At 39.3% G+C, this 144,179-nt stretch overlaps 1 protein-coding gene across 1 annotated transcript; it reads left to right on the forward strand.

Moving 5' to 3' along the window:
• Positions 1 to 14,882: 14,882 nt before the first annotated feature.
• Positions 14,883 to 100,766, forward strand: Ptn (pleiotrophin). Its single transcript, XM_036182614.1, has 5 exons — positions 14,883 to 15,236; positions 80,063 to 80,179; positions 81,233 to 81,406; positions 84,146 to 84,307; positions 99,977 to 100,766. Exons 2-5 carry the CDS (start codon positions 80,065 to 80,067, stop codon positions 100,030 to 100,032), a joined length of 507 nt encoding a protein of 168 aa, XP_036038507.1. The 5' UTR covers positions 14,883 to 15,236; positions 80,063 to 80,064; the 3' UTR covers positions 100,033 to 100,766.
• The last annotated feature ends 43,413 nt before the right edge of the window (positions 100,767 to 144,179 follow it).

Below are 144,179 nucleotides of genomic sequence, written 5' to 3' on the forward strand. Positions count from 1 at the left end.
AGGAGTTATCTCTAGGGAAGACTTTTTCTCCTGCTCTGTTCACAGCATTCCTTAGTTGTCTGTAGCTCTTTATGCATCTGTTAGGACCCTTGAGATATCCATGTTAGCATATCTTTTGGCTGATTTCCTCAGGTCTTATTTAGATAGCTATACTGTTCAGCCATCATGGGTGAAGCTTCCCAGTCATTTCTAGAAGACACACTCTCACAGCAAATTTTCTGGTTCGATGGCTGTTGCAATCTCTCTCCCCCTTCTTCTAATGATGTTCCCTGAGTCTCAGGTACTGGGTTTGTGCTTGAGATGGATTGATTAGGATTGGGTACTCTGAAATCACTTCTTCTCTTCATTTAACCAGTTATGGTTTTCTCTAATGGTCTCCATCTGTTGCAAAGTGAAGTTTGCTTGAGGAGGAGTGAGAGCTACACACACACGTGTGTGTGTGTGTGTGTGTGTGTGTGTGTGTGTGTGTGTGTGTGTGTGTAAGGATAAATATTTATGGTGCAGTTAGGAATTTGTAACATGAAACTTAAAAGGTCTTATTAGATAAAATTACAGAGCCAAATCTAGGGGTGAAAGCCTTAGATCAGGGAAACAGGGAAAACCACCAGCCAATCTTACCTCACCAATTCTGCAGCTTCCAAATGCATGACTTCCTGTCTACCCAGGCTTTATATGACTTGCTTTTCTGCCCTCTCATTGGCTCTCTTATCCCAGCCTGCTCACTTCCTTTTCCTACATAGCTCTGTCACTTTCTGTCTGTCTATACAGACCTCCAGGTCTCTATGGTTGGTACTGGGGTTAAAGGCATGTGTCACCATGCTTGGCTCTGTTCCCTTGTGTGGCCTTGAACACACAGAGTTGAACACACCTGTTAAGGGGTCAAGAGCATGTGCTGCCTGACTTTTGTGTTTACTACAGTGGCTGGCTTTCCTCCGATCTCCAGGCAAGCTTTATTTTATTAAAGCACAAATAAAATATCACCACAGGAATTATGCTTGCTTAGTAAAGTGTTGGCTGTAGCTTCTCCTCTAAGATCCATGACCTCACTAGTCCTGGGTAATTGTCTAGGTTTCTAGTACTAGGCAGGATTTCTCTCCTGTTGAGAGAAATTGGCCTTAAGACCAATTAGAGAGCTGATATGAGTGCCACGATTGGAACTTAGAGTTCTTGGGCCATGCCATTTGTCATTGTAATTCATAGGTAGTACAACTGGTTCGGACTACTGGTTGCTTCCCTGCTTTGGAAGCTTACAGAGCACCTTCTTGTACAGTGGAAAGTGTAAGATCTGGAACTATGAAAGCTAATCTTCAAGAAGGAGGCTTCATCTTGAGTCAAAAGTACTTGGTGTCTTCAGATATAGGTATTTACCTTCAGTCTCTGGGAGGCAACCAGGAGCAATAGTAATAGCCTTCATTGTTTGTAGAGTTTCTTGGTTATGGGGTTTTTGTTAGATTGCCTTTGACTCTTGGTGGAGCAGTATCAGCCTAAGTGGCATAACTCCATTTAATCTGTATATGTTTACACACACACACACACACACACACACACACACACACACATATATAATACAAGTAAATTATATACGACTTAATTTTAGGTAAATAATGATTCCCTGGGCTTCTCCAGACATTCATGGTTTTATTTGACCCTCCTCTGTCTCCTGCTGTATTGACCTCCCTTCTTCCTCCCCAATTAAATCCCCCCATTTTACCCAATTCCCCCCTGCAAATCACCTGTACGCTGCTATTTCCCTGCCTAGAGCTCCCCCTCAAGATCCCCCTTTTTACTTTTCTGATTTCTGTTGCATGTAGAGGTGTAATGACTCTGATCCACAATGATAAGCACCATGGCACAAGAGCAGTAAGGAACAATAATAGCACTCTCTCATATCAGCTCTCTATCTGTTTGGTCTACAGGCCATCTCAACAGGAGAAAGATTGGGCCTCTACCAGGTTGTGTACTCACACCTGATGATTCAGAGTCAGAAACACAGGTAAGAAAGGACATGTGACCTAGGTCTTTGTAGATCTGGGCTACCTCACTCAGTATAATATTCCACTATAGTTGTCTTCAGCATTATCCAGTTCATTAGCAAACTGACAGAAGTGTTATAAATCTGAGTTCTAAAAGTGAATAATATCCATTCATAGTTTTAAAGAAGCAAACTTCGAAAACTGTTTGCCAGATTACATCATGACCAGATCTGAAATCAAAGAAGGTTGTGATTAGATGAGTCCCTCATGGTTCCTTTATTTTTCAGTACTCTAAGATTGTGTGCTATATCCAACCTAATTCTTGGAAAGTAAGCCCCTCTCCAAACTATTCTAAACAAAAATGAACAACTTATAAGTTATGTCTGCTCTGTTTTACAAAAAGAATCTGAGCGGACAAAAATGCAACCATTCAGCAGATAGCTGATTTGGGATCTTGTTCCCACTAAATAATTCAGTGTCTCTAATGGAAGTCAGATCCAATGTCTTCCCAGTGGATGAGCATTACCCAATATTCGGCTAGCTGCTCAAGGCTTGTAGAAAACAGCAGAAAAGCATAAGGTTAAAAAATATTTTAATGGTGTTCATATTCTCCTGGGTACCTTCCTGACATGAAGTTTGTAGCTTCTTAGGCATCTGTCCCCATTGTGAAGTGATAGGGAGAATGAGAGGGTGAATGAAAACCAATATTTAAATGTGAAGTAGCCAGAAAGCTCAACTAGGGCCACCAGTATTCACAGGTTTGTGTATGTGTTTAGCCTTTCAAAAGTGCCTGGTCTTAAGAGGACAGAAGACGTCTTAAGTAAACAACTCGTTAGGAATCAAGCAGCCAGGTTTGCCGAGGGAGCTCACTCAATCTAAGGAAAGAATATTCATGTGAGACCGTGTCTAGAGATTTCAGCAGTAAAATGAACTGTTGCATAAAGTGAAGTGTTGTTCTCTCCCATTCTCTCTTTCATTCAAAACAGGAAGGGAATATTGATTTCCTAGTCTTGGCCACCAGCCCCACCTCTTCTCTCTATAAGTACTGAGATGAATGAGATTGAGTCTCTCAAAGCACTAAGCAGTCTTCAAGAGAGTACCGCTTTATAAATTATAAAGGAAAAAGAGAAAGAAAGAAAAGCTGTGTTATTATGGGGTAGAAATGCTAGAGAGAAAGTTGGAGCTCTTATCAAAGGCTGTTGCTGCCCCAACATTTGCTGTCAGCTCTGAAAAGGTGGCTGGGAAACTCATTGTATCCCGTCCTGGTTGGCTTGGGGCCCAGCATACAGTGGGATTTCTGGCCAATGGTCCCGTACAGTGGAAAGGCTGGCGCCTAGCCCAGGGATTAGAGAACTTTCATTTCTTTGTCTCATTGATATTAGTCACAGAATCTCCCTTTTCATGCACTATCCAAACCCATGTCGGGTGGGGGATAGGAGCAGAAATTGCTGCAAACTCTGAGCTCTTGAGTTCCCTAGGACTAAGGAAATCGTCCATTTCTAACTCACTTATACAACATCTGTATCTATTTTGTTATGCACATTTATCAGGAAATGGATAGTATGGGGTGTCCTTGAAAGAAAAAATGCTTTATAGATATAAGAAACTATAAGTTAACCTTGAATGGACAAAGAAGTCAATATATTTGGCTGTCTCCACACCCCCTTCCAATTTCCTCTCCTTTTTTAATGAATTAATAACTATCCTGAAATTTCATCTCAAAGAATAATTTGGTGAACATAATTTGTGGACATATTTCCTTCAGTCCCTGTGCATGTGTGTGTGCGTGTGCGTGTGCGTGTGTGTGCGTGTGCGTGTACGTGTGTGTGTGTGTGTGTGTGTGTGTGTGTGTGTGTGTGTGTGCAGCTTTTTCAAAAGGCCACATGTAATACATTTGTTGAGAGAGTTCTTGATTCCTTGTATTACAGAATCCACCCATGTAATAACGTCCTAGAGCCATATTCTGGTCAAATCTTGGAGAATGCTGTGCTGAGTATTATAGGCTACAGTTTGCTTTCAAATAATAATATGGTCTTAAATATTCATATCTAGTGGAAACTGGAAATTGTATCCAAAATCAAACTGGGAAAATGAATCACTAGCCAGCAGCTGATTTGAAAAACCACAGAGTGCCAGCATACTATAACCAAAGGACTAAGCTTCTAATTTCTTTGTCTGATTCTTCTAAACATGTTTGGGTATAAGAAAAAATATTAATGACTTAAAGAAGATCAAAATTCAGTACATATCATAATCTTGCCTGTTTTTATTATATTGCAAAATTGCCATTAGTGTGTAAAATCCATTAACACAGGGCATGACATTTTCTGGCACCGGTGGAGAGATAGAGGAAGTCAATTAGGAACCCACAGATAAAAATCAGTTGTCTCAATGGAAAGTTACCACTATCCTCATTAGAAGATTCCACCTCAGCTTCCTTTGAAGTGGGAACAATGATGACCATCCTCATAGGGGTCATGATGTGTTCTATGCTAAATTACACATATATGGGGGCAAACTTTTCAGATTCACATGATTCTGGTAAACAGTGTTGCTGCTGCACTTGATCTGGAATGTAAGGGGTAACAATAAAAGGAAAATGTATTCTTGTGGATACATCTTCTTTAAAGACTTCTAAATCCCTACAGTTATGAAATCCCCAAGCCTCATATTCAGCAGAAAGGTAAAGATTGCTAGTCTCACATGTCAGATAAAAATGAAGGCCAAAAACCATTGGTTTTCTACCCGACGCTGGAATATGTTCCAGCTGCAGAGCAAGGGAACTTGACCTCTGTGTTTTGACCCTTTATTTCCCTGTCTGCACCCCTTCCAACAGACAGCTGTTTGTTTGAGTCAACAAATGCTGATCTCGAGGAGAAGCAGTACTGGTACTGAGGCAGCTCTCTGGGGCTGGGTCATCCTAGAAACTTGCTGTAGTGAGTGAGGAACTTGTCTGAAGGCAATGTTTAGATAAATATAGGTCCAGAAAGACATATGACTGTAGAAAACAGCAAGAACCTGGGAGGCCTGAAAAAGCCTGCTGTGTTCACAGGCTACAGGGAAGTGTTACCAGCTTTGACAGAAATAATATACTAGGGGCTGAAAAGAAATATGTGCATTAGGAAGGACCAAATTTTAGATGATGCTTTCTGAGTACATTTTCTTGATGTGACTGAGGTTTAGATTCACAAATGGAAGTCTGACAGGATAGCGGCCACTTCTTGCATTTTCATCCTTTTAGGCTGCCTCCATGTTTTATACATATGACAAGTCTGCCTTTCTAAATATGATTTGCATTAAGTCAGTCTGGAGTTTGGAGTACTCCCAGGTCTTTATGGTATCAGTTGTAGGACCCACTGCAAAGTGGACTTCATGATAACCCACGTCTGCACCTCCATCTGCACTCTCTGTTTAAGTGGAACAAGTCTCCTTTTGGTTTTCCTAAGCTCCATGTGGATGGTTCCCCCCTCCCCTTAATTGATGAAGCATTCTTTTCTTTAAACTCAAAAGCATTTGTTAGTAATGCTACTTGTATAATCTTGTAACAAACTGGCAATGTCACTCAGGATAAGCTGGTCCTGGGACACAGTCTTAGAAGTCTGACACAGTCAGATACCTGTACCCTTGATATCTGTGCTGGTTGCTTTTATGTCAACCTGACTTAAGCCAGGACCATTTTGGAGAGGGCAATTTCACTTGAGAAAATGCCCCAACCTGATTGGCCTGTGGCAATTCTGTCGGGCATTTTCTTGATTAATGACTGACATGAGAGGGCTCAGCCCATTGCTACCCTTAGATAGGTGGTGGTGAGCAGTGTAAGAATGCAGGTTGGGTAAGCTGCATTCCTCTATGGCCTCTGGTTCATGATCAAGCATTCCTCTGCTTCAGTTCCTGACTCCAGGTTCCTGCCTTGAGTTCCGGTGTGGCTTTCCTCAGTGAAGGTCTGTATTATATACACTGAAACAAACACTTTCCTCCTCTATGTTGGTTTTGGTAAGTATTTTATCACAGAAACAATAATGAACAAGGGTAACATTCTTCCTGGTTGACTATCAATTCACTAGCTGTTAATGTTAGACATTAAAATCTAGTTTCTGAAAGGAATAAATAAAAGTGAATTGTTAGCTACTTTTGAAAGTCATTAACACAGTTTTTAGACAGGAAAATGTATGTCCCTAAAATGATTTAACTCAAAGTGTAAAGAATGAAAGAACTCCAACACTTCGCACATGCAATGTGACATGAATGCTTGCTTGGGCCTGCCAGCTGGGACTGAGGAGAAATGATTCAGAATTAGCAAAAGTCCATTGAAGTGGTGGCTACATAGGACATTTGTCAAAAGTCATCAAGCTGTGAACTTGAATCTTAAAGTATGTGTTACTTGATAATGTGTATCTTTTTTTTTCTACATGCAGTCCCTTAATACAATGTTTAGTCAGGAATTTAATGTGCTAATTAAAAAGCAAAACAAACAAAAAAGAAAAGAAAAAAACCTCTCTATTATACTTAACCATGTACAATCAAATAAATCTATTTTAACTTTTCAGCTTGAAGACATTTTGATAAATGTCCTATGTAGCCACCACATCAATAGACTGCTATTCTGATCATTTCTTCTCAGTTCCAATTGGCAGGACCAAGCAAACACTTATGTCTCTTTTAGCCACATAGGTTGGAATTTCCTTGTAGAATATCAGATATTAGGGTCACATTGCATGTGTTAAGGATTGACATTCTTTCATCCATTGCATTCTTAAAATTAATTCATTTTGTTGTACATGACAGCTATTTATTGTGGAGTAATATTTAATGGATCTACTACATTTTAATGATACATTCATCAGCTTCTTGTTTTGAGCTCTGATGAATAAAGATGCTATGGACATTTATACACAAATCTTTCCATGGGACATATTTTTCTTTTGAGCAGCTACCTAACAATGTAAAGTCTAATGTGTCTAGAAAAGCCTGATTACATGCTAGATTCATGCTTAATTTATGAGAAGCTGCTACACTGTCTCTCAGAATTGGTTATGCTGTCTTCCATTCCCATCAACTCTGAGGCGTGGCAGTCTTTTAAATTTTAGCTCTTTGCTGGTGAGGGTAAGTGGTAACTCATTGAGGTTTTAGTTTGCATTTCTGAAATGGATCAAATAAAATTAAGGTTTGGGGGAGGCACTTGTGGGCATTCATCTATTTTCCTTTAAAAAGTGCCCCAAATCTTTTGCTCAATTTTTATAGCATTGAATGGCTTATGGTTAGCAATTTTTATGAGATATTTTTAAAATCTCAGGTTATAATTTTTGTCACATATGTATTTTAATAACATTTACATATACTTCCAGAATAGCTTTGTTATTTTTAATGGTAGTTTTTAATGTGTAAGGATGTTTGGCTTATATGTATGTCCCAGTATTACATACATGTATGATGCCTACAGATGTCAGCAGACATCAGATCCCCTGGAGTTGGAGTTAGAGATGGGTGTAAGCCACCATGTAGGTGCTGGGAAGTGAACCTGGGTCCTCTGAAAGAGCAACATGTGCTATTAACCACTCAGCCCTCTCCCTGCACTCCTCATGGTCTATTTTGAATGAATTTTTCTCTCTGGTATCAAATCATCCTTCTTTCTAGATGTGTATCCAGTTCTTTGCAACAATTTGTAGCAAATATTCTCCCTTTGTCATCAAACTGATTATTTGTGCATTGATTATTTTTCTTCATTGATCTACTTTTATACTAATGATTATTTTAACTTTGCAGCACACTAAGGAGGGTGAGTCTTTCAATCTTGTTTTAATTTTAAAAATATTTTGTCTGTTCTGTATCCTTTGTCTTTCCACACACACTTTGGTATTAGGTTATCATTTTCTATTAAAACATACATTGGGAAGTTAAGAACATAGCTCAGCTGGAGAAGTGATTTCTACACAAGTATAAAGACATGAGTTCAGTTTCTAGTACCCATATGAAAGTTCGTCATGATGGCAAGCACTTGTCATCCCAGCACTCAGGAGTTAGAAGTAGAAGAACCTCTGTATTCACTGGCAAACCTGTCTAGCTGAATTGGAAAGCCCTAAGTCCCAATGAAGGATCCTATTTCCAGAACCACAGTGGATGGCTATTGAAGAGCAGAATCTGAGGTTGACTTCTGGCTTCCATCCTTATGCATACACATGCGCCTGCACACAAGTACAAACATACACAAACAACACAATACATTGGAAGTTTGTTTTGATTGTCTTGAATCTAAGTATGGAAAGATTTTATATTTATATTTTTGCAATCCTAACTTTTTATTTCTAAGCATGGGGACTCCTTTTTCTTTAGATATGCTAAAACTTTTCTTGTAAGTTTTGGGCCTTTGTAGTGTATACGATTTGGGTATATTTCACTAAATTTAGTCCTAAGTATTTAATAGTTTTGTTGTACATATTTAAATATTTCATATACAATATAGAAGAAAATTATTTTTATGTTACCTTTTTATTTATTTAGTGGTATAGTAAATCAAGCCCAGGGTATCACACATACTAGGGCAAGCAAGGTGACATGGAGCTGTGACTCCCACTACATCAGACACACTATTATTCTTTATCTTTTTCTTTTAAAATTTGTCTTTGTTATTGATAATTTTATACATGTATACAATGGACAACCATATCTACTCTCCATTTCCCCCAATCAATTTTTCCCATATCCCCTCTAACACATTCCCCTATCAATTTCAAATATATATATATATGCAGATATGTATCTGTCTGTCTCTCTGTCTGTCTGTTTATCTAATCCACTAAGTCCAGTTGGTGCTATCCAAATGTGCATGGATATGGGGGCCATCCACCCGAGCATGGAATCTTATCAACAGCAACATCCTTTAAAGAAGACTGATGCTTTCTTTCCCAGGAACTACCAATTGCTACTAGTTTCTTAGAGATTATCCACCTCACCTGTGTCAGAATTTTGCCTGGATTGGTCCTGTGCAGATAATAATAGCTTCTGTGAGTTTGGGAGCAATGGCCATGCCGTGTCCAGAGGACAGCATTCCACAGCATTCCTACTCATTTTTCTCCTCTTACATCTTACTGTGCCTCCTCTTCCATGATGTTACTTGAACTTTGGTTGGGTATTTGACTCAGATATCTTATTAAGGGCTGATTACCCAGCCTAGTGCTCTGAGCACTTTGACTAACTATGTATCTTTGTTGATTATTGCCCACTGCAAAAAGATGCTTCTCTGGCCAAGGCTAAAAGCAGCCCAGGTCTGTGAGTATCCAATGTTTAGATGGGATTTTTGACAGTATCATCTATCAAAATAACAGCAGCAGGTTCTACCTTAGAGTCTATGACCTCTGAAGCCATGTGTTTTTTACTAGGTTTAATTACAAGGCATGAAATTCCCTACTGTGTATCAAGCCGCAAAACCAATCAGAAAACAGATAGCTATCCTATAATAGTTCTGTTATTGCACCTGTGGGCATAACTTCCCTTCTAGGCTGATATGACATATGTATGATCCCAAACTATGTAAGATCCTTGATGTATTTTCTCCTCCAGTAACTTGCATAGCCTCTCTGGGCACTATGAAAGTTAGTCAGTGGGGAGGAAGTTTCCTGGTTGTTTTAAGGCTGGTTTCTCTAAGTCCTGTAGCCAAAGTATGGGACATCTTCAGCAATGGTGTTTTACTGTGTAGCCATGGTGGGTAACCAAAGGCAAAGGCAATAGCTTTGGTTGTCTTAGAGACCTCTGGGGCCTCACTGACCAATAACTCCTAGAGAGGTATTCCATGTCTTGGATGACTCTGCATCAGTAGAAAATGAGGCACCATGAACATTTTCTGCTTCTGCCTACCATGAAATGTGATGACAGTGGTCTCACATTCCTGGTGACACAGACTGAGCTGCTCTGCTCTGCCTTCCCTGCCATGATGGACTAAAGTCCCCCGAGCTGTAGCCCAGAAGGACTTCTCCTCTCTCACTTCAGTTGCATTTGTCAAGTGCTCTCCTTTGCTCATGAGAAAGGCCAGTGCTCCAGCTCACTTCATCTGTAGGGTTAGATTCTCTGGGTACTCCTGATAGACTTCATACACACCCCCAGTCTGAGATCAAAGCAAGTCTACTTCCTTTGATCCTTTTTGTTCTTTATAAGGCTTCGTTGGTAGAGTTACTAGCACAACATTATATGAAAATAGTTAAAAGTGGTTTCCCCCTCAATTTTAGATGGAAAGCACCTACTTCCACTATTAATAAACATTGCATTTGTTGGAAGGTTTCTATAGCTTAGCAATATAAGCATATTAGTCTATATTCTAAAGTTACTAAGACTTTCACATTGAATAAGTGTTGAATTTCGTCATGTTTGCCCAGCATGTAATTATCTATTCATTTTATTGTTGATCTTTTAATATGGCAAATTGTATTTGAATTCACATAAAATTAAATTTTGATATATATCTTTATATGCTTTATAAATTGTTGACATTGATCTGATGATATTTATTTTGATCGTCATGTCCATGTTCATGAGGGATGTTGCTGTGTGGATTTTGTTGTCTTACAATGTAGGCTCTGGGGCCTGGAGAGGTGACCCATTTGGTAAAATGCCTTCCTCAAAAGCACAAGGACGTTAGCTTGAACCCCTCAGAACCCACATAGAAGCTGAGAGTGGTAGTGCATTCCTAAAGCCCACACTAGATGAGAAGATGAAGAAAGTTGAATCTGTGGTGCTCATTGGCCAGAGAGCCTAGCTGAACTGATGAGCTTCAGGTCTGATGTGAGACCTTGTTTCTAAAAGTAAAGGTAGAACATAATCAAGAATAGACACTAGCAGTGACCTCGGACCCTTACAGGAAAGCACATAGCATTCCTGTGTACATACCCCACTGACAAGAACGTATACCACTCACACATACACACACATGTGTGCATGAGCATGCCCGCACACGTGTACACACACACACACACACACACACACACTCATGCACACACTGGTTATTTGGGGTCTGATTTTTTTTCTATACATCTGAGTGTTGCCCCTGACAACATCCTGTCCTTCTATGTTGCTTTGACATCTGGAACCTTGTGTTCACAGTTTTTTGTCAAGAAGGACAGGCTGGAGGGGCATGAACTCAAGCTACTTAGATTCAGCAGAGACTTGTATGCTTTAAATGTATGAAATATAGACTAAATCTAATCTTTCTTTTTCTTTTTCTCTCTCTTTTCTTCTTCTCATCTTCCTCCTCTTCTTTCCTTCTCTCTCTCTGTCTGTATCTCTCTATCTCTGTGTCTCTCTCTGTCTCCCTGTCTCTGTCTCTCTCCTTCTCTCTCTCTCTCTCTCTCTCTCTCTCTCTCTCTCTCTCTCTCTCTCTCTCTTTCCTAAATCTTTCTTAAGTAGTTAGTCCCAGATATTTTGTCACAGGACAAAACTCTGATCCACAAAATCTGCTTACCTGGTCACCGAGCCACATGGACAATGCCAGCGAAAAGAAGAGGCAGAATTTGGGAAGGAACTAACCATACTGTCTCGCATATAATTTTCTAGATGTGTCACTGGGATTGCCTCCCAGCTGTCATAGTTTGATGAATTGTTCTTTGCATTCCTGGGAGATGGGAGAATTTGCATTCCTTGGAGAGTGGTGACCAAGAATCCAGACACCCGGCCAAGTAGACAGTAGGAGATGGGTTGCCCAATTTTTCATCTGCTTCCTTCACATTATCGAAGATCCTGCTGGTGATCCACCTCTTTGGATTTGTCACTGAGGAATCCGTGGCCTCATTTTCAAAATGGCTGTAGGCCATGTTATATTCTCCCTGATTGCAAATCATCTTGCATCAATTACATTTTAGTCTTGTAACATGCATGCCAGGGGGCATTAATTTCACCTGGAGAGGCTGAACAGGGGCAGAGAAACCCGTGATAGCAACTGCTGAGGGGAGCTTTGGAGAGCAGAAGCATTTGGAGTTAGTCATTCTCCTAGCAATGAGTGCGGGAGGTGGGGGAGCAGACATCCATCTGGGAGTAACTGCAGAACCTCTTACTGGGACTCTGTGTCTACTCTTGCTTTCCTGTGGGGGCTGCACCTCAGCTGAGGGACATGGTGAAGCCAGTCAGGGTTTGTCATTCTCGGTGGCCCTTGTGTCATTTTGGAGTAAACTGCAGTTGCTTGTGGTGGACACAGGCTGCCATGGGCTGATCTGATACCCAAGCCCCTTGCTGGGAGTTCCCTCCACTGAGCCCCCACCTTACTATTTAAACTCCAGCCAGCTCAGAGGGTGGGTGCCCTTTCTGCATTTGCTTTAGGCCCTTCTCTCCAGTGTTCACATGTCAGTTTCCTTCATTGTCCTTTAGGTCATCGATCCAATCGTGATCTCTGAAGTTTTCTTCCCAAATTAGCATTTTTTTTCATGTCACTAATCTCATCATTCCCCCCCCCCCAGATTTTAATTTGTTAATTAAGAACAAACATAAGCTTCTGGATGCCAAAATTTTAATATTTTTCTTTAGGATCCTACCCCGTCAAATACCTAAGCGCTCACCAATGATAGTAAACTGAGTAAAATGACTAGAAATCTGGGGTCAATCTGCTGATGACATGTGGATTTGAGGTCGGGCATCTCAGATGCATTAATAGTGTTTTACTTAGGCTTTAGTAAAAATACTGGTTGAATTAAAATATAACTTATTGCATTTTTTATAGATTGCTACTTCTCGAAAAAGGCATAGTCTTTACTCTTCCACATTTTCAAAATATCATGGTAAATAATGTCATTAGCATTTCTCAGTTTTGACCCTATTTACATTTTGGGTCAACTAATTTGTGTGTGTGTTGCTCATATGTTGACACATGCTTGTGTGTGTGTGTGTGTGTGTGTGTGTGTGTGTGTGTAAACCCACCCACACATGCCAGTATGCATGCATATGTGTGTGTATGCTTGTGGAGGCTTCGCTCAACTCCCCACTTTATTTACTAAGACAGGGTGTCTTGCTGAACCCATTGCCTACTGATTCGGCTAGTCTAGCTAATCACTTTGTTCCAAGAATACCCTGTTTCTGCTTCCCAAGTGCTGGGATTATAGGCTGCAAACTGTACACCGACTTTCATGTGGGCACTGGGGATTCAAACTCCAGTCCTGGGTTTGTACAGAAAGCACTTTATTCACTAGGCCATGTAGACAGGCCTGTAGGATGTTTAAATAGCATCCCTGACCTCTGCTCAGTAGAGGACAGATGGAATATGTCATATCTTCCCCCAAGTTGTGATAACTGAAAATGTCTCCAGACATCACCAAGTGTCTCTCCTAGGGGATAAAATTGCTCCGGTTTGAGAACCACAGATGTAACTAATTTCTCATGGACCACTCTAATACAAGGTTATATTTTGAAGTGGTAATGAAATAGAGTTGACATCATGGGAATCTCATGGTTGCTTGACCAATGCCATCAACAAGCACTGTAGTTAATCCAGCCTACTGAAAGGACAGCAGCGTGTGCTCAATATAAAAATAAAATTGAATAAAGGGGAGGACAGGAGAATCTGTGGTTGGTATGTAAAATGAATAGAAAAAAAAAGATAAAATTGAGAGCAATAAGGAGACGGTCTATCTTTCCAGAATATTCTTAGAACTCCATCACTCTAGAGCAGCAGGAAATGTTGAGGTGTTTCTTACGGTAAAGGGGCTAGCAAGAACAAATCTTGTGAGTAGTTTGTGATGGATACAGGGGAAGCCGGTGGAAGCAGACTGCCCCATGATGAAAAGGAAGGTTAGAAAAAGAAACCACCCTCTCTCAAGTCAGACTCCAGGTGGTTTGCACATGGAAAGGTAGTTGGAGAATAGTCTGTTAGGGAGATGGGCTTAGGTGTGCAAATGAACTTCTGCTGCTTCCTCTGAAAGAAACCAAGGCCAATGCACTAAAAGCTCTGCTCCTGCAGGGCCACCTCTTCTGTTCCCGGGTGACTCTTGACATTGGTACAGTGACAGTCAACAGAAGAGCCCCAGTCCTTAAAACAACTTGCCATAAATGAATGGCTCTAATTTTAGGATAGGGGTGGTCCTAAGACATGAGGGTTCCAAAGATCGTGGGAATCCCTAAGACTTACTAATTAAGTTGGATTGAAGAGGTGTGATGTCAGAAAGGTGAGAAGTAGGAGTCCATTTTACAATTTGAACATGTTTGGGTAAATTAGAGTTCTACTCCTTCATCATTTTGCATTAAGTTTCTATGTGAGACTCCACACTGGTCTGTTGCTTTATCCTCTTCTTGATTAAAGGAGACAGACATCTCAGAAAGCTGGGATGTCCACCCTCAGAGTATTGCAACTCCAGAGTTTGAACCACACTGGTTATTCCCCTATGTTCTTGCCAAAAGCATGTCACAGAATAGGTCTCTAGAGGTACCAAAGAAGCCCCCCCCCAAAAAAGAGAAAAATCTCCTAAAGGAAAATGACATTTAATTGGGAATTTTCAGAGATCTGTCACTTTCAGTGACAACCCAGGAAAAGAACTTTACAGGTTTGTGACTGCAGGTGGGCTGCCACTAACTGCTGAAGTTAGCTGGACACCCTGCAGGGAAGGCCTTTGGGGCTGGAGAGCATGGGGCAGCTGCATTTGCATGCAGCTCCCCCTACCCGCCGAATATCACATTTATTGGGAAAAACAAAACAAAACAAAACACAGCGTCGGCCCAAAACTGTAGTCTAAAATGCCATCAGTTTTCCAATTAAGATATCCGATTTGATAAGCCGATGGACCCATACGAAAAATGATGGTGCTTGGGAGTTTGTGAAAGAAATACTGTGCTTGGTGGATGCTAAGAACAAACAGTTTTACATCCATCGTCTTTCCCTGCAAATCCGTCTGGGGAAAGACTGCCCCCAGAGTAGCCTGCTTTTCATAAGCTTCCCAATCAGATTTCGGGGGCAAAACACTCCCCCTCCCTCGCACAGTCTGCTTCTTCTCCCTGCCTGCTCCTCTCAACCCTCCCATTCTCCATTTCCCTCCCTGGCAGGGTGTAATTGAGTGAGGGCAGGATCAGGTTCCCCGCCTTCCCGTCCAAAAATCCCGCCAAGGAAGCCCCAGAGCATAAGAAAATCCTAAGTGGAGAGAGGGGAAGAAAGCACTGAGTCATCCATCCAGAAGCCGGGAGAGCGCAGCCTCCCAGACAGAAGCAGCATCAGCAGTACCTGGAGTCGGCGGCGGCAGAAACCTCGCCCGCACGGTGCAACAAAGGCAGCCTGTTAGTCAGCGAGGACCTCTGCAAGCCAAAGTAAGTGCAAAGCACCCCGTGGATTTCTCCAAAGGGTCTCTGGTGCAATGTGCCTACCCCTAGGCCACTTTCCTGGCAGTCTGCAGTCCATGGGGGTTGAAACAGGAGAGAAGCTGCCTGGAGTCGGCTAATAGGGCTGATTTTCAAAACGGACTTGCTCCAGAAGTCAAACCAACCTAGGGAAAATTGGGGGGACGAGTTCGGTCAGTTAGGGTGTGCTCCGATGAGAGGAAGGGAGGATGCTTTTGTTTGGTGGAGAGTGCATGGGGATAGCATTCCTGCTACCTGCTGGAGCATGCAAAGCGCGGGAGAGGACACATTTGTGCTCTTTGTAAAACCTGGAGCTCTGGTGGGTGTGTCTGGCCCCGCACGGGGGTGGGGGGAGAGAGAGAGAGAGAGAGAGAGAGAGAGAGAGAGAGAGAGAGAGAGAGAGAGAGAGAGAGAGATCGATCCCAGCAGGCAGGTTTCATTTTCCTACCTCCACTTCTCAGGTGGCCCCAGAGCTTGCCAACTGCTGCCGCTCTAGGTGTGGTACATGCGTGGCGGCCTGCCCCTCCTGCCTGCCAACAGAAAAGCTTCTCTCCAGGATATACTCCCTATCCTGCCTGCCAGCTCAGGAATGGTTCTAGACACAGTTCCGGCCAAAGTTTCAAAGACATGCTTTGAATTCTACCTTTTCTTGGGGAGCCAATTATTCTAACGGACTGGCACATAAGCTCTTACATTTTCAATTTCATCCAAATAAACCAGGGATATGGTAAAGACTAGTTTGGCAAATACCCAGAATTTCTGAGGTGATATTTCAATTAAGTTATCATAATATGTTTTGTATTCACTGTATGTATTCACTTCCTTTGTGCATAAAACACGGCCTTTCCTCTCCTCTTACACACGCGTGTGTGCGCACACACTTCTATGGACTATGATGCGGCACGTAAATTTAAGGGCACACTTTTGGTTTACATAGAGAGCTAACTCATTCCTGTCTCCCCTTTTACAGGGACTTTAGAGGTGTCTGGGCAGAGTGAGGCCATGGAAACAGAGTGGGTGGTTCCTGAAAGCAGGCGATGCACACTTTGGGGGAGAAGGAAGTAAGAAAGTTCTCCCTTGTTCCGCATCTTTCTTCCTAGGACTACCAGACATTTGTTTTTTTTTTTTTTCTCCAGTAGTTTAAGAAAGTGTATGAGTGTGTGTGTGTGTGTGTGTGTGTGTGTGTGTGTGTGTGTGGTGTGTGTGTGTGTGTACGTGCACGCGAGCGTGTGTTGGAGGAAAGGGCCTGGGAGGCACTTCAGGAACTACCAAAGAAAAGCTTTTGAACTAACAACATAATGGAGCAATTTCATGATCCCAGGCAAATGTGGAACTGATGAAACAGCGGAGCCTGCTTAGCCCTTTGATCGTCTGGGGATGAATTGTTTTGTAGGAATATTAAAAGGTAATAAGAATGAAACAGAAGAGAAGTCGGCCAACACAGAACAGAAGGCTGGTGCTTTCCGGATTCATTATGTCCCCTTTAAAGTAAATTATGTGCCTTGCAGGCCAAGTCATTAGAAACACTTATAGTCCAGTTAAACTCGAGGGAAGTTAGGATGAGTATTGTCGCCCGCTCCTCTTTGAGACCAGAGTTATTTCAGACTGCCAACAGTGGTTGTTTGCCATGGAAATTAGAGGATGAAATTTTCAAATCGTTTTATTTTACAACCACAACACCTTTCTTTTGAACTATAAGACACTTTAAAATTTAAATTTTTTTACTAGAATTGAAGTCTTTAGAAGAAGGCCATCTTTCTCCAGCTGCTCACACAGGTCAAGACAGCTTTCTCATTTGGTGAACTGCCTGTATATGCGCGCACACACGACTTTCTTGCCCCCACCACTCCCATATGCAAATTGTAGCCCCTCTAGGTTCTGGATTCTAGCTGTTTGTGGCTCAAACACTTTATGCCCTCAAAGGCAGAGTCGTGAAAGAGACAGACCTACTGTTTACATGATGTTTTAACCCTCTAACTCCTAGGCGATATCTCTTAGGGATGAGAATAGAATATATTTAACTGCATATTGTATTATGTTGTATATACTATATAATACAAAATTGTCTGTCTTCTTGGACTGCTTTCTATAACACTGGGAACCAAAAACAAACTCATTTAGTGAAAGTTTTCATTTTCATGTTTCTCTTTTTCCTTTTTTTTTTTCTTTTTTTTTTTTTTTTAATTGAGACAAGGTTTCTCTGTGTAGCCTTCGCTATCCTGGAACTTGCTATATAGACCACGCTGGCCTCAGACTTACAGAGATCTATCCACCTGCCTCTGCCTCAGAGGGCTAGGATTAAAGGCATGCACCACCACCGCCTGGCAATTTTCATGTTTCTTATTTGGTCTTTACAAATAGCAATATATAACAATATCTAATTTTTTTTCCTTAAAAGTTTTTGTTTGTTTGTTTGTTTTTCAATACAATGATCTGGTTTGCATTTTCACAAAACCTGGTCACTGAAAATAACACAAGACCCCTGAATAATTTGCAAAGTTAATCTCTTAGAGATCAAATATTTTAGGTTTAAAGTTTCTATTTTTTTTCTTGGAAATACTCTTGATTCCTCAGGTACTCATTTTAGTGGCATTCCCGCTCAGCATTTGTGGTGTGGCGACTTAATTATTCCTTAGTGTGTTCCCTGGAACACTGAGTTTGCCTGATTTGTATGAAATAGTGTGATGTTAACAGTCAGTTGAAGTCAGAATTACGGTTATAAATGGCAGTTTACAAACACTTATGTTCTTAATACGGCAACATGGTGACCAGGGACTTGTTGTCCTTGACCCTTGTACTGATGATAAAGCCCAGTTGAGACTACTCAGAACAGTGGGACAGTGAGTATGCTCCATGCCCGAGTTCCCCTGACTTATCTTGAAATCTGGTCTACACTGGATCATCCAACATGGCAGAGCCCTGTGCTGCTTCTGACCCAGCCCTTGTAGGTAAAGCTGAGCTGGATGAGGAATGTTTTCTCCTCTGAGGTCTGTCTAGTGAACAAACGGAAGAGCTTTCTTGTCCTCTGGCACAAGCCACACTTTCTTCCTGGGAGTGAGGGTGAAGGACACGTGGACAGGGGCCTCTTCTTTGGGAGCTGCGCCTGCTTTTTCCATCCAGGGTCAATTAGCTTTAGGAGAATTTGGGCCTTGGCTTTTCCTTGGCAAGTCTTTTCATTATTGGTGTTTATGGCCTGTCCGAGTTACCATTTGCTGGGCTTTTTTTTCCCTAGGTGCCACAAGCCAGACTTGTAGATAGTAGTCTGCATGCTGTTGTTACAATCTTTCTAGACCAATATCTATAATATGCCTTTTATTACAATGTAAGTACTTTTGGTTAAAAGGGTAGCTGTGAACAAACACTATTTGAGGAGATGTGACTGTGGTAGTACTTGTGGATTTGAGTATGGAGCTCACACTCACCATAATTCCCCAAGGATTAAAGATAGGTAGGATTAATGTAACGTAGTCAATAGTTCATACCTGAGACAGTTTGAGTAATAAAATTTAATTTTTCTTAGTGTTCTTTGTGTTTAGGATCATTTTATTATAGTGACCTTAAATAAAGTTCCATCTCAAATAGAAAAAGAAAATACAGACTGTTAAACTCCACAAACAACACCAATAACAACAAAAATTGACTACTTTGTATTAATTTTGAACAACACAAGTCGTGGTCACTGACCATCAGGGTCTAGTTTTGAGACTTTCTGGTAGTAAACATCAACTCACAAATTCGCATGCTCTGGACTTCTATTCACACACCCACTTGCTAAGCAGTGTTAACTGGTGAGACACTTCATTAGAAATTCATGTAAAACAGATTCCAAGCAAACACAGTCCATTGTCCCATCACCTGACTCTGTAGAAAACAATGCTTTCAAAGCCATAGGTGATTTCAGCCCGTGGCCATTGGCCTGTCTTCCTTTGCTCCGCACACACCAGTGTTACCTGCTAGCCCTGCCCTCTTCTGCTCATCCTCTCTTGCAATCCCCACGATGTATTCGTATCCATCTTCTCCCCTAACCTCTTTGGATACTTGGCTTTTCTTTGATTTCTCCCCCTCAGTTTCTGAATACGGACATTTACTTTAAAATTTTCTCTCTTCTCTCCTCTGCTCTTCCTTTCATTCCTGCTTCTAAATGCCTTAATGCTGATCCAATCCCACAACATCCTTTACCGAATTCCCCTTGCCTCACAACAAACATCATGTATTGCTGCTGATGCCCTCAGGCTTCCAGAGGAGCTGTCCCCAAATCTCATTTACTGCTTTTATTTCAGGGGTTCTGTAGACCTGCTGGTCCAGTCCTCATCACACTTCACCCTCCTTCCTCTTTTACATTGCCATGGTTTCTGACTCTTGACTACTTCTAGCACAGAGAGAGGATTCCTGCTCTTCTATAACAAACTCAATGTATTGTTTTCATCACAACTCTAGTCTAACTGTGAGAGCCTTGCTTCTCAGAGTTTAAAAATTTACTTTCCTACTATATTTCTATAACAATTTTTTTTCGTGTAGGCTGGATAAGTTGTGCTTAGAGAAAGTGATGTGGCTCCTTTCAAGAATGTACCTGCAACAGAACAAATATCTCCAACTCGCTAGTTTAGATGTTTTTCCTCTATCATGTATGACTGTCTTTCTTTTTGTTTAATTAATTGAATTTATTTCCCATTAGCCTCTCAAACCCAAAGTCCAATATATGTATACATATACATACACACATATATATATATTCAATATGTATCATATATGTGAATATACAACCTATATATCCTATATATGTGATATATTATATGGTATATAGGACATGTGTGTGTGTGTGTGTGTGTGTGTGTGTGTGTGTGTGTGTGTGGTCAAATAACCCAGAACAGTCCTTGTTTTCAGTGTTTTTTCAGTGTTCACTGGATTAACTTGATGTGTGAGCATCCTGATGCCTGGGGCACACCTCCAGAGTCTCTGTCTTAAGAAGTAGACTCATACAACCAGGGTATATGACAGGGAGTCTGGAAATGGACAGCATCAGATGCAGGTCCCCCTTCTTCTGACTCGTTCCCTCTTCTCATCTTTTCATGTTTTGTTCTCCAACACTCCCTACATGACACTTCCTGCTTCTTCACAGAATACTCCCTTTTATTTTCCTAGATCATTGTCTTTTCTCGCTACATGCAATTCAAAAATTCAGCACACTCAATGCCTGGGAGATTTGGCAACAGAGATCTCCAAAGATACTGGCTTTTCCCATCAAGTTTTGGAGAACATTTTTCATGCAGGGGACTCCCGGCTGCAAGTAGAGCCTCCAGTGGTTGGCATTAGCCATAGGCATAACCCAATCCAGGTCCTTTCTGGGGCCCTGCTGAGGAAGGATCCAATACAGATGAGGGAATAAAGGAGTAGATTCAGAGGCTGGTAGTTCACCACTGTTCTGTACATTGCCTAGTGTGTGCTGATGGATGTGTTACCAGGTTTTTTGAGATTTGGGTTTTTTTTTTTTTTTTTTTAAGCTCAGGGTGGGAATGCTGATGACACACACACTCTGCTTTTTCAGTGAGTGTAACACTCACAAGCTGTAAACCATCCTACTAAACACAAGCTCGTATTACTAAAGCCCGCATAAGCAAGTCCTGTCTTTCCCATGTCCCATTTAGGCACCATCACTGTCATTTTTGTAGGATACCTAGAGATTGCTAAAGATACCAGAAGGTAAGTTTGACCCAGTGAAGTGAGGAGGAGGAGAGAAGTGTGACAGAAACAGGAAAAGGAAGTCTGAGTCATAGTTTTGGTTTTTTTTAAAGTGAGAAGATAATCCCCAAAAGAAACAGCATGGCGTCTTTTATTAAATGCCGGGGTTCTAGCTCCTTCTTACAAGTCTGGAAGGATATGCAGTCCATGCTCAATTGGTTATTTTCACCACGTTTACGTCTTTAGAGTTCTTGGCACAGTACATGCCACTCTGACTTCCATGTTCAGGCCAGTTGCCCAAGGATTTCTCCAGAATGAAGGTTTGGATGCTCTAAATCTCCTTAGGGACCGTACATGTCCAGCGACTTCCAGGTGAAGGCAGTTCTTTGGCCTGGGGAACTCACTTTGAGTAACAAGACATCTCATCTCATGTGAGACAAACTGTTCTTCTGTTGTAACTTTCTACACATGATATCGATAGCTTAATAAAAATCATGAGGATCCTTGGTGAAAAACCTTCTTGCTAGATGCAAAATGTGCTTGTGCCTGTCTCCTCATGTCCAAATGTTTCCAGTGTTTGATTGCACCTCAAAAGCTGTTGCATGGTCCGCTATTGACTCGGCTGAAGCTGCTGTATGTTCCAAGTCATCTGAACCCCAGGCACAGGGGTTCTCCTTGCCACTGCATCTGTTGGAGTCTTCCTCTGCAGAGAAAGAAGAGGATCTAAGTGTTGTCTCCCAGATTGTCCTTCAAAACTTACTGCAAGTGTTTGGTAGACTTTGCCCTTATTATTTAAAGTACATAGAAGTGCAGACTTTCTTGGCCTTATTCTCATCTGGACTTGGATACCTGTCACGCATTCTCCCGTTCTCTTCTGTGTCATAGCAGAAGAAGGGAAGACATCATCTTTCTATGTGATATCCTAAGAGACTTTAGGATGCCCAGGGAAAAGGCAGCCCAGATTTAAATCAACAGTGAATATAATTTTATAATAATCCTAGGAAACTGAGAAAATATTTTAGGATAAAACAAATGGAAATTATCCAAAGATTTAGAACAATGTTTTCATAATAGCCTAATTCAGGTGCTGAGAAAAATTTGGACATTGCTATGTCCTAGTCCCAGGGCTTTGCTTCTGATTGAAAAATGTTCTTTTAACATATAGTTTAACATACAGCATCTGTATGTGAGCATAGTGGACAGCTGACCATGTGTGCCCTATACACCACAATTAGAATTTTTGGCTTAAAAAGAAAAAAAAACACCCTAAAGCTCTGGGGAACCTGATTTAAATATTCACATTCTGTCTAAAAGAAAAGAAAAGAAACCCTACCATAAAACAAACAACTCAAACTTTGCCTTCTATGGGCACTGTATTTCTTTAGAAGCACTTTATATGAGGAAGCCTGATGGTTCTATAGGACAGAGGATAGGTAATTCACTAATTTCAAATCAAAATGTGTGTTTAAATCTTGGAAGGATACCATAAATGCTGTCTTCCCTTCCTCTTTTCTTTCCCAGTTTGCCCTAGATATTTAATTCTTGAACAGTGTCTGAGGATGTGTGAGACATCAAGTAGAGCTCAGTGTAAGTCAAACTTGTAAGCTGATTCATTTAAATCATCGGAAAGAATTTTTCACTATATTTCTTATTAGGGAAACAGATATACCTGAAGAAACATGTCTGTCCTGTTCTAGAAAATCATGTTCATGGTACAGGTTAATCAAATTTTATGAGAAAAACTTATGTTCTTTGACTATATAACATATATTATCACTCTGATAAACTTTTACAGTTTTTCTGGTATAACTTAAAAATAGTTATATTCATAATTATGTGCCCTTCATTTCTTTCAGCACTATAATTGATTCATGCAATATTTTAATAGGGATATATACACATTAACATGTACATTTGTTTCCACCAAATGAGCTAATTAAGATGGAAATTTAATTTGTTTAGCTTGATATGGGTAAATTGGAATCACAAAAGTGCTTAGGAAATTATGGATTTTTATTAAAATGATGGAAATGGAAAAAATGCAAGCTAACATCCCATGCAGTAAACAAGAAGAGTCTCTGTCTCAGCAAAGGATGGCTTGTTTAGATGGGAATAAATGATCTTGAAGAATTAGCATGTACCAATTCAAGGTCAAGCTGCCTAAGCAGTGTGTTCCATTTTTGCCGGAAGAACCCTTTCCATTTGGTCAAGAGAGAAAGTCTCCCTAGCCAGAACAAAGCTGCATGGTCCCTCCCAGGACTCATCTGAGGAGCTGGTCCCTGGAGCCTGGGAAACTTCTGAGCTGCTCCAGGGTTCCAGGGTGGGTCTAGCTCACTGCAGGTGGGTAGGCTCCAAGGCCAGTAGCTCTCTTTGATGCTTGTCATTCCGGGGCTTGGCAGCCTTCAGGGGAGTTATTTATTTGCTCTGTTATTATTGGGAGTGACTAATGTACAATTGGCTCTAGTTGAAAGTGAGTTGGATCAAATTGGGATTTGACAACCACATTGTTGTTCACAGACGAGGGCTGAAAAGTCAAAGGCCTTTCTTGTCTATGCCGGCACTAGCATTCCCACCAACTTTAGCCCCAAGTGGTTTTTGCTCTTTTAAGGACAGTGTTGTTCTGAGGGCAAGGAAATGAAGGTTTCTCTTCTGATATGTGATATCCGGGGATTTGAAGATGCACTTCAAGGCTGTCATGAATGAATTTGGTTTGGAGATGTAGATCTAAAAGAGTTTAGCAGAATAAACGGCTAGATGTGGATTTCTACCCATTTCTTCTTAAACAGACATTTCCCAAGTGTAGGCTGGCTCTGTGGGTATCTCATGATTCATCCTCTTGCAAGAGGCTAAAATGGGAGCCATTGACTTCAAAGGCTGCCCAAAAGAAGACAAAAAAAGAAAAAGAAAAAAAAAAGGAAAAAAGTGAATTTGAGCAGAGGTCTAAGGGGAACATGCAAGAATGAGAGAGAGCACAGCTGTAAGCCTGTAGAAAGGAACTTCGGAACTCAGAAAAATCCATTTCAACAGTGTTGAAGGTTCTTCCACATCAGACAAATGACCTGGAGCATGCCATTGCATCCTCTGGGTCTGTCTGCTGTAGTGGTGTTTCGTTGGGAAATTTCACTGGGGCTGACTTGTTTTGCTCACTTTTTCAATCTCCTGGCTCCAGGTACCTCTAGCTACAGCAATCCCATGAAGCCAGGCTCACCCTGGAGAGCAGCTGGGTCCTTTCCTTGATCTTCCCAGAGAGAGTCTTTGAAGACAAAGTAGTGTCAGCTTTGCCTGTAAAGATTCTTGCCTTAACCAGGATATGAACATCCTAGGTGCAGGACTCTCAGCAGAGACCTGGTTCTCGAAACTCCTCTCCCTCTCGTCCTTTTCATTTATCTGTGTACCCCCAGACCCTCACTAATGGATAACTAAGTGAGAGAAGAGTAGGGGTCTCCTTCCCTGAGCTGGAGCACAGAGGGGTCCCCTTCAGCCGAGGGCTCAGTTGTAAATTGATCTTTCTGGATTTGTTTTATGCCTTGACTTGTGAGCACCAAATGTAGTGATAATGCTGTTTTCTTTATACTCAGAAGTTTATGATTGGGAAGTTTATCAAAAATTAAAATATAAGTATGAAAAGCAAATACGGCTCTTTTACCTTCCCATTTCAAATTGTCTCCTTCCTCATTTGATATCCAAAATCTATACCAAGGCATAACGACGTTCATGATGATCATCCACTGGACCTTGGGCACCAGTAACTGGAGAGGGGTTCAGGAAAGGTGTGAGTGTTCTCCTTTAGCAAGGAATGTCAGCCTAAGAATTAGAGGCTGTTTATCTCAAACAGGAACGGATTTTGTTGCCCTTGAAACTTGATATGGGATGGCTTACCTTTACCCTTGGTACCATTTAAACAAAAATCACACTTTGTTGAGAATATTAGAATATTTGTATGTAGTCTGCATCACAACATGGCAGTTGTATTGGAGACTCTTTCAGACCTGAAATGAAGCCAGAATCCTTGGGATTGGAGACTTAGAGAAGCATACACATCTGGGAAATTTTAAAGGCCTGCAGTAAAGTTTTCTCAAGGTGTATGTGGAGAAAGGATGAGATTGGTTTATCAGGTATATTTGACTCTTGCCGAAATGGAGATGACAGAAATCCTAGGGAGGAGAGCCATATGCAACTGAGAGTTGATCCAAGTGTACACTAGAAAGACAGAGCATAGAAATATGACTCACAGATCTTGAAATATAGTATTTGTGTTTAAGGGAGTCACTCTACTAAGAATGAGTCCCAGCGGCTATGAATTTTAAAGCTACATTTCATATGTCTACTGCATAGTTAGCAACATGTGTGGACTACTTTCAGTATATCCTGAACTAGAATATTGAAACTCAGCTCATGCTTGCTAATGGAAGGAATAGCACTAACCCTTTAATGTAGCTTCTGTCTCCTCTATTCACCCACCTCTGGCTGCTCAAGCTGAAAATTGTGTCCACAGTACTTATTTTCTTGGCATCTAGATTGTTTTCTCTCCTGGTTTATCCTTTGTGCTTAAAGGACAGTTCTAGTATCTGTGATACACTCACCCAGAGCCCAGCCTTCTACTACTGAATAAAGATGATTGTATCTGGCCTCCACTTTGGCCATTTCCACATCTGCTTTCCTTGCTGTTCTGAAAGACATGTGGTAATAAGTAGAGGTGTAGGGTCCACCACTACCTTTGAGGCCTTGCTCCTCGACACTGCTAGGGCAGGAGTGGATTTTGTCCCTTACCACCAGATAATTCTTACCACCTTGACTTTGTTTTTTTCTTATTGCTTTCTATCTTTGTTCTTTTTAGAGCCCTGTTTAGCAGCAGCAATAACAGGTAGTATTTTACTTATTGCTTTCTCTATCGTGTTTGGCATGTTATTAGATCTTTGCATTTAAGTTCTGGGCTAAATTCTTCTAATAACTCTGTGGGATAAAGACACCCTCCCCCCTAAATAAAGGAGCTGAATCTCAGGTTGGCCATTCAATAGAAGGTGGTAGGACAGGGAATTGACAATGTAGTCTAGGTTAATCTAACACAAAGACATTCAGTACCACACTCTTTCTGCTTCCATCCCCCATTCAATGACAGATATTTGAAGTATTTTTAGTTCAATATTCCCTTCTCCTTCAAAGCCAGCTCCAATAATAGGCTCTTACACTGTCAATTTATTTCTAACTCATTAAGATTTATAGAACACAGTACTGGATAATGAATGTTGCTGTTAGTGGAGACCTCCCTAATTGCATATTATTACATACAGTTTCATATCTAGTTGTTTTCACAAGCATCCATTTGCCTGGCATGATGGTGTCAACATAACTGTGTTAAAGAGAGGGCTCATCTAGGGCTGGCTGCAGCATTCTAGGAGCTGCTGTTTGATCCTCTGGCCTGTTATCACCTGACTCAATTGTTGGACTGCTGTATTCCAGCCCTGGGGGAGGCCACAATGCTGTGTTTGTTTGTGTATGAGAGTCCCTGGCTTTGATTAGCAGCAAGCTACAGTGCAGCTGAACATACAATAGGGACCAAAGGATGGGAAAAAAATCCTGCTACAGTTTTCCATTGGAAAGCGTTCACTGTCAAGCTTGGACATCCAGCAGTGGGGCACAGAGGAACAGAGGCTGGGAAAGGTTAGGTGATGGATTCTCCACGCCCTACAGCCTGTGGTGTGCAACAAAGTCACTCTATTGCAGGAAGCATTGGGCCTCTGTCCTTCAAAATGTCTTTTATGGTTTGGGTTGGAGACTATTATTAATGAGGTCTGAAGAGGGGCAAAGCATGGAGGGCTGGTGACTATGAGGAAAACCCAGGATGACAGGAAAGAGGGCAAAAGCATTGGAAATGATATACCCACCACAAAGGGCAGGGCTATGCAGTTAATGGCATCGTTAATCTGGTTGCATGCAAGAGCTGAAAATAGCCACAGCCTTATTTCAATCAATAGAACAAGGAAGTAGGAAGTGTCTGTAAATTGAAATTTACTTTTTGATTGAAACATAAAAGTTGCACACACACACACACACACACACACACACACACACACTATATCTATATCTGTATGTATGTATGTATATGTATATGTATATGTATATGTATATATATGTATGTGGCTCCATGTGGTATTTTGGTACACAGATGCATTGTGAAATATTGAAATCAGGTTAAACACACTTAGCTCTTCAAATACCCCTTCTTTATGGTGGAAACATGCAAGTTCCTTTATCCTCAATTTTTGAAATGTATAGCACTTTGTTGTATTCAGTCCTCTCCCCATTGGACAGGAGCACATCGGAATGGACAGTGGGAGGTGCAATTTCACATCATAGATAAAGTCAGTGGTTTCTAGATCCAAATGACAATTGCATTTTTGCTCCTGCCATGGAATTAAATCTTAAATCTACCACAAGCCACCCCTTTCTCCTTGAAGCTGTAAAACAGAGTATCTGCTTGGAGACCAGAACTCTGAGGTTATCCTGAGAGGAATGCTCCAGTAACGAGGATGTTCGGCATACAGAATACTTGTCCAATCTGTTGTCCCTGTTACAACAAGACCTCGCCTGTTATTGTACACTGTGGATTCCTAGTGGAGACCTCATAAGAGAAAAAGAACATTTGTAAATAGAAAATAAAACCATAGCGAAAGACCTACCTTCTCTGGGAGAAAAGAGAAGCTGAAGCAGGGGTAATATTGAAAAGGAAAACCAGATTTGAACTGACACAACAGAAAGGCAGGGCAGAAAATGGAAATCACACCAAGTGTTACGATTTAGATGTGAAATGTCCCCTGCAGGTGTGTATGTTTGAACACTCAGTCCTTGGCTGCTAATACTGTTTGGAGAGGGTGTGGAACCTTTGGCATAAGGCCTAGCTTGAGGACACAGGCCACTAGAATCAGGCTTTTGGGAGTTAGAAGGGAGTGGGGGGGAAATGTTGAAAATAATAGTATGGCCTTTTACGTGCTGGCCAAACTGCCTTTGGTTAGACATCAAGGAACCACTGAATGTTCTTTAAAAGGGAGAAAAAACTTGGTAAAAGTATTGTATAGGGAAGATTGTTCCTGTAGAAGGTACAGCTGAGGTAGAAAAGGTCAGGTGGGTTATGAAAGGGAATTCTTTGTGCATCTCCCTCCCTCTAAACCTTTGATCTTTGCAAATTTTGGAAATACTGCTCATGCTTCAATCCCTTGCCTAATTGCCATCTTTTTCCATGAAAACTGTCTTTATTGACTTGGTGAAAAGGATTATTCCTATTTTTTTCTAAAACTTACTTTGGTTTTATGTTTTCTATTTAATATTACCTCCCTCCAACCATCCATGACCATTTTTCTGCCCCTCCCTTTTTCGCTTTCTCCCTCCCTTCCTTCCTCCCTCCCTCACTCACTCCCACCCTGCCTCCCTCCCTCCCTTCTTTCCTATATACAGAGCATATTACCAGGCTCTATGTTAATATCAGGAATACTGACATAAATATGTTTATTTCTAGTCCCCAGATTATACAATCTAGTCACAGGGCAGCAGATCAACATATCAATATCTCATCAGTGCTGTGGTCAAGATATGCATACTGAAGCCATATAGGAAAGACATTTAAGTTAGCAGTATGGACTAAAGAAGGCTTCCAGAAGAGAGTGCCTTTTGATTTGTGATGAAAGAATATTGAGGTGAGCATGCTTAAGGTAGACATGATGCTGTGAATGCTGAACTCATTCTTTTGTGGAAACAGTTACTTTCAATGATCCTCCCTACTTAACTTGTCTTGTAAAGTGAGTGTTTTTCATGACCACAACTGGATGAATGGCTGAATGGACAATGGAATGCATTGCTAGGGCCTGGGTATAAGTGGGGAGTTAGGAAGGATCCTTTCACTGGGCACTGTAAAACAAAAGAAAAAAAAATCCGGAATGTAAGTACCCTGATGGAATATTAGTGAGTGAAAGGTGAATCAAAATGAGATGCTGAAATCAATCACCTTGGGGATTCTAGTGCCATCATTAAGAAGGAGAAATCTGTAGGGAGAGTTCATTTGGAGAAGAAATGAGTATTCCTGGTCTAAGGCAGGATTATTGCTAGAACTGAGTAGGAGCTGGACACAGGCTCTCCAGGTGTTTCTGAGCTTCCTTGGCATCCTTGATGCCTGGGAGTTTTGGGAGGAGCCAGCCTCAGACTTGTGACCCCTGGTTGGTGGTAATCTGGTTGCCAGCTACACTCTAACTTCCTGGGGTCATGGCTGTATCTTCTTCCTTAGAAGCTCTTATAACACATTCTCTCAGAAATGTGGTAAGAGCATGCTAATGATTTTTACTCTGGAAGATGTATTGTATGATGTTGCTCCTCTTGTAGGGGTTCCCTGGATCCTTGGGCTTTTTAAGAAAATCCTAAAGTCAGGTCTAGATGTCAGATGAATATGAAATCTTCTAGAAGAGACCGGGTGACAGAGGAGAGTCATCTATCATTCCCGTTACTGCACTTCGTGTGCTCACTGAATCACTTGCGGAGGTGTCCATCTCCTCCGTCACTTCATTCTCTCATGTCAGATGAATGTTCTTCTGCTGGTCATGTGTGTGCAGAGTCATCACTTCGGCAGTCAGTGTGGGAAAGAGAAATTCCACCCTGAAATGACAGTGGAAGCCAGACTATTAGGATCAGTAAGCACTGACTACAGCATGCGGGATAAGCACAGTCGGGGCTCTAGTGAAAGGCAGAAGCAGCCCCGATGCTCTTGGTTGAAGGGTTCCTGTCCTGGGAAGGTTTCCAGCAGTACTGTCCTTGTTTTGTGGTAGACTTTGGCTCCTCCACATGCCCTGTGGGGAACCAAAGATGTCCCTTCCTTTCTCGCACTTTTTCTTCCCGGTTCTTCCCTCTCCCTCCCGGTGAGAGCAGGAAGACAGGGGCACGGATCAATTTTATTTTTCTTCCTTCAGATGTATTTGTCCAGCTTGGTTAAACGAAAAGAAAGCTCAGGAAGTAAAAATTGTCTGGGTTCCAAGCCTCAGTTTAATCGTGATTCAGGAGGGGCAGGAAGTGTCCTGGGGAACCAGATTAGGCAAGGCATTTTGTAAGAAAGCCAGTTAGTTTGGAATCTGTTATATTTAGTGTGATTACAGATGAAAGCCTTTAGTCAACACTTTCTGGTCCAGGAGGGTAAAACAATAGATTTCATTGAAGGTTTGCCTCTTGGTTCCTTTAAATAGGCAACTTCCGCCAGGGCGAGTCCACTAGAACCTAATTATGAAGCTTCTATCTGTAGTGACCCCCCCACCTTGATATTTCAAAAAGAGACTTACACTGCATTTAGACTTGTCTTTGATGACATTCATAACTAATAACAATACAGGATGTTGCCATTGGGAAAATTGTCTTCCTACATCTTATCTTATTATCATCCATCCTTAACAGTTCCTATGCGACTAGTTGGATTATGGTTATCTTCTCTACACATTAGAATAGTGAGGTTCTGGAAGTAAGGAGTCCAAACTGAGCTACTGTAAAAAAGGGGGGTGTGGCAGTTACCTCACCTACTTCATAGGCTCTCCTGGGAGTAATTGTGATAGTCTATAGGAGGGTGTGGCTCAAAATGTGGCTGACATAGTCATTACCATTCTTACTTTTTAAAATGTAGTGTGTGTGTGTGTGTGTGTGTGTGTGTGTGTGTGTGTGTGTGTGTGTGTTTAGAAAACTCCATGGAGCTAGTTTTCTCTTTCTACCTTTACTTGGGTTCCAGGGACTGAACTTGGATCATCAAGTTTACATTACTGGGTAGCAAGCACCTTTAACCATTGAGCCACCTTACTGGTCCCCAGAGCACTGCTTTTTAAAGAACAACTTAGCTGGGCATGGTGGCATAAACCTTTTATCCCAGGCCTCAGGAGACAGAGGGAAAGGCAGACAGATCTCTGTGAGCTGGAGGCTAGCCTGAGCTACATAATGAGGCCCAGGATAGCCAGGGTTATGTAGAGAGACCCGGTCTCCAAGACAAAATAAACAAAAACAAAACAGCTACAATAACAACAACAACAAACCACCACAAACTCCAAAATAAACAAATGAACAAAGAACATTTTGCCTACATTAAGATCTCTGAGGATATATCACTATGAAATCAATTTTCTAAAGGTGAAGGCTTAGAAATATTCATTTAAAAATTATTTCTTATTTTTGAGATTATAATATAATTACATCCTTTCTTTTTCCTTTCTTCCTCCAAACCTTCTCATACAATCCCTCTTTGCTCTCTTTCAAATTCATGGCTTCTTTTCTTTATTAATTGTTGTTACATGCAGATACTTGTTTTTAGTGCTAAAAGATGATTCAACAACAATAAGGTTTGAGAGCCTCTTGTAGGTACATATATTATATATTCACCATATATTTGTATCTAAATTAGGGGTTATTACAATTTGAGCAGTGTTCCAGGATGACAGGAAGTAGGCTGCAGGTATAGATTACACTTCATCAGGTAAGAACTTTTCAAGCCTCCCTGTCTTTTCTCATGAAATTATGGACCCAGGTGAAAAGACCACCATGTCCTTTGAGGCCCTTTGATTTCCTGACCAAGCTACTGCTTCAGACACTTTGATTTTCTCTTCTTCCTGCCCCTTCTAGAATTACTCTCTATGTATAAAACAGAGGGTCTCAACTGTAGCCCCTGGTGTGATGTTAGGTCACCTAGGAGCTCATTAGAAATTCAGACTCTCAATAACATCCCAATCTCTGAAGGTGGGGACAGAAAGCCTTGTTTTGATTAGTCCTCATGGTGTTATTTGTGAGAAAGTTAGAGAACTAGTGATTGAAACCTTAGATCCTGCTCGATCAATGGCAGCATGCTATCCATAACTGCCCAGCTAGTTGTCTGAAATTTAAGCTACATCAGTGAGTGAGGGTCTGTTGCTGTGTATCTTAGGAGAAGGCATTAAGAAAGTTTACCTTTCCTAAACGTCAATTCCAAGCCTCAGAACCAATTTCCCTTGTTTCTAAAGTAGCTTATTCCACATATAAAGGGATAGAAGCCACTTGGAAACTTTGGCAGAAGTAAAATTTTTAGTTACTGGAAATCTTCACTTTGCTTGGATTAATTGACACTAGTTGTCTCATAACATCGTTCATACTTTAGTGTCTGAACTAAAAGTAACATGCACACTTCCCTAAGACAAACACACTCTGCAGTCCCTGGCCAATCACATCCTTTCAGTATCCATTCAGAGTTGGCCACTCTGCATCTTGTATTCACCTTAGGCACAGAACACAAAGCATGTGGTATGCTTGTCTTCTTATCTCTACGTGATAAACTTATAAGACATCTTTTCAGAAATGGGTAATCCAAAGACATTGGCCAACGGGAATACAAGTGCAGACAAGAAAGGGGAAGGAATTCAACAGGAGGCAGAACTCAAATAGTAAATGGAGTAAGAGTAAGTGTCAGAATGTGGGCACTGTGTCTGTCTGAGAGATCCTCTGTGTGCGGCAAACACGCTTCACAAAGATAGAAGACAAAGGAATCCATGCAAATGGGGACACAGGCCTGACCAAAAGAGGAGGAGCTGTTCCCAACGGAACCAAAGCTAGCAACAGAAATCACTTTCATGGGATTTTAGGTTCTATTTTGCAACATTGAGAGAGTGAAGAGTGAAATGGAAGCTAATCCAAACCTAGAAGGTTTTCCAAGGAAGGAAAATCCATGCTTACATGCCATGATTTTTTTCCACAAGGGCAAGAAAGCAATCTACTCAGATCAATCTTGTTAAGTTTTCCCAAAACTTCAAATCTCACTGTTTTTGTCTTATGACAGCAGAGTAAATAAATACTAGTTTCTCTATAGCATAGTTTCTCTATCCTTTTACAAATAGAAGTAAGGGGGATTTCAGTGATGGGACACAATTTTTAATAGGTCACAGATCAGTTGTAATTTCCCCTGTTGATTATTAGAGCTGTGTTCCATGCTGTCTGATTGAATGATCATTTCTGCTGTCCCATATAACCATGCACATCAACAACTTCCTGTGGTGAATTTGTCCATATGTCACTCCTGAAAAGAAACAGATTAAGTTAGATTTTTATAGTTTCCAATTAGAGTTCAGTGGCCACCAGCAGAACATGTCCATCCATTTATCTACCCATAAACTATTTATGGAATGCGCTTCCAAGCCTCAGGGACACAGATGTAGAAAGATGAAGGTACCTGCCTTCCTTCATTCTTTGTAGATGAAAGTCAAGTACACACATGACTGGTCAGCAGGAAGGACTGTGGAGAGAATAAAGAGAGAAAAGAGATGTGGATGTGAGGGAAAGAGAGGGTGAGGAATGGTCGTGTGGAGAGGCTTCTCAGTCCCACTCCAACACGTTCCCAATTCTGAGATGAAGTGAAAAAATGAAACAAACCAAACTCCCCTACAAGTGTTAATCTCAAATTATTTCAACACGGGAGCTTAAACTTCTAATTTTGAATTTTTATTAAAATGTTTTTTGTAACCAATAAATATCTTTTAATATTTAACATATCATTTCATTTATTCTGCTCACCTATGACTTACTTTGAGTAAAAATTTAAAAAACAATTAATTTGTAAATAGAACTTAAAGACTATGGTAACATTTTCATAATTTAAACATTAAAGCAGTCTTTTATTATTGCTGTTTTCACACATTTAAATCTGGATTCTCATGTTTTTGTACCAACAGCCATGGTTATAGTTCCACTAAGATGTGAATATTAGACACAATTGAGATAAGAAGAGAACTGTGTTTTGATTTTGATAAAATCAACAAAGGCCCCTCATACAGTAGTTGGTGTGCAAGAAAACAATATTGGTGCAGATAAATTATAAATTCACCTACAGAATATCCCTTATCTCCAACCATCCGAGAAGCTGGCATCCATGATGAACACTAGCAGTGTCTGCAGAAATTGCACCCTGTGAGTCACTAGTTCCTTTTATAATTAGCAGCTGGATATGAGCGAAGAAAATGATTTACCATGTTGGGAGATTATATATGGAGTAGGACCTCTGAGGAAGTAAAATATATGCATTTTCCAGAAAAAAAGAAACCCAACAAAAACAGTTTTAAAGCCACAGAGGAATCCAATCCATATTTGATTGAGAAGATGCTATTCTTATAAAGCAAACATCTCCTTGACTCTCAGCCAAGCAGTGGGCAGGTAGAAAGCATGGCCTTAGGAGGGTTTGATAAATGGTATTAGCCTTCAAGTTTGGGGGGGACAACAGGAGGTGACCTCCAAGCTTCTTTGCTTGTTTAGCTGTGCTTAGTGGTGCATGGGTTATATAATTCACTACCACCGAGAGCGGGAGAGGTCACTGACAACATAGCAAGCCAGTCCTAACAGGTGTCGCGTCATTGCCTTAACTGTCCATTAGCCTGGGTGCTCTGAATGGGACACCTGTAGGCACAACATGTATTGTAGGTATACTCATTAGAGCCCCAGCTCACTTTGAGTCTGTGAAAAAACATAGCCAAAACTCACAGCGGAGAGTGTTCCCCCAACCCAAGCCTGGCTTGCTCTGCAAGAAGGACCACATCAGCGTGTGTGGGAAGGACAACAGGGTACCCTGTGGGCTGGCTCCACAGTGAGCTGCATGACCAGAGAAAGCAGAGAGCTGGTTTGTGAAAGGTAACTACTGTTAGGATTGCAGTTCGATTGACAAGTGATGGTCAGAAAACCAATAGAAAGTGTATATTGCGAAGTTGAAAATAAAAGGAAGCCTGGAGAGAAGTTTGCTTACTTTTCTCTATGCAGTATCCAGAGTCATATTTCTCAACAATGTTTGCCTTTTTCTATCTAAACACATTTGAAGATACCCCCTACATTTTAAAGCCTCTCTTAGCAATTGATTTAAGTTTGATACCAAGTACACATTCCTAATCTCTGTAAAAATACAGTGCGTGGAGGCTGGAGAGATGGCTCAGGGGTTAAGAGCACTGGCTGCTCTCCCAGGGGTTCTGAGTTCAATTCCCAGTAACCACATGGTGGCTCACAACCATCTATAGTGGGATCAGATGTCCTCTTCCAGCATACAGGTATACACGCAGAATATACATAAGTAAACTGTAAATAAATGAAATAAAAAAATACACTGTGTTAGGCATTAGCTGTGCAAGGGCAGGTATGAAACTTCAGGAGAAAACCATCAGTGCTCAATTCCATAGGAGTGTGGAGGATGCAGTTGCAGCTGCAATGTGGCAGATTGGGTAGTTAGAGAAAGTACTGTAGTGCTCATTCATGACATGACACCCAACTGTGCTGTTTCATCCTAAGATGTCAGAGCCCCCCTTCGCCTCCTTGGACCTTTCATTGTTTCTAAATGGTAAGTGAGAATCATGTTTCGAGATGAGGAGAAAAAGAAAAGGTAAGACTGTTTCATATTGTGTTATCCCCTTATGGTATAAATCTCAGCAGTACAATCGAAGCTGTTCAGAGTTTGGTTAAATATGGCTGTATCACATTTATGTTTTTCAAAGTAGCTGGAAGACCATTAGCACATGCACATGTGGAGAGGGCTCTTACAGATAGTAAAGCTGGACGCCATTAGTTTTTATTTTTAAGTGTCACAGGACACAGACATGAGGACTCTTTGGTAGTAGAATGTGTTTAGATGGTGTAGACCAGGGAAGTCAGTAGTTCAGAAGGTGGACTGAACAGGGCCTAGATCACTTAACATTCCATGTGACCCTTGGATGGCACAAAATCCACTATTTAAATGCTGCTGTGAATGTCGGCAGTGAGGTAGTCCTCACAGCTGGGGAGCAGGCCACATGCCTGGCCTGTTTCAGCAAATGGGCTCAGGTCTTGTCTGCAGCCTTCTCCTCCAGTGTCCCAATCACCAGCTCTTGGCAATGTGTCCTTGTTCCCATCCGCACAGGTTTGCATACCATTTGTGGACACCAAGAGACAGTGTGAGAAATAGATTGTGAGGAAAAGACAAAGCAAAACCCCTCAGGGGAGAAGTCTTGGGTTTCCTAATTCAGTTGCTACAATCAGAAGGTAGAAAAGACAAATATATAGCCCATATATGTATATATACACACACATATGTATATATATGTACATATATGTATATATGTGTATGTTTGTATGTACACACACACACACACATATATATATATATATATATATATGGATATCTGAACAGGAGGGCAAGCACACTCAAATGTCAAATTTTAAGCACTTCCTCTAAAGATTTAAGCAATGCTGTCTCTGGAGTCTTAAGATTCTTGACAACCAATGGAAGGGAATCAAGGCCTCTTTTTGTAATAGTGAACATCTGGGGCAGAAACTCTGATAAATGTTTCATATATATGATTCAGTTATTCCCTACAGGAACTTAGGAAAGCATGGATAATGAACCCCATGTTGGAGATTAAGACATTGACGCTTAAGGATGTTAAGGAAACTGTAGGTTTTAAAACACACAGCCTATACTCAGATAATATGTATGCTGCTCTAGATCTCATGTAGCAGCCCATTACATGAAGTCGGAAGGAAAAGAGAGCTTAGCTATTATTGGGTTGAACTGGTGAGTGAAAAAATAGTGGCCAAGGTGTGTAAGAGCAATTCTATAGTATATCAAAAGAGGAGACACGACTTCTGCAGGAAAAATGCCAGGCAGCAAACAAGGAAACCTGGGTGCTCGTGGGGCGGGGGATAATTTTCTTTGTTATCATATTGACTGATTTTATGATGGTGTACTTTATCTTACTTGAAACATGACTCCTCTATTTTACAAGGAATTCAAGGGTTTTGCGTTGCTTTGTTTTGTTTAAGTTAAATTCATTTCTCAAAATCTTCAGCCATTAACTAGCAATGGCTAAAGTTGAATTCAGGTTGTCTGTCTCTAAAATCCACGATATTAATAACTTAATGACAAAAGCAAGTCAACACCCCTGGTCAGGGACAAGTTCCAGCCACCCAGAAAAGCCTGTGGTCATTTGTCCAATTACTTGTTAACTCACTACATACACATTTACATACTCCATCTCTGAAAAGCCTAGGGCTACAAAGTTAAAAGGAGATCTAGAGCCCATCATTTGTTTATTTAAGAGAGAGAGAGAGAGAGAGAGAGAGAGAGAGAGAGAGAATGAACTACTTACAAATGTCCACATCTGCAGCCACAGAGATAAAATACTGCATGGAATATGACCCTGGACTATTCCATCTGATTTCCCTGTTTTTGAAACTGTCTGGAATCACTGACTTACCATTAGGGATAAAAGAAGGATATGTTACTCCAACACTTGGCCCTTTTCTCACTTCCTCTGCCCACTGGCATCCTGTAGGGAGGGATCCATCTCACCAGGAACATCTTTACATAAGGCAGTTCCCTTCATCACTGCTTGAGTTCCCAGGGCATGGATTCATGTTCACCTTGTGCACATGTTCTGTGCTAACCAGGGTCTCACTTCATTCATTTTCTTTCAGCAAGGGCTGTAATTTATTTGATGCAAGGACTTTATTTCTTAAAAAAATTTTTAGAAATTTTACTTTAAAAACCTTGCAAATAAAATAAACATCACACACCAAAGTTAACCAGAGCTAATATATATATGGCCTTCTGTATACTTAGGCTAGCCATTCTGAAACTGGAGCTTCGCTTCGCAGTGGATTTTATACTCTTGGGAGTTTATTTACTTTTCCCGTAGCACCCTTCACAACTGCCTTGCTGATGTATTGAATGTCCTACATGTAATTATCTTTACTGCATTTAATTAAGATTTTTTTTCATGAAAATTCTGTGAAATCCACAGACAAAGAGAGAAGAAAACAACCCGATCCTGTATTGATGTGGGACTGGAATATTTTGTGGTTTCTAAAATAAAAAGTAAGTGAGTAAAGTTTCTATGTTTCCAGGATTTCCCCAATAGGGGTCCCGAGGTATGTGTGTAGATGATCTGAGGTATAGGAATTACTACACTGCGGCCTCTGAGATTCCCATACTACCCACGTGCTCACACCCACTGCCCAGCTAGGACAGTTTAAAAAGGAAATTTGAATTTAGAAGTACCTGGACATGTAAAAATTCTTGTTCAAATTTAACTCAGAGCATATGGGGAGAAACAAAGAGTCATCTTCTGATTCCAGTGCTTACTGAGGAGATCAAGATTGATGTCTGTCTGGAGGCTACAAGTGGAGGGGAAGCAGAAGCAGAGCTTGTGCACCCAGCTCCTGCTCTCTCCTGTTTCCCCAGGCCTCTGCTCACCACACCTCTCAGCCCTAGCTGATTCACCGACATGCTTAGAACAGCTGTATGTGATGAATGTGCTCCTGATTAAGATTGCTGTACATGTGTAGACATGGGGGTGGAGGGAAAGAGAGAAACCGTCAACCTGAGAACAGCCCCACATCCAACAGAGAGGCTGGGCTTGGGGGACAGACAAAGCAGCTAATTGTGAGCAGTTCCACTAAGGGCCTGGGAAACTCAAGCACAGAGGGTGGCTGTGACCCATTTGGCACCAGCAGGGCCGGCCCTGCATATCTCAGCACCCTAGATGGCCCAACACCTGGGGTTTCCCATGAGTGTAGCCCTGTTCTTGGAGATTTATGACATTTACCAGATTTGGCAGCTGGCTAATCTGCAGGAAAGGTAATTCTTTAAGGGGCCCAGTGTGCAAGGCAGGGCTCCCCAGGAGGGCTCTGGTCCTCCCCTTAGTTCCATTCAAAGCTTGGGTAGTTTGGCCACAATGGAAGTGCTGTCTGAGGCTGCTGGAGCTGGCTCTGTGGGTTAAGCACTTGCTAAGCAGGCATGAGGACCCGAGTTTGAAATACCACCTCCTAAGTATAAAAGCCACTGTTGTGATCCGAGCACTATGATGTGGGTACAGGAGGATCCCTGGAGCTTGCTGGCCTGCCAGTCCAGTTGAAATGACAAGTGACAGACCTAATGACAGAGCCTGTCTCAACAAAGGATAAGGTCGAAGAAGACATCTGCTGTCTGCCTCTGGCCTCTACACACACATGTATGGGCAAGTGTGTCTGCACATACACACATACACAAAACACACAGGCATCACACACACACACACACACACACACACACACACACACACACACACACAAAGGGAGAGACAGACAGACAGACAGACAGACAGACATATAGTAAGTGTTGTTGCCGTCCTCTGATACCTTACCTTGGTCATTTCTAAATCCACCCTCTATTTGACTTGTGATAGTAACATTCTCTTCAGTGCTATCATGTAACATGTGATCATGGAAAATATTTTGCTGAATTTCTTATATGCAAGCCTTTGTCCTCCCCTGGGGTTTTCTTAGATTTGTGTTCTCTTAATATTTATAATTGCCCTGTATTCCAAATTATAGTGTAGAAATGGAAGTGTTGGGGGTAAGCTCCTGTTCTGGGTTGACACACAGTGGTTAGAGAGACAGAGCTGAGCTGAGGTAGCTGAACTCAGAGCTTTCATAAAGTGCAGCTTCCTAGGGGACAGAAAGAGACAAGTGTGTGAGGCCTGGAAAGAGAAAGTCAGAATTAACTTTGAAAACATGAGGGATTGTAAGTGATTGTTTAACCCGGAGATCACAGACTCCATTCTGTAGACTCCTCTGTTCTGAAGAATTCTCCTGGGGGATTTAGTAATGAGGGGAGGTCCTCCATGTATTTTCTTTGTCACCTGGCTGTGATAGGCAGTCAGTAAAGGGAACCAAAAGGAAATTCCAAGGGACTTACAGGTTTCCCACCTCTCTCTTTGTCTGGATCCAGCTAGCCTGGCCTTTCCAAGCATCAAGATCTTTCCATCTTACACAGATGACATCCCTACCCTGTACATGAAAATTTGCTGAAATTAAATTTACTTTACTGCTTATAATTGTAATTTTGCAACACACACACACACACACACACACACACACACACACACACACACACATTCCTACACATTGCACTTGATTTTCAGCATTTTTAGCCTAAGGTTAAAAGCTGTGGAGAGCCCTCTATGGTGACTACCTTGGTTTTTTTCTGTGGCTTGAGAGGCATTTAGCTTGAGCTTCTCACTCTCTTCTGTAATGGTTCCATTGTTCTACTCCCTGTCACTCCCTCTATGATGGCCAAAGACAGCTGCCATCTGTTCTCAAAGCATGTCTTTCCTTAGGCTGCTTAGCACAGCTCCTCACAGGTGTGCATCTCTCTGACAGTGATGTCATTTCCTTGCACTGCTGTTAAATAGTTGTTACTATCCTCTTTTCCATTGGCAGATGGTCCTTCACTAGGTTTTCAAGTCAAAAGGACAGCAGAACCTACCACTAACTCCCCTCTCTGGGGGTCTGATTCCTGATCCATGCTACCAAGGTTTCTATCAGTGGCAGCCAAGAAATAAGTGCTATCATTCTAACAGAGGATGAAGACACATTATAGTTAGCAATGTGCAAAATTTTCAGTTACATATAGGATAAACATGACCACACTACTGCGGGGAAATCATAAAGTAACATAGAGTAGCATGGGTTTGGACCTGAGAGTTGGCTTTGGCTTTTAAGGCTATTTGGTATCCTAAGACAGAGACCATTCTTAAAGCAATTTTAATTTACAATGTACACCTCCAATTGTGGTACATTCTATTGAATGTAGGCATGGCACTGGAGACTCCTGTTCACCTCTGCCAGGTGCCCCAGGGCCTATCAAAATGTACCATAGTACACACAGAATGCAGTAGTGAGCCATGATATATTCCTGAATCTGCTTTAGTTAACAGAATACTTATGCACAGTCTGCTCCAGGAAAGCTGGTCTTGAGGTTCTATCATTTAGGGCATTATGTGGCCTCTTGAATGGTTTGGTTATGATTCACAGCTTAAAGCTGAGCATCCATAGATAGTTTCTTTCTTCTTCTCTAATGAGATTTCTCCATCCTGCTTAGACTGTGGAAAAACACGACACCAGATAAAAATAAAGCAACAGCTAAAATAAGCGGTAATTTCCCCCCTGCTTTCCAAATGTGATTCCTCAGCTTCTGCTCATAATCCAGCAGCCAACTGAAAGGGGCCGAGTAATAAGCAGAGACTCAGCCCAGGATGACTGTACTCCAAGAGGGTATAGGTTCCTCCTGGGTTCCCAGTGGGCTGAACAAAGCCATCACCCCAGCCAACAGGCCATCAGATCTTACAACTTTTCTGGACATAGAGAAAATCTTGTCTCACTAATGATCAAAATTGTTAATGCAGGTAGGAGCTGCAATTTAGTTCACCCTTTGACAGTTATGGGAAATTTGGCCGAGAGCACAATTTTATAAGGGGAAGAGTGAGTACAGAAAACTTTTAAAAACTGCCCACACAAAAGTCCCATGTTGACAGTCTCATCCTTGAGGAATTAAGCAGGGGGTGGAATCATTCCTAGAGTTCTTGGGAAAGTTGAAGAAATGTATTCTAGCCTGAATATGTGGGGCAGTTCAAATGGAATGCATTGAGGAGCTGGGTCCTCACACAGGGATGGCTGCCTGTGCCATAGTCAGAAAGTCTCCGTTCAGGAAGACAGACACAAGGCTGCTGGCTCAAGTGAGATGACATTTTGTCAAGCACAGGAAGGAAGGGTCTCTGGGTGAATTACAAGGCTATGGACAGAAATGTTACCTGCAGACTAGGTGACCCCGACACAGCTCCCATTAACTGCCTTTGTCCCCTCAGCACTGGGTTCTCCAAGTCTTGCAGGTACATCTGACTGGGTGTTGTTACCACAGTCTCCTCCCAGGTAGTCTGGGAAATAGGGTCATATGCTGAAATATGGTCATATACTGAAATATGGTTATATGCTGAAATATGGTCATATGCTGAAATATGGTCATATGCTGAAACATGGTCATATGATCATTACATTTTTTCTCTGTTGCACTTTACTTTTCATTGGCTGCTTTCTGGAAGAGAGTTGGAATGTCTGAGCAGCCACTGTTAGGCATGAATTCCTTACTGCTGGGACGCTACCTTACAAAAGCAACCTTAGAAACTGGCTCACAGTTTAAGGGTACAGTTCACCATAATGAGGAAGTCACAGCAGCAAGAGCACTTGAGGTGGCTGATCACATTCCATCAGCAGTGTTCAGGAAGTAGAGAGCAGTGGATGCTCTTCTTTAGCTCACTTTCTCCATTTTACAGAATCCTGTGCCTGCATTTACTTTGCATCTCTCCACCTGTTAACTAGATAATTTATCCAGTGGCTCAATTCCTAGGTGAGTTTAGATCCAGCCAAATTGGCAGACAATATTAACCATCACACCATGTTGACTTCAGGAGAAGGCAGAAGTCTGAAGGTTATCAGGGAAAAATACAGTTTTGTAGACATGTCAGGACTGTGCCTGCCAAGATGATTTGTTGTCTGCATGGTGGGTGAGGCAATGGGAGTCAAATGAAATAAAAAAAGAGAGGTTTTCCAAAGTGAATTTCTATGGTACACAGCATATTAAATATCAATGTAAAATGATTTTCCATAGCAACCCCATGTAAGAAGTTAAAAGGTCATTCATCCGTTTTAGTGGTAATATCAACTAATTCTTTTTCTATCCATTTCATGCATTTTATACATTTGTCTTAAGTTGTTTTAAACTAGAAAATAACTATTCCAAAGTCAGGATTGATTTTTTTTTTTTTATTAAATAAAATGGAAGTGTCTAGCCTTCTACTTGAATTATTTGGTTTTCAGTTAGACTGGATGTTAAAAATGTATCCAGTGATTCATAGCTCCTATTTTTTTTTATTAAATATGTGGGTGGGAGTGGTTGGAGAAAAGATAAAAAATAAACAGTAACAAATTTCCAAAAGGTTGGTATTTAAACTGGATTTGAGATAAGGAAGCTTGGCTCAGTAACTTAACCACCACTAGGCCTCAGGCAAAGGAGGCAAAGGGAGGCTTAAGTCACTCAGGAAAACATCAGCACAGCATTCTCATGGTGGGAAACTTCCCATTGGTTTATCCCTATTTTTTAACCTTGCTCTTTGTCCTAGATAGAAAAGCAAGTGAGGCACCTTCAAACAAAGCAAAACTATGGCCACATGTGCCGTAGAGACTCCCTAATAAATGGGAACAGAGTTATTTAGTTCCACACTTTAATTTGCAGATATTTTCATTGGAAAATGATTCAAATTGTTGACCACCAAAGAGACAACATCCTACTCTATGAAGCGAACATTTCCCATGTTTGATGTCTGGCAGGGTTTACAGATTCCATAGCTCTTTATCACTGCTACTTGTTTCTTTTATTTTTTATGAGGGGGTGGTTATAAACTTAAATATTTAGGAGTCAGTTTGACTGTATGGCCATTTAGTAAACAGCAATAACAGATGTCCCCCCCCAGGGCCCATAGTCTCCTCAGTCATGGACTTTTGACGAGTTTACAGTACCAGGCATAAACCCCTTCCTTAGAGTAGGTCTCCTTTCCAATCAGAAAACCATCGTGACACTATTCCACCAGTGGGAATGTCTTGCCTTGTCTTGCATGCAAGATCTTACAATGAATAAGACCATTGAAGCTTTTCTTCCTCAGCAGCAGTGCTATTTTAAACCAAGACCTCTTTCTCTTGTGTGTTAAAGACATAAAACACTATCCCCCGGCAGGCATCCTAACCCTCCAGGATGCACAAAACTGTATAGCATCTTCATTTTGTTCTCTGCTCCTGGTTCCATTTCAGTGTCTATTTTTGACTCTATCCTTCTTTCTCCCTCAGTCCCAGCTTCATGTGGCTTTTTAATGGACATGATAAGGAAACTTCTTGGTCTAGCATCAACATGTTCTTCTTTTGAGCCAATCAGGTGTCAAAATACCAATGTCAGGATGAGGCATTGCATTTAGAGCCCTGCAAAGGGTTATGACGTTATGTCTTCTTGTGCTGTAAGTCCTTAGAGCATTGTTTATGCTTCAGGACACTTACTGGGAGTCATAGTGTTGGAGAGAGGTAAGAGATGAACATGAGCCATCCTATACTTGGTCATCATCTGCCTTCCACACACAGCCTCATGGTCACCCTATCTTAGTGTGGGAGACTCTAATTGTGCCTAGATCAATCCAATGTGGTGCCTACCATGCTCTGTCTATAAATCATTATTATTTTTTTACCTTACTGATCTTCAAATCCCAGCACCTGAGGCAGCCTGGTATAAGCTGTCATGAAAAGGGAATGAAACAGAGGATCAGTCCTTTCGGATGTTCTGGTGGGCCTAGGTCAGGTGACTTGAGAAAGTTCTCACTCCTGGTAGGAGGGATGTGTGGATGTCTATGTGTTTTGGTTTATGCATTCACGAGTCTGTGACATGATCATGTGACATAGCAAGATTGGTTCAGGGCTGTGTTTTCTTTTTCTTCTTTGTCGATAGTTTCTTTCACTTTCCTTCTTTTGAGCAGCTAGGAGAAAAGTGTGACCTTGAAAAAAGAGTGGTTATTGCCGAATGAGAATGAAATTCATGGCTTTTAAATAGCAATAAACTTTGGAGCTTCCAAAGCTATGAGGACTCAGGGCCCAAAATTCATGACAATCAACAGTGAATCGGCTCAGTAAGAGGTAGCTCTTCCTCCCGGTGGATGAGATAAAAATTTTATAGGCTGTAAGAAAAGCAGGTCAAAGGGAGAAAAAATTACAAAGGCATTGCTGGGTCCCTGAGTAAGGACCCTGCAATACTCTTGGAATAAAAGGGAAGAGACTGTATACTAGCAACTTTAGTTTCAGTGGTCGGTCAGATGAAGCTGTTTCCTACCGCCAAGGACACAGATCAGCCTCCCACTCCAGCACACATCCATCCTCATAGAGCAGCCTGGGTAGGGGGAATTATGTAGGGGGTCGAGGAGAGAGGCTCGGGGGTCATGTTCTGTTCTGCTGTTAGTCAGTAGTTTGGGGCTCTTCTTATTGGGAAATATCACTGTGCCTGGGGCATATCAGTGTATACTCTGAGGACTAACTGCAGAGTGATAAGCCATGTCACACACAGAAAACACCAAACTGAGCCATTTATATTAAGTCTATTTAGTCTGGGTTCTTAATCAGGCATGAACACATTTTAATTTCTTGCTTCTAGTCAGAAATGAAAGGAAAGGAAAAAACTTTTGAAAGAAAAATATGACCAGTCTAATTAAGTCAGCTTGCCATCCAGGCATTCCTGGAAAGGTTTTTCCTACGTTTGTTTGGTGACTTACTGGAACACGAAAGTACTCAATGAGCCAAGTACCTAGTTTGAGAATCTAACCACTGATACATTTATTGCTACATTATGAATAAAGACCCTTCCTGCTCTCCAGAGAAACTTACATTTGAGGAATTAAGAGGCTCTCTGAAGCTGTACCCTAGAGGTTCAGTATGAGACAGTGTCAACAAGGAGGGATAAGATCAGGAATGAACTCTTCATGGGGCTGAGATTATCCACAAGGAAGATATTGAAATTCCATCAAAGCTCAACATTTAAATTCGATATTCAAAATCGCTGGCTCATGTGCCATTGATACTTAGACTGAATTTCAGGTTGTCTGAGGGCTGACTGCTTGTGACATGTATGGAAAACTAGAACCAGTCCTTGTGAGGGTTTTCTTACTAGTGTTTGTCAAATCTATGTTTTCATAGGAGGAATTTAAGGCTCCAGACAGCAAGACACCTATCGAGACTCCGTGCTAGTGACTGGCAAGGCTGAACTAACAGTTAGTCTTGTCACTTCTCAGTTTTGTAACTTTTCCCCATCATGTTCCTGGCCACTCAAAAACTGCTTATTATTGGGACATCCTGTTCATGAATATGGTCTTGTGAAACCATAATCCAGATTTCATTTTGAGGAAGTATTGAGATATCTGAACAGTCCAGGAATTGTGGAGCCAAGAAAAGCTAAGTATACACCAAGAAAGAGGTAAATAAATTGTGCATGGATATCCAAATCTTCTGGAAGACAGAAAGTCAGCTACTTTTGTTATCCTTGGTCCAGATTTTCCTGCTTCTATTAAAAAAAAGGCAAGCTAAGCTGTATTGGCTTTGGCATTGTTTTCAAAGGACCTCTTTCATTTCCTAGAAGACCTCATTTATTCCTAGCTCTCCCTGCTCCCAGGGGATGGGGAACTCAGCCAGGGCATCTGATTTATGTAATTAGCCTTTCCTGAGTACGGATGGCCTCTCACTCCCACATGAAGTGAGGTGAATTTGAGGAAAAACACTCTTCTTTTATTTTGCAACCTACCCCCTCCCCCGCCCCTGCCCCCAACTCCAGCTCTCCTTCTGAAGCAGAATTGCCATGGAAAGCAGTGATTCCGAAACCCAGTGTGCTCTCACCCTGTCAGAGCTTTCAGGGAGGAAGACTTAGAACCCATCCATTTCATAATAATGAACAGTGAGGGTGCCTTCGGTAGAGCTCTCCCCCAAATCCCCATTTAAATTCTGCAAGGGAGGGACAAAGCCCAGTGTTTCAGGAAGGGCAGATTTAGGCTAGATCAGCTATGGAAATCAGCACTGGCTCACACGTCCAGGACCTAATGAGAATCTGGCGGAGGCCCCAAAGGAATTGAGTCTACTTGGCTGTGCATGGAGTCCCCATTTTGATGTTTTTCATGGGAATCTTTAGAGTAGAAGGAAGGAGCCGAGGAAGCAGCACAGGAAGAAGCAGTCACAAGTCCTGGCTATATGTTCATCTCCGTCTCCTTCTCAGTGTGGGACAAAGGGCAGAGGCTCTGATGGCTCCTTCTATGGTGGATTCTTCCATACTTGTGGCTCTGTCCCGTTTTGGGATGTTTGGGGTATCCAATTTCTCTGCCCCTGACAGAGATAAGCATGTGTACCCTAGAATTCAATGAGGGCTCCACTTGAGTTCAGCTTTTGTGAATTTGCAAAGTCGATTGTCAACCTCTTTATTTTTTTATTTTTTTTTTGCTTCCATCAGAATCCATCACCTCCTTCATCTGTATTCCTATGCTTGAAATCTGACAGTTCTAGAAAATGCAGTCAGAAAAGTGTCAAGAGAGATGAAGGGGCGGTGGCGGGGGTGGGGGTGCAAACAGACATTTAGGACCAGTGCCAAATTTCTTACTAAATAATTTTAGAGTTCTATATGAATGTGACTGGAATATGTCAGTGAGGAAGCGGGAGGACATGTTTTTTGCAAGCATAATCCCTACCCACCCATCATGATGTAAGTGTGTCTTTTTGGTGTAGGAGAAATAGACTGAGAAGTGGTAAAAAAAAATACCTTCTTGCTGTAATGTATCTTATCTGGAGCTTGTGGCGATTGCATTGACTTACAAAGAAGAAAAAACTCCTGAGAGTATTTAAGGTTTTAGAGGTAACGTTCATATAATAAACAAAATAAAGCAAAACAAAACAGAAACAGGCCTAAGATGCATAGTCAGTGTGTTAGGGAATATCTATATTGCATGGAAGCACAGGAATTATTGTCATAACTGAACAGTTACTAGACTCTCCCTAGATTTGAATGAGATCTGATTGAATGCTGGAGTCTTCACTGCATTTCTGACACTCTTCAACTGAAATGTGATGCTTTGTTTGTCTTTCTGTCAGACCTTCTGCTGTCAGCAAGTCCTTGATCTGGACAGCCAGATTTGGGTGACTTTCTTCTCTTATCTCTGGTTCAAGGCATATGGAAACGTTCAGCCATGCTGGTGGCAGTCAGATTGCTCTAGCTACTGGAACTGGCTTTTGGGTATGTAGAGTGTTTCTTTGGACTTTCTCTGCTTTCAGCCTCGGGACTCTCTCAGCAGGTACCTTCATCTAGTGTCAGCCAGCTCCCACCAGATTCCCTGCTTTTTCCTCCAGTGGCTCCTTGAAAATTCTTTTTAAAGAAGAGGTGTACCGAGTCACAAACCTTCATGTCTGAAATTGCCATCTCCTTGCAGATACTCCTCTCGGGCAAATCTGTGACACAGGTTTTTATCCAGAGTTTTGCTTTTGAGAGTTTGTAACTTGCACTCCTCAGGAAACTCCTTACTCCCCTGCCTCACTTCCCCTGACATTCCTTCTCTTCTTGCCCTTCTTGAGCTTGCTTTTCAGCCAATAGACCATTCTTCTTCAGCTCCTGCTTATTGATGAATGAGATTCATTCATCTTTCTCCCGCTCTCTTTGGGGGTGGGGGGTGGTGGGGTGGTGGGTGAATAGCTAATAGACTCTGCCTGCTCCCATTTTTCCCCTTCGCTGTTCACTTCCATGGAGACAGAACAGCAGGGTGGGAGGCACCGAGGTCAAAGGTCAAGAGTGATCACCTTTGGAATTCAAGCCTCTGATTTCCACTAGGAATAACATATTGTAAGCCAAAGAAATTGGGCAAGTACTTGTCCGTTCAAAGGCAAACGACAAAGGGAGGGCGGGGAAAAAGGAGGAAAAGATGAGAGAAAAGGGAGGAATGCAAACGCCAGGGTCAGGTCCCGGTCTCTGTAGTGGTTCAGATGGTCTCGGGTGACTTCACATGGGGGGCGTTGTGCTCAAAAGCAGCCTGGATCTTCTCAAGGGTTTGGCACACATTGTGCAGTCCATGCACACAAGTAAAGCTGTCCCTCTAGAGACAACTTTATTTAAAGCAATGTATGTATGTGGTAAACTGTTGTCTGATGAGGCAGGCTTATGCTGTATAAGAGTCTTCATCACTGCTTCTTAGTGATTTTATAAGACTCAGCGGGATGTGTCCTCCCCCCCCCCAGGGTAAAACATATTTGCATTTCAGCGTACTGGTTTTGTGTCTCCTGGTTAAAATGCAAGAAATTCTATCAAAATAATCAGAGAACAGAACGTACTTGCTTTTGACTCGTACGTGCTGTTTTAATATAATTTTGGCAAGGACCGAATTAACATCAAGATCAAATATAGTTTTTCTAAAGAATTTTTAAATACTTGGTCTCCATTTTATTTTTCTTTCTATCCACAGCACAATGGTCTGCAGTGTCTCACAAGTGCATGTAGAAAGGATGAATGATGAATGAGATACATGTAAAACATTCTTTTTTTTCTAAGCATCTTAAGTTCTCTCTTTATTTTAGGGAGTTATTTGATTCCTTACAAATAATCTCACCTCAAATTACTTGTTACTGTAGTTACAGTTAAAGATAACCCAAGTAACTTTTGTATACTCCAGAATCACACTGTAACATTTTCATGGGACTTCTTACTTTATTTGGGGAGATAACAATCTGATTCCTTCCTTAAAATTCAAGGTCCAATCTGAGTTTATAATGAAATAGAAGGACAATACACAAGCAGCTATTTTAAAGTCAAGTAGCTCATTAGAATTACCCCGGAAACAGAATTTTCCTTTCATGGACTCTGCAGCAGCGAACCTCAATATGAGTTATTTAAAAAACTACAGCTACAGGACAGGCAAAGTAAAGCGGTAATAAATCTTGTAAATAAACTCTTCAAGTCAAAAGCGTTTGGTAGAACCAGAGCCATGTACAAAATACCACCATAGCAAAATAACAATATACAGTGTGGGTGTTATGAAACAAAGCCATTTCCATGCCCCGTGCAGCTGGCTCATAGAAACACTGCCTTATTGATATGATTACAATAAATACAATGCAATGAATAGGCCCAGACATCGAGCACTTTTTCACTGATGCCATAAAAGCAATAGCTATTGTTTCACGAAGGACTTAAACTGCATAGTTTATTTAAAAAGTAGGGAAAGCAGAGCAGAGTGGATACAATTTGAGCTATTCTGGGCTATTTCTGCAAGTGTAAGACACCATTAAATAACAATGTATCTATTCTAAGGTTCTTCAAACAATACAATGAGATCATTATAAAGCAAGTCCCTTAGAATTATAGAGGCACCAACCAGGTTAAGTACGAATTGGAGATCAATATTATTTTCTGCTTTCCCAGAGTCCTGATAACATCAGTAACAACATTGTTGGTCACGTCTTTAAGCAATGTTAACCTAGTCTAGGCAGGAGGTTGCTGGCCAGGCAGGCATCAGCAGGTGCTCCGAGTGAGTTAGTATCAAGTTCAGCTCCTGTGCCTCCACTTGTGATTGTCCTGCTTCCATTCATCCACTCTACCTTCCTGATTTTTTCTCCCATTGAATTGCACCTGACTGTTAAACCTGTTCATTTTGACTTGAAAAGCAACAGATGTTTTCCTCTTTTTAGCAGTTAAATACCATTTTTCTACATAGCAATCCCACAACTAAGAATCAGGGTTTGTTGCCCTCATGGTTTCTCATTATCTATGTCAACTTCATTATGACATTCAGCTTCTTTGAGGATTAGATTTTACCTCTAGAAAATGGGAATAATAAAAATCAGCCTGCTTGTGTCATAGAATGGTGGTGGGGGTCAAATATGAAAATGTGCATGATTTCTGGTTGTCTATGTAAACTACAAAGTATAATTTCTTATACTGAGTTTTCCTATGTCTCCAGGACATTTTTATTTTACAAACAACATGGTAACTCTTTTTAAGCTAAGTGTAGTACTACATACCTATAGCACAAAAGGACCAGTAGTTTATGCCCAGACTCAGCTATGTAGTGAATGCAAGGCTAGCTTGGCTTATATGACTGACACCTTGTCTCGAAACCCAAAACAGAAAAAGAAAACAACAACAACAACAACAAATAATAATTCATTTCTTTAAAAGAACAGTTTAAAGAATAATAAAAAATGTAAACCATAACACAGCTAGCAAACTACTAGAACACACACACACACACACACACACACACACACACACACACACACACACACACACAAGCATTATAATTATTTTCATGAATTACCTTCAATTTGTACACATAGGAGTAAAGAGGTTTGAAGCTAGCACCACCTTGTCAGATCTTAGTTCTCAACTATCAGCATATATTTGTTCCTTATGACATGAAGTTTAAAATAAAGCTGAGGAAAACATACTTCTGTTGAGTTTGAACAACAAATCTCTTAGCATCCTTCCTGTTTGTCTGAACTGAACTTCTAGAGGACCTCACTGGTACTTCACTGTGGAAATCTAACATGGACATTTCCATTACACATGGTGCTTGGCATTATATAGGCTGTCTGTCTTTATACATACAATTCTCAGCCTGACGTGACAATCCTTGAGGGGGAATGTGAATGCTTGATTTGTTAGTTCTTTATCTGAATTAGCGAATATGTATAGTGCTTATCGTCTTTTAAGCATCTACTCCAGGCGTTACAAGCTGGTTTACCCCCGACAGCCTGACAGTGCTCACTACTGCCTGTCTGCTGGGAGGTTTGTGGTACTTACTGAGGCCTGGGGCCACCCTCTCCTAGCTGCCATTGTGTATGTGTGTAGGGGATCCTCTGAGGAACTTAGGTCTTCTATCCCTGCATTCTTCCCTGCCACTGTCTCCTCCTGAAGACATAGTTTCCCCAACATGACCCTGGTTCTTTTCTGTCTCTGACGAATATGCAAATCTCAAGATACTGTCAGAAGATTGTGGCATATGAAGATAATTTGCAGGGACCACATCTTGGTAATTATTGTACCTTGCCCTTTGCACTTTTTCTGTCTGGAATTTGGGTCTGATTTTTTTTTTTTTTAATTAACCAATGTGTCTTTTGAGAGGCTGTTTGCATGGCATTAGAAGTGGAGGGGTGAGTGAGAATTCAGCTAAGGGTGTAGATAGAAGAAATAAATATCAAAGGGCGAATTCCTCCTAAGATGGTGCAGATAAATAAAAGAAAGTCTGTGTCATGCCCAGAGTGAAATTTCCGAGCAAGTTTCTCATCTGGTCAAGGTGGTGTTCAGGGACTGGAGACCTGGTTATATGGAGCTGTGTTGGGATGCAATGAGAAAACGGCCAGGTCAGATGCACAGAGAAGCTCTATTTTCACACTTTGATTGCAACTCTAGTGTCCCTTGTATTCTTCCTCCCTGGTTAGGAGAGCCCTGTGCTGAGCAGATGTAGGTCCATACTTTGCCACCACATCAGCCAATGCTTGCTCCTCCTTTCCAGGACTCACCAGGCTTTGAAAAGCCTTCCTTACCTCATCTTGATTCCCAAGAAGAGCTAGGCCCTTTGTGTATGTGCCCTGGTGTCTTCTGATGTATGGCCAACTCATTTCTCAGTTTCATCTCTCAGGGAGGCCTTCTTAAAGACTGGTACCCCACTGTCTTTTCTGTTTCTGCTGTCTAAAGTAGGAAGTAAATATTCACAAGAATAACTGCATGAAGAAATAAGAGATACATTATTGTATGCTTCTGAGAGAGCTGAAGATTCTTAGGATTTTAAAATTATTCTGTGTATGGGGGGCAATCACTTGTGCTTTAGGCTTTAAGTCTAGTTTAATGAAGGTAAAATTCTGGACCTAACACAGCAAGTTATAAAAAATCTTTAAATTCTGAGTTTTAATGGAATTATCTGTCTCTACATTTGCCTATTTATTTACCTATCTTTGATCTACTGAGAAGAGAGGGTCCCATTGCTCACATGGAGCTGGCAGTCACCTCATCTCTAACATTTGTTTTGGGGCATGTAATCTAGAAGTCTTGTGACAAAAAGCCATGGGTGCTCCATGACAGGATCTTAAAACTTAGATTCACTGGAGTGTGTGTGTGTGTGTGTGTGTGTGTGTGTGTGTGTGTGTGAAAATTTGTGTATGGAGTTTTGTTTATGGGGCACTAACTTGGGGCTTTCATGGTCTATTTAATAGGCAGTACTCTTTACTCAAGGGCTGCTGTGGTTCTACAGCCTTTCATCATCTCTAGGAAATGTCAGCTGATCATTTCTGGGGGTTGATTCTCAAGCAGGGAGTGTATCACAGAAGTGTGCTCCTGTGATTCCTCTTCCCTCCTGAGGAGTAGCCATGGAAACCAGGAGTCAGAGAAGATTCTCCACTGGTGATAAAGGTTGCAGATGTGATGGGGTTATGTCTACACATCAGGGCATAGATGTCGTCATACTGACACATTTCTGTTTCCACTTTGGAGATAATTGCTTACCATGTCTGGTGATCTTTTCAGGGATAGTGTGTGTGTGTGTGTGTGTGTGTGTGTGTGTGTGTGTGTGTGTGTATTCTAATAGTTTGTTAGCTGTGCTATGCTTTACCTTTTTTATCTTTAAACCCTTCTTTGAATGCACATGGAGAACACAGGTTGACTAATTGACAACCCTTGCTGTATTCCCCTTTTATTCCTGACAGAACCTCCCTGTTAATCTGGAGACCAGGAAGCTCCGGGGATCAGTTTGCATCTGCCCACTCTCAGCCCTGCTATAGAGTTATAGATGTGTGACAGGACACCAGCCTTTATGTGAGTGCTGGGGATCTGAACTCAGGTCTCCAGACTTGCACAGTGGGCACTTTACTGTCTGGGCATCTCCCCAGTTCAGGAGTACTCCCCTTTATTCAGCACACGATCCTTTGATGACCTATGTGTGATGGCCCACAGTGTAACATACATGGACAATTCTGGTGCTGCTACTTGCAATGCTTCTATAATAAGAGGATCTCTTAAAAACTCAGCTCCTCTGCTTGTGACTGACCTTTAACTTTTACTTCCTAATGGGCTTCTGATAAAGATTAGATAAAGCACAGACATACAAACAAAACATTTAGTATTATGACAGCACCCAAGAGAAAAAGAAAACCAAAAATAACAACCAAAATTCATCAAATGGAAGCTAATATTAAGAATGTAGTTAAAGGTTTTGTTACAGTTTAAAGGCATGTAGGGTGGGTATTGAATGCCTACACCAAATGGTCTGGGGGATACTAAAGAATGGAGACAGCTGTCTCTACAGTTGATGAACAGTGTTGTGGCTTTAGCCCTTTCAAGAAGGCAGCACAGACCCCTTGAGGAAGCATGTAAGAGGTCCCCAGAAATCCACAAAAATACCTCCACTGTAGACTACTGGCAATGGTCAAGAGAGTGCCTGAGCTGACCTGCTCTGGTGATTGGATGGCCGAACACCTTGGCTGTTGTGATAGAACTCTCATCCAGTGTCTGATGGAAGCAGATGCAGAGATCCATGGCTGAGCCCCATATGGAACTCCGGGAGCCCATTCGGCGAGAAAAAGGAGGGATTGTATGAGCTAGAGATATTGAGACCATGATTGGAAAAAGCACAGGGACAAATAGCCAAACTAATGGAAACACATGAACTGTGAACCAAGGGCTGAGGAGCCCCCATGGAACTGGACCAGGCCCTCTGGATAAGTAAGACAGTTGATTAGCTTGGACTGTTTGGGAGGCCCCCCAGGCAGTGGAGCCAGGACCTGTCCTTGGTGCCTGGGCTGGCTTTTTGGAGCCTGGGGCCTATGCTGGGACACTTTACTTAGCCTTGGTGTAGGGAGGAGGGGACTGGACCTGCTTGGGCTGAGTCTACCAGGCTGGGCTGACTCCCCAGGGGAGACCTTGCCTTAGAGGAGGTGGGAATAGGGGGTGGATTCAGGGGAAGCCTGGAGAGTGGAAGGAGGGGGGACAGGAGAATCCATGGCTAATATGTGAAATTAAATTAATTATAAGATAAAAAATTAAAAAAAAGAAACTCCTAAAGAACTTTTGATTTACCCCAGGGCCAGGGAGTCCCCCCTTTTTGTGGTTAGAGTTTAGTAAGACACCCTTTAGATTCCCCTCATTTCTTCTAAGCAGTCTGAAGCTCAAGCCTTCCCTAGAGTTTGAGCCTGGGAGACAGTGCACAGGAGAGGCAGAGCTGCTATCTTGCTGGAGACTGATGCTCCTACCTGGGCTTGGAGCCTTGTCATTTCCCTGATTCCCCAGATATAGTACGAATCCTGCCACCTTTCTTTGCTTATCAGCTGAGTTCTAGGCAACAAACAATAAAACAAGTATTGTTTTGTTTTGTGCTTTTTCAAATTTCTTCCAGAGAACGCAAGTGCCTGAAGGGAGCTGAAGGAGTTGGAATGGAATTGGAGGAGTTGGGTACTTCCTATTAAGCTAGGTAGGAACTCAGGAAATAGTGGGCAATGGTCTTCTTTCACAGCTGAAAGCCACTGGGCCAGGAAAGATTCAGGGAAATTGGTAACAATCTGTGCTCATTATGATGTGCTGAGCCACCCACAGGCTGTTCTGAATTCCTTGGGGTGAGGGGAACTCAAGGGGAGTTTAAAACTTAAGTTACAACAAAAAGTATATTATTCTTTAATTACCAATATTTTTTCATATCCAAACCTCTGGAAGAGTCAGAAAATTTTGGGGAAAAATTCTCACATTTAAGAAACTTACTGTTAGTGGCTGGGACATATTCTTCTGATTAATGCTAATCAGTGACTCGGTAAGCTTTTGAATAGTTCAGGTTAGTTCATGTCTAAGTCAGAAAAAGAAAATTTAAAGTCTATTTTGCTCATCTAATGAATATACAGTTGAGGATTAGTTCAATCAGAATTTAATCAAAAATTGGATTAGCCCAAATCCTAGGATTTTGGAAATTAACAGTTACAAACAATGGTGTTTTTCTGTTGATGAATTCTTATGTACTCTTAAAGCTGCCCATGGACTTGTGTCTTCCTTATCTCTGTCCTCAGTCCTTGCTTGAGGCATTTCTTGCTGCAGTTCACCAGCGTGGATGCTCGAAACAGTTCCCTGTTCTCTGCAGTGTGAACTTTTCATATGGAGGCAATGGGAAATAGAGTCTGAGAGCAAGCTGGTAAAGGGCACGGCAGCATTTACCCTCTCCTTCCCCTTCTAGTCCGTAGGTCGCCTTTCCATAGAGCTTAGCTTTCCTAGGTGAATGCTGACGCATACCAACCTCACCTTCTCTGTTCTGCTCTGAGCACCAGGAGGTTGATATTTACTAAAAATGTGAACAGGTTCTTTGTCATCTGGCTTCTGTTTGGCCTTGGCCAGGGGAGGCACTGCCAGGGGATAACAGAAGTTGGAAACAGGTAACTCTGAGTGATTTGCTTCGGTCAACATTTGTAAGTTTCCAAGGTTGTTTGGCAGGCTGTTCTCTCCTTATGCCTCCTCTGCCTAGCTTCTAACAATGCACCCTTCTGCTTCCACCTTAGACTTAAAGGCCATCAGACCTTCCCCTGTTGCTCCGCTCAGTCTGCTCACACATCTCTTCCGAGCGGCACTTCCTTCTTTCCACAGGGTTTTGAACAATACATCCACCAAATGCCCATCAATGAATCCCCTGGCATGTACCGTCTGCTCTCTGCCAAGACCCTGCTCCCTAAGCTACCATCATCCAGGACACTTTCAGCCAATTCAGACCAGTATTCACTCACTGCTCCTAGAATCTCTTGTGCCTTGGTCACCTCCTCCTGTGAAACACTCATGACATTGCACCCCACAATCCTCAGCAAAGCCAAGCCTAACTATGTTCACTGAGGGAGGTGACAGTGCATTCTCGGGGTGTGGGGCACTGGAACGTCACTGTTTTGTAACATACTTCATTTCAACAAGTGATTTTGCTGTTGAACACTTTTCTATATGTCTGTATGTTATGGCAGCTTCTTGAAGTTGATCAACTTCTTGCCACTCTGTGTACTTTCCTGAGGTATGAACCTCTTTTTACATTGAAAAATGTCTGAGTTGATAGAAATGAGTGCTGCTTTGGGACACTTACGGTTTGCACATTTTAGACAGCAAAGACACTGCTCAGCTTTCCACGCTAGAGCAACCATCCTACAGGATGATGGGAAGAACAAAAGTGAGATGTCCAGGGGCCTCTGATCTGCCTCGATTTTCAGTGTGGAATGGAGGCAGGAATATTGGGACCAGCTCAGATACTCGGGAGAATAATCATGTCTCTATGTTTCCATGGTGTGTCATTATGGGCTAAGTGGTGTGGTGCCTGGTATTGCTCAGCCAGAGGCGACACAGAGTCCCTCTGTTCAAAATCTACAACATTCCTCCCACTCACTGCCACCACAGAAACACTGAAATAATCAGCTGCAGCACAAGCCAGGTGAGGGCTTGGCTTTTAATCACTGGTGTTTTAATGACTCTTGTAACAGATTGTGAGTTGGAAAAACAGGTGACATCAAAATAATCCCCCAGTGTCAGACAACTGAGAGAGATGTGAAGTGCCAAACCAAATTGTCCTCATTCTTTTATATATTTCTACTGCATGTGAACCTGTCTAGAACTTTCTTTGTTAACTTTCTTCTTTCTTTGTCTTATACTTTCCAAGTCCCATCATTCTTTTTCTTCACAGTTTTTTTTTTTTTCCCAGCAGGCAAACTCCCCCTTGGTGTGGTTAAACCCCAGTTGAATAGAAGACAGTTACACATACCACATAATTCCCATGTGTGATCATGCTTTTCCTTGTAACCACACTCAAAAAGGATAGGTAAAGTTAATTTTAATAATATGTTGTAATGATGTATTTCACCATGAGTTCAATATATAAAACAAAGTATTTAAGATACCACTTTAGAGCTAGAAATTATTACTGCAGACAACATCATTACTTATAATCCAGTGATATCATGTAACTGTTTCATCTTTGATTCTAACTCAGGCATTCAGAATTGTACTGATTGGCTCATTTAATCATCTTTTCCGAGTTTAAACTTCTTAAAACATAAATGAATACAAATGAGATAATAAGCAATCATTTGTATCGCAGTGTCTTTGGAATTCGGGTTGATTACCACATGTCCTGGTTCAGACTTGGCACATTTCAAGTGTTGACAGTCACACAGGACCAATGGCGATTTTATTACACAGTCTTTAAGCAATGAACCAGGCTCCTAGCTCATGTCACTCTGCTTGGGATACTGTCGTGACTGTGTGCTTTGAGAAAAAAAAATACATACATATATATATATATATATATATATATATATATATATATATATATATATATGTAATATATAATATATTATATATTCACAGTACTTGTGTGAAAGGCCAAGTTTTATGGAGGAAGATAAATTTGAATATTATCTATTTGTATTAAAGCTCCATTGAAGTGAAAACTGAATGTACTCAACTCTTCACTACAGCTGACCCTTGAATGAGTGAGTCCATTATTAATTGAATAAGTAACTATATTTGGGGTATTTTCTACATTCGCTTTTGCTCTCACTGTCGTTACAGCTGACATGTTCTTCACTGCCGTTTTCACTACTCACTTTTGTGTACTTAATAGCTACAAGTGGCCAGTAACTACCATGTGAGACAAGAGTTATCTAGACTGTTAGGTCACATAGCTAACATAAACTGCAACATAAACCACCAGGTAGATGTCCCAGGGAAATATTTTTTATTGCTTACCAAATTCTCTAGAGGATGTTGTAAATATGTATTTTTATTTGTCACATATGCAAATGAACGGTCTTATACCTAGAAGCACTAAGAAGAGAAAGTCACACACAATCAATAATGGACTTTTCAGTAATTGCAACTTGGCCAGCTTTCTGACGACTGGGGTAGGTGACAGAGAAACTCACAAATAGGCCAAACTCTCTTGGTGGGGCATGAAATGTCGCAGTGGGGAATAAGGGATCCTAAGTTGGCATTTGATGAAATGCTTGACTGCCAAGCAAAGTAGCCAGCTATTAACTTTACAAAGGAAAGTCATCCTCAGGAACAAGCCTGGCAGACACTGTGATCCAAAGGCACCATACCCAAGCCAAGGGGAGAGGACAAAGAACACGACACAGCCAGTGGACCCGAAAGTAGGCTTGGATGCACTTGGAGCAGTGGTTCTTAATCTTTGAAATGCAATCCTTTAATACAGTTTATTTAATACAGTTCTTCTTCATGTTGTGGTGACCCCAACGAAAAATTATTTTCATTGCTGCTTCACCACTGTGGTTTTGCCACTGTTATGAATCATAATGTAAATATCTGTATTTTTTAATGGTCTTAGGTGACCCCTGTGAAAGGATCATTTGACCCCTAAAGGGGTCATGACCCACAGGTTGAGAAATGCTGGCTTGGAGGAAGAGCTACCACCTTAAATTTTGTACAGGACATTGTCATGGACTCAACAGTTCTCCCTAGAACCTAAGCAGACTGAGCTAAATTCCTCAGCTAAAGTGAACAGAAACTCCCTTCACTTAGCTATGGAATCCAAACCATCAACAATGAAAAGAAAGATGTGCAGCTAGTCCAAGAAGCCTTCATATGCCTCCATTTTGGCTTCTTCCTAGGAAGTTAAAACAAAACAAAACAAAACAAAAACAAAAAACGCCAAACCAACAAAAATGGAAGTTAGTAGTACTTGTAAGTGTGAAAGTGTGTATGAAGGAACAGGATCATGGCATATATGGAAGTTGGTCGGTATACCTTACATGGTATGCCAAAACTTTTCCTTTAGTGTTTTAGGGCAAGTTCTAGGCATTTTATTATTTCACTTGCCAATGTTATAAGCTTTTGAACAGTTATAGTCATAAGTAACATTGTTAGCATTAATTTAATAAGATTCAGTGTTTTACCCTTTCTCATCATTGTCTCATATCTGTAGCAAATTGTTGTGAGTAGTAACAAGTCAGATCAGACAGAACACAAAAGATCTTTAGGGTAGTAAAACCATGCCACGTGATAATATAATGATGGATACATGTTACCATGAATTTGTCCATATCTTTAGATGGTACAATACCAAGAGTGAATCTCAATGTAAACTATAGGTTCTGGGTGATAATCCTGTGTGGATGTAGGCTCATGGTTTATAACAAATGAACCTCTGTACTGAGGGATGTGGAAAATGGAGGAGGCTATGTATGGGGGGTGGTGAGATGTATGTGGAATTCCTCTGCTTTCTTCTCAGTGAACTTGAACTTGTCCTAAGGAAGTCCATGAAAAGAAAAAGCAAGGACAGGCTATACTCCACCATATGCCTGACCCTGTACTGGGGAGAATTAACCAAACCCTTACCCCCCAAGATAACACACGTCTTTCTTAGCGCTCTTCTATAACAAATTCCATCCAAACATGCTAGCGTTTTAAACATGCCTCTTGGGAGACTTTATTAGTTGGATGATGCTGGCTTGGGAATGTACTTAGGGATGGTTATTCTCTGACTCCTTCAGTAGTCACTCTAGTGGTGAGGGGAAGATGCTCACACCAGCCCAAACTCACACAAATTCCCTCTTTCCACTCCATCTGTTCATAGGTACTTTCCTTCTCACTTGTCCCTCAACTCTATTCCTCTGCTGGGTCCATCACAGCATCTGTATGTGTTTAACTATTTATAAGCCCAGCCAGCTCACAGAAAGGAAAGCAGCCTTACATGAGGTGGAAACAGCTCTGGACATACTGATAAAGACAGCAAGGTTGCTGGTATGGAGTTGCCACTGACAGGCTTGACCTAACTATGAGGCTAAAATATCTCTTTTCAGAAGTTGGCGCAATGGGGGAAGACATAACTGACCTATGAAAATTGGATGCATCTACTTGATAGGAATGTTCTAGAGTATCAGCCTGACTATTCAGTATTGCAATTCCTAGCATCCTCACAATTTACTGTTTGATAGTCCACTGAATTGTAGACATTTGCACTAGTGTGTTTTGTGTGAATTTCTTCCTCGTTCCTCGTTTTTTCTTTCTCAAGGACATTTGCATATACATTTTTGCATATGTATTTTCTGTCTCAAGGATATTTGCCTGTGTATTTTTTGTTGAATACTATTATCACTTTGCTTCAATTACTGATGCTTCACCTTCTTACTTTTTTGGCTTCTTGAAATTTCATGTACATGTTAGAATCATCTTATCATATTCCCAAAAAACTGAGAATGACATACTGTTACTAAGCAGTTTTGAGAGGACTGTCATCCACAGTATTGAGCATGTTGACCTATGGATATGAATAGGGGTAAGGATGACATTTGTACTTCCCATGATTTTTTTCAATAGTATTTCATTTATTTCTTTATAGAATGTTTGAATGATGTCCATTAATTTTATACTAATGTATTGAATTTTCTGATAAACTGTTTCAAGGATTAATTTCTTTTTCATTGCTTGAAAATTGCATATTAAACTACTTTGTATGTTAATATCTTTTTTGAAATCTCAAAATACATTTTATTTGCTTCTTTTTTATTTTCGTATGCAGCACACTTCAGATGCTGTTACTGATTCTAACAGGATTTTAGCGAGATCTTGATACTTATACTTAGAATGTCTTAAGTCTCCATAAAAACTGCTGCTTTATTTCTTCTCTTATTCTTGTTTGCCATTTTAATATTTTTGAATTCAGAGTAAATTAGTGTTTCAAATTAAATCTATATAACTGAACATTCATTTATTTCCTTCCTAGGATTTGGAAAAAATAGCTATTTTATTTTGTAGGTACGTTAGTTAAGTAAAACTCCAAAATCCTCCAGGTTGTCCATCTACATAGAGACCTTCTCCCATATATTTTATCAGACAGTAATCCTGTGTAAAGCTTAGTATTACAATAGATACTAGTCATTAGGTGCTATTAAAAATTTTCACATGATTTTGGTTTTTCCATTTTCTATTAGTGCAGTAAAATAAATGTTTTTTTAATCTTTGCACTATTGAAAACAACCTCACTTGGCTATAAAAAAAGAAACATAAATTAAGACACTAAAAGGAAGTGTGGGAAGATATTTCACGGTTTGTTACATTTTGAGAAGAAGAATGCAAAATGGAATTATAAATGGCAGCTTTGTCAAAATGAGTAAGTGTGCATGCAAGCTAAAGACTGAAATAATTGAATTATTTTGACAGGATTAGACCAGAAGACTCTTTCTTTTCTTTTTAAAATTTTAAACGAACTGTGTTACTTCACATTTTGATGAATAGTTTTTGTTGTTTTGGAAGATCATTACACTGTATCAAAATCACCACCCACAGGCTCTAAATAGATCAGTTTCCATCCATGACAACAGACAGAAGTAATAACATTCATATTCACTGTAACTGTTCAGGGCAGACCAAGGTTGCTCTGGCTTGTTGGAAATCCTAGTTTTGGTCTTTAGACCTGAAGTAATGAAGAAGTGAATGACATAGAGGTGGGAGCTTCAGCACATGACCCAAGTAAGGTGGCTAAATATGTAAGTATGTCAAAGGAATTAAGAGTTTTATTTCACTACCTTGGCTAGAAATTTAAAAGTATCAAGGACTGATTGAAAAGTCTGGTGCTTTCACAACCCTGAAGAGAAAATGAAGAGCAATCTGTCTCAGCTTTCTTCAGTTGGAGTTTTAACATAAAGAAGACGAGGGCGTCTTGGGTTTTTCTTGAGGCCACATAATACCTGATTAAGTCTGGATGCTGTTAGGGACATTAATTAGCACTGCCTACTGAAGTCAAAACAGGTGGTCAGGAACACTGAGAGAGCTGTGGCTTTGGTTAATGAACTGAAGATGTGTAGAATGAATGAATGAATATAGAGTGCAGAGTTGCCCAGCTGTGTTAGTAAGGACAAAGAGTGGTTTGAAGATGAGATTCTTACAGTGTAGTTAATCCTCAGTCTTCACAGAGACTCTTAGATATTCACTAGCAGCCCTGTTTCTCTGATATAGGACCTAAGGACACTTCAGCCAGGCTATTGTACAAAATAAAATCAAATTCAGTGTTATTTTTTTGGTAATCAATGCTTTATATTAAAAAGTAAAATGTAGACTAGAGAGACAAATCAGTGGATAAGTGCACTTGCTGCTCTTCCAGAGGACCTGGGTTCGAATCCCAGCACCCACATGGCAGCTCACAACTATTTGTAACTCTATTTCCAGGAGATCCTACACCCTTTTCTAGTCTTGGTGGGCACCAGGCACACACTATATGGTATACAGACAAAAATTACTCATATGCATAAAATTTAATGGAATTCCATTTTATAGATGTTTTACCTAATTCCTCATTGGCAGTAGGAAATTTTTCATGATATTCCTTCAGTCATTTCAGAGCTTGTTTCAAACGTTTACAATACCCGTTTTTTAAAGGAATCTTTAAAGTGTTCCATATTTTGTGAGCAGTAGTCATGTTTGACATGGGAAGAAAATAATTATTCCAAGTATTTTAATTACAAGATCTGTTATAGCATATATATCACTTTCTAATAAACAATTATTCTTTTATTTCTTGAAATAGGAAGAGAGAAAGAAAGAGGAACACAATTCCATGTATTGTCGGCTTTGAAAGTAAAATGAGATTTTTAAGAAAAATTAAAAGATCTTGTCATCTACTGCTCACCCCATCTCACTGCAAATCCTTGTGGCTGTTCCGAGCCATCATGGACTCTCCTTACTCAGGTCTTATAGTAGTGGTTCTCAACTTGTGGGTATTGACCTCTTTAAGGGGTTGCATATCAGATATCCTGCATATCAGATATTTACATTATGATTCATAACAGTAGCAAAATCATACTTATGAAGTAGGAATGAAAATAATTTTATGGTTGGAGGTGACCACAACATGAGGCACTGCATTGAAAGGTTGCAGCATTAGGAAGGTTGAGAACCACTGTCTTCCACAGTCAGGAGAGATAATAATAGTTGCTTTTTCTACTGAACAAATGTAGAAGCACATTGAACACATTAAGGCAGTTTATCATTATTAACCAGATTATCACTATTTTCCTAGAAGTTCACATGATCAGATGACCATGCCATGGGTTTAAACCTCATTAATATCTTCTAGCAGTCTAGATTTAACTTCATTAAATCCTAATCTTGGTTTAACAGTGCTGCTCTGTGAATATATTTTGAAACTCTCTCTTTCTGCTATTACTGTGTAATCAATTACTATAAGAGTTGGCTGCTTTAAGCAATACACCTTTATTAGTGTACATTTCTATAGATTAGAAGTTTGGTCAAGTGTTGATTAGGTTCTTGGCTGGGGTTTGGTTGCTGTGGTTTCTTGAGATTATACAGAATAATCTTTTCCCTACATGGATTAGTTCTTGCCACCATAATAAAACATCTGAGGAAGACAATTTAAGGAGATATTGGTTGATTTTGATGTGGTCTTTCAGAGTTTGTAATCCGCAGTGAGCTAGGTCTTATGCTGTGGGACTGTGATGAGGTTGAACATCACTGCAGTAGGATCACATGACAGAGGAGGGTGTTCATCTTAGGGACAAAGAAAAAGTAAAGGTAGAGATGAAGTAAACAGGGCAAGACACACCTTTCAAAGACTGACCTCATGACTTACTTCCTTAAACTAGGCTCCACCTCCCAATAGTCCATTCTGCTATGGAGGAAATGAATTAGTCTTTTGATAAAGTTAGCAGCATCAGTCCCCAGTCACCTGTCACTAGTGCCCACTGCTGGGTCTAGGCGTGAAGCCCGAGCCTATGGAGACTTGTCACATTGAAACAATAATGCCAATGCCTCAGATCAGCTGGTATTGAGTTTCTTGAATTTGTTGGTTCAGGTCCTTTCTTTCTCACTGACTCTTATCTGGAGGACCTCAACAGAGATAGGTAGATAGATAGATAGATAGATAGATAGATAGATAGATAGATAGATAGATATGATAGATAGGTAAGTAGATAGATAGAGGACATTTCTTGACCCCCCTCTATATCAAATCCTGTGGCCAAATGCCTCTCACATTATAAAATTTTGGGTTACCCTGTGGTTGGTCACAAGACTAGGATTTAATGGCTTCTTGAGGTTGAGTCAGGTCCACTCAGATCTTCTTATCTAATTTTAAATAGAAAGATTTGTGACCTTAACTGAAACTGTGAATAACCTGTATCAGCTCTTATGCTAGTGGTTTACTAAATAATGGGGAGACGTTTCAGTGTTTTGAACGACAGAATTCTGTGTACTATGTGCCTGGAAGTCAGAATGCTTCACTTTCCATGATTCATAGTCCTACTTTTTTTCTCCTGGAAGAAAAGAGATCTTGTATAAAAGTCATCCAGATGTTCAAGGTTTAAGGGGAATAGATAAAACATTTCAACTCCAAAATTCTAATTCTGTTATAATCACTCTGTCCCCTTCCCTTGTTAGTCTTCAGAGTACAGCCTTAGGAAACAGCTAAACCAGCTTCAGACCTTGATTTTACCACCTCGTGTATGTATGAGCTGAGCAATAAGTGTAACTTGCTTGCATCTTTTCTTTCTACAAAAAGGTGATAATATTACCTGCCTTGTAAGCTTTTTTTTTAGCTGTTAAAAAAACTTTATATACACTCAGTCCTAGAACAATACCTGGTTATACTGCAAAAGTAAATGGCAATCTTTCTATTATTGTCATGGGGATGCATACTTTTAGGTGCCATGGGGAGGCTCATGTTATTACAGATTTACCTTATTATCTTCTATTGACCTTTTAAATAACTCACAACCTAGGTGACAGGCTAACTTTGCTTTTAGTACCTTGCTGAAAATGACATTAAAGAATATATTATACATTGTTTTATTTTTCTTCATCATTGATTGGTCTAAAGTTCCCAAACTCTATAGGAAGTCTTTGCTTCCCCAAAATAAGCAACACCTTCCATCCTAGTACAGTTATGTATTTTTGATACATCTCAGCATTAAATTTAAAAAAAATCTGGCTTTAGATAAAACTAAAAGAATATATTTGACAAGGAAGGTGTATGCTTTTTGAAATTGCATGCTCCTAGAACATGATCAAATATCTTTTAAGGCAGTAATAGTAATTACAGATCATGTTTTAACAATACAAAAGAACTTGATAGTACCACCATGTTCCATATCACCTGCAACATACAGAACAAAAATGAATTTGAGGCCCAACAGGGATTCACAGTTTCTTCTAGGAAATAGTCAGCTGGGAAGAGGGGGCAATAAGATTTGGTTTTTTTCGCAAGATTTCTGAAAGCCAATACATCTAACATTATAACAATCAATTCTTAGTTATTAAATGACCACCCAATTATCAAGACACATTTCAAAGCCTTCTCTTCAGTATATCTTTACATTCTGAATTTCACTAAGCTCTAATCTCTGTCCTGCCTTAAAAGATCCAATTTACACTGTTGAGGTGAGAGTGTCCAACTTTGTAAACATCCTCTAATGTATTTCTGACATAACATCCAGGGAGGTCAGACACTTATTTCAATTATGTTTAGAAGAAATAGCTTCACATAATCAACCTAACCTTCTAGAAAGGATCAACAGTTGACATCACTTGTCATATGTGCCTTTAATAATATGGAAAATATTAAAAAAGAGTAATAATCTGATAGATCTTGTCTTTAAAATAAAATTCATTGTAAACATTTTATGAATATGTATCATGTAAAGTTTTTAATTCAGTGTAATATTTTACCCCACTTGCCATAGTTACCTTTACAAGTTAGTATAAAATATTTGTGTGTTGCATAAAACTTTAATATGTCTGTAGTGCCATTTGGGTGACATCATGAAACAACTCTAATTAATGGGTTAGAAGTTTAAGGATCAAGTTATGGTCACTTTTCTTTCTAAAATCTTTGGAGGAAAAACTATACATTCTGCTTGTTCTTAGATCAAATCTCAAATGACCCTAGGAAAGAAAGTTCATATCCATGTCATACCAATAATAATTTTAAGGTTTATATTAGTAATTAAACTTAGGCTATGGGATATATGGACTATGGGGCCATTTATAGGTCACTATGTACAAGTCCTCTAGAAAAAGCCAGTTGAAAGAAGCACTGTTAGTGGTGGGAATTCTGTATGTGTAATTCCAAGATGGCAGGCAGAAAAATTTTACTAGCAAAGCAACAAATTTGCTCACCATTCAGGGGCAAAATCCAACTTATTCAATATATTGTTTTGTAAACACATTACCAGATTAGGATAATAATAATTGTTAATTAGGACTCTAGTAAAGTTAACTCCCTATCTTCACTATTAACTAGCTGTGTATGGTTTGAGTCTTCAATCTCATAGTAAGCTGAATGACTACAATGCCTGCCATGTTTATCTCAGTTTTGGGAATTGAGCAGTGTAAAATAAGGCCATTTTGTGAATTGAAATAGCTATTGATCATTTTGTTCTATGAAATATGGAAACACAGTTTTAAAAAGAAAATCAATCATATCTATAGTATTTAAGACACATCAAATCTTCCAATTTTTAACAAATTAGGAAACCATTCCTTCAAATTCTTGTGTCTGTATTTTCTCAAAAGTGTCACAATAGATCTACATTTTCCTTATCCAATCCACTAATTTATATTTACACTAGGGATATGCTCATTATAAATGGCTTTGTGAAATAACAAGACTTGTGCTTGCAGGGCAGATGGTCCCCTTTTGCTTCTTTTGTGTTAATTTCATTTACTTCTCTACAAATTGCTCATATTATCATGCTATAACTCTGAGTTGTCATCATCACTGAGGTGAGAATGAGAATCTTCCTAAAGATCTCCATGTAGGCTGCTGTCAGATACCCTAAAACTGCGATGGAACTGAAGCTTCAGGAATTGTAGATACTGGGGTTGGTGTAGTGAGCAGAGAGCTTGTGTTGTTGAGTACTAAGGCTTCTAACTTGTTATAGATTTGGTTTTATAAATGTAGAGTGTGTATACTTTCTTGTCTTGCTAATTATACAATGGCTTGTGAAGTGTGTTTCTTGATGATCTCAACTGACAAAAGGAATGCCAGTACTGTGAAGGCAGTAGATGCTCCCTTCAGTAGATGCTCCCTTCAGCACAAATGGGGTTATTGGGAGTTATGTGTCTATCAGTTTCAAAAATAATTTCCCTTTAATTTCATGCAGATACCAACATGCTTGGGTATGATATATATATATTTTTTAAATGTACACATATTTGAAAACTGGATTGTCAAATTACAGAATCTGCACATGGATTCAAAAGACAATGAATAAGAGTCAGGGTATCAGTCATGTGATATTGTTATACTGGGTTTGGCCAGTCAGTCCTTCAAATTTTATTCACTCATCTATTCAGTGATTGTCAATTGCATAGGTGCTTTCCTGGCAATAGGATTAGAAAGATTATATAGAATGTTGCTTCTTATCTTCATGTCCTTGTTAAGTTATTACATCCCATTTAAAAGCATTATTATCTCATGCTTGTAAGATCCAGGAGAGCAACTGTTATACCTTTGAACTGAGTTAGAACAAGCACCTGCAGGGTGATAATCTCTAATCCATTAGCAGGTGGTCCCCTGCTGTCCCAGTCACATCAGACATGTTAGAACCAGGGACTGGATTGTTCGCTTTCCACTCACATTTCCATTTGTACACATTAAGCATGTGTTCAAGAAACCCTGTCCCTGCTCGTTGTGAGTTGCTATAAATAAATAGATTAGATTTATCAATTTAAAAGTGTTCAGTTGCAACATTTTATAGTTACCTTGTTAGCTTCTGATTGATTTATTTCAGGTCAATGCTGTATGCCCTTTGGAATATTATTACTCTTGAATCAGTTGCCAATGTGATTTCAGATTTATACCAATATTGATTACCTGCACATTGAACCAGAACTCTTCTCATGTTGTCATTCCATTTATTAATAGAATTTTTTACAGTACAGATTAATCTCTATTAATCTCTTCAAGTTTATTTCTCTAGAGTGTAGTCACCTAGGCTCAATCATTTTATATTATAATTATAAAATATACACTTAACTGTTATCCTCAGATATATATGTTGATAACTCTTGTCCAGTAATTTTCCAAAGCCAAGATACCCAGAAGCAATGATGTCATTGTTATTTAGACATTTTCTCACAAAACTCAGGTTTGTTTGGTATGTAGGAACTATTTTGACCATTCTTCATTATTTTTCAATGGTCATTTTAGCCCTAAGCTTGATTATTTCTAGGGAGGATGGGAGGTCAGAGAATGGGAACATTTGATGTTTCCAAAGTAAGAATGAAAAAGACTCAAGCATCCCCCCCACCCTTTTTTAAATGTGGAAACTGCTCTTCTTCAGAGTCTGCAAGGGTCGGGAACCAGCTGACTCTCCCAAGCTACATGAGATCTGATGTTAATACTAAAATTGGTTCACCAGCTTTGCACACAGCAGATCCTTTGGTGAAAGGAGACTGAGTGTGGCTGTGTATGGGAGAGAGGAGGGTGGTGGAAATGAGACCTATGTGATGATGTATGCAGAAAGCAGTAATCTTGTTTCTAGAGAATGGGATCAGTAATTCGACGCATCATCCTTAATTGTCATATATCTAATGTCTAATGCATCTCATTTCTATTCAGCATACCTTTTTAAGTAGTCAGTCACTCTTCTCTGCCATTGCCAAAATCATAAGGAGGAATCCAGAGAATGTGGTTGAGACCATGGATGGGGATCCAGTACCCCTACCAAACAACTGGGACAATCCCAGTTCTAAACTGCCCATTGCACACTCTGACTACAGATGTCAGTAGGTCCCTAATGAAGTAAGTCTGCCAGGTTTCTAACAAGATTTTCCCCTTTCCCAAAGCAATACTGCATAATCAATGAAGCCTTTCCTTGCACTCTGGCCTTCCTCTCTAGGTCTTTATTTTTTGTAGTCAATGAGCTGGGCCTTAAATGAAAGCTAGAGTTGGATGAACTGAATCAACTGGAAATAGCAGCTGAAAGGCATGCAAATCAAGAATGGCAAGGTCCAGCTCTTCCGTTCTTGGAGCAGAGGCTGGCTTCACGCCAAGTGGCTCCCTGGGCAACTGTTCATTTGTTCTAAGATTTGGTTCCTGGTATGGAACCAGGCATTCATAACCTAGTATTTGCCAGCTAAACCAAGGAAATACACATCTTGTCCTTACATTGTGGTGCCTTAGTGTCCATCTGAAACTTTCTGAGTGCTGTGGGAACTGTGTGGGAAGGAGTTTACAACACTTGTGTGTGTGGGGAGGGAGCAGGGTAGAGACTCTGATATTTATGCTTTACTTAACTAAGCATAGGTCAACTACTAGAGTGATTTTAGGCAGTATTGATAGCAAGCATCCACTTTGGTACCTATGCTAAAAGTCTTCACAGATAGTGCAAATATAAATTCATCTCTCTCTCTCTCTCTCTCTCTCTCTCTCTCTCTCTCTTTCTCTCTCTCTCTCTCTCCCCCCCCCCTTTGTTCTTCACACACACACAAATACACACTTGGAGGTTATAAAATTATTTGCATTTTTAAGACGTCATTGGTCTTATGTAGAAAAGATTTAGTTGAGTTGTGAAGCTTGAAGAATTAATATCTGTTTAATGAACAACCATTAATTTAAGATAGTATCTGTTTAAACAGTGTTTCTTGATTTCTGGGTACTGTGTGTGACACAGCTGCATTACGGTAGTAGAAGAACCTAGAACATAGTCAAAGTGAGCACTGGGAGGTCTTTGAGAACTGAAAAGTTTGCCTATGAGTCAAGGGGAGCTTGTGAGCTCCTGTCACTAAAACTAAAAGAAATCTCCAAGCCAGTCTTCTAGGATGCATTGAGGAAAGACATAAAGATTTTACTATACTGAATGAGAAGAAAGTGTCTCACTCTTTCTGCCAATTATTCAAAGAGGTCTAGGCATTGGAGATCTATTTCTATCTCTATCTATCTATCTATCTATCTATCTATCTATCTATCTATCTATCTATCTATTTATCTGCCTATCATCTATCTGTCTATCTATCTACATCTGTTTAGAGGTCTGCAGATGCTTTATAGGTCCATCAAGATGGTTCAAAGATAGAGGTGCTTGCATGCAATCCCAATAACCTCAGTTCAAATCATGAATCCTACAAAATGGCCAGAGAGAATTCTCAAGAATTCTCAAGAATTGCCCTCTGACCTCTACATGCTCACCTTGGCATTCATACACTTGCTTTCATGTGACTGTACATGCAAACAGACACAAACACACACAAATACAATAAATAAGTGCTTAAAGGAAGTTTTGTTCAAAGTTTTCAGTCAAATAAAGCAAACAACTAGGAACGTTTCTGTCCAAGTCTTAGTGTAGACTTGTTTGTATTTTTTATAGGGAAAAACCAATTTATTAGGGTGATTTATTAATTATATTATAGATGTGTTTTTACATTATAAGTAAAACTTTCTTTGCTAGCTGGAATAATAACTGTGAATCGTTTATCATGCATCTGTCTACATTCTACAAGACTCTAAATATATCACCTGTATACTTCAGTATCAACCAGCATGCTCCAGGTAGAACATCTTCATGAGTTACAAAGAGCAACTTTCTTACTCACAGATAGGCACCAAAGGATAGCAGGGGCTTAGAATCTATGACAAGCCAGTCCCAAAAAGTTTGTGTCACTTGTCTAGGATAGACACAGACTTGTCTATGTGCATTCCACACTACATTGAATCTGGGGGTCCTGTAAAGATTACTCTGCCTCGGGTCTCATAGCCAACTGGACTGTCTAGGCTAATGCACTGCAGGGCCTTATGTTCCAGGAGGGATAGGACCAGAGTCTGTCTCCTTTTGATCAGTTCTTCCTTGTCTCAGGAAGTAATATTACCAGCACATTCAATACCTACTCTAAAATGATGAATAAGAAAGAATAAGTGGCTTCCAAAGCCTTCCAGGGTCTTACTTTGTTATACTTATTTACCTTTCTGATTAATGAAATACTTCATATCATTCAATAAGCATACTTAGATCCCTTTGTAAAATTCTTCTCACATGGATCATTTTTAGTAGTTATTGATCTGGTAGCAGATGCAGATTGATGCAGATTGAGGCTGCCCTGAGAACTCTCTGCCTCACACACATCACTGAGATCAGATCTACAATTTATGTTCTTAATTTTTCTCCAAATGCAGGATGGTGTCTGGTGCTGTTTCTTTGCTTAGTGGCATGCCAGTGAACTTGAAAATCTGCATGCTGTTTTGTTAATTATGTTTTTAATTGAGTCACTTCGCCTGAATGAGCAAAGTCACCAGCTATTAGAAGTGTTGCCTGAACACAGTAGTTTGTAAAGCTGCACTGATTGTTTTAGAATAACATGAAAGCAGGATAACACTCCTGACAGTAATCCTTTCCGTGTGTAGCTGAGGTTACATAGTTTGGGACACGCTCTTTTATTGAGCTGGGCTGTGTGAGTACAGAGCCTGGTTTTCAACCAACTTAAGACATTTATTCATTACTTGTTACTACTAGGGGTTCTTACATCCAGATAATGAATGATTCAGCTTGTCAATACTTTCCTTTGCTTTTTAATGCCCCAAATAAGAAAGGTCATTCCAATTTCCCACACTGAGACATTGCCAAGAATATCAAACTATATTTTTAAAGTCACAAACACTTGATTTTTTAGAGCTCTTTTGTATCTCACAAAGGATATCAGTTTTAGTCATTGCTGCAGTCTCCTTTGGCTAGTTTATTCTCTGCTGTGTGCTGCTGTCTACTTTACATGACTGAATACCTTGCAAATGCCACCTCTAAACACTGGTTTTATGGCCTTTCTGCCTCAAGTTCCCTCATTTCCCTTCTTCTTCCAAAATAAATATGTAAGTAAACAAGTACATTGATAACTAATACATGTCCCAACTGTCTAGCACCCTCCATCCTATCAAGCAATGTGACTACATGGATCTGTGTACTCAGAGAGGACTGTACATTTACCACAGGGAGCATCACACTCATTCAATTCTCCTTTCTCCCCACCTTGCAGGACTACTTTGGAGAAATGTGTCTCACATTCACTGTTCATATCTCACATAGCACACACCCACTTCATATGGAGGCCATGAGAACTTGGGAATAATTGCTCATGAACATGTCCTAAACTGTCACATTCTCTAGCAGGTGCAATTCTGCCATTGAAATGGTTCATCTGAGAGTTTCCTGTTTTTAGGATATAGGTCATATAAAATTAAATGAATGCACTATTTTATCAGTCTAGTTGATATGTACATAATTGCAGCAGGCATGGACTGTTGGGCTCATTTCTATGCATGTGTTTTGGGCTCAGACATGGGTTACTTTTTTTTTTTTTTAAAGACTTAGTGTTTGACTATGTAAGTCCAAGAGTAATTGAAGACTTAGCAATATCACAAGTCAGGTATGTGGCTTTATGAGATGATATGACTCCAAGGAAATGGTCAGATCTTTTTACAACAGACCAGTGTGAAGTTAATAAAAATCTGGGAAGAAAAGAGAACAAAGAATAAGGAAAAACACAATCCAAACTATAAAAATCTCTGTTAGGAACAAATTCTCATATGTAAAATAGGAAGCAACAAAATCACTATCGTTTAGTAAATTTGTAAAGTATAGAGATAAAAGAAAGGTGTTGTAGTTGTTAAACAGATCTTCAACTTAGAATAATCCAGTCCCAACAAGATTCCCAAGTACAGTGGGGGAAATGGGCTTTTTTTTTTTTTTAAGTCCAGGTTCTTTGGCCTTTAAAAAAGGCAAAATATATCTAACGTAAGATATATTTTAGCTCTGCTGGCAGAAAAATGTTGTCCTCTACATATTCCCTGGGATGTGTTCTTATATGTCTGCATACTCCCACCTCCAGACTTCAGTGTGACTTCTATGGCCAGCATGTGTTATAATTCTACAAAGCCTGGCCTCTGGATATAGACATATAATTAACAAACAAGAATAAGGCTTTAGTATAGCCAAAAAGTTCATTTCTGTACTATAGGAAAACAAATCCAGGTGAAGTACTGTAGGAAAACAAATCCAGGTAAGGAAACATGTGTGTGTGTGTGTGTGTGTGTGTGTGTGTGTGTGTGTGTGTGTGTGTGTGTTTGTGTGTGTGTTGCTTTAGATGCATGATCAATTGCCACAGTGGATAGCAGGTTGTTTTTCCACATTATTTATTTTACTTATAAGTTACATTTTGTTTGCCTAAATGTGTTTCTTTCTAAATTGAATGGTCATGAGAGCTTACAGCACTTTCTTTCCAGTTTTTCCTGTTTTATTTCACAGAATTTATAACACTTGACTATGGCATTCAGGGGTTGTTTGTGGTCAGAGTTTCTAGATTGGGCATGGACCAGTGTGCTCCAAAGAGAAAGAACATAAGATGACCTTGGCAAAGGCTTCAGAGAGGGTAAAATTGTTGGACCCAACCATCCAAGTTGATCAAATTTAGCCTAGTAGAGAGATTTGGGGAAGAATTTCTTATTACATGGAACAGCACAAACACACACATAGGCTGATTAAAATATTTCAGGGTTAAAGAAGTATAATACTTCTTTGGGCTAAAGATACATAGGTTGATAAGGGGAGAGAGGATAACCTGAGAGGGGAGCTTAAGAGAGAAAAAAACTTTTGAGCTGGCCTGGGAAGGCTTCAGGGGAGGACAACTTAAAAGAAAATCAGAGAGGTAGGAGGATGATTCAGGAGACAGGAAAGGATTGTGCATTGCCATCCTGGCCAGGAAATATTCCATGTCCATTACAGGAGAACTCTGCTGGCAGAGTCAATTAAACACAAACTAGTAAGAGAACTGCAGTGTAACACAGAAGAATAGAGAGAAGAAATATAATGTGGCTGCTGTGTGCTAAGTGTTGTGTGACACTGTCTCTGGGGAGACATGAACAAATGTCTGCTGACCCAGATAGAAAACCAACAACAGATCCAAGTAAGAATACTAGCAATGCTAACTTGGTGAACCAGTTAGTCTTACTTGGGATTACATATAGGAATATGGGTGAGCTGTTACTAACAGGAGCAAAAACTGATTCAGTGACAGCTGAATAGTCAAAAACCTTCCCTCACGAAAATGGGAAACCTGTACTGCATTACACAACCTTGCAGGCAGCTCAACAGGCTTGAGAGTGTCAAGTTATTTAGGTTAGTCCGAGCCTCTTCTGAGCAACTTGGCTGATTTGCCTCATCAAGGCAGCTCAGCTTGTCAGAAAGCTCTGCTGATCTCTGTCTCTTTCAGGTGGCTTGGCTGGTCTCACTCACAGTGTGTCTTAGCAGTCCTTACTGCTTATAATGACTTGATGAGGGTGGAGCCTAGTGTGTCTTGTCAGTTTCAGGGACTTCCTGAAACCTCTGAATGGTTTACTTTCTGAGCTTAAGGATAAGCTCTGCATAATAGACTATTTCTCTGCATAATAGACTATTTCTCCTCCCTTTCATACAGCAGGTCTCAACCTGTGGGTCATGAGTCCTTTGCAGGATCACATATCAGATATCCTGTGCATTAGATATTTACATTACTATTCATAATATCAGCAAAATTACAGTTATGAAACAGCAGCAAAATAATTTTATGATTTGGGATCACCACAGCATGAGGAACTGTATTAAAAGGTCACAGCATTAGGAAGCTTGAGAACCACTGCTCTACACTCTTAATTGTTCCTCTACCTAATTACAGTAAACATTAAAATGCTCATAAAATAAAATTCTAAAAACTTAAAATTAAATTTCTAATTTGCTTTGATTATATAAGTCAAAGCAGTAAAGAAATAATGCAGATAATTTGAGCCATTTGACTAGTTTTATCCATCACATAATTAACAAACACATCTAAGTACCAGTTACATTATAAAGGACATATCAAATATACTCATTTCTCTAGAGTTCTTGTTGTAGTCAACTTGTTTTCCCTTCCTTATTATTGCATGCTTCTGTGTACTTAGAGCTAAATTTGACTAAGACAGCAATTATCAAGAAACTTACACACTTTGTAAAGACCGATAGGGGCCAGAGCTGAAAGGCTACATGTTTTTAGTCGAAATGGATTTCTTCATATATTACCAAGCCATAACACATGAGAGAAATCCCTGGGGTATTTTGTCTAAATAAGTACATGGCTGTCCTTATTTTTTTCTTTAGAAAGGTAAATATTACTTAAATGTATAATATGTTTGGTTGTTTGAATTTTGAACTGTTAAGTCTTTTATGTTTGATTAGTTGTCTTAGTGAACTAACAAGTAGATGATGTTAAACTTAGGGAAACTTATTCAGAGATTCCAGTAGAGTCAGAACAAGTCATTCTGGGAAGGTTTCTGTATCTGTTGCTGATTTTAAGCTGAACAGAGGAATACTGAATTTAACTCAATGTATATTTACCAAAATCCAGAATGTGGGGTATATTGACTAAATGGTTTATATTTTGTCAGAATGTAAAAAGCAAGAACTGGAAGTCAGAGGATGGCTATTATGCATGTTAAAAGCAAGTTAAAAAGCATTCAGATTTTTTAATTAGGTAAATCTAAAACATTTAAATAAAGCCCTCAAACAATACAAGGAAAGAATTTCTCTGTGAATTACTTGTTGAGGGATGAGCTGTAATTGGGACAAGGGACATGCTAAGTCCTTTGATGAGCCTGAAAACTGCTCTGTTTTTATAAAAATTTACTCAGTCTGTGTTTTTGCATGATTTTCAATGTCTTATGTTTCATTTTTACAATTTACAAGATTAAAAAAATACTATTTCCTAAGAGTTAAAGTAAGTAGATCACAAAATATCTAGTATATTCTAGTTGTGAATGGATACAGATGCATCTCTAGTTGCTTGCTGATCATTTTTACTTACAATACACTTCTGGAGAGAACAGTGGTTGTTTCCAGCCCAGCATCAATGTGTTGTATATCCTGTGGTCCAGATGGCTAAGATATTATTTTAGCTTAGATGTTCACTCTTCTGTTTTAAATTATATTTCTGTGACTTTCTCCAGATCAAAGTTTTAGGAGCAACTTCTAAGCACTGGGTCTCTCTTTGTCTTAGCCAAATAAAAAATGGAAAAGAAATGCTTTTCCATGTGGAAGGGCATAGTATTGTAAACTGAGGGGATTTTCCTTACTTCACACCCGTGGAATTGCACTGACATCATCACTAATTTTCAACTCTGGGCTCAGGACTCAAAGGATACATCATGAGCTGTTTCAAAAAGTAAAGGGAGAATGAATTTGTGTCCTGTGAAGGCTGAAGGAGACTTTAGCTTATTTTAATTAAATCATTTCTCTGTCTTGTGACATTTTTGCTTTGATAGAATACAAAAAATGCCAAGTTTGATGTTTGTTATATTTTTTCAGTAAAAAAGGACATTTTTGTATTAGTCAGAGTTTTGAACACTGTGAAAAAACAGTCAAAATAGTTTAAAGAAGGAAGCATTTCTATTACTCACAGTTTTGAATATTTTAGTGTGTGTTGGCTGACTTCATTTTTGGGGGGCCAAGGTGATACAGAATATTGGGGGAGCATGTCTGTCTGTTCATCTCACTGAGGTGGGGAAACAGAGAGAAGTAACAGAAAGGGGGTGGGGTGAGATACAGCCTTCAAGGACATGTCCTGCTGACCGACTATCTCAACATGGCTTCACCTTCTACAGCTCCACTGTCTCGTAGTACTCTACTCATGTTTGTACACATCCATGGATTGAATCATGGATAGAGACAGACTCCTTCTAACAGTCCACTACTTCCTCAAAGCCCTAGAGGTCTTGCTAGATTTGGGGACCATGCTTCTAATTCGCAAAGTACACATTATACACAAACCACAGAGCTGTGGAGGTGAGCATTATCTCTCTGTCTATAGCTTCTATGAGAAGTGTCTCCAGCAGTTAACTTGTTATCGGGCCCTACAACCTACTCCCGATCTTTTGATATGAAAACCTATTCAATTAATTGTGACATTCCAAGTTTGTTCAAAGACAAAAATAAAATCAGTGGTGGAATTGAAGTTTGAATAATAAATTCTGCCTCCAGATACTGTATTAGTCTTTCTAAATAGGGCAAGCAGTTTTCAGTATCCTTGTCTATATTTACATCAGATGCTGCAATTTTCAAAATCTTAGACTCCACTACACCGCTTTAGGGAGGAGGAGTTCCCTGCTTTCTAATCAGCCCTGTCTCTAAGGAGGCTGAAGTGTAACACGTGAATGCTTTTCTCTAGTGAGTTCCTTTATTTGTCATCGGGTTTCAGGCTTCATTGAGATAACTCAACAGTATATACTATGCCCCAGCATCCACTTAGGGTAGTCTCCAATTTGTTAAACCTAGTGAATTACGGCTGTCAGGTCAAAGACAATAACGACGGCAGAAGGTGGGAAGACATAAAGAAGTTTCTCAAAAGAACTCAGCCAATTTAGTAAGTTTTATCCTCTTGTTTCTTTTTCTCAGTGTGAAAAATAATTAGCTGCTTCCCTAATTGCTGTGTGTGTGTGAGGGGGGCTTGTTCTTATTTCTGTGTTCATCTGGTACCCAGCATGTTGGAGAACAAGCAAAGTGAAGCTATGTGCACGGAAAGGTTTTGCTTTTATTTGATGCTGAGACTAAATAGTCAACTATTCAGATACAACATGCAAGCTGCTATCTGCACATATACTAATTACCACATATTTATTGCCAGGAAGTTAACTCTGAGTGTTTTTTTGTTTGTTTGTTTGTTTTTTGGTTTTTTTTTAGCACTCAAATAGTATTAAATACTGTTTGGTACACGGGTAATTTTATTCATTCTGTTTTTTTGTCTCTTCTTTTAAACCTTTATTCTTTTTATATTCCCATAAAAACTGAGATATTAAGATATTGGTTTAATCAGAATGACTTCTGACCTCTTCATTGACCACATTTATTAAGACTGGGGGATCATCACCCCATTGCTTGGTCAGGAAGTTTTCTTCAGGGTTGTGCTTTCTCAGTGGGAATGTTCAGATTCTCACAATAATCTATGTCACAACAATATAGTTAAAGTAATTTACAGGTAATTTTTACATATGAAAGCAAAATCTAAGTTGAAATCCATGTTGAAAAGTCCTAGATGAAAGAGTTAATTTGCCTTTTATGAATTCTCAAAAGTTTTACCAAAGTTCTTAGGCACTGAAAAAGGTGCTTAGGCAGCCTTTGGGGAAAGCAAGTACTCTGATTCACTTTATGCCTAATCATTTTAAATGGTATGTGAATGTCCTAGGAAAAAGTACATCATATAGGTACACAGGAGGCTTCATCTCTGAGAACTCTGACAAGCTTGCAAATCAACTAGTCTAGGCTGGCTTTCTACATCTCCTCACAAGATGAGGACTCACTTCAGATTTGCTAGGGACATTTTAAGAATGCAGCATTAGGAAAGACAAAGCTGCCAATCCTGGTTTGTAGATGGGGATAGAAATGGTGCATGTATAGCAAAGCAGGGTTCATGTTTTAAGGGCTTAGTGACTATAAAGTGAATTTTAGTTTGTAGTCAAAATATGCTTATTCATACTATCAAATCTAGTCATTGATAGCAAAACAAAATACTACTCTAATAATTGACAATTCTAATGTCATGGAAATTGTTATAAGCTTGGTAACCATGGTATCCTTTTTTAGATATTTATGAATTAGAAAACCAAGCTACAGAATAGAGTGATCACCAACACACACATGTACACACACACACACACACACACACACACACACACACACACACACACATGTACACACACACACACATTATACACATACACACACAGGAGTGTGCACACACAAAAGTAGTCTTATTATTCACTAAGGTGATTGTAAAATCATTAAAAACTAGTTCACTGCCAGTTTTGGAAAAACAAAAACAACCCCACTAATAATAACAAAAGATTACTTGTACACTTTTACGTGATCTACACAACACTATTAACACAGCTGATGGAGGTAAATGACTATCAAGTAAGTTTGTAGTCAATGGCTTCCTTGGGGGTGTTTAGGCAAGGCAAACATCTTGGCAGAGAGATATCACAAGTATCTTTAAATAAAGCAGGGATCATTTTAGTGTTATCTAGGGATTTTTATTTATGTCTCATGAGAAGCATTTTGACTTCTGAGCAAGTATAATCACCATTCCCCAGATCTGAGGATGTAGTGGTTCTAGAATACAGTCAGTTTATAAATTGTTAGTATTATACCATGCCAGCTCTATTTCTGTGTAATAATGGGATGATACTATGTTTGAGTGAACTTGGATAGATAAGAATCAGAGACACTGCTCACTGGCAAATGAACCTAAACATAAAAAACAGTCAGTACATGTTACTGTACACCATCACTTGTCATGGCCATACCAAAGAGTCCTGTGACTGCAATGCCATGAATGTTTTCAGGAACTTCCAAGCATCCTGAAGATGAATGTAGTTGTCATTACCAAGTGATGCAAGCAACAAGATTGGTTGTAGGAATTTGCTTGAAATTCCCTTGCTTTCACAACCCCAGAGGCATACATAACAAATGTCTGTGAAGTTTGATAGGAAGAAAGGTTGAATATTGTCAATGACCATGTAACTTATTGCTTTTTGCAGCTGTTGGGCAGAAATGATAAAATTCTACTTGCAGTAATCGATACAATTTTCATAAAATCCAGTGTTCCAGAAGCTTCTTATAGGGTGCTTCATCATAGAGTTGAATCTTTGTTCCAACTTAGGTTGAAATCACCTTCTTCTCTTTCTCTTTACTCCCAGAAATGTCATCCCAACAGAACCAGGAGCAACGTCGAAAATTTGCAGCTGCCTTCTTGGCATTCATTTTCATCTTGGCAGCTGTGGACATTGCTGAGGCTGGGAAGAAAGAGAAGCCAGGTAAGCAGTTCAGTCATAGAGAGATGCTTCCTTAGATGGTACCCAAACAGCCCAGCTACCTGCTTCTAGTTCCTCCCACCATTTCTAACTTCCTTTTAATGACTAGTCATGAGTGGGCTGTGGTTTTGAGGATCTCTTTTAGTCTGTGACCTATACCACATTTCTGTGATGGCTTTTATCTACAGAACAAAATCAGACCATCGATTTTCAATGAAATTGTTAATCTGGTCACTATTACTTCTAATAGACATTTCCTCCTCATTTTTCTTTTGTTTTTTGTTTTGTTTTGTTTTGTTTGTTTGTTTGTTTTTGTGTTTCGACACAGGGTTTCCCTGTGTAGCTTTGTGCCTTTCCTGGAACTCACTTTGTAGGCCAGGCTGGCCTTGAACTCACAGAGATCCGCTTGCCTCTGCCTCCCAAGTGCTGGGATTAAGGGAGTGCTCCACAACCACTGCCTGGCTCTTCCTCATTTTTCAAGCTTTTTATAAGCTATGTAGATTTTTTATTTTTATGAAAAATATTTCCTTCTTTTTATAAAATTTCATATACAAATCTCCAGATTCCATGTGGTACATGTATGTGTGTTAGTTAGCTGTTTGTTGCTGCATTCACACACCTGAGGAGTGAACTTAAGAAGAAGACAGCTTTATTTCACTTAGGGTTCCAGAGGTGTAAGGCCATCACAGCTTCTATGGCAGAACAGCTCACATCGTGGTGGTCAGGAAGCAGGCAGAGAGTCAATGCCTTCACTCAGAAATATTTGTTTCTAAAAGGAAACGTTAGTGATTCACTTAAAACAGTCTCTGTCACACACATGATTTAGTAGCATTCGTTCTATTCCCCACCTCCATGTTTTCTTTCTCTCTCCTCTTCACCATGCATTGACTTGATCATTGAGCAGACATCTGGCATATTCCTATTGTCTTCCTGGACAATGCAGGTAGAGATAAAAGTCATAGACTCCACAATCGACATGCTGAGGAGTGAACTTAGCCATATCTGGAAGTTCAGGATGGTCCTGGATGGTGAATGCTTTTGCTTCCTTCCTTGCAGAAAAAAAGGTGAAGAAATCTGACTGTGGAGAATGGCAGTGGAGTGTGTGTGTGCCCACCAGCGGCGACTGTGGACTGGGCACCCGGGAGGGCACACGCACCGGCGCTGAGTGCAAGCAAACCATGAAGACGCAGAGATGTAAGATCCCTTGCAACTGGAAGAAGCAGTTTGGAGGTCAGTCTCATCCTGTGTCCTATTGCTTTCATCCACTATATGAAATACTTTTAGAATATTTATATCGTTCATTTTTAAGGCCAATTCATGTTTATATTCAATTAAATAAGTGTAATTTCTTAGACACAAGGTGACCAGAGAGCTTGCCTCTGAGATTCAGCACTAGTGATATCAGGGGCTGGATTTTTATTGTCTTTTTTTTTTTTTCTTGCACATTATAAGGTATTTAGCAACATTCTTATTATCTAATTTTTAAAACCATAATACAATCTGCTCTACCAGCCAGGAAAGCTGGCCAAATGTCATTTGGTAGTCAAAACTGGTTGTAGTTAAGCATCATTGCATATACAGGCATAGAGTATGCATTGGTGCCCTCCCAACAATCTTTCTGTTCCATCTGCTCCTCCACTTCACTTTCTAGGTTCCCCTTTTCTTCTTCTTCTTCTTCTTCTTCTTCTTCTTCTTCTTCTTCTTCTTCTTCTTCTTCTTCTTCTTCTCCTCCTCCTCCTCCTCCTCCTCCTCCTCCTCCTCCTTCTTCTTCTTCATGTCCCTTGCTATTACTCTTTCTTTTGACTCCTTTCCATCCTCCAGCTATGTTTATAGATTCACTCACTGACTCTACCAGGCATGGCCACAGCCCATGTTCATAGACTTTTGTCTCACTAACTCTAGTCAGTTCCATGCTATCCTGATATATCTACTTGAGACAAGTTCTCTCAACACTTCCAACTTTAATTTAATATTCAGCAATTTCATCCTTAACCCATTAATCAACATTTCTATCTTTAACCATATACATTCATCTACATGCATGTGTGTGTTTTTTATTGTGTAATGTTGTTCATGTGCATTTATGTGATTGTGAGTGCATATATCTTCAGGTCACATGTGTGTGGATACCAGAGGTTGGTTGATCTCTCTCTCTCTCTCTCTGTTGCTCTCCTCTTCATTTTCTGAGGCTGGGTCTCATGTTGAATCTGGAACCCAGTGATTCTACTAGTCAAGGTAGCCAGCTTGCTACAGGGATCCCTGTCTCTGATTCCAGAATACTAGAATTACCGTGGGTTACCACATCTGCCCAGCTTTTTATGTGGGTTCTGGTCACCCTGATCCTCACAGGTATCTGAGGCAAGCCCTTTATCCACAGAGTCATCTCCATAATGCTCCCGTCCCAGTTCAAAAATCCCAAATGGCTTTTTCTTCTACATCACACACTTGGTCTTTTTCCTGACCACCATGGGGCATAATGACCACAGTGCCCTACTTGTGCCATACAGAGACACTAAACATGAGCAAAGATGGAGAATGAATATGAGCACATGTAGTCTTGACTTCCTCTGTCACTTTGGAGTACATTTTTATGAATGGCAGTAACTGCCATAATGTCAATAGAGTTTATATAAATTAGACTTTGAATAGTATGGGGCACTGTTAAGACTCACTTGTAAAAAGTTTGTGGGATATATCTTAAAAGACTCATGTCTTGAACATCTATATAAATCTCAAAAAAATCAATACAGAATTCAAACAAACAAACAACCCTAACTATCCAGGAAGACAGTAAATATCAGCAGACATGTTTTCTGAGGAGAATATATAGTAATGAATAGACACCTGGAAAGATATTCAATTCCTCTGTCTCATTAAGGGAAGAGAGATTGAAACCCTGGTGACATATTACTGTGTGCCCATCAGAATGACCGAAATAAAAACATTATGATATTGAATGCTAGTGAAGATGCAGAGATGCTAGCTCATGTATTTACTGTCAGCAGAAATATAAAATGGCATAGCCATACTAAAAAAGAATACTGCTTTTCAGAGGGGTTGCTTGTTGCATGTTTGTATGAAATTAAACATGAGTTGAGCTTACCATGTAACTCAGGAGTTTCTTGGGCTTTTTTTTTCCTCAGAGAAAATAGAATTTTTTCACAAAACCCCTTATATGAATATATAGTATTTACATATGTATATATTTTAGCCAAAATATAGAAGCAATCCAGGCATCTTTAAGCTGGTGAATGGATAAATAAACTTTGATATATTTATATCATTTTTTTACTTAGTTGTATAAAAGCATACACTATTGATTGACACAACTTGAGCTGATTGCCAGAAATTTATGCTAAGTAAAGAAAGAGCCAGTCTCAGAGCCAGAGAGATGGCTCAGTTGTTAGGAGCAAATGTGTTTGCAGTGGACTTGGGTTTGGTTCCTACCACCCCCATATAGTAACTCACAACCATCAGTTATTCCAGTTCAAGAGGATAATACACCGTCTTCTAAATTCTGCAGGCAGCAGAGTAGCCATTCATAAAATTTATATAGCTTAAAAATCTCGTTTATAGAATGAAATGAGCTGGAGAAAAGATTTGTGGTTGTAAGGAATTTAAGAGGCTGTGACTATACAGAAGATGACAGTGGGTCCCTTGCACTGGGGTTGTATGTACATTGATGGTGCTGATCACATGCATTTACACTGATGGAATTATACATGTTCATGTACATAAGACTGATGAAATTGGAATGCATCAATTTTCACCCAGGTCCACCATCATTCAAGATGCCAAACCTGGGGGAAATTGGGTGAAGAGGTACGGAATGTCCCTTTGTTATTTCTTATAACTGCATAAGAATGTACAATGGCTTAAATACAAACAGTTAACATCAAAATTGTGCCCTTATTATCACCATAATAAGCTATCTAAATAAATTTTCTTTCATCCTATTATGCTTTTTAGCTGAATGCAAATACCAGTTCCAGGCTTGGGGAGAATGTGACCTGAATACTGCCTTGAAGACCAGGACTGGAAGTCTGAAGCGAGCTCTTCACAATGCTGACTGCCAGAAGACAGTCACCATCTCCAAGCCCTGTGGCAAACTCACCAAGCCCAAGCCTCAAGGTAAGAAGCTGTCACTCTGACAGCATTAATAGACTGGGAGACTCAGGCGAAAGCCAATTATTCCAGGAGAGAATGTTAAATAGTTATTGTAGGACAGGGAGTTAAGAATGCCCACTTGCAAGCTCCACAGCATACTTTCTGTAGGTGGTCTCTGACTTCAGATTGAAGTTCTCTGCACCTTGGGGATTAAGAACTAAACAGGAATACAGCCTCAGCAAAACATGCTAGTTAAGATGGCTGTTGCACGGATACATCTGTCTCAAAATTCAAATTGGACAAGATAAATAAACTTATAGAACTCATAATGCAGAAAATATAAATCAAACCTCTCTCAGAGTATCTATAATACAATTTTCACAGGATCAGGAAAGATATGCTATTTATTCCTTTCCTCTGCTACATGAGATGATAGGCTTTATTTTAGAGCCTTTACATGCTTGAAGTGTTTCAGTTTTCCAAGCCCATTCATCACAGAATTTTAAAACTATGCAGAGTGCTTGTTCCCAGAATGCCAGGTTCTGCATTCATGCTGAAGATGGTAAAGCAGGTAGTCATGGTTTCATGCAGGTGGGAAGCCAGCTGGAGGAAGCCAAAGAGTTGGTAAATCCTTCCATTTCATGGGTAGAGGGATTGAATTCTGTCTACTCCAAATCTATATTTTCAAGTCTTACCCACCTCCAGTATCTCAGAATGTGACTATATCTAGGAGCATGGATTTTCAAGAGGTAACTAAGTTCAAATGAGGTCATAGGACTAGGACCTAATTTGATATGGTCGATGCTCTTATAAGAGGAGATTAGAAAACAGACACACACAGAGGGAGAGCCATGTGAGGACACAGGGGGAGAAGTGCCAGCCACAGAGAGAAGTCCCACTGGAAATCAGGTCAGTACAACACTTTGATCTTAGACTTACAGTCCCCAGAATGGTGAGAGAATGCATGCCTATTATCTAAGCTGCCTGTACTGTGGTGCTTCATGTGGCTCCCACAGACAATTCATACCCGTAAGCTTCAATGAAATCCAAATTAAAATACCCCTTGACCTCTCCTTGCATATGACTCTCAAAATAAAATTGAAAATTCATCCTGTCAGATTTATTGTAAGGAGAAATTCAGATAAATGCTGACGATTAGCCAAAATAAGAAAAATAAATCCCCCAGAAACTGGTGTTTTATACTGACAACAGAGAAGGTTCTGTCTACATGCCAAGTTTTCCATCTTCTGATGTAGTTGGCAATGGAAAGGGCTACCTCCATCTTCAGGGCAACTGGGTAGATGTTGGGTCTGAGATTTTGGCTGCCCTCCAGGGCAGTTTGTACCAACATTCAGCGTGTTGCTTATCTAGACAAGACCAGCTAGAAAGCAGGAGGTGTTTTCAGAAATGAAGTTCAGAGATTCAGTCTTCAGACTGACTAATTTCAAAACAGTAACTGAACCAAAATGCAGAGAACTCAGGGAGTCCCCTATAAATCATTGAGATTCTCTGCTGAGCTGTATGCAAGAATTTTCCACAGAAACTTAGAAAATTCCCACTCCCCCAAATTTATCAGACTCACTAGATCAACACTAGTAGTTCTAACAGGATGAATGATCCTTAGAGGATTTTGTTACACTTCCCAAACTGAAAAGTAGTCCTGTTTGAGTATGAAATCCAGTGACCAGAGAAGATGTGTACACACATCATCCCTGAGGTGGTGGAAGAGGGGAGAGGAAGTTTGATTTAAAAAAGGAGGAAAAATAACGAGTCCACGGTGATGTTGAAGTTGGCAAACATAAAAACTGTCAAAAAAACTTAGTAGTCCATAACTGAAAAAAATCCTTAAGGGTATTCAGTAAACACAATACAAGAAGCCTTCCTTTTAGTTGGATTATTGGATGTTTCAGCTAGTTTACTTTTGTTACTTAGTAATAGTTGATGACTAGATGGGTTTCTCACATTCAGTTTTCAATATGGTGGCAAAAATAGTTCAAGTGAATAGACATTCAAGTGTTTATAGTTAGTAATGCAGGTATGTAATTTATTTAACATGTACGAGCCTAATGCTTCAGAATACCTACTAGGCATTTTGTAGATCATAAGTTATTCAAATCTAATCTTCCCCTTACACCTAATAGGCCTAAAAGTAACCAATCTCTCCCATTTAAAACAGTGCCAGATTTTATAAATATCATTTTTGGCACTATACGTTCTTCTGCACAAAGAATCAATGTTACTGTAGAAGATGTGTTGTCAGACTGGAGGGTTTTTGTTTGTTTGTTTGTTTGTTTTTAATGGGATACACAAACACATTCTGTGATGTGTCTTTCTTTGTTTAAGTAAAATGCAGCTAGTGACACTTGGCAGTTGCATATATTTCCATACTGTTTCTCAAATAATGGTGTATAGATACTGCAGCTTCCTTCTGTGCGTCATACCTCATTTTCTTCAGATTGGTGGAAAAGCAAGTGATACTAAGTCTGAACCTCCATGGTGATTATCATGCTTGTTTTCCCTCCACACGTTGCTCTACGTCCTGTATAGACACTACATGGTATGGTCCCATGCAGTATTATTAGAGAGGAGACAAACCCTGCCTGATGCACTTGGACAGTACAATATCTCTTAGGAATGACAGAGTCAAGGTTTGACAAGCTCTGCATTCATACTCCCTTTTCTACCTGTTTATACATTACTGAAATCACATTAATATGAACTAAGCGCTGATGTTCTATTTTCCTTTGATCTAAGAGAAAGCGATCTTTGTAAAGCCCCATGCCAGTGGGCTGAATGGGAGACCTAGAATGCAGCATGGTTGTTGGTAGAATTTTTAATACTCACTACTAAGTTGAAAGAAAACTGGAAAATATCTTTGAGACTTGACTGTTGCTAATAAGGTAAAAAATTAAAATAGATGATTGGAAAATAAAGGGACCTATAATGTCTAGAGTTCTCATCTAAACAACTGGAAAACTGCTAACTATCCCACTCGGGCAAAAATTGCATTGAAATTCATTCCAGCACATTCAGGCAGCACAGCCTCTAAAATGTAGAATGGGTTCTTGCTGCTGCTTTGTCAATATTGTGCAAAATCTGCCTTTCAGGCTCAGCCCACAATCTCAAGTGCATAGATTATTTTCTTCAATCTCCTTAAATTTGCATGTGGGAAACACTCATAACCCAAGGAGAAGTTCAGCATTGTCTACCCAGAAGAAGAGAGGGATAACAAGAAGAGAGGGATCTATTTTGTACATTAAATGGGTATAGCTTCCCTAGGGTTCCAGCCAGGCAGTGTTGCTCTGAGCACTGGCGGATAGAATCAGAACTTACTTAATTATTGCCAGCCTACCAGTGATAACTGAGAGAATAAATGTGTTGGAGACTACAGCTTGTATTTGCTTAGGAAACAAAAGAGTTTTAATTAATCAAGTTTAATTTAATCAGGAAAGCTCTGTATTGGCCAGTGATTTTAGGTGCATCAAGATCCACACCAGTTGGCTAAGCAGAAGGGAGTTTATTCAAGGGTATTACATAGTTCAAAGACTCTCCATGAGCCCAGTGGATCTGGCTTGGATAGTGCAAGGTCAGTAATGATACAGCCAAAGGCAACAGATCCAGGGAAATTATCTAACTACACAACGTGGGATTATTCTCGCAAAACCCCTTCTGCTGAAATTACCTCCTACTCAGCACGTACAATGCAATGACTCAGAGCCTGAAAATCTTCTTAGCTTGCTCACCAAATCGACCCTTCCACCTCCCCCAGACTTTTGTGTGTATATATGTGTGGGGAGGGTATCCAATATCTCCCAATTTGGTCCCTGTTGTGTGTTACTCACATACCGTGTATACCTTCATATCTCATTTAAATATATTTGCTTGATAAATAGTAGATCTAACTGAGAATCTTGCTGCAATGGAATTTGGGAAATATAATTGGCTTTTTAGATTCTACCTATAAGCACAGGATGGCCTGCTACAAGAATCTTGAATTAGTACTTAGTGGACTGATCTTTCAGAGTGGGCAGGAGAGTTGCAATGTATTGGAGTCTATATCATTAGCTAGCACCCTTCTCTTCTTGGAGTAGAGGAAGTATTGTTGCCATTCCATGGCTACAGCATTCATTACCTACAGAGGTTTTGTTCAAGACAACGAACATATTTAAAGTAGAGTTAGGTCTCTTCTTCTTGAAACAAGTATTATTTTCCTCTCATGGAGCTAACTGAGCTGTATTAACTGTGAAGAAAATTATAGTTCCCCTATTCAGATAGTTCTGTAGAAAGAACCACAGCAAAGAACTCAGGAGATTTCCTGAATCTGGTGTTTCAAGGGTCTCCTTAAATGATGGGATCACTCAGAAATTAGAAAATGACTGGGACAAGCAAGGGTCCTGGGAGGGACCCCTCTGTGGCGAAACAGGGTCCCACCACCAGCATCATCTTAGTGAGTGCTGCAGCCCATGGAACAAACATCATCCTCTAAGTAGCACAGGCATGTGGGGCCTGGGACTGGGATTTACATGGGAACTTCAGTGAGATTTGGATTTTCTGTGGGTTGCAAATGATATTGCTTAATCAGTCTAGACTATTCAAGGATTTCAGATATGGCAGTTGCTTTTTACATTAGAAGCATTAGTGGTATCTTGAAGTTCATTTAGGGCTTGCTTAGTTGGGAGGGTGGTCATTGGCTTTTAAGTTGTCTGGCACCTGGGGCTTGTCCAAAATGTTCCTGGGATTGTCCATGCTGTGAGCTCAAAGTTTGATGTCTGTCCTGCAGGTGATTGAGGAAATGAATTAAAGTTGGTCTGCCAGCTCCGTTACAACCCATAATCTGCTACCAGGTGCTTGTTGAATTTCTCCACTCATGATAACGCCCATTCTTTTTTTTTTTTTTTCTCCAGCTATTTCTAAAAGTTTTCCATCTCATTGTTCTGTCTGGGACAGCTGCCTAGCTTTCTCTTAGGTTTGATGATTCATCTTTACAGATCAAAAGAAAGGCTACTGTCTCAGAGCCAGGCTCCACTGTGTGCAGTGCACAGCTTTTGGCAGCTGACTATTGAATGGGAAAATGGGTCAGTAAAGTGATATTCCCAGCATTCTCCATTCTCTCTCCACCAAATAGATTTCTGTTGTTTGTTCTTTTGAAGATAAAAGAAGTTCCTCAACATTTTTTTTTTTTCCATTTTGCAAGGCTCTGTCATCCAGCAGAAAGAGGCATAGCTTCACTGTGCATACAGACTTTTCTAGGCTCTGGAACTTTTAACTGTGTGGAGAGAGTGTATGGTGTAGAATCTCCATGCAGAATGGCTCAGGACCTGCCTCCACTGCTGAGATTCTTTGGCTGGAAAAAGGGGTGCTGAGGATCTTTGTCCTTCCAATTTGACAGCAGGAGAGGCAGCATGGGGTACATAATAGGACTTCCATGTTTCTTGGTCAGAGAGAAACCCTCTTTCTCAGTTTGGGCTCAGATTTTCATTTTGTGGCTATTCTGCTTGTAGAAATGTTTAATGCCACCTATATTTTTATTTCCTAGTTATAATATTATATCCAAAGCAAGATCTGATTCTGTTCCTTTCGTGTCAAAGTGATGTTTTGTCTTCCAAACTGTGGACAGTAAATACAACATAGTGTTGTTGTTAAGATGAAATAAAGATACATTATACATATATATGAAATTCCCAAAAAATGAATGAAGAATATTATTAATAAAAAATGAAAATGAGGTCCATATGTAATGTGCTTGATAAACGTACAATAATTTTGAGATTACTTTCCTGTTTCCTCCATCCTTTTGATGTAGGCATTTTCAGTGGGGCTTTTTGTTTCTCTCTCTCTCTCTCTCTCTCTCTCTCTCTCTCTCTCTCTCTCACACACACACACACACACACACACACACACACACACACACAAGACTGATCTCACAATGTAGGTCAGGCTGACCTAGAAGTCACTGTATAGCTCAGGTTGATCCTGAATTCACACTTTCCTTAGTAGTCGTATTGCATGGTAGTGCACCACCACAGCCACCACAGCCAATGTTGAAGTGGGTATTCACGCCTCTGATGTAAGAAGACCTGTGGTGATTGCAGTAGTAACTAGCCATGAGTTTTCTCACACAGTTCACGGCTTAGTGTAGTGTGTACCTGCTACTACTGAATAGGTACAAAGTGCTGAAGTACATCCTGCAACTTCTGGTTTCACGGACGAGGAAGCTGAAGCCATAGGGAAGCCAGGCACTTAGAGCAGGATTCCATCCTAACAAGCAGAGTTGTGGATTTAGATACACGGCAGTTTGATTAGGGATCTCCTGTACCACATACAGCTTCTCCCTGTGTAATTCAGTATAGATGTCATGACTCCTATGTAAAAAGGGTCATGAATTCCAGACGCATCCTAAATCTTTACCAGCTTTCATGAGAATCATCCTGCTTGGACTTTCCCTGATCTTTGCTCTACACACTGTCTATGTGCTTTGCACCAGTCAAACCAAAGGTCCAAACTTCAGGGGATAGATGAATGGGACATGACTGGGGTGGATGGATGAAAGAATGGATGGTATATCCACCTGTACTGTCTTACCTGGATCACTGGGCCATGCTGTTCACACACTGGTTTGCTGCATCTGCTGAGGAATCACTGCTGAAAGTTCACCAGGAAGAAGAATCTCTTGGGTGTTTAGATCTTGTCCTTAAGTCAAGAACTTTTGGTCCTACTTGCCAAGGCAGACATAAGAATGAGGAACTAAAAATATTTGTAGGGTTTACTTCACTCTATGTCTGCGTTTATCTCCCTGCGTAAATTCCACACGTTGGAGGCTCATTAGTTGTGCACACAGAAGGCAGCTCTGTAATAATTAGTACTAAAGAAGGCAGCATAATCGAACAACGTTCACACTAATTACTTTTTGGGCTGAAGATCTTGAGTTTTCTCTCTCCAGAAGCTTTTGTATTTCTGCCTTCTAATTTCTGAATCAAGAATTACTTCTTGTGTTCTCTGTAGTTTGTTGTTGTTTCTTTTCTCGAGCATCATAAGAGTAGTTTATTTATTAGATATTTGTTATATGGCAAGCCTTATGCTAATTTTTTGGCGTAGCTTGTCTCCCTTAATCCTCATAACAACATATAGGAGTTTCACCACATTTTATAGTCTAGGAATTGTAATTTGTATAAGTTGATCCTCCCAGTAAGTGGCCAATCTTGAAACAGAAGTTGAGATTTCTATACCAAGGACTCCCAGAAGAATTTATGAAAATAAAATTGATAATTTGTTTTTGTTTTCTTTTGTGGTAATTTAAAACAGCCAGCCATATAAATACATTTGGGGACATTTATGATTGAATCCAATCAGATAATTCCTGGCTTATCTTTCTTTTTGTATAGTAATTGCATTGAAACCAAAGGACAACTTTTAGTACTGTATTCATCCAACTGGGGCCCTACAAGAAGGATGTAGTGTTTTAAAGTGAGGAATCGTAGATCATGCCACCCTGCCATACTAGTGGCCTCCCAGACAGAATCAGATATTCTAGATTCTGCTGTGAGCTTCGTGGAGGCTCTGGTGCCTCTCTCTATCTGAGGCATATCTGTCTTGGTAACAAGGGCTGTCAGGAGGTACTCAGCCACAGTCCCAGCAGCCCTAGTCAGCTCTGCACTGATGCAGAGCTGGCGGGAGCCCACAGGGAAATCAAAGAAGACTGACTGGCTGGTGCTCAGGATGCAGAGGCAATGAAAGGAAAGAAAAGAAACAAAGGCTTTTTCTAGAAGAGTAAGCAATATTCATAGGAAAATTCATCAGAAATCCAAAGGCTGGGAGCAGGTAAAAGTGTTCCTGGGCTCCTGCTTAGACACACAGGGTAGAGTCTGGAGATATTTTTCGCTGATTAAAGTGTTCATAGTATTCACTCTTAGGAGACTTTCAAAACCTGTCTTTATTCTAGAAAAAAATTGAAACTCCTTGTTTTCTGACTTTCATCCAGACACACAAGGATAAAAAATCCTGCTGCTATGAAAGCTACTGTCGAGAATGTGAAAGATTCAGAGAGAGCAATGAAGGTCTAGTCTTGACTGTGTTACAGATGGGTACTAGGGTCTCACCTGCTTGGAACCAGAAGCACCTGTGTGGAGATGTGAGAACAGGACTAATGTTGTGTATGTTTGTGTGACTACTATTGAACATAAACCTGACATAAATTTTCTAGTGTTGATTTTTATAATTACATAATGGATCTGACTGTGACATTTTCATGCGTATATGACATCATGCTTTGCTCACTTCACCTCCCATTACTCTCCTGTGTCCCCTTTCCCACCTCTTTCTGGTCACCTCCCTGCCCCTCAGATAGTCTCTCCATTTTGCTTTTATGTCATATGTCACACACCTACATATATAGATCTGGATTCTAAATAGGAGGGAAAACATGCAGTGGTTCTCGCTCTCCCTCCTCTATATTTTAATGGGTGTATGTGAGCATGTGTTAGGTGGGGGTTGAAGTTAGCTGTCTTCTTCATTCGCTACCCCACCCTGTCTGTTGAGAGATCTCTCACTGAACCATGATCACCAATTTGGCTAGGCTGCCTGGTCAATAACCTTCTATGTTTTGCCCTGTCTCCCATTACCTATGCTGGGGTTACAGACACGCACTGCAGAGCCCATCCTGGCAAAGCTTGTCCTTGTACGTAAGTTCTGGGGCTCTGAGCTCAAGTTCTCATATTCTTGCAACAAGCACCTTGCCTCAACACCAATATGATACATTTACCACATATTCTCTTCTGTAGGCCAAAGTAAAAAGCAAGGGACATATATTTTGACCTTCTATAGTGGATCTTAAGGATATACATACATGAGCTGCTTTGGTAATAATTAAGTGTGATGTATTAGTTTACTAGATTTGCTGTAACAAAGCATCCCAGACTCAGTACCCTAAACAACACATGTACATTTCTTCATGATTCTAGAAGCTACAAGTAAGTAAGAGAGCAAGATCTGTGTAGGTTGGTATCTCCTGACATCTCTTCATTTGGCTTGGAAATGGCTGCTTTTTTTTCCAGTGTCCCCACTGTGTGTGAATTGACTCTTCCGAGGATATCAGTCACCAGATTAAGACTTCATTTTGACTGAATTACTCCTGCAAAGGCTCTGTCTCCAGATATATTGGCTCTATGAGATACATGGATTGAAATTTTAGCATGGATTTGGGGGAACACATTTAACCCATAAAACTTCATTTAATCCATGCCTATAATTTTTTGAACCCCCAAGAAAAATTCATATGGAAGCAAACAAGGAACAATTCATAGTGTTATACTTTAGGATGCAAAAATCTTCACATCCTGAAGTTCAAGCTTCTCCTCATTTTGTGAATCATAATTTGTTTTTTTTTAATTGGTGCTGATCTTATATAAAGTATTTATCAGGTATGGTGGTGGAAAACAATAATGAGCTAAGTGGAAATGTGACATGTCCAACAGATCCCATCAATATAATTGCTTATCATTTATAATATGACAAATGTTCTGACTGAGTCCTCATTTAAGAAATAATATATTAAATATTTAGATGTCTTCTCTGTTGCCTCAGGGTGGAAGAAGTCAGTAGGGAAGCCACTGCTGAGTGCAAGGTCATGGCAGTGGTTCACTGACTTAGGAAAGGGAAGAGATTTTTGCAACAAAAATCTGTGTTGTGAATAGGTGGTTAAAATATGAGGACTACGCCATTACATTAGTGAAATAATAATGATAAATGCCCATTTTCTATCTGATATATACAAGTGTCAAGCCTGTCAGGGACTCCAACACATGAATACAGGGCTGGCTTTTCTCTTGTGTCAACTGCACATAGAAAGTACATTATAAAATTGCTGAGAAAGCAATGAAGACATCATATTTTAGCCCTTCCCCCCTCCTCACACACAAACAGTGTGGCAAGTTGGCAGGGAAATAAGACTGGGATACTTGTAGAAAGGAAAACAAACTTGCTTACATTATTTTATTTGTCATTATTACCTATTCATATTATTTATTGATATTTATTTATTTATTTATAACAGTTTATTGATAGGTGTGTGGGTTCCTTTGGAAAATACTTAACTTCTTGAAGGACTTTTATTAACTTGGCTCTATTTGGTTGAAATAAATAATCTTCCTGTACTGTACAACTGTGTATAATATTTAATATGTTACATATTATTAATCATATTAACAGCATATATTACTAAATGACTTTATAATGATTTAATATCAATATATCTTAATATTTAACAATGTTTGTAGGGGATAGTTCCTGTCCTGACTGCCTACTCTTAAATAATTACTCAGAGGCTTAATATAAATTACAAATGCTTGGCCAATAGCTCAGGCTTGTTACTAACTAGCTCTTACTAGCTCTATTAACCTATGTGCTACTCTGAGGCTTATGGCTTTTGCCTCTGTCCCATTTTGTATGTCTGATTTGTACTCCCTCAGGCTGGTGATTCTCTCATCCTGTCCTTTCTCATCTTATCATTCTCAGTTTGGCTCTCCAGCCTAACTTTATCCTGTTCAGGTACTGGCCAGTCAGCGTGTTTATTAAACCAATCACAGTGACATATATTCACACAGTGTATAAAAGGATTATCTCACAGTAAATATTTAAATATATATATTTAAATTTAAGTGGATCTCAGTGAGAATTTAATGAAATTTTGGAGAGCACAGGCAACTAGAACCTGGATCAAGGTAAAGAAAAGAGTTATGATTCATGAGTCCACAAAGCTCATTATCAGTTTTGAGGTGCAGTGTGAGAAATCATACATTTCTTGTGAACAAGGTAGCTCATTCTTAAGTGCCAGTGAGTCACTTTAAATAGGTCTACCAAGCATAGAAACTATTTTGATGATAGCCAGGCTTCAGGATGTGTTACACTATGATTTTTCTATATGACAGTGATAGGTTCCTATTCATTTGGTAGATTACTGTCATTTATTGACCCAAACAAACTCATAGTAGACTCCTGAGCTCTGAAAGCACAGCATGCACTTTTGAGTCTTTTATTTTACCCACTAGGATAGAATGACTTATTTCTGTTGTTGTCATTGATTTCTCCCATTGCTTTACTGAATCAAAGCTACTCAGCTCAAGCCAACAGGAAACAAGGGCTGATATTTGACATCATATCCCTAATAATTTCCTTGTTAGTTTTATGTACATTTAATAGCCATATGAGATACTATAACCACATAGTATAGCTCATATTAATCCCTCTTCATTCTTCTCACTGCCTGTCTTAGCCAGTGTTCTATTACTGTGAAGAAACACCATGACCATGGCAACTCTTATAAAGAAAAGCATTCAATTGGGCCTGGCTTACAGTTTCAGAGGTTTAGTCCATCATTATCATGGGGGGACATAGCTACATGCAGGCAGACATTGCACTGGAGGAGCTGCAAGTTCTACATCTGGATCCACAGGCAGCAGGAATAAAGAGACCCGGGGCTTGATTTGAGCATTTGAAACCTCAAAGTCTACTCCTACCACACTTCCTCCAGCAAGGCCACATCTCCTAATCCTTGTCTAGTAGTGTGACTCCCTAATGACCAAACATTCCATTCAAACATAGGAGCCTATGGGGCCATTCCTATTCAAACCACCACATGACCTTTCTTCTTCCCTGTTATTTTTGCTATGAGATAAATCTGCCCCAGAATATTCAACTTTTCAATTTAGTGTGAAAGCATTGGTCCTTACAGTGTTTAAATGGCTGTCAGTCTCTTAGGGCTGCCTTCTGACCCCATGTCTATCATTTTCCTAATACAGAGAATAGTTTAGAAGTTACTCTGTCAACTGCATAGTAGCCATTGTTCCTAAAGGACTGTGCAGAGGGGAAGAAGAGATAACTCATGTCCTTTGACTATTCAGCTTTGTGGAGCAAATTGACTGTGATAAGATTCCATAGAAATTGCTGATAAAAATTTAGGTTAGAACTCACAAGAAGTAGAGTTGTGATACAGATCTGGAGCTTCAAAATACTCTTTTCTTCTATCTAGGAAATCATCTCCTTATAATCTATACTCAGGTAAAAATTTTAAAGCTTCTTGATTTGTGAGCAAAAACAAAAAAAAAAGTGATGACAGCATCCAAATGAACTACAAAAGAAGAACTGTTAAAGCAAATGGGATACTTTATCTTACGTCGGGGAATCAACTTGGTCATGTTTCAAGGTTTATACAAGTATTGCAGAAGGTAGATTCAACAGATTTTAAAAGATTTATTTATTTTTATTTTTATGTGTATGAGTGTTTTGTCTACACATATGTCTGTGATCCATGTATGTGCCTGATGCCCATGGAGGGCAGAAGAGGGAATCAGATTCCCTGGAACTGGAGTTGTATGTGGGTGCTGGGACCATAACTCAGGTCCAAGGTTAGAGCAGCAAATACTTTAACCACTGAGCCATCTCTCTAGTACTCAACAGTTTTCAGTGCATTCCTAATGGAAACAATAGGAAGAAATACAAATAGAATTTACCAATAATCACTTTGTTTCCATATTGGCAAATGATAGACAATTCTTGTTAACATGTGAATGTTTCTATATTGTCTACATGAGCTCATGCTACATTTAAAAACAGGGAAGTTACTAATATTTCTAAGAATGATGAAATAACTCAGGGGAAAATATCTTTTTTTTCATACTGTCTAGAATTCAGAAGCTTTTTCGTCTTAGTAATTCATTCTCGTAGATGCTCTCTATTTTATGTCACAGGAATCTGCAATGTATTTGCAGTTAATTAGCAAGAAAAATTGGCCTCAAAACCCTGGCATGATCTTTAACATAAGCATGGCCTTTAAAACACTTTTAAAAAATTGAAATATACATGTAGAACAATCTTGAAAACATTTCCCTTTGGATTTTTTGTGATGCCAACTATTTGAAGATGCTGTTTGTTCCTTTCACCTTTCACTTTTATGTAGGAGAATCTCAAGCTCCATCTGATCTGTAGTGGAGATGGCATGCATATTTATTTCTCACTGAATAAATGGATGTTTGGGAGGCATAGTGAAGTGGGATCTCAGAGGCCATCATCTCACACAGTACTCCCCATATTCCTCCATGAGGATGGAGGCTTTATTCTTACCAATTGGCAGAAAACAAATGCAGACTGACTGATTTCCCCAACACAGGGCTGATCTATGTCAGGCACTGACAGGAAGCAATGCTGCAAGTTGGCACTTGCTTTTTAGTATGCACTTAACAAAAGTCTCAGTGTTTCTGCATGAAGAAAATGGGACCAGAATGGATTGTTATGCGGCTCATACAGTTCCTCCTCATTCTTCTTATTTCCTTTGTCTTCCCTACTGGTAGTTGCAGTTTGGCTTTTTTTTTTTTTCAGACTGCCAACTCATAAATAGTGACAAGGAGATCTATTATTAGTTATGAAAGCTTTGTATTTAGCTAAACTTGGTTTTAACTAGCTCTTATAACTTAATTAATCCATATTTTTCAATCCATGTTTTGCCACATGACTTCTTACCTCATCTCCGTACTGTGCGAGCTGCTTTTCCCTACATCTCCCTGGTGAATTGCTCATGCCTAGATTCTTCCTCCTCTTCCTCTCTCTCCCATGAAATCCCACCTATCCTCTCCTGCCTATCTAATGGCCATTCAGCTCTTTATTACACCAGTTGCAGCAATATATCTTCACATAGTGGACAACATCAGGTATTTGCTATACTTTGCAATAATTCACTTGGTTCTTGGAGACCATAATAATGATGCTTATATTCATGATTCATAGCAATAGGAGGCATTTCAAATCTTTCTGTTTTGTTAGAAGATCTCAAGACTTTAGAAACACTTTGCAACATATTGCAAATACAATTGCATTTCTAATCTAATAGTGCTAACTTCTACAGCCATCTTGTGTCTGCATCCCAACTATGGGCACTATCCTCTATGAACTTAGTCATTTTCTAAGGAAAGGATGAGGGTTTACAAACCCAGGGAGCTAAAACATCAGTGTGTAGCTATGATGTATGCATGTCTTTATATTGTCTACATGAGCCCATATTACATTTAAAATGTCTGGAGCAGGGATGCCCCTTAGGTATCACTGAAGGGACAGAGCAGATATTCTTCCAGGAGATAGCCCTTCCTCTTGAATGTCTCACAGTTGCTCATTTCTTGGCAAGCATGTCTGCTTCACAGTCTCAGTACAGGATGGAGAAAGTGATGGGAAGCCTGGGGATTGAGTTAACATTTGGTATGTCATACCACTTGCTTTTGTTCAATGCAAACTAAGGTGCCCTACTGTTACACATCAGTGTCTGGATCCTCCTGGCTCTTAATGCTTTGCAGAGTGGCCACTGCATGAACATTATAAAGCACTAGGCTTTACCAAGTGAAGTTCTGCCCTAGATCAAGTGGGGACCCTCATGATCATACCAAAGCTTTGTCTTTTGGTCACCTTGAAAGACTACTGAAATGAAATTGACTTTATTCACAGAGTTAATTCAGGTCTCATTCTTGAAAATAAGAAAGCAATGTTAACTTTCCAAATGTGACTCACTATGACCTCATATCAGTAAAAGGGAGAAAATAAGAAGATTGAAAGGAAAAGGATGGAGCCATTTGATGCAATTCCTAATGGTTTTATTGTGTATCTAATATATAGGAGGTTGATACCCTCCCTCTGTTTGATTCACTCAACTCTGTATGGTCCTTTAGACAAAGCTCCCTTGGACTACATATTATATGGTCCATAGTTCTACTATAAAGAGCTGCCTGAATATATTAGCAGATGTACATTGGAACTGTTTGCTTAGAAGGAAAAAAAAGTGAATGCTAATGAATGGTGAATTAACATTTCCAATTGAAGGGATTGTTAAAGCATTGGAACTAAGCAAGTCAACTAAAGCCTTCCATCAAGAAGAGGCCTGGTTTATTCCTAAGAGAGTCCAGCCTGCTACATATGTTTTCTTTTCTTATATGAAATAAATTTTTTATAATTCAAAATTATGGATAAAGTTTATTTTTTTATTTTTTCTCCTTTTTTTATTTATCATATTTGTGTTTTAATTTTAGATATCAGCCATGGGTTTCCCTGTCCTCCCCCATCCCGCCCCCACCCCCACCTTCCCCAGTCCCTCTCCTCCATTCCCATCTCCTCCAGGACCAAGACTCCCCTGGGGATTCAATTCAACCTGGTAGATTCAGTACAGGCAGGTCCAGTCCCCTCCTTCCAGGCTGAGCAAAGTGTCCCTGTGTAAGCCCAAGGATCCAAACAGCCAGCTCATGCACTAAGAATAGGTCCGGGTCCCACTGCCTGGGTGCCTCCCAAACAGTTCAAGCTATTCAATTGTAGCCAAATGAATGGAAACACATGAATTATGAACCAAAAGCTGTGGAGCCCCCAACTGGATCAGGCCCTCCAGATACATATGTTTTCTAAGCAGGACCCTCAAACAATGTTTGACATTTCAAATGGAGGCAACCAACACAATAACAAGCATGTTTAACTATACACATAGATAGGCTGTGTTCTTCTTGCCCATTCTTATAGATACTTCCCCAAATCTTGTTTGTACACATGCACACACACTGGCAACTTCACAGGAGCAAACATCTTGTGTATTGATCTTGGCCAGTTACATGAAAACTGGCATCCCTTTTGTAGATTAGTACCTTGACGCTATTTTCTTTTTCTTTTAAATTGCAGCAGAATCAAAGAAGAAGAAAAAGGAAGGCAAGAAGCAGGAGAAGATGCTGGATTAAAAGACGCCGCTTTCTGTGTACCAGGAAAAGAACATCAGCAAACAGGATAGTTAACTATTACATTTATACCTACTGTAGGCTTTTTATTCAACCGTTATCTGTAGCTTAAGTATGTGATAGGATAAAAAAAAAGAGAAAAGAAAATTTTTTGTAGTAGCATTTTTTTTTAAGTGTATACCATAGACCCAATAGGGGCTTATAATAAAGGATTGTAATACTGTTTAGGAAGTTGAGCTGTAGTACATGATAGGTGGTAGGCAATTGAGGTAAGTTTTTTGAAGTTATGTGATGTTTCACATTTAAATCTTTTTTTCTTTAATTTTTTTTTTTTTTTTACATTTTCCCCCCTTGGGCAGCAATTTAAATGTTACAACCATGTAAACTACTTCTCTTGCTAGATAGATTTTCACCTAGACTTTTTTTTCCCAATTGAGAAAAATATATACTAAACAAAGCAGCAATAAAATATAATCATTCTATTGAAGAGAAATACATCGTTTTCTGCTGGTGGATGTTTTCTTTAAAAATTAGCAAATCAAGAGAAGGAGAAAGGCAAAACAATGATGTAGTGCAAAGTTGATTTTTGTTTTATAAGAAAAGCATTAAAAAACAAAACTCTTTCGCTTTGGCAGAAACTTTGGTTTCTTGATGAAATAATTTTTTCCATATGAGGAAAAAAATCTAGGGGAATAAATCAAATTGATGCTGAATAAAAGATGCTTTGTGTGCAGTAATTTCATATTGTAATTCTCCTTTTGTCAGCCATGCTGAGAAAGTCCATCATATAAGCTAGTTAAATTCCTCATGGGCACAAACGTTACTCAAGTGTTTTTCCTTCTTTTTTCTTTTCTTTTGTGTTTTGATAAATTGTACAGGCTGAGTGCCCCTAAATACCAAATCTGATGTGCACAAAAGCCTCAACACTTTTGTGCACAGACCTGACCTCACACATGGAAAATTCCACCCATGGCTCTGGGGAAGACTCAGAGCAGAAATGAAGGCACACAGAATTACTGCATACACTTACCTGGGATTGTGTGTACTAGGTGTATAGGAAACAAATCAATGTTTAGTGACAGGTCCCATTCCTGAGACATCTAATCTTGTGCAGGCAGATTATGAAGTAAAAAAAAAAAAAAAAATCAAATACGGTACACCTCATTCCAAACACTTTAGATAAAAGACTCTTGATTTGTATCAGTATTGAGGAATTCATCAAATTTCAATAAGGCTTCAATTAGTCTAGTGTTTAATGCAAGAGAAAAAGGTTCATCCATTGAATGATTTTGGGCTAGCTTGATTCAAAACAGATCAAGATCATGGGGACAAAATGCAAACTGAGTGTTTCCAGAAACCAAGAATTTGCACTCTGTTATATACCACAAATCCTGAAGAGTTTGAGGGCTCCCTCCTTTGCTGACGTCAAAGTACAGTCTTGAGTAAACAAGCCCATGCTTCCGCCTTTCAGGAAACAAAGTTTCCGGAAAGTTGCTGAGTGTGGTACAAAGTCTTAACATAATCAGATTCGATAAGCAGATACCTGTCTAACAAGATGATTACAAAGCCATTTTCAGAGATGGTAGTTCTGCATATCATGGGATAGCCACAAAACAGCTAATTACATGTGGCTCTGATGTGCAGCCAAAGTTATCAGCAGCTAAACTATGCAGGTCATCTTGTCCAAGACTCCACCTGAGCTGGGAATGTAGTTGGAAGATTTCTCAGGTCCTGCCCCAGCCCTATGGTTGGGATGAATCACTTGCACCCATGTCCTGCAGCTGTTTGGTCCCAAATAAAGACACAGAGGCTTATATTATTTACAAACTGTATACTCTATGGCATGCTTCTTGCTAGCTAGCTCTTATATCTTAAACTAACCCATAACTATTAATCTGTGTATCGCCACATGTCCGTGGCTTTACCTGCATCCCATTACATGCTGCTCCCTGGATGATGAGATAGTGTCTCTCTGCCTCTCCTTTCTCTTCCTGTCTGTCTGTTTGGATTTTCTACCTGCCTCAAAGCTGCCTTGCCACAGGCCAAACGGCTTTATTTACCAACCAATCAGAGCAACACATATTCACAGCATACAGGAAGACATCCACAGCATAGGAATGCTGAAAAGTCTACTTCAGCACCAAGTGAAAGCCAGCTGCCAGTGGAGAACTTAAAAAAGATAAACTTGTAGGCATCTTAGGTATTGATACTTAATAAAATCAGAGCACCCTGTAAAGCGCAACTGACAGAAACATGAATAGTAAATGTAGTCCTTTTATGCGATGGCCTTAATAGGAAAAGGTATTCAAGGGGATGGATGGAAAAGAGGATAGAAAGGCAGTGTCTCAAGTGGGGTTTGACAGCATATTACAAAAGGGCGGGATGATGAAAGAGTCTGCGGTAAATTTTGTTAGACTCCAGATTAACTCTGTCAGTCACCATCATGTAAGAAAAGCAATAGGCCGTGAGTCAGTAATGAATTAAGGTGAACTAGATCAGAGTCTCCCAAGGGAAAGGCAGCCCTGAAAATAACCATGACATGCTCCTTTAGTCACAGGACAAGGCAGGAATCCAAGCAGGCAGGTTCTCTGCCATGTCAACCAGGACTCTCAGGATACTATGTAACAGCTCCCCGATCCACTGTAAAGAAAAAAAAAAAAGGAACGGCAGTCCTAATCACCCTCACCACACACACATTCAACTCTCCTTAGGTCCTGAGAACTTTGAACATCTTGTTAAGATGTTAAGTGCACAGAAGCACTGAACTGGTGTAAGAAACTGTTCACCAAATGAATGGTGCTCACAAATAGGAAAATAACAGACTGCCACTCACTGTATATAGTGCCAAGAAAGTGTCCTCTCCTTAACTGTCCTCACTTTTTATCAATGATATTCTAAAGTTCATTGTTACTGAAAGATGGGAAGAGAAATGTAAGGAAGCCAACTTCATTTCCTCAAACTCTTAAAGAAACGATTTCCATCCTATATTTGGGGAGATGCAAAGCAGCCTTGCTTGTACCCTGATAAAAATACAACTTCCTATGGAACAGAAAGGGTTCTTTGCTCAGCATATTGTGCAGATCCTCCAACTTTCCAAGTGATCCTGAAGGCTTGATACTGTTATCGTCAGGTGTGAAGAGAGTTGTAAAAACGGTGGAACAACACCGTCCCAGAATGACTTCATGTCTTCTTAGCTCTGTTGGAGAGGAACATAACAGAGAATTTGTCCCTGAGTATTTCCCAAGGAAAGATTGGTAAAATAGGTAGATGGAGAGGCTTAGGCCTCAGCTGTATCCTTAGAGTTTAATTCTTGCATCTATTAGGTTCTCTCCATTTCTGTCTCTCTGTCTGTCTCTGTGTATGTGTGTAGTTAGTATTTGTGTCTCTCTGTGCTTTATCACTGCACCCTTCCCTTCCTCTCTCTTTCTTCATGCACAGGAGAAACAAAGATTGTCTGTGGTTACAGTATGACCCTTTGTGAAATGTCCTCTTGATACACTGCTCCTCTGAGTATGTCAACTGTTGTGTGGTAAGCCTGTAGCTGATACAGAGACTCAAACACACTACTTTGAATCTTCTGTTGGGGCTTGCTTAAATCACCACAATAACCTTTCTGGCACTTGAATCTCCAAGAATCCCTGGATTTTCTTATTTGTGACAAGTATGAAATCTAGTTATAGTGTGCAAGGCTCCACCTTTTCATGAGAAAATTATTTGAAACTTCATTGAAGATACAGGTATACAGAGAAGATAGGGATCTCCAAGTACTGTACATGTTGACATTAAAACATAAATGAGCTTGTAATATGTCAAGCTACCTTTCTTGTGTCAGGTTTATAAAATACCTAATTCATTTTTTACTATAGGGGGAATGTTGTCACAAATTTAAGGTCTTGAGAGATCAGGAAAATTAACTGTGAAAAATGAACACAAACTTGAATATAAGAACATATGAACAATGTCTCAGCCCGGTGTTAGTGGCACACGCCTTTAATCCCAGCACTCGGGAGGCAGAGGCAGGCAGATCTCTGTGAGTTCGAGGCCAGCCTGGGCTACCAAGTGAGTTCCAGGAAAAGGCACAAAGCTACACAGGGAAACCCTGTCTCGAAAAACAAAACAAAACAAAACAAAAAACAAAACAAAACAACAACAAAAACCCCCATATGAACAATGTCTCATATATTGTCAGTTTCACTCATAAGAACTGTATTACCAGAAGATATGTAGATATTATTCTTATTTTCATGGGCTCAGAATTATTGTGCCTATCTTAAAAATTGCCAGCATCACAAATTAAATATTATGTCTAAATGCGTGGTACTGGACATCATTCCAGAGGGAAGGAAAAACCTCATGGCAATCAATAAAGAGGATAGATAGATTTACTCACTCTCCCTCTACCTATCAATCACCTATTTAATCTGTCTATATCTATCTATCTATCTATCTATCTATCTATCTATCTATCTATCTATCATCTATCATGGTGCTCACCAAGTCAAGTAAGATCTAACAACAATGAATTAGTATTATTAAAAAACACTCTTTGGAAAGAATACAGGTAGTTTGTGTATGAGGAGGACATATCACTGAAACATTGAGAGTTCATATAGTAAGCAGTAAAGACTTACAAAAGAATTATCTAATTTGTCTTACAGAAGAAAACTATTTACATCTCCTAACTTTGGGCACATGTGGTAGTTAAGGTCTATTGAGTGCTGTCAGGCTGCCTTCATTTCTTACAAACTTCTTTAGATTTGCACATTTATCTCCTATGGTGTACCATATGCCAGGAATATATGTTCTTTCCAAACTGTGAACTCATATCAGATTAATTTTATAAATGTTTGACAATTACAATATGTAGTGGTTGGGGGCATTGATAGATAACCTCATGAATTATACTGTGGTACAACCACAGTGTTGACCTTCCCTATGCCCTGTGAAATGAAATGCTATTTTTTAACAAGTAAAAGGAAACTTTCATTGTGTGGTCTCTTTTTTGGGTTAACAGGTGAGCTAGCTCAGTGAACAGCTTGCCTGTCCTTGGCCTGAGAAACGGATGTTCTTTCCCTGCCAAGGTGAAGAGGCTTGCTTCAATCAAAGCCTTGGTTGCATTTCCAGCATTCTAGATTCCAAGTATTCTAGATGAAGAAAGCAAAGTCTGCAATTGAATTTTTACTAGTTTATATTAGAAGTTTACCAATCTTATAGCCAGGATCAAAGGAGAAATAATAAATATCTAATTTGAGGTATTGGAAGGAAAGAGGGCTGGATTCACGCTGTTGCCCTACTATGTCCTCTAAAGTCTGAACTTTTTGAGACTTTCCCTCTACATTATGATGTCTAATAAGCTAAATATATTGCTTTGAGTAGCATTTGACCAGAATTTTCAACCATTTAATAAAGAAACTTAACCTAAGGTGGGAAATTAAATTCACACTTTCTGATTAAGTACATCCCAATCAAGAAATCTAACCATATCAAAAATGAGATTATTTTCTTTTAAGAAGTGTACTTCCAAAGTCTTTTTTGAACAAATAAGAATCTTTGTTAATTATACAGATTAATTCCTAAAAATTTTCATGAGTGTTTTTCTTCTTCTAAGCATGGATCATACATTTCTTCCCATAGGCTATCCTAACTTAAATTCATTAACAACTCATGCATTCACTTGTTCTGCATCTTTTTTACATGTTCAACACTGTTACAGATGTTGGAAGTTCAGCAAAGAACAAAATGACAAACATCTTGGTATTCAGGAAATTGATGTTCCTATGGAGAAAAGACACACTGAATGATGCTGCAGTTTATTGCCTCACAACATAAAATTGATGTGTTAAAGTGTGGTCATGTCATCTCACATCATGTCATGTTTGTCCTCATTGTTCCATGAGTCTTTTGTCCTATATGATGCTAATTTGAGGAACTTAATGTCCATTATGGCTTACACAAGTGACTTCTTACAGAAATAGACAAAGACTAATTAAGTCAGATTGGATGTGTAGGTGGTCTCAGTACTTCATATTTTCCATATATCATTTTCCCCAGAAAGTATACCCATCAAGACAACAAGTCTTTTCACAAGGCCTCACAGGGCACTCCAAAGTTCAGAACTGAAAATCACCAAGCCTTCATGGGGCTCAACCCAGGATCTGGCCACCTCTTTAGCCAAAAATCTAATGGTTAAATGAAAGAAGGACTCAGAAGGGAAGCCCATATTTTAAGGACAGAATTAAATAACAAAGTTAACCATGAGTCATAAGCTATTGGGGCAAATTCAGAGATGAAGTAGAAATATAAAAAAAAATGCAAGTACAATAGAGAAAAAGAAGGCAGTCAAGAGCAATCCATAGTGTTGGAGCAGGGTAGTCACATACGATGACCAAAGAAAGCCTTCTAGTGATAAGACATGCTAGTCAAGTGAACAGCTTGGATAGGTGAGCAAATCTACCATGACCTTGGGAAACAATTGAACAAATATAGAGGACAGTCAGTGCAAAAGCTCTTAGATGGAAGCTTCTAGAAAATTCCAGGAGCACTGAGGAATCAGTGGATTAAGCAATGCAAACAAAAGGAGAAGGTCCAAGAGGTTAGGAAATAATGATAATGAGCTATATAGCAATGAGGTCCAAGAGCTGAAAGGATCATTTGGTTCCTCTTGTGAGGGACCCCTCTTCCCCAAGCAAGGGAAATAAGACAAACATGGGCAAGAGACTTTGACACTGGAATTTGTTCGAGGATTTCAAATGCTCAATTATGAAACTGGTAAGTATCTCATGCCCTATTATTTTCCTCAAAATTCATATGAGATAGGTGGAAAACACCCTCAGTTGATCTATTCTAGTTTAATAAGCTGCATGATACACTTCTCAATTTCATTCAGTAATCAATGTCATATGGCAACTAGTCAAAAGAGATTCTTAGTGTACGGTCACAGGAAGGTTCTGGAGACAAAAACACTAGCACTAAACACATCATTGTCCCATATTCTTATGAATTTCATTCTCAGTATCTCAGTCAATAATTTTACTTCTAACTTCTCCAATATATGTTATTAGCCTAAGAGTAATGTTAATCTCATTTTTATGACCTTAGCACAATAATAAATTCCCCATACTTCAGGGTCCCTGGAGGTCTGTAAGCATCAGGTTCTGCAAAAGTTAGCATTCATTAGTCACAGGTAGTAAAAATTATTATTTTAAAGCTGTGTGTATGTGTGTGTGTGTGTGTGTGTGTGAAAATTTTTCTCATAAGTACATTCAGCGGCTCCAGGGATTGAGAAGGATAGAAGAATGAGAATGTTGAAAGATGCAGTACTCAGAACATTTTTTTTCAAGACAGGGTTTCTCTGTGTAGCTTTGTGTGTTTCCTGGAACTCACTCTGTAGCCCAGGCTGGCCTCAAACACACAAAGATCATCAGCCTCTGCCTCCTGAGTGCTGGGATTTAATAGTTCTTTACATGATTAGTTCCAATCAAATTAATTCTCAATGTTCCTTCTGAGTAAGGGACTTTGGATGGCCTCATCAAGGCCAAATGATTCCTTTTTGGTCAGAGTTTGTGGTCTTATAGACAGCCTACCATAATCACATGGAAGTGAAGGGGAAGAATTCTTCAAAGAAGGGCTCACTTCTCAGAAACACAAAGGGGATATCAGAATCCATTAAAATATGTGCACTTTAATTAATTGATTGAATATTAAGATTTAAAAAGTAAATTCTAGAAATTATGCATTTTCCTGGGTTCCAACTTTATACAAATTGAATGCCAAGAAAGGGAGTTGGTGGGCAACAAAGTGCCATTTGTAGTTTCTGTAGAATCCAAAGCAACTGACAGCATTTACACAGAATTTTAATTTGTCACCTGTAAGTGGTTTATACCATCAGCTTGACCAGTGAAATAGTTAAGGTGGGGAATTAATTTGGCGAATCATCAAACTTTTCCAACTGAGAAATAATGAAGGTCATTTGGATATGCCTCATATTTGCTTCTGGCTGCCCACTTATGTTCTCTCTTGATTTTTTTCCTCTTCTATTATTTCTGCAATACTGTTTTCTGTTTTCTTGTGATCTCAAGAGATCTAACTTCACAATAACCTAGTACTTCATGCACCAGTGGCCTGGTATCATATAGAGTGACTACTTCCCAAATAGGGAAATGGATGTTCCCACCTAACTAGTTATCAACTTCTAGGTTCCCTGCCTTCACATCCCCACATTTCCCTTAACATACTAAGTCCCATTGTAGACTTTGTAAATCATTCTCTGCTCAGTTATTTAATATGATCTGGTAAAATAACAAAAGTTAGGATCACATTTACTTTGTTTCTCTTACGTACACATCAATCCAGGACCTTGAACCAGATCTGGGCTTTGATACCAGAGATAATGTCTTGAGTTTACTTCAAAATTTCCCCTGACCCCAATTGATTACTATGTAGTCATCCCAGAATCGCAGCTGCCTCTTTAAGACTAGGGTCTGTTTTTCTCTTCCTTACCATCTTCATCAGCAGACCATCACCACCCTAAGTCCAGCCCTGCTCTGGATAGCTTGCTAGAGCAGCACAGACTGACTGGTGGAGTACAATCCCATTCTCCAGGCCAAGACTCCCATTCTGCTTGGCTTTACAGCTGTGGTTTCCTTGTTCTCTGTGTTACAGTTCAACACACATTTTCATTTCTTGCTGGGCCTCCCCTTCCCTGGTCAGTTCATCTGAGCCTTGTTCATGTCTTCTCCATGCTGTAATTGGTTCTTCCTACTATGCTTGTCTTACCTCCTGCAGCTGTTTCATCTTCAAATATCTTCCTCCTTTCTTTAAACATCTCTCGCCCATGCATAATCTTTGTTTCTAAAAGCAACCTTCTAAAACCAGCCCCTTTATTTTCAAGGGGGCACTGAGAAAGTAGAGTTCATTTTCATAGAATCAAAATGAATAAAAGAGAGTAGAGAAACAGGGAACAGGATGTAAAGTATAAAATCTTAGTTACCCATACAGTATTAGCATTTGCCTTAGGTACCAAGTTCTCAAGCCTCCTAGAGAAAGTTAATAGATGGACCAATTTAGAGGCTGTAGGAATATACAAAAAAAAAAATGGAGGATGCTAAAGACAAAATTTACTGCAGAAAAATATTCTCAACGTTCATAAACTTTTTTGACTATCTGGAAAAACCTGTGTTTTTAACAAAATACTATCTATGAAACTCGAAATATGTTTGATTATAAATGACTTCAATTATATTTAAATTCAATTATAATAAGAAAACAAATTTTTATTAGAAATACTCTGGCTCTTTACTAATAAATTAAGTAAGACTTTATAGTGAGGAGTAGGAGCTACTGAGAGTGGCAGTGTATATCAGCAGCAACCGTAATGTGGCAAGAGATTGTACTTTTGATGAATGCCAAGTTCACAAATATAGTGCATGCTACTGTGGTTTACCAGTCCTACTTACAAGGGAGAAAACAGTTGACTTTTAGTTCAATTAGGCTGCATGAAAATAAGCATGCTTTCCCCTAGCTAAGTCATAGATTATGGTATCGATGAAGCAAGAGCCTTGGGGCTTTTATTACTATAAATAGCAATTATTAGTGTTTCATTGGGTTAATGCAATAATTGTAGCCTAGAAGAACAAAATAAACTATAGCAAGAGCAACAAACATGAATTAGAGTTATAGTGAGATGTCTCTTTTCATTTATTTTGTATGAATTTAGTGATATAAAAGAATGTTTAAAAACTCAGTAAAATTGCTTGAGATAATTCATAATACATATTATATGTTCTTCCATATATTGTTCTCTATGAATATACAGATAGAAATGCTGAAGTATACACTCAGATTGAATCTGAATAAAATATTCTAGAGAGCATAGCCAATCTATTATTATGTAAATAGTTTTACATTTTAGACACTCATTTACCTTCTAATCTACCCTTAATGTGAAGGCTCATAGAATGTTAGATTTATGGATGACCTTCTGACTATTCCCTCAAATTTAGGACACATCTCACGGCAAAACAAACAAACTACAGCAACAATAATGAAAAACCCACTTCATTTTAATAGACATTTAAGTGAGCATAGGATCCACTGGATCCAACACAGGCAGCACTGGCTGGACCTGGTTAGCCCAGCCCAAGATGGCAAAAGCTTTATAAGGGGAAAGCTAAAATATGAGAGCTTGGGGAATACATTTGTGTAGTGTCAGCACTGCATTCTAGAACATGTAAGGAACTAGAATTATCTATTAAAAAGCAAGTAAATTTCAATTTCAAGTAATAAGTGAACATTTTTAGTATAAGCATGTCCCAAATGATGTATGGAACATTCCTATACAAACACATTATTTGTACAGAAACTGGTTTAAACTGTGTGCATTTGCATTCTGTGTACCAGTTTTAGGGTATATTCTATAGATAGAAACAATGTTATTTATATGGTGCTGTGCTCCAATGGTGGTCAAAAGAATTCACTAATAAGATTTTCTACTAGAGATAACATAAACTTAACACCTTATAAGCAAGGATACATTTTTTTATTAGGACATATGATTTAACACCTTGACAAGAATCTGGAAACTAAACTCCCTGTTGGAGGAGCTGTGAGAAGATCAGAGAAAGCAAGGATTCATAGAGTGAGGTAAAAAACCCAGAGGGTTCAACTCAGAGGTTAAAGGAAAACAACATCAATCTTAAGGGAGTAGTCAATCTGGAGACCCAAAACTCCTCAGAGGATCTTTCTGTCCTGTGAACCCAGGGGCACATTATTGACTAAGGCCACTAGGTCATCAGGAAACCACTGCTTGAAGGAATAGCATTCTTAATAAGGAATTCAGTGGGTGTCGATGCTTAAAAGTCAACACCCAGGAATTTCAATTACCTTAACAACCATAAGGTTTGAGGAATGGCCAAATAGACTGTACTGTCAGAGAATTTAGGAAATGGATATTGGAGCTCTTAGATTGGTTGTCCTAGGTAGAGACAAAAACAGAGCAGTGAACAAGGCAGCTGGTAATGATTATTACACTGGATATTTGCAACCAGGGAAAAGTGGAAACAGAAGAAGAACCTGACGTTTGTCCCCTAAAATAGTTATAATTCACCACACAGGTTTTAATTCAAAGCTATTCTCTTATATTTTTATATTTAAGATGTGGAAGTCAATAAAAGGAAAGTCTATGACACAACACAGCAATGAAGCATGACAGTGGTCCCTTTATCCCCTCCCCTAAGAGGGTTTCTAGACATTTGCTGGTTACTGTGCACTATACAAAAGAGAATACCTACTGTATGGAGGCAATTCCAGACACCATCCTGGCTGTCTGCATAAGTAGAGGTCTGCAGGAACAAGTAAGAAATGTGCCCTAGATAACAACCAGGTCACAGATGGACAATCTGCAGACCCCTGCCATCCCCAAATAGTCTCAGTGCCAGAATGTTTAGTTGGAATGGATATGCTTAGTAATTTGAATATCTGCCAGGCTGGGCCATTGGTGGAAAGTAAAGGCTATCACAAGGAACCCTTGGAGCTGCCATCCCAGAGTGCCCCGGCCAGTGGGGTTTCAACGGGGGCGACCCACCTGTGGGAGCGAATGAGAGAACAGAGGACATAAGAGAGGACAGCAAGACAGTATTCTGATCAAGCCGCCAATCTTTATTTTTCTCCGCATGGCTTATATAGCATAAGGGGGGAAGGGGCAGGAAGGAGGGAAGGGGAAGGGATGTGGAAGGTGTGCAGAACGTGGGAGATGTTCAGGTCGTGCAACTGCAGGAAGTCTGGTAAGGTCACTGGTCAGGGGCCATTTGTTCTGTTGCTAGGCTACCAGACCATGGAATGATCTTTACATTCGGTTGCCATGGCACCTGACTGTGGAATGTTCTTATCTTTGGGAGCCTCCGGTCAGCAAACAGGTGTTACTGGTCTGGGGAAGGGCGGTGGGCTTATGACTTGTTCTCTGGCTTAGCTAGTACTTTCCATGGTTCATGTTTGGTTCCTGAAATCTTGGTCCCTAACACTAGGGAAATCAATACGTTTAATTAAAAAAGAGAAGTACTCCTCGAAGTTGAGATGACAATGGAGATCATTAACACCATTGTCAACCTAATTGGCATGGCATGGGTCTCCAGATGAAGACACTGTGTCAGATCTGCCGCCATTGGAAGGGCAGGTCAGTGATGCCTCTGCTACACTGTAGACAGCTATTGATTCAGCAAATGTATTTTTTCATTCAATTAGAAAAAAAGAATTACAGTTTATATTTATGCTTTGCCTCATTATACACATTATGTATATATATGCATATATATGCATCACATACTATATACTTATATATCATATGCTACTTATTTAGATATAACACATTGCATATATAATATAGAACCACATATAACACATATTATATATGATGCATGTACTTTTATATATAATTAATACATCATATTAAACTATAAAGTGTATAGATACATTAATAAATACATTTAAAAAAGAGATTGCTTTCTAAAAGTGATCATAAAACCAGTGTCCCAGGGAACACATGTAAAGGCCATTTAAAAAGAAAAATTGCTCTTAGATTAAAACAATTAAGAGGAATAAGCCTCCTTTCATAGTTTTCAAACATAGATGAGCCAGTATCTTGACTGGAACTAAAGACACATGTGTCAATGTGTATCTTTTCAGGCTTCTAGAAAAGTTTAACTGAAGAGGAAAGACTGACCCTGAAAATGATCAGTACTGCCTGATGGTCTGAGGTACCAGTCTAGGAAAGAAAAATCAAATTCCTGAGAACTGAGAACCTACATTCCTCCTTCTCTGCTCCCCAACCACAGACTTAATGTGACCACAGCCTTAGCCTGCTGCTGTAGTGAGACTACTCCCTATTAAATTGCAAACCAAAGTAATCCCTTCCTTCCTAAAGTTGCATTTCTCGGGCATTTGGTTATAGCAACAAGAAAAGTAACTGAGACATATGGTTTACATCAGAGCTAGGAGCTAAGAGATGAGAAAGTATGGACTGTAGCTACCCACACAGCAATTCAAGTGTGAGCATGCTTGGAGAGGGATATTTATACTGTCTGGATTGACATTACTGACCTCAAGGTTACTAGTGTCATGTTTAGGTCTCCACATAGGAAGAAAACAGTGCCATGTTATTGTGAGCACCAACTGAGCCCAAAATACAGTTACTTTCCTCTCTACAAATTAATTTATGGAGACTGCAATTTTAAATTTCAGCTCTACAGTATGCTTAATGTGATTCCACTCCATCATAGTTGGCTGAAATTATTAGGCTAATTCATTTTTTGTGCCAACTAGGTCTGTGTGAACCAAAGAACACTAGCCAGTGTCATGCTACCCAGTGAGATAATTTCTAGCGTACAGCCTGACCTTCCCAAGTGATACTTCTTCTGTATTTTGTAACTGTTTTCAAAATTCCTACAGTTGATATTGGGTCATTAAAACTCTCAAAGTAGAAAGTGTATTTATTTGAGGTATCATCTACTTTATAATAACACTGTTCATTTTCATAGTAATATGTTGTTTTGTTTATTCTGACAAACATTGGGATGAATAGAATTAAACCCAAATTTGGAAGTACAGCAAAATTAAATCACTGGGAAAGCTCATTCCCAGGCAGTGGCTTGCAAAAGAAACTGTAATAATCTCTTGAAAGAAGCTTCTTTTAACATTTTATGAGATCAGTGGAAACAGAATAACATCAAGGTGGTAAGTAGGGAGGAGAATCTCTTTTCATCAAGAACAACCTTCAAGATTGGAATGGCAGGTCTTACAGTATTGCTACAAATTGCAGAGTCCATAGAGAACATGTACATGAAGCAAGCTTCATATTAAAATACCTGACTATGCTATTGCCAACTACAAGGTCACACTTGAGAGGATAAATTTAAGAGGGCAGAGATGGAGAACATGTAGAAAGAAAAAAAATACTTTTTTCTTTCATCTTATTGTATAGCAGAAGCATTTTATATGATCCTCTGATACTTAATTAGATGCAGTTAGTATTACTAAGAAATAAAATACATGGGCAATGGGGAACATACACAAGAGACATGATGCTTCTATCAGTATTTTGACTAGTTGGATAGAGTGAGTTTATCCTCTGGATTTTCTAGACAAACTCCTGACATTTTTCCTATACAAGAGATAAAATTGAGCTGTATTGCTTAAAATTTATTTACTTTCTCTTTGAATAGCATTCTTACATATTGTCAAGTGATTGTGCCAATCCCCCCCCACACACTTGGGCTGTCTCAAAGAACAAAGGGTGACCTATGTTGCTGGCTGTGGGCAGGCTACTGTAATAAATTACTGTAGTCTTGGTGGTTTAAACAACACACATTCTTTTCTGACGGTTTGGAGAGTTGAGCAGTCTAAGATCAAAGTTTCAGGGAGTTCTGCTACGCTGTTAATCTTCTTCTGCAACTGCTTCTTAATTTCCATTGCTCACTGTTTTGAACTCCATGTCCCTGTTATTATGGGATGTACCCTTTACCTGACACAGCTGGGCACTGTGTCTCTGCATTCCTAGTTCAGTTAACTAATCACTCCATTTGGTAATAGAGCCATTTATGTCATTCCTGTGTTCACCAGACCCAGATCTTCTTACCTATGCAAATTAAGTGGGACTTTGTTAGGCTCTCCCCTTATTAGACTTCTAGGAAGCAAACACTCCATACTTCAAGCTTCTGTCGGTGATACTGTTCCCGCCACACTACTGATTTTGCTGTGACTCTCACTGTGGTGTTCATGCTTTTCTTGTCTTGGGTAATTAAATTCTACTGCATAAACCTCAGCACCATTATTCACACAGAACCCAGGGTATCCACTTTGATGGAAGCAATTCCAGACATCCAACCTGTCTATAGAGAAAATGGATGTGAGGCCAAGGCTTCCTTATGATTACATTTCACAAATCCTGAAAGGTCTGTGCATTGACCTAGTCCAAACGTGTGCAGTAGCCATGAAGCACAATTGTTAGAGTCTAGGCTTAAAGATCAATTTAATCTAATATTATAATTTATTTGTTTGTTTGTTTTGGCTTATACAGTGTATGCCAGGAACTCTTCTAAGTCTTGAGGTGGAGAGCATTAAACAAACTAGACAAAAATGTCCTTGAAGAGCTTACATGCCAAGGGACACATAAAATTCCTAGTGTAAGTTAAGCCACATGTAGTTTCTCAATCAGGATTCTTTCAAGTGGTGAGAATTTGCAGCCATTCAGAAGTTCAATCATTTTCAAAGGCTTTAATGTTAAATAATCTTTGGGAAGTTTCCAGCAGTGGATCGTGTACCCAGTCACAATGGTGCCAGCTTCACAAAACAGGGCAGGGAGCCAGATCACAAAGCAAGGAGAACAGAAGTTTTGCAGGAGGGGCTGGAGAGATGGCTCCCAAGCTAAGAGAGAACTTCCTGCTCTTCCCAGAACTCACATGGTGGCACACAGCCTCTTGGCTCTCCATCTCTAGGGCATTGAAAACCTTCTTCTGACCCCTACAAGCACCCACATGTACAAGTCCTTCATGTGTAAAAGTAAATCTGTTTTTAGAAGAAGTTAAAGATGAAATAATCACATGGCCTTTTATATGTAAATTAATTTCTTATTTGCACTAGTCAAGTGGAAATCATAAAGAATGTTCTGTAGCGGGAGAGTTGATGACTCTCTTTTCTCTATGTTTTATTTCTAACATACAACATAGGTTAAGCACACATAAAAGGGGGAGAGAACAACCATATGCAAATGTTTAGGTGAGGTGGTAACTCAATCAACTCTCTTAAATTTTAATTCTTTCATGAACTACAGCACCAATCTTCTCTAAGTATTCACCATATGTGCCCTGACCAGCTCAACAAAGTCTGCTGGTTACTTTAAATTAATGCATTTTAATGGCCTGTTTTCACACCTAAAACAGCATGTCTAGTTCAGAAAATTATTTGTCATTAAAAAAACCCAAAAAAGTAAAAATGATGCATTGAAGTAGTGGACGAAGAACCTGCTGGCTCTCCAGTCTAATGTGTCCCGTCTGTGTGTGATTTTATAGTTGCTTGTACAACAAATACCTCCAGAAGAGTCAAATAATGCATAGAATTTTTACATCATTTAGATAAATGAATATCTGTGCCGTATACCTTGCATTCAGTTAGCTGGCTTTCATGTGCTGATTATAACATTGAGTGAGCTGCACTCTGGTACCTCAGGACAGTTCTAGACTATGACTCAGAGTGGTACTCCTCAGTCCAATTTTGTTAAGACCCTCTCTATTGACCACACCTGTCTTGTATAATGGAATCGAACAGGAAAAGGAAAAGAAACAAAGAATAAGTGCAGAATAACAATCTGTAGTATTTTTAAAATCAGCACATCTGTAGGAATGGATTACACATCACTTAACCACCTTGTATTCTGAGAGTCAACCACAATTTCTCAGCTCTTCTTCAGGGCCCTGTAAGATCCACCCATACCATAGTCACATCAAAGTCTCAGCTGTTTACCTAGGATCCAGATTCTTAGGAAAGTTTGAAAAGCAGCTTGCTAAGTTGAGTTTCTGAAAAAGTACCATTTAGCTCTCTTCAGCAAAAGAACAGTGCAATGGAACTATTATGTGAGCCAGAAAAACAAATTACATGCAATTTCAAAATTTCTGGTAAATACTATTAAGAAATAACAAATGAAATCAAATTTAATAACACATTTCAACTTAATATACTAAAGCACTTTTGTGTACATCAAAGCATAATTGACTTTTTACACTATCCTTTCGATATTGGGTTTTTGAAATCTCTCATGTCTTTTACACTTGACATAGGTATCAATTTTGAATTGGCCTTGGGTAATCAGAATCTACACGTTGGCTTCTATATTGGAAAACAATGCTTGTAATGAGGTAAATAATTAAGAGTAGAGGACAATAAACAGAATAGAATATTATTTATTACTTAAGTTCTCACTGTGAATTTTTATCTACTGTCCTCAAAATTTCAAGTGGGCTAAAATAAACCAATTTAAAATTAAAAAACACACACTTATATAAATTAAAAAAAACAGAAAGTCTTTGGATATTCTGCTGCTCACTGTGAGCACCTGGCAACTCATAATGCCTGCATCACAGCCACAGGTGGTGGAGGGGCCCAAGCCTAGGAGCTCCTCCAGTTCAAGGGACTTTGACAGGTTGGCAGCTACTCTGAGAGCCACGTTAGAAATTGAGGCCAATAAAGTCCTAGCACAGGACTTGAAATCTGCTTTGTGGAGACAAGGCCACCATCCTGTGGAATCTGAAGGAACTGCAGTGAAAGCATTTCCCCTGGTGTTGCTGAGCTACAGAGGACAGAGTCAGTGTGTCCTCTCAGTGTGTCCTTGCTGTGAAAAGGCTTTAGGAACACCTTGTCAACCTACCTGAGAAATGTGCAGCAAATCTGGAAAAGATCCAGGGAAGGGTGAGAGACGGTTAATGTCTAGTAAAAGGCAGACTGAAGTTGCTAAAATATGTGTGATTGAAAATCAATGAAATCATAAAATGTAAAATGAGGACTTGTCCAAATTGAGATTTACTAAAACCAAGGTTAAGGTTTCATGTATGATATTCAAACCCACAATTTTTAGCAGGAAGCATTTTTAAACCTTTATATGTAAGTGGACACACAGATTTTAAATGAGCTAATTGGAGTAAGATGCTGAATTAATGTTTTTGAATAGTCAAACCAGTAACACCAGTTAGCATAAGGGCGGTTGGAAGTGACAAATCGCCTTTCAAATACCAAATTGTTTTGGCAATATTGAGAAACTCTAGCTGTTCCTATGCAAAGTCCATACTTAGTCTATTGTCTGGTTCCCAACACTGTAATGTTATTCAACATAATGACAGAGTCCCAAAATATCAAATATGAACAATCTAGGTACATGGAATTATGAAGCTTATGACATGGTCATGGTCAAGAAAAATGTACAATATTTTTAAAAAAACAGCATCCTTGGGAACATCTTCATGGTTTTTCATTGTAGAAAATGGAGAAAATGCCCCAAGTACACTGATATGGATTCCCTGGAATACCCAAGGATGCATTATTAACTACTTTTTTTGAGCCCATAAAAAAGCTACTGGAGGAAGGACTTTGGACTTATTGATTAATAATACATTAAAATATACTGCCTTTTAAAGATAGGGATGGCATGTTGGGTGTATGGCTTCTTACGTTATTGAGTAAAAGTTTCTCTTACTTTGTGGTCAATGATACACTGAAGAATAATCTGGGTTGTTCAGCAGATTATCAAACAGCTACTCCAGAGATGTTTATCACTTTCTACTTCCTTTATACTGGGGCATTTGTAACACAATATTGTTGATTTCTATTTTTCTTGTCCTTTTCATATTATATCAATGGCATGACTAAATGCTTACAAAACATGGTTACCAAATTTATACATGACAGAATTTTGAGAGTAGCTTACATGAAATTTTAAATTTTTAAATGATTGTGATGAACCTAATCCAAAATAATGGCATTTAACTGTAATGAGTCTTTCTCTGTTCCTCCAGCCAGCTCCTAAATAATGACACAGAGAGTTCTTATTAACTATGAAAACTCGGCCTATAGTTTAGACTTGTTTCTAACTAGTTCTTGTAACTTAAATATGTTCTGACACTTGCCTTGTGGTTGTTACCTGTCCTCCTGCACATCCTGCTTGCTCTGCATGTCCTGGCATCTCCACCTCTCTCCTTTTTCCAGCAGCCTCTCTGTCCCTAGAAGTCCCTTTTAACCTCTTCCTGCCTAACTATTGGCCATTCAGCTCTTTAATAAACCAATCAGAAGACACCTTGTCAAAGATACATTTTCACAGTGTAAATGAATATTCAGAAACATTTAACAAAGCTAAACTATCTGGCAACTTAGCTAAAATAATGACATTTACAGCTTGATTGGGAAGACTTTTCTTTGAAACAATTTGCATAAAGTACTCTGGAACTTTGATTTACTGTGAAACAAATGGTTGCACATAGTCATATACTTTACTTAAATAGAAGTTTTGGGCCGCCAGTGAATTTGTTTGCAGATTATCTTTAAGGGAAAGACAAGGGTACACAAAATAGAGCAGAGGAGAAGGCCCAAGAGAGCCAGAGTTTGCCAACCTGATGAAATTTCTTCCACTCATTGCTTATTTTTCTACTTTATTTTGAAATGGCATTCCTTAGAAATTAAAGCAACAGAATAATAAGGGTAGCTATCAACCTGCAGTAACTCCCATCTCTCAAATTTTATTCTTGCTTTCTATACATTTTTCTCTTCCACTAACACACTCTGAACTAATTCTCTTCCACTTTCGCAGTTAATATTTCTAGGGAAGAGTAGTGGAGCCCCAGCCTTCTTCCTTTTCACAGCCTATCCCCCCTTTGCTACAGCCATTTTTTTAATAGATCAAGGATTGCCTTGAGTGGGTGAATGGTCAATGCAAACCTATGACTAGGGTGGTAAATCATTTTATATAACAACAGTTTCTTATAGTTCTATGACAATAAAACAATCTGTTTCATGATGAGGTCTTAGTGTCCATGTTGACTAGACCTGAGTGATGTGAGTGTTGCCCCCCACCACCAGAGTTTCAATATTCCAAGATACAGAAAGTAAATCTTTATATGTTAATGACACTATTTATTTTTTGGAGGGGGATGTCAGTGAGGAAAGGGTGTCTTGGTTGCTTATTTCTCTCTGCAAAGAATATTTCTGGAGTTCAAGGGCATTCTCATTTCAGTGTGAAAGAACACACACACACACACACACACACACACACACACACACACACACAGACACCCTCTGACAGTCAAGTAGGATTACCATAGAATTTTGCATGTTGCTGTTTAAAACACAGCTTCTACCCTAAATCACATCGTGTCTCAAATCACAATTTTGTTTTCCTACTTCCTGCTTTGGCTGCTGAGTCTATTCCACATTCTGTGCAGAAACTGCCTAGATAATGAAGATGTATAATCAATCACTGGGCTGCAAGGAGATGAGGAGACACTGAAGGAAGAGCTGGCTAAGTCCCAATGCAAGGCTGCAAGAAGCCTGGGAGCTGGTCAGAGAGATGCTGTCTCCTGAGCATAAGACAGAAGGACACATGTCCCCCCTCATCCAGGCATACCATCAGTTATAATTTGAATCTTGATGGTATTATTGTAAGAGTTAGGTGACCAAGAACCAGAAACTAGATAGCCCGGGGACCTAGGCTAAAACCAAATACTACTCTTGTATAGCAATAAATGATTCCTAATGATGTTCTGTTATCCTCATAGATGAGTGCTTTGCTTAGCCATTATCAGAGAAACCTCCTCCTGCAATGGAAGAGGGCCCGACAGCCAGACATTATACAGCAAATGAGAGGCCTTGGAACACTCAGCTCTGAATGGGATGTCTCCATCAAATCCCTCCCCTCAGGGTTAAGGGAACCCTGTGGAAGAATCAGAAAGAGGGTAAGAGCCAGAGGGGATGGAAGACACCAAAGAAACAAGACCTTCTAAACAGAACAGGTCTGAGGCACATATGAACTTACAGAGACTGAGGAAGCATGAACAGACACTGCATGAGTTTACACCAGATGGAGTCTTAGCTGAAAGGAGAAGTGGACACATGCCCTCATCCCTAACTCCGAAGTTATTTGCAACTGATAACTACTTACAAGTGAACATTTTGTTTTCGCCAAGGGAGTCTCACTGGGGAAATAAACTAATATTAAGGGTGGGCTGTATGCCTAGCAGTAGATAGCCAAAAGAAAATGAACCCAGCATATTCTTTATTTCATAATGTCATGCCAAGGCTTTAAAATAAATTATCTCTTTTTTATTTTAATTTTCTCTTATTTACATATTTTTCTCTCCTTTAACTCTACAAGTTCTTCCTATATATTGTCTTCCAACTTAGTGTTTTTATGGGATTCGGGAGTGTGCAAATGAGTGTCTCTGTTTCTATATCTGTGTCTTATACCTTTTGGGGACTCTTTTCCTTCTGTTTTTTTCCTATTTCAAGGTGTTAGTTTTTGTTTTATATTATTGTTATTATTATTATTATTATTATTATTATTGTTTTTATTGAGACAGGGTTTCTCTGTGCAGTTTTGGTGCTGTCCTAGATCTTGCTCTGTAGACCAGGCAGGCCTCAAATTCACCGAGATACACCTGGCTCTGCCTTTCAAGTGCTGAGGTTAGAGGTGTGAGCCACAACTGCCCGGCTTATTTTATTATTACCCCTTAGAAGCCTGTTTGCTTTCTAATGAGAAAAGGTAGATCTGGATGGGAGGCGAAGTGGCGGGGGCGGGGGACTGAGAGTAGAGGAAGGGGAAACCATAATCAAGGAATAATATGTGAAAAAAATCTATTTTGAATAAAAGGAAAAATGGTAAGAGTTGTTTAGGAGTTACTTTATTATTCTAGAGTATTTTTTTATTTTTTTAAGGCTTGATGCAATCTAAATTATTTTCCAAGTTATTCACTCTCACTCATGATAATCATACTTTGTTTATCAAGCTTTGTTTGTAAAGAAATATTTACAATATACATATATATTATTCCATATAATTTACACACACACACACACACACACACACACACACACACACACACACACATATATCCCTATGTAACTTGCTCCATCTCTACAATGTTAATTGTATATATACTTTCAAGGCATTTGCTTTGAATAGCCAATTGGTGTGCTCTTCCCTGAGGAAGACTATTTCTCCTGCTCTCAGCACTCCTTAGCTGCCCTTTGTGCCCACAGTTCTTTGTGCTGAGCTGAGACTTTTTGGCCTTCCTCTGTAAAGCAGAGTTATTAGTAAGAAGAGGTAGTACCATGGTTAAATCAAAATCCAGGACCAATTATTATATGGGTTATATAGATGCATTTGCTAGCATACAAATCGATGTGGTTAAAATAGCATCCTCTTGGTATTGTGGTTTTTCTCCTTTGAAACTCAGGTTGAAATTTGACTGCCATTGTCTTGGCATTGGAAGATAAACTGTCAGTCATCAAATGGGCTAATGCACTGGACAGATAATTCTCAAAAGAAGAAACACAAATGGCCAACGGATATTTTAAAAAAGTGCTCAGCATCCTTACCAGCTATGAAATGCATATTAAAACCGCTTTACAATTTCATCTCATCCCTGTCAGAGTGGCCATCCTCAAGAATACCAGTGACGGTACATGCCGAAGAGGATGTGAGGATGGGGACTTTCCACACTGCTGGCGGGAGTGTATGGTAGTACAGTCACTTTGAAAAAGAGTCTGGAACTTTCACACAAACACAGAATAGAACTACAGATGATCCAGCTATACCACTCCTGGGAATAGCACTTTGTATCCTACTACAGACATACTTGCACATCCATGCTCATGGTTGCTGTATTCACAGTAACTAGGAAATTGAATCACTATAAATATCCACAAACATATGACTGGACAACATAAATGCCATACTATTCACAGTGGAATTGAATTCTACTGAAAATAAAATAAAATTGTGAATTATTGATGGAGGCAGAAAAGTTGAACAAGGTAGCCCAGGCTTAGTAAAATCAAATACTACATATTCTTTCTTATATGTGTCTTCTAAGCTGCAATCCATATACATACACACATATACATACATACATAGATACATAGATACATACATACATACATACATACATACATACATACATACATACATGGACATAAGTGTGAACAAAGCCTAAAACTAAAAAGGAGACCAACTGAGGGTGAGAAAAGGTGTTGAGGAAGGGCAGGGAGAGAGCAAAAGGACACAAGGAGCATGAACATGGGACTTGGGGAAGAGGTGATAAGGGGATCTAGGGAGCTGGAGTGGAAGTATCTGGGGGCGGGGTAGGGAATCTACTAAAACATGCTTTGTTAAAATATTCCATAACAAGCATTTAATACCTTGTGCACTAATTTTTAAACAAACCTTAAATTTAAATAGAGGTGATTAGGCCAGTAAACAGGATTAATGTCTTTCTTCTGTGAATGGGTTTGTCATAAGGAGACTGCTTTGTTAAAGAAGGCAATCTCAGATGTCTCATTCCATTTGGGTCTTCTGGATGCACTGAAATTCACCAAGGAGCCCAGGTATCATGTTGACCAAAAAGCCCTGTGTTCTTGGGTTTCTCAGCATGTACAGCTGTAGGCCAAGAATAAACTTCTTTCCCTAATAAACAATGTAATCTTGAGTAGTTTTGATTTATCAACAGAAACCTAAAGTAGCTTGAGCAGCTGTACTAAAGTGCTCACCTCCTTGCTGGATTTTCAATATCCTTTTGATTATTTTCATATTTTGTTGTACCTTTCTACCCACTGAATTTGCCTTCTTTATTTTCTCACATTCTTGCTTCAGGAGGCTAGAGTGAATACAGCCGGGTTTCCTATTTTTACCATTTACTTTGGGTGGGTTAGCATGCTTCTTTTGAGTATATATAAGTTCTTCTCTTTTGTGCTCCTAACTATAAGAAAAATTTAAGTGTTGGTTTATTTTCATGCAACTATCATCAGCCTATGTTAGTACAGCTCCATTTTCACAAAAATTTTCTTACTTGATTCTTAGCTAATAAATATCATTTACTAGTTTAGTGTTATTTTGGGATTACATTGTCCTTTGCTTAATTAGGTATGACTGGTATTTTTACCCTGTATCCTATTTATTTCTTTTCATTTCCTGTTACAGTCCTTATGTTCTCTTTGTTTTATGAAGACTTTCTCAGGTTTAGCTGAAATGTTGTGGATCCCATTTTCCTTATTATGGCCAAAGAACATTGGTATTTTCTACTACAGTTGTTTTGACAGTGACTCTAAGAAGTCATTCCCTTCTCTCAGCCTTCAGCCTGTGCACCTTGTTATGTCTCTAAGCTAGCCCGTGTTTTCTGTGGGTTTTCCTTGCTGATCTTATAGCAGAAATTTTCTTTTGAATTTCAGATAATTAAAACCAGCTTTGTCTTTTCTTCCCGTGATTGCACAAATTGTTGGAAATTGTTCTATATTTCTTGTTTAAATTCACTAAAAATATCAGTGTTTTTTATTATTGTATGTTTTTAAAATTTTATAATTTAATTTAATTTTACATATCAGCCACAGATTACCCTGTCCTCCCCCCATTCCGCACTCCCACCCTCTCCCCAGCCTACTCCCCATTCCCATCTCCTCCAGGGCAGGGACTCCCCTGGTGATTCAGCTCAACCTGGTAAACTTTCATCCAATGACTGATGGAAGCAGATGCAGAGACCCATGGCCAGCCCCTGGGTGGAACGCCACGAGTCCAATTGGTGAGAAAGGGGAGGGATTGTATGATTGAGAATTGTTGAGACCATGATTGGAAAAAGTACAGGGACAAATAGCCAAACTAGTGAAATATCAGTGTTTTTATAGAATGTGGTAGCTGTTTTTTTAAATTAATTAATTTATTTATTTTTTACAAATTTGCCATTCCTTTATACAGAGATAGAATTATTTTCTTAAAAATATTGTTTTGCTTCATTTCTATTATATCTAAAAAAAAAATGAAATCCCCATTTCTGGTCATAGCTGGAAGCAAAGAGCTAAAGACTCTGTTCCAAGTACCTCACTTAATCTCACGGTAATATTATCTGCCTTCAAACAGCATTTACTATATGGCAGGCATTTTTCCAAGTGCTTCCCTGTATTTTCATTTAGCTAGTCTGTAAAACCCTTTGAATCATGTTTCCATCGCCTTCCTTATCAGAAAGTCTAAGAGCAAGGAGGTAGAAGACCCTTCTGAGACCAACAGTAGAAGAGCCAGACCTAACCGAGGTGCTTAAGCCTTGGAATCTACCTCCTCCTTTACTTGCTCTTTTATTACTTTTCTTTTTAGGATCCCAATCATCTGATAAAATTAAAAAAACAAAAAACAAAAAAACAAGCAACAATGCCACTCAGTAAATAATACGTAGCTAAGCCTTTGCACACAACTTCACACACTCATTTTCCAATGGGTCATCTCTGAAACTCCAGGTCCTGGCTCATTGCTCTAACAGATCAAGCTTTTGGTCAAAACCATTTCGGTGCTGGGGCTGTCTTTGATAGCACAGAAGATATCCCTAAATGGTGCTATCCACCTTCCCTGTACATCCTGACCAATTCTTTTTCAGGAGCTGAATTTGATGAGCTGATGACGAGATTTTGGTGGGATAAGGTAAAGAAGAGCATTCAAATACCAGAAGCACCAAGCCCTCCTGAGATCAGGGCATGTATGGCTGGCTTTCTGGGGATTACTGACTCAATGAAATAAACACAGTGGCAGAGTGCTAAGGACTCTGTAGGGGTACCCAGATAATCCTTCATTCCTCTCAGCAGTTTTGTGGCCATTAGCCACAGATTATATTTTTTCACTCTATATAGGAATTATAGGTGCCATCTGTGCTCTTAGATTCTCTGTGATGTGCACTCCTATGCTGTTCCTTGTGATTTTCTGTGCATAGTAGAAATAGAAGCAATCCATGCTTTCAGGGAAGGGTCAAGTCTATGGATTCTGAGTTCTGCAGTCAAAAGGATCATTTTAAGACTTTTGTTTCTTATTTCAATCACTAAATTCTGAACATCAGTTTAATACAAATGTGAGTTATTTAGTTAGAAAATAAACCAGCACAGATGGAACATTAAAAAGCTGACAGATACCTATTAATTGATCATTGTCTTTTATTAAGGAGGCTGGTATTATCTTCCCACTGGTCAGCTTGGATGCCTCTAGTTAAGAAAGTCATGTTTCCTCTCCATTCATCCTGGAAGTAGAACTACATGGACATCCACTATGTATCAGCCCAGGGTTCAAGGGGGTGAACTTATGATGCAAGAGGCTGGAGACATAGCTCCATTCAATATGATGGCTCACAACCATCCATAACTCCAGTTCCAGGGAATTTGATTCCTCTTCTGACCTTTCTGGACACCAGGCACACATGTGATGCATATATATAATGAATAAAACTAAAAAATTATAATGCAAGTTTTCTTTTCTTTTGCATCAGGTAATAACTATATGCAGAAATAAAACTTCTTTGAAATAGAGCTATAAAATCAGAAAATTTTGGGGCAGGAAAGGATATAGCAAGGCAGATAAGATTGGCTCACTAATGTTTCCTCTTTTACTAAAATGAGAGAAAAGCAGAACATTAAAAACTGGCATTGCAAAAATATCATTTAGTGTCACAACTGAGCTAAGTTAGAAAAAGACAAACTATTTCACTGTTTTATGTTTAATGTGTAATTTTAATATGCATTTTATACCAACATGATAATTTTAATTATTCTTAAACTATGACCTTTCTTATTTAAATTATAAAATATACTAGTGGCCATCAAGCTATCTGAACACATTGCTTCATACTATAATTAGTACAAATGAATGTCAAGTTTTCAAGCAGAAACTTATAAGTTGCATATAGCTGCTTAATAAGGCCCCTGAAACTTCCTGATTCTGCAGACCACCCAGTGACTTTGCAGTTGTCCCTGAGCCTGACGCTTCTTCCAAATAAAGCTGGACAGCAACAAATAAAATTTTAAAAATTATAGTTGAAGACAAGCCAAGCCAGGGTCATGGCTTTGGCTTTGATTCTCCATCTATTCTTTTATTTTAACATTTGCTTTCTATAAAATAAAATGTAAAATCTGGTAGATGGAGCCAGAGAAAATTAGAGAAAGGAGAAGCTATGTGTGACATAAACCCAGTCAAAGAAAGTTTAAATTTGGCATTAAAAAAAAAAAAAATGACAGTGCAGGGCAGAGAAGCAGGCAGTTCAGACACAGCTGAGACATTGCTTATGTCCCTCTAGTCCCCTCACAATTGCCAACATTCTCTTCTATTCTGTGGCTAAACTGTAGAAGCTGAAGTGTAGTTTAATCCAATGTTAATATAGTAGCACTTGCTATTTCATGATTGGTCTAGTACTGAGCTATGAAATAGCACAATAAAAACTCTAAGATAATGGACACATTGTTTCTTGATGAAATGATTGGTTCACTTTCATTCTTGAACGTTTCTGTCTCTACATGTCCATCCATCCATCCATCCATCCATCCATCCATCCATCCATCCATCCATTCATCATCCATCCATCCATCCATTCATCATCCATCCATCCATCCATCCATCCACCCACCCATCCATCTATCATGTATCTTTTAGCTCAATACTAGTAATAAAGTTAAATTTTATTGTATTCTATAAGCCTTAGGATCTTTTCATGAATATGATCTTTGACACTGAAACACAATATGTTTTACCCAATATGTTTAATGGACATAAGGTTGTGTTAGTCTTTTAAAACATAGTATCTAATTTTTGTGAAAACTTCATGCTCATGACCTGATTTTCTTTCCAAATCAAAACAACTTCATTGTTTTCATAATACATGCTAATGGTGAAATTTTAAGCCATAGAAATATAAATAACAAACTAAAATTTCCCTGACTCCTGCCAACCAAAGTTATTAAATTATTATACTAGTAAATATTGGCATAGATCTGATTATACATTTGCATACATATTTTAATAAATGTAGTGGTTACATCATATTATAGCCTGCTTTATACTTCCTGTTTATTCATAGGCTATCATATGTGACATCTAAGGTCAGGTAAAATAGGTTTCTGTTATCATTACGGCAAATACAAAAATGTATTGGCTAAAATATATTGCTACGACTGACCTTACAATTTAATTTTCAAGATGAGATAATTCAATAGTGAGAGGACCAGTTTGTATGCTTATGACAGACAGACAACGTATATTGTATCATTTACAGCTAGAGCTGAAGTCTGTTTCTAATCCCAGATGACTAGCCATTTGTCTTTAATCCACAAAGGAAAGAGCAGTGGCTTTTCTCATCCTGGATTATCCCACTTTTACCGCTTGCTTAATACCTGGGCCTATTCATAAACTCTGTTGCTATCAGTTCATCCATCTTTACTTGTCATCCATGCTCCTCCCACTCTACCTTCTCATCTCATTCGACCCCTTCCATCCTTGCTTTCCAGCTGTGTCAGTCTTCCTGTGTCTTAGCTTCATGTTTGATGCTCTCACCTGACTTGCTTTATCATTTCTCAATCACCTCCAGCACACATGTCCTTGCAAAGCTCTACTTTGAGCTTAGTTTTCAGTAATGTTTCATGAGTCAAATAACAAATGTTGAGATCCTTTCTTTGCACCCTCAGAAAGTATCAATATCTCTACTGGCAGTTTTTGGGCAATGTCTGTATCCGCTCCTTGGCAAAGTGTCCAGACACCATGTCTTGTATAACTTAGATACCCAGTCCCTGGGGATAGTTGCCCAATAAATATCATTAAGAGAACAAGTATGCTTCTTTTATTAAATGTTGTAAAGTTTTCAGAGAAAGGGAAACACAGTGTTCACTTTAATAATTCAGAGCAGTTTCAGCCGAAGCCTGAGCCAAATGGTAAATTACAGGAACCAGAGCAGTGAGGAAAACTCCCGTTTTGGTTAATGTCTGCTACAGTGGAAAGAGCAGAGTGAATGATTCTGTGGCCCTAATATATATTCAGAGGGTTTTTTGTTTTGTTTTGTTTTGTTTTGTAAAAAGATGTATCAAAGGGAGAGAAATGGAGAGCAAGTTTGTTTTCTATTTTAGTTTAACCCCATTTCATTTTATTACTGACTCCTGAAAACAAAATTCAGATTTTGGAGTACAGAATAATTAATTTGTGGAACGCTTCTCCCACTAAAGAATACAGACGCAAAACGGACATTCAAAACAGTGGAATGGGCTCTGTGGAGTAGAACAAACTCCTATGAGGTCTTTGTGATGGGGATGGAAGGAGAAAGCCCAAAGGCATTTGTACTGCAGTCATTAATTAGAACAGTGCAGCATTCAGAGGGAAATTTGTGATATATGAAGACCCCAAAGGATTATGTCAAAGTCAGAGAAGTTACAGACTCTAAGTTCCTCATGCAGCAAATACTGAGGCTCACACTGAGTGCCTCAGATTGTCATAGGCTCAAAGGAAATTGGAAGACCATAGAGTGTCTGCCCTCACTGCGTAGCCTGGAGGAAAGACACATGGTAAGCTAAATGTGTTGTTTCAGTAGATGGTAATGGAGGACTTAGTTGTTTATATGTTTTTCCTTGGTCTTTCTATATGATTATGAGGAAGTGTCATTAAGCTGTTTTTATTTTAATTGTTACTGATTTCCTACCTATTTTATGTGCTCATTCCTAGGTGTACATTCCTATTCCCTAGGAAAGACTGATTATATATAGGTTTGGCAGCTGCAGACGTGGATGAGTCTTCCCTAAAGTAGGTTTGAGAGTCAGCTATTGCCCTAAACAAAACAAAACAAACAAACAAACAACAAAAACAACAAACAAAAAACTCACCAGTCTTCTTTGGCTGTTCTAACATAGTAGATCTGAAGTGAAATTATGTCACTCCAGGAAAGTCTACCTTGAGAATGAGTACTTCAGGACACTGAACATATGTAGGAAAAATTGCCAATGGCACAGATCTTTGCAAAGTGGGGTGGCAGTGTTGGAGCAGACACATCTTTCTTCCCTGAATTATTTAAGTCTTCATAGACCCTGATACAACAATTGATCCTGTTAAGTAGCCCCTTGAAGGATAAAATGAGGACAGGGTTGCTGTTTTACTGTTGGTGAGAACTCTGTTCCACACATAATGGGGCTCTGTAAGAGACTTATTGGAAGGAAGATCTACAGTTGCTTCTCTCTCTTCCAAATTTAAACACAGTATTTATAATTTTTCTGTGACCAGGCAGTAATCAATATTATCCCCAAATAGACATACAGAAAACAGGCGTCTGCTTCAATAGCCACGTTTTAAGGTCTGATCCATCAGAGCATAAGTACTGGGCTGAGTTTTATGTGCTCCCTTCTCTGCCCTGTTCAGGGAGTCACTAATTTATCAACAGGCACATGAATCTTGTCAATGATGTCATGCTTTTTTCCCGCATGTGTACACTTTACCCTGCTTGGCTGGTAAATCTCACCCACACCCACATACCCACTCCTCCATTCTCTCTCTCTCTCTCTCTCTCTCTCTCTCTCTCTCTCTCTCTCTCATAAATATCCTGACTTTATATTTTTGTTGGGCTCTTTTCTCTCTTTGTAGGGCAACTAACAGGACAATAGAAAAGGGAATTCATAGAAAATATTTTTCTTCCTCTTCTCTTTACTGGCTGCCTCCCCGTAAATTCAGCTATGCAGCTCTGGATTCTGTCTGACACATCTTAACGACTGACATTTAGCAGATGCTTCTGCAAGAAATCAGGGAGGGCGAAGGTGAAGCAGGGGTGTGATATAAGTAATTAGACTAACGATGTCTCAATTATCAAGATGTTCCCACAGTGTCCCTTCTGTTAGCAAATCTGGAAGAGGCAGGCTGTCTTTGCAAAAGAAAGGTTGAGTTACAAGATTCAGTGATCTGGGGCAGGATATACTAAAATTAGGTTAAATTGGACTAACAGATCTGGTGTCCATTCTAAAATCAGGCCGGCAGTTTCAATCCATTGTATGTAAAACCACTAACCTAGGAAAAATAGAGCCCTCTCTATACTCCCAGGCTATTGCTGTGACTAATTAGATCATGTTATCGTATACATTAGTGCTAAGGGATTCATCTCACTAATTAGTAACACTTTTATTAGTAGAGCACAGAGAAGTTCAGGTTTTATCATTCAGCTCAAAAAATTGAATTTATTCAATAGGTTTAAAAGTTATTTTATCCTAGGAAGTAGATTACATTATTCTAACTTGAAACTGAGATATGTCTTTAATCTTGCTGTCCTTTTGAAATATAAGATTTAGATTTCAAAGTAGTCAATGACTCACCACCAATGCCTACTCTTTAGACTCGGGATAAAGTCAGTATCCATTCAACTCTTTCTCAGCAAGCATGTGGACCAGTGAGCAGACAAAAGCTCTCCCGAGTTTAATAATGCATGCTGTTTGTTGCAGGCTTATGGAAAGGGCAGTCTTTTTGCACCCCTTTCTTGGTGTTTAGGAGGGTTTTCTGAATACTCAAACAGGAGTCTCAAATGGGCCACAGAGATTGCTAGAGATTATGGCAACAAAATGATAATGTCCCTAAGGATTGCTTGCTCCTGAAAGAATGCATGGCTTTGTTTAAACTTTGCCATTTCACAATTCTACACTAGTAAGTTCTGTAGAAAATTAAGAGTGATACCAACCATTCCTGCCCCCTTGCATGCATGCGAACTATGGGGATGGGATGTGGGTCAGTGGTAGAGTGTTGTGTGGCGTTCTATCCCCAACACAGTAACAACAGCAAAGGCAACAATGAAATTACAAACTGTTCCAATGTTTACAATTGAGGGTGAGTCTGTGAACACTAGTTTTTAAAACCATTTAATTGGTTTTGTATTCATTTGTAATTTCATCTCAGCATTCTCCACAGGACTACAAATGTGTGATGCACTGAGTTCTTTGAAGTTGTTCTAATAGTCACTGTTTGCCGCATTTGTTAATGAACTGAAAAAATTGTTGATATATTTTAATCTATCTCAGTGGAGTTTCTACACTTTCCTCTGCCACATTTGTGAAGATGTCTTCTTCTTTCTGCCTTGGAGTTTCTGCCACTTGCACTGAGCACTGTTCTCTCCTTTTCTGCATCAGGACAACCTAATTGATGAAACAAACCACAGTGAGAAAGTTGAGACTTTTAAGATTAGGTTCTGAAAAGCAAAAATATCAATGAAATAATGAAATATTCTGTTTGAAAGCACTTTGTAAATGTTAGTGCCTTTTATTGAACAGAACTGAATGGTCTTAAGACAAAAGTCATTAACTTCCAATGATCTATTTTTCTATTGTGGATATAATCAACCACCATAAGTATTGCTTTGGCTGTTGTTGTTTGTTGTTTTGTTTTGTTTTTCAGGCAACAGTTTAAAGCTCCCTGGTCTTTAACAAAGTAAGTCGAACGTTTAACTGTGATTTTCAATTTCTTCAGCATCATATTAAGATTTCAAAAGTTTCTGTCGCTTTTATTACCTGGTGACAAAATTGTGATGAATTCCATCTAGTGACACCTTATTTCAGATTTTTTTTGTATGGATTCTGGTTGTTGTTTCTTAGTTTCAGAAGAAAATATCTGAGAAATTGTCCTGAAGAGACAGGAGCAGTTGCTCTCATGCATTGTACTTTGTGCCTGCACTGTAAGCTGCAGAGCCTGATTGTCCTGATTTGGCCCTTAGTCCCCATGTCCCAGACAGGTTCACACTCAGAATCTCTGTCTGCAATGTGTACAGTCCCAGCAGTGTACCAGAGCCACATTAGGCTACATCCAGGGCTCTGCATTTGTTATAGAAAGGCTTTAGAGATGTCTGAATGCCACTGAAGACAAATGTTTCTTCCTTCTGTGGAACTGAGAGCAGAGTGCCCAGAGCCAGTACAGTCCTTTACAAGAGCACTTTATAGATTTAATTAATAATAATTCCCAGGGAATTTTTTGAACAGGACAGCAAGACCAATGCATTTTTCTCTGTGTTCTTGGGTCATGTGTTGACCATGATGCTACTCATAACTCTAAAACATGGCCTAAATACTGACCCCAGTGTACACCGTATCTTTTCTTGTATAGTTGGAAGTGATGGAAATGCCAAGAAATTAAGGCAGAGACAAGGCTATGAATCAGTCAACTTTGGGTCCATCTGAAAAAGCGTCCCCTCTGAATGAGGGATGATCTAATCAGACTATGCCTTTAAAGGAAGATTAAACTGTAGAATTCCTCTCTTATTTTGGTTTTGGAGAAAGCAAGCTATGCAGCCAAGCACACTGGGAGGTGGCTGTCTGGCTCCCACCTGAGAGCAGCTTCTAGAAACTGAGTTCATCCATTACAGGACAGAATCCAGAGGCTTTGGTACTATAGTGCAAGAAGCCGAATTCTTCCAATAATCAAGAACATGGACAAGCATCTCAAACACAGCTTTAGCTATGAAGATTGTAAACAGGGAGTGAATGACAGATTGTCTGCCTTCTGTACCATGAAAATTCCACCCCACCCCACCCCCCACCCCGGGGGTGAGGGGAGGGGAGAAAAGAGGGAAAAACGGTGCCCCTTTTCTGTGAGTATGTAGCAATGGGAACCTCGCTTTAGAAGTCGGCATTATAGACTCTGAAGCGCATGTTAATCCAAACCAGATTTCCTTCAGAAAACTATGCAAAAGAAGGCGTCAGAGCTATGCCATGCTAAAACAACATGGGAGGGTTCTGGAGAAGCTGCTAAGAATGTCCTGGAGAAAGGGATGGAGAAAGCTTCTCATCAAGTAGGGTTTCCCCATGCGAACCAAGAACAGGGCCATCCCCCGCCCTGATGTGGGGTGGTGTGTTTCACTATAAATTCAACAGACCCAAGTGAGAAGGCAATTAACTTTTAAGAACGATAATTTTTTTTTAAAAAGTCCCTGTTAAAACAAATATTCAACAGACACTAAGTCACTCTGCCAAATGCTCAGTCTCCCTTTGGTCTCGTCTTACTGGAGACTGGTCACATGACATGACAGCTGTAGGTGAATGTGACCTGAGCAGCCACGATCTAAGAAACAACACTCGCTGCATGCAGGCCTGCAAAGGATGTATGGCACTTAACAAAGACAGACCCGCGATGTTCTGAAAGGACTGTGCTTAATTGTAGGTTGGTATTTTTCTATTTTGGAATTTGCTGCCTGTGTTTTTGTTTGCTGTAGACAATCACTCAAACAATCAAAAACGCCATGTGTACTCCCTGCCCCACTGTTTAATAAGCATGAAGTCTTGGCAAGTGGCTTAAGCTTGCCTGGTTTCTTTTCTCATGTTTGCAAAGTGGCAATAATATTAGTAATATGTCTCATATGGCTTCGAAGATTAATGAGGCAACGGATGCATGTGTTTTGCAAGCTGTTAAGCACTCCACCCGAGTGTACAAACAAGCAATACTCCTGTTCTTAAACTCCTCTTTAGTAACTCATTTCAGGATGTTCTACACCGAAGAGGGAAATGAGAAAGCTCTGACCATGTGCACTGAACAATTGGATTTTGCTAATGGTTTCCGGGAATGACTGGGAACCAATGTGTGTGAAAATGGCAGACACTGAAAAGATGTCTTTGTTATGTTAATAACAGGCTCCTCTGCACATCTTGTTTGTGTGTAAAGTGCGTCTAATTAATAAAATAAGCTGGAATAATCGTCTTGAATTCTATCCTCTAATCATAGGCTCCAGTTTGAAGTTATCCTCAGGGAGGGGAGAAGCTGGGAGGCAGGCAAGACTTAGACTCAGATATCTTCCACAGCACTCCATCTGGGGCCATCTGTGAGTGCTGTGACATCAGAACATCATAGCTCCTAGAAAAAGAGCAGGGGAATGGAGATGGCAGCAGAGAGCTTTGCAAGAGCCGTCTCTGTTCTGTTTGTCTGTGTACACCAGACTGCAGATGTTTAATTTAGACACAAATGAGAAAATCATGTTAGATTTGTCAGTGGTTTCCTTTGCCTTCTTGAAGGTAGGTAAAATACCTCTCTCTGCATGAGTCTTCCCAATTCTCTTCCTTTAAAACAGAGTCACTCCACGACAACATCATTCCATATGAAAGATTAAAAAGTAGAAACAAGCTGGGCAGTGATGACACACACCTTTAATCCCAGCACTCAAGAGGCTGTGAGTTCGAGGACAGCCTGATCTAAAAAAAAAAAAAAAAAAGGTAGGAACAATTTTATGGCTTCCTGGGTGGATTTTCTTTTTTCTTTTTCTTTCTTTCTTCCTTCCTTCCTTCCTTTCTTTCTTTCTTTCTTTCTTTCTTTCTTTCATTTTTTCCCTTATGAAATATAGACAAACTTATTCTTTCAAGTACATTTTCTAGATCAGTATATCATTGCATACACTTATTGTTTTTAAGAATAAAACAAGGACTGTTGAGACAACTTAGTCCCCCCAACACAAGACTCTGAGTTCAGTTCTCCAGAACCCAGGCAAAAGTGGAAGTGGAGAAGTGACTCCACAAAATTGTCCTCTGACATCCACACCAATAGAGGCACAAGTGTGCCATACCCATCATGCATACAGACATACACTCAATTAAACAAATCTATATAACCCAATAAAGCTATATACAAATCCACTATAATGGAGGCAGCACCTCCTGTGACTAACACTCCATAAATCACACTGGATATTGACCATGACCTCCACATCCCGATGTATCTGTGCTCTCTGTGATACCAAATCTTGTCCTACAGAGTCATTAGGAAAACTGAGCATGCCCAAGGGTATGGAGAAGACCAAGAAATAGTACTAGGTAGTTTTATGCCAATTTAAGACAGGTCAGCGTCATTTGAGAGGAGGGATCCTCAATTAAGAAAATACTTCCATAAGATCTAGTTGTAGAGCAGTTTTTTAAGCTAATCACTGATGGAGGAGGACCCAGCCTGTTGTGGGTGGTGTCCTCTCTGGGCTGGTGGCCCTGGGTTCTATAAGAAAGCAGGCTGAGCAAGCCATGGGAGCAAGCCAATAAGCAGCATCCCTCCATGCCTCCGCATCAGCTCTTACCTCCAGGCTCCTGCCCTGATTTCCTTTGATGATGAACTGTGATGTGGAAGCATAAACTGGGTAAACCCTTTCCTCTCCAAATCACTTTGTTCAAGGTGTTTCATCACAGCAATAGTAACTCTAATACAAATATCTCTCCTTTGATTAAAAGGCACATTTCTCAGACATAGTGGCTGCAATTACTGAAGGAACTACAATTAAGTAGGTCAAGTGTGTCTGTTTTTGTGCAGAGATCAAGGGACACCTCATGATAGGTCAGGACAGCTTAAACTCAGTTAAGAATGGTGGCATCAACCAAGAACTCACCCACAAAGGAGTGTCCTTCTGGGATCCAGCCTAATAGCTGATGGACTCTATAATAGGTTGACGTCTAAACACAGTTCATAGGATGGCAAAATAGCCAAACCTGTAATGCCATCAGAAAGGCAGGAGAGGGATTTTAACTGTTTTCAGTTATGTTGTGGAGTGGCTTGGGCTTTGTACAATGAACTCAGAAAAAGATGTTTCCCTGTCTTTTGTGGGTTCTATGCAGTCTCACAAATCATAGTTTCTCCCCCTGTCTTAATTCAGGTTATCCCACTTTGCTCAAGATTTCATTTTACTCAAGTGATAAGTCTGTTAAAAGTAAGAGAAGTGGTCACGAGCAGGTCTTGATTCTGACACCTTCTAATCTAGGTTCAACAAGGGCTCTCAACCCTGTTCCCAAAAAGGTGTACATGTGGATCCTGGAAAAGATTGCAAACATCACTGCTTCATGTATAACAATATTAGCAACCAAGACAAACCTCTCTCAAACCCTCTCAAAATCTTCCAAATAAGGGATCTCACTAGTATGTGACTGCCACTGATGCTGCTGTAAGATAGGATCTTGGCAGAGTGTGAGGCCAGAGACAGGCAACATCATGAGCACCTTCTTAAATATGCACAGAACGGAATCAGAAAACCAGGCAAATAAGAATGAAGAGCGGGGCTTCCAAAGAACTACTGAGAACAACTCAATGATGTGAGAAAAGCTGTGGTGTAGAGTGACAATCAACTCAAGTGGAAAAAATCTGGCTTCACCATTGATGGCTGGCTAACTCAGACATTCAAACTTTTAATGCAAATGTCTCCACACCTTCTCCTTCATGCCAGTTCTCTGTTCACACGAAGACTTCCGGGTTCAGAATAGCAGGGCTTGTGTGGGTTCAGGCAAGCAAGAACAAGTATTCCATCGGACAGGCACAGTACCTAGGGGGCAATTATCCACAAACTGTTTTAATAATATAGGCTACTTTATCAAAATCCATCCCTTTAATGGATCTTCTCCATTTCTGTGCACGATTCTGAAGAGTTCAGTAATTGATGTATTAATCCTAAAATCTTAATCTTGTTGATCCTGTTCTCAGTCCCTGTCTTGGTTTGTGTTCCTAATCCTCTTCAACTGTCACTTTAGTATTCTTCTGGCTTTTGTACCACATTCTATGATCTTGTTTACATATTTTGTGGTGATATTTTTGGCTCTTTTAGCTTGTGTTGCATTAAAAGGCACAGCTAATCTACTCTCTATGGTAATATCTCTCCATTGTGTCACCCAGAATTGGATGAAGGTCGCAGTAAGACATTTAGTTTACCTGGCAATAGAATCATGTAGTAGTGACAAACGATTTTGCTGGTCAATGTGGTGAGGCAGAGTAAAACAGAGGGTGTGAAACTACAGGAGATCATCAATGTAAGCAACCAGGGATATTTGTCAAGTGGAAGAAATGAAACCGTTAGGAAGAAAGATGTGGAATAAATATAGATTTACGTTATCATAATACTGTTGATGTATGAAAATTTATGAAATTGAGAAAGTTATGAAATAATCAAACATGATGAATTTTGACCAGAAATCTCACTGAAAACGATATGATAAAAGTATTTAGATGTTTTAGAAGGGTACCTGCCTTTTGGATAGAAGGAATTATTTGTTATGATCTCTGTTGTTTAAAACAGAAATTGTTCATGTATGTGTGTTTGTGTTTTAATTTCTTTGATTAATTTAATTTCATTAATTTTTCATGTGTATGTGTATGATCTCTGTCAATGAAATGTACTCAGAGATGGCCAAATGATGTAATTTAATGTAAAAGAGCATTCCACATAGGAGATTTGTCATAAGTTTTCCATGTGTTCATTTAGACATAGTTTATATAAAACAAAATGTTAAGGGTGCATTTACATAAATTTTAGCAACAGAAGGTAGTTCTGTTATAATTTAAAAAATCACCATAAAATAGTTGTGGGCTTTTAAGATTAAAGTTTTTGAAGTATTATTTCATGTTTTGAAGATTTCATACATTTATATAATGTAAGTGGATTATAGCCATCTGCTACTACCTCCCTCCAAATCTCCCCAATGCTCTCACCTTTTCTGACTCTCAACTTTGTGTGTTCACTATTTATTTATTTATTTATTTATTTATTTATTTATTTGCTTGTTTATATTAATACTTTCCCAAGCCTGATTAGTGTTGCCCATTGTACATGGGTGAGTGGACATCCATAGAGACAGGAGCAATCTACCAGTGGCCATTTCCCCCATAGAGAGTGACTCTCCCTCCATCAACAGCCATCAGTTGCCAATAACTTTTCCACCAAGTTGGGGTGATGGAATTTTAGCTAGTAACCACAGCAGTCATGTGGTATCCAGAAGTTGATATTTCATAGCTCTTTTCTCTAAATATGTGAAGAGGGAAGCAGTGGTGGGAGTAAAGAGTAGATATGTGCCTTATGACACTTTGAATTCAAAATTGCCACCCTTCAGAACTGTGGGAAATAAATATCTACTGTTCACCCTACCCAAGCTATATTTAATAGCATAGTCAAAGCAGGCTATGCACAAGGTTTCATTCTATTTTGATTTCTCAAAGCCTTTGTACAGCCAGGGTGCTGTGTCTTCCCAAAGTGTTGGTTGACTTCTTCATTAAAACTTCCCAGATCTGGGTTAAAAGAAAGTTTTTGTTCTTTTGTTTTGTTAGCAGAAACTAATTTTCTACAGTAGATTTTGGAGATATTATTTCTTTGCACATTAGTATTTAAAATTCATCTTTAAAGGATTTTATCCTCTTAATCAAAATGGATTGAGTTTTTTTGGTAAAATTCTAAGAAGTATTATCACCTATGTAATATTCACAGACTCTTCAGGGATGCCACTTCTTTCATTTGTGATTTATCCATTTCCTCACACTTAAGAAAACTATTTTTATTAATTATTTGTGAATTTCATACATCCATCGCCCACTCTTTCCCCAACTCATCCTAGATACATATTTTCCCAAGAAGTATAAATAGTGGTTTATTGAATTTACTACTCTGAAAACTAGCTTTGGATTTATTGATTTTTCTTATTTATGTGCTTTCTATTTTATTGATCATTACTGTTTTTATTTCTTGTCTGCCTCTTATACGGGTTTAATTTGCTCTCTTTAAGAGTCTTAGCATGCAACTGAGGTCACTGACTTGATATTTTCTAATAATATAGTCCAGATGGGCAGCCACACACTCTTCCCTTTGCCAATAGGTACTGTTTTAGTGGTGTCTCAGGAATGTTGGTGTGTATGATTTAAATAAGTTTTAATTTTATTTATAATATTTTCTAATTTCTCCCTTTGACAATGAATTATGTAGCTTCTAAAATTTTAGAATTTCCCAGATATCTTTCTGATACTGATTTTTCATTCCCTTGTTATCAGAGAACATGGATAGCATAAATCCAATCCATGGTTGTAAACTATCAATGGTTGAAAACCCTCTATGTGATCTTATAAGGAGAGGTATCCTCTGATGCTGCAGGGAAAGTGTTCACTGTGGTTTGCTCAGGGTGTGATGTTGGTTCCTCAAGGTTTCACTTATTGAAAGGTCCTCAATGTGATAATATTAAAATGTGGGAGGCCTAAGAGATGTGGACTAGTGGGAAATTACTGATGGCCCTGCTCTCAGTGTTGACATGCTCTTCCTTGGACTCTGGAGGGTTCTATTTAGGGGGTTGCTAAAAAGGAATGAGGCTGACTTGTGAATTTTTCTCTGGATTCCCATCTCACCATGTGATCTCTCTTTCTTATCCATGTTCTTATCATAATGCCATCTGCCACGAGAACCTCATCAGGTCTGAGACAATGCTAATGTCTTGCCCCTGATAATCTAAACTAAAATAAACGTCTCTTCCTTGTAAAGTACAGACAGTATCCTGTTAAACTAAAATTAATAGAAAATTGACATGGCAAAACATGTAACTTGTAGTGATTATAAAGTTGGATTTCAACATTATTACTATTTGTTTTACTTATGCCATCTGATTTTTATTTTCTTCTACATTTCAGACTTAGATTTGATTATACTAATATTTTTATTATTGCATTTCTTTCTTGAATTGGTTTCTTAGCTATAATTTTCATTGCTTTTAAAGTGTTCATTGTTTATAATTGTTATTTCCCCAAATATACCTTCAAATGATACTGATGTTGTGTTAGGATGTTGCCATAATACTCCTCTTTCGACCTACTATTATTTATGCTCTTTTAGCCATATGTTCTATCAATTCATCTCTACCTTGACATCATTTCTCTTTAAATACTGCTATCTCTTAAAGATAACATTTTATATTACATTTATATTTCTTAAATCTTCATTGTTTTATACAAGTTTATGTAGACTTCTACTATTATGTTTATAATTTTGCCTGAAAAATAATCTTTTAAAATTCTTGTCAAAAGTATGAATTTTTAATTTAATTTTTTTATTCAAGACACTTTTTATTCATTTTACATACCAACCACAGATTTCCCTCTCATCCCTCCTCTTGCTTTCCCTGTAGCCTTTCCCCCATCTCCCAACCCACCTCCTATCCCCTTCTCCAAAAAGGTAAGGCCTCCCATGGATAGTCAGCAAAGCTGGGTATATTCAGTTGAGGTGGGATTAAACCCCTTCCCACTGTATCAAGGCTGAGCACAATAGGTAATGGGCTCCAAAAAGCCCCCTCATACACCAGGGATAGGTCCTGACCCCACTGCCAGGAGCCCCTTAAACAGACTAAGCTACACAACTGTTTCCCACATGCAGAGTGCCTAGTCCAGTCCCACGCAAGCTCCACAGCTGTCGGTCTAAAGTTCATGAGTTCCCAGTAGGTTGGTTCAATTGTCTCTGGAGATTTCCACATTATGACCTTGACCTCCCCTTGCTCATATAATCCCTTTTCCTTCTCTGACTCCCAGAGCTTGGCTTGGTGCTTGGTTGTGAATCTCTGTATTTGCTTCCATCTATTACTGGATGAAGGCTCTATGGTGACAGTTAAGTTATTCACCAATCTGATTACTGGGGTAGGCCAGTTCAGGTACCCTCTCCATTATTACTAGTAGTCTAAGCTAGAGTCATCCTTATGGATTCCTGGGAATCTCCCTAGCACTAGGTTTCTCCCTAACCCCACAATGTCTCCCTCTATCAAGATCTCCCTCTTTCATTGTTCTCCCACTCTGTCCCTTCCCCAGCTTGACCATCCTATTCCCTTATGACCTCACCCCCCCATCCCCTACCCTCTATTGCTCCCATTCACTCAGTTTACTCATGGAGATCTCATCTATTTTTCCTTCCCAGGGTGATCCATGTGTCCCTCTTAGAGTTCTCCTTGTTGGCTAGCTTCTCTGGAGCTGTGGGTTGTAGTATGGTTATCCTTTGCATTACATATAGTATTCACTCATGAGTGAGTACATACCATGTTTGTTCTTCTGAGTCTGGGTTACCTGACTCAGGATGATATTTTCTAGTTCCATCCATTTGCTTGCAAATTTCATGATGTCATTGTTTTTAAACAGCTGAGTAGTACTCCATTGTGTATATGTACCACATTTTCTTTATCCATTTTTCAGTTGTTTGCATCTAGTTTGCATCTAGTTGCATCTAGGTTGTTCCCAGGTTCTGGTTATTATGAATAATGCTACTGTGAACATAACCGAGCAAATGTCCTTGGGGTATGGTTGAGCATTCGTTGGATGGTTATATGCCCAAGAATGTATCATTGGGTCTTGAGGTATATAGATTCCCAATGTTCTGAGAAGTTGCCATACTGATTTCCAAAGTGGTTGTACAAGTTTGCACTCCCGTTAACAGTGGAGGAGTGTTCCCCTTGCTCCACATCCTCTCCAACATAAGCTGTCTTCAGTGTTTTTGAACTTAGCCATCCTGACAGGTGTAAGATGGTATCTCAGAGTCATTTTGATTTGTATTTCCCTAATGACTAAGAATGTTGAGCAATTCCTTAAATGTCTTTCAGTCATTTGAGATTCTTCTGTTGAGAATTCTGTTTAGATCTTCAGCTCATTTTAAATTGGATTGTTTGATATATTGATGTCTAGTTTTTTAGTTCTTTATATATTTTGGAGATCAGCCCTCTGTCAGATGTGGGATTGGTTAGTGAAGACCTTTTACCATTCTATAGGCTGTTGTTTTGTCTTGTTTACTGTGTCCTTTGCCTTGCAGGAACCTTTCAGTTTTAGGAGGTCCCATTTATTAATTGTTGTTCTCAGTGTCTGTACTACTGGTGATATATATATATATATATATATATATATATATATATATATATATATATATATATATATATATATATATATATATACATGGTAGTTTCCTGTGCCAGTGTATTTAAGGTTATTTTCTACTTTCTCTTCTATCAGATTCACTGTAACTGGATTTATTTTGAGGTCTTCGATCCACTTGGACTTGCGATTGTACATGGTGATAGATATGGATCTATTTGTAATCTTTTATATGTTGACATCCAGTTATACCAGCACCATTTGTTAAAGATGCTTCCTTTTTTTCATTGTAGTTTTAGCTTCTTTGTAAAAAAAAAAAATGAGTTGTTCATAGGTGTGTGGATTAATGTCAGGGTCTTCAAATAAATTCCATTGGTCCACATGTCAGTTTTTTATGCCAATACCAAGCTGTATTTATTATTATAGCTCTACAGTAGAGTTTGAAGTCAGGAATGGTGATGCCTCTAGAAGTTGCTTTATTGTACAGGATGGTTTTAGCTCTCCTGGTTCTTTTGTTTTTCCGTATGGAGTAGAATATTGTTCTTTAGAGGTCTGTGAAGAATTGTGTTAGAATTTTGATAGGGATTTTGTTGTATCTATAGATTGCTCTTGGTAAGATTGCTATTTTTATTATGTTAGTTCTACTTATTCATGAGCATGGGGGATCTTTCCATTTTCTGACATCTTCTTCAATTTTTTTCTTCAACGACTTAAAGTTCTTGTCATACAGGTCTTTCACTCAGTTAGAGTTACCCCAAGGTATTTTATATTACTTGTGGCTATTGTAAAGGGTGATGTTTCTCTGATTTCTTTCTCAGCCCATTTATCATCTGTATATAGGAGGGCTACTAATTTTTTGAGTTCATCTTGTATCCTACCACATTACTGAAAGTGTTTATCAGTTGTAGGAGTTCCCTGGTAGAATTTTTTGAGTCACTTAGTATATTATCGTAATCTCCAAATAGTGAAAGTTTGATTTCTTCCTTTCCAATTTGAATCCCCTTGATCTCTTTTTGTTGTCTTATTGCTCTAGCTAGAACTTCGAGTACTGTATTGAATAGATATGGGGAGAATGGACAGCCGTGTCTTGTTCCTGATTTTAGTGGTATTGCTTTGAGTTTCTCTCCATTTAATCTGATGTTGGTTGTTGGCTTGCTGTAAATTGCTCTTATTATATTCAGGTATGTTCCTTGTATTCCTGATCTCTCCAAGACCTTTATTACAAAGGGTGTTAGATTTTGTTGAAGACAAATGTCAGCAATGACATGATCATTTGGGTTTTTTTTGTTTGTTTGTTTCAGTTTGTTAATAAGGTGGATTACATTGACAGATTTTCCAGTGGGGAACCATCTCTGCATCTTTGGGATGAAGCCTACTTGATCATGGTGGATGATTTTTTTTTTTTTTATGTGTTCTTTGATTTGGTTTGCCTGTATTTTATTGAGTATTTTTGCATCAATATTCATGAGGGAGATTGGTCTGTAATTCTCTTTCTTTGTTGCATCTTTGTGTGGTTGGGGTATCAGGGTAACTGTAGCCTCATAAAAAGAGCTTGGCAATGTTCTTTCTGCTTCTATTGGGTTGAACAATTAGACGAATATTGGCATTATTTCTTCTTTGAAAATCGGATAGAATTCTGTGCTGAAACCATCTGGTCCTGGGCTTTTTTTTTTGATTGGGAGATTTTAATGACTGTTTCTATTTCCTTAGGTCTTATAGGTCTATTTAAATTGTTTATATGGTCTTGATTTAATTTTGGTATATGGTACCTATCTAGATAATTGTTCATTTCTTTTAGATTTTCCAATTTGGCGGAGTACAGGTTTTGAAGTATAACCTGATGATTCTTGGGATTTCCTCATTGTCTGTTGTTATGTCTCCCTTTACATTTCTGATTTTGTTCATTTGGATATTCTCTCTCTACCTTTTGGCTTATTTGGATAAGTCTTTGTCTATCTCGTTGATTTTCTCAAAGTACCAACTCTATGCTTCAATGATTCTTTGTATTGTT

This window comes from Onychomys torridus, chromosome 3 (genome assembly GCF_903995425.1).
Source record: "Onychomys torridus chromosome 3, mOncTor1.1, whole genome shotgun sequence".
Taxonomy (NCBI): Eukaryota; Metazoa; Chordata; class Mammalia; order Rodentia; family Cricetidae; genus Onychomys; species Onychomys torridus.

Bases quoted from the DNA above. Each gene is read 5' to 3' on its own strand.
- Ptn (XM_036182614.1), top strand. From the start codon at position 80,065: ATGTCATCCCAACAGAACCAGGAGCAACGTCGAAAATTTGCAGCTGCC. The intron at 80,180-81,232 runs GTAAGCAGTTCA...CCTTCCTTGCAG, and splicing joins TGGGAAGAAAGAGAAGCCAG to AAAAAAAGGTGAAGAAATCT. The intron at 81,407-84,145 runs GTCAGTCTCATC...TATGCTTTTTAG, and splicing joins CTGGAAGAAGCAGTTTGGAG to CTGAATGCAAATACCAGTTC.